Raw genomic sequence first — 144,179 nt, 5'->3', positions numbered from 1 at the left:
AACATATTCATTTGATTCAGTGCTTAAAAATCAGGACTCTGCAGTAACTCAGAAGGAAATCATTCATTAAGCAAAGTATTTGTCTTAAATTTGTGAAATTTGTGGTAATCATAAGTGAGACAAATCAGATTCTCTGATTGTGTCTTTTTAGTGTTATATCTCATACACTATGTATTGATAAAGCAAACAAATCAGATTAAATGGCAATGGAAGTAACTGTCAGGCATGATCTTATCATGTGTTGCAATAGATCACAATTATTGATATTAACATAACATATTATAATCTCCACGTTTTCATTAAAATGAATTATAATTGTGGGTGAATGGACATTCATTTATAGGACACTGGGGGAATTACTGTTACTGTCTTTTTCATAGCATCTTTTGTTTGAACTCAACCATTCTATGTGCTGAAACAGATTAACAACTGAGGCCTTGTAACAAAGTGAGAACAAAATATAGCTAAGTAAAAATGGCACTTGATAAAATGTCCTCAGACTTGACATTTGATTGCTTTCCCTTCATTGTGTGCAACCTATTCAAAAGACTAAACGCAACTCTTATAATTATTAAGAAAAACACTCAGAAAGCACAGACCTCGGCTAAGCAGCTCATTTCTACCCATAGGGTAATTTGCACCCACGTGTTCCAAAAATTATTTAATATTTGTAGTAACAAAAAAACAACTAGAATCCTGACAAATTGAATCTACAGTATCATGGCTATATTGTGGTGTATGTTGTAAGTTTACATCTGAATTTCTTTGAATGCAGTGGTGAAAATTCTGAAGATCACCTATTTTTTCCAGTTCTGAATTGTTATTTTCAGAATTTTGCCAGGATACAGGTCTACCTTTGATAACTTGTAAAACCTGTTAGGGAACATCTTCTGTATTTTTTGGCCAAGCCCTCTGACCATTTGCTGTGGAGTTATAAGCATATATACTGAAAATGGTCCTGTATTGCAGTGGTAAAAAAATCCTTCAAGAATCCATCCTAAAATGTAATGGCATCTTTGTTGGACTAAGACGCATTCTCAGCCAAAAATTAACGAAAATCTGTCCAGCTTTTTGCATAAAGTTGCTAGGAGGCAAAAACATATCCTTTACCTCCTTGGCTGAGGTAATGAATGTGTTACCCTAACTTTATTCTTATCAAAATTCACTCATAAGACCTAACCTTCGACAAAGGGTAATAAATACAAGAATCATAGCACTTCTGCTGAGTGTAATGAAACACTTCATTTGGCTTGAGTAATTGCTAGAAGTGAACTTGAAGTCGCTTGAAGTGAGGAGACATGAGGACCGTGATGTTCACTTAACCCTCAAACTAGTTAATAAATCAATTTGAGTGAAGCATTATCATATCTGCATTAATGTATACTCAAGCCACACTGTACTTAACACATATGTGGCCATAGGGTTAATGTCTCCCATGTGCTTTCCTGTCCTAGTTAATACATGTCTGATTGTATGTCTGACAGTGGGCTGGGTTTTCATCCGGGTGCATCAGACCACTCCCATGCTTCTGTTGATCCCCACTTCATCTGGTTGTGGTTTCAGTAGCAGGTGTGTGTAAGCATGCAAAGAGCCATATGACAACTGTACATGTCTGTGTTCTTTTAAATACATCCAAATAGACTAGGGTTAGGGAATTAGCTGAACACAAGAGAACAGGTTTTACAACTTATCTGCTGAGAAAGGTTTAAATACTACTACAAAAAAGTATACAACTGCAGTCAAGCTGGCTCTGACAAAAATCCTATTTGGCTATCTCTTCCAGGTCAGTTTGTTTCAACAGATTACTGGGAGTTCACACAGAAGTGTGTACTTAGCAGACCTCAAACACAGCTGGAACAAACCACACCAAGAGGAATCGGGATGAGGACCATGTGGTTTAGAGAAAAGTCACACGAAACCAACAAAATCCTAATCTGGGCTCAATATATTTCATGTGTCTATGCATTTTTTTGCATGTCTGTCTTGTCATTCATTGTAAGAGTCTGGGTATGCATTGCTCTCACAAGATAAAATCTTCTGCTTGATGTGGTTTGGAATATTCTAATAAGTGATAGCTGCTGACCACAATAATGCTGTCAGGACCACTGTGATGATGTACAGTGGCAGAAGTTCCTCTGCCAGCGGATGGCCTGAAACTTAAGCTGGCATCAACTGAGGAAAAACAGCCAAACACATAAAGAACTTACTAGACTGCTGACTTTTAAACTTAGGCTTATTTAGCTTTTTGCAGGAATTGTTTTCAAGTATTTGGTTCACAAATTGTTAAAATATACATTCACTCTTGTCAAGCTGATGATAGATGAACTGACAGGTGCTCCGGCAAAAAAACAGCAGTTTATCTGTGAAGTCTTAAAGCAGATAGAGAGGTTGATGAATGCACATCCCGTTTCATTTAAACTTTCTTCAACAGAAAAATTCCAGTCCAACATGTTTTGTTTAATCTGCCAGAGGTTTAAATTGAGTTAAGGCTTTCTAATGCACTGATAACCCACAGTGAGAGGGAAATCTGCTTCTTTTTTTTTTTTTTTGGGACATTCACGTTTAATAAGTTATGGTCAGTAGTTAAATATAACCATAGAGCAGTCCATAGAGGAGTCCCAAACACCTTCTTTGTGTGATTTGTCTGCAGACCTCTTTCCCTTATTTAACTCTATAATAGCTTTAGTTAATCTTTTCAACATTCAGGGTAAATGAATACTGATAAATTCTATCATTAAAGTCTAAAACTATTAAAGTCTACTCCGTCTCTCAAAAAGGTACCAAACCTAATCTAATGGTACTCAGTTTCGTTGCCTCATTTGTTTTTTTTTTATCTGTGATTTCCAAGGTTTTCAGCACTGGCAATCAGAGCTGGTTTACTCACATTCTTTTATGCACTGCAAAAACTCAGCCTAAAAAACAAGAAAAAAATATACAAAAATTAAGTAAATGTTGCTTAAAATAAGATAAATTATCTGCCAACAGAACAAGAAAATTTGGCTTGTCAAGACTTCCCAAAACAAGTAAAAATACTCAGGAGGAATTATCTGGCATGAAAACTAAGAATTATCTGACCTTTAAAAAAAATAAGCATATGTGTACTGAATTTAAGATTTTCAATCTTTTTCAATGCCAGTACCCTGTGGTACTACATAGGTTGATACAATTGTGCTTGCATGGGATACGATAGGGAGCTTTTAAACAGCTCTATTGTTTGTTGCGTTATTTGTTCTTGTAGCCCAATCGAAAACATGTGTACCATCATTACAAATATGTCATGAACACACAGAGCTGTGACAAGAATGGGGGTTGTTGATGTATCTTGTGCATAGAGACATCACCAACCAGGAATTTCACGGGCATAACAAAAGATATTCGGTAAATTTTATTGTTAGAGGACAACAACTGGAGTCAGTTGTGATGATAAGTTTAACCAAGTTCATTGCTGAAGTCATCATATTAAGGTTCATAAGGGGACAAGCAATAATGCAGGGGGTTTAACTTTTTCGATTAAAATCTGGTGTGTCTAAGCTTATTTAAGGGAAATATGGACACAGGATCAAAGTTGGGATAACAAGGGCAAGACCAAGAGAAACTGAGTGGGGTTGAGCTGGGTGATGAAGGTCAGGTCAAACTCCAAGTTCAAAACTCTCTCTTCCTGTCACTGTACTGAGACATAATCTATGTTCTGAGAACAGGAAACAACTTAACACTTCTTGCCAATTCACCCCATTCAAAGTGCAGATGAGATTTAACCTTAGAAGTCTTAATGATTTGTCAAGCAGACATGGTTTTTAAAAAAGACAAGAAAAACAGACTTTCAGTTGCAAATAATCCTTCATGAAAGAATTTTCCACATGTTTTCAGAAAGTACAGTGAAAAGTTTTTTTTACTTTTGCATATTACTGATGTTAGGGTAACTTAATTATAAAACACTTCAGTATAAAATGTGTCCTTACTTGGCAAGCGTGATGAAGGTCAAAAGCCGATCGTGTCATGTCAACCTAAAGAAAAAAATTAAATATAACTATAGAAATATATAAGTTATATGATAAGTTGACCCTGCAATGGATTGGTGAGCTGTCCAGGGTGTATCCTGCCTTTCCCCCAAAGAATGCTGGGATAAGCTCCAGCTTTCCCGCGACCCTTCTTCGGACTAAGCAGATAGGATAATGGATGTATGGATGGATGGATATGATAAGTAAGAACTTTAAATTATAGCAACAAATTTACAAAATATTTTGGATGCTCTGTAAAATGTGAATCGATATCAATATACCACTAAGCTGCAATTCTCTAAAGGTCCAACATATGTTAGGGATAATTACAGGCCCCTTGGCCAAGAGTGGTCCCGGGGCCCCATTCCCCAGCACAAAATTGTAAAAATTGTGAATCATACACTGTGAAACGACATTTCTAACATTTCTCAGCCAGTGGTATCAATAGCAATGAACTAGACACTGTTGTGTAACTATATGGCTTTTATGTACATTTTGTTTCATGTCCAAATGTAATGGTTTACCGTGAGGATCCGAAATTACAGCCACACACGAGGAGTAATGGACAAATGACCAGTTTATTGGCGAAGGAGTATGAGTAGAAGATCAATCCAGGTGACTGGTCTGCAGAAGAAACCAGGCTCCAGCTGGGAGGTAAACGGAATGGCAAAATACTCGTCCAGGCAAAGACAAGGCTTGGAGATCCAAAGACAAGCAGGGTCGGTAACCAGAAGATCCGAAAAGTAGCGGTGTCCGTCAAGGGCAAGGCAAGGAGGGTAATCCGGGGGCATGAAGCAGAAGGTCGGCAACTGAGGAACAATCCGTAGAACGCTGGAACGCAACTAGACATAGGTCTGATTATTATCTGGCAGAGAAGGAGAGATTGGAGGGAGCTTAAGTAGGCAGTGAGAAAAGGAAACCAGGTGAACTGAATGAGACAGCAGAGGCAATTAGGAAGCCAACAGGTGGATCGAGTTACCAATGATGAACGCCAGGAGATCAGGATGGCAAAAACATGACTCCAAATTGCAGTTGTATGCCCTATGTGGGCCCCATATGGGTCCCAAGTGGGCGTAGGCCCCTGGGCCCGCGCCCATAATGCCCATCAGATAATCCGGCCTTGCTCTTATACCATGTTCACTCACAAAGGAAATAATATAAGAATAATTACTAATTTTGTTTTTACTACTAAAATAATGTTTTTAACAAGAAGCGGCTGAGCGGACTATTTAATGTCTTTTGTTGTGGTGTTGCCAGGGTAACCGCCATTGGCAGTACCTACAGCTCATTCGGGAGCAAATACTATTGCAACAAATCACAGATGATGGTAAAATATGGTGTTGCGGGATGTGCGTGCGACTGTGTAGTTCAGGTAACTCAGTGTGTATGAATGTGAGTGTGTGTGCATGGTCAGGTGATCGAGCCTGAAAGATAAGAGTGTTGAACGGAAGTGCCACCCCTTTATTTTAACGGATTCCAATGAAAATATGATTTTCTGAAAATGCATATTTCTTGACAAAAGGAAGAAAATCGGGGAGGATGCAATGATTGGTTTCTATAACAGCATAAGAAAAATTTGGTTGTGGAAAAATCTAAATGCGAACAGCACTTATCTTTTTAATCCTTGAAGATCGCTGTGAAATTGGCGTAACTGCTGGAGCATTAATGCAGAGAAACACACGCACTGTTCGCTTCACTGCTGCGGTGTGACGTCAAAGCGGCTCTGTCCCTCTTTAAGTGATCTAGAGCTTCATCACAAACTAACTGATTAAATATTATATAATACGGTTGAAACAATATGATAGATATTTTATCTGCAGTGACTGATTTCAACTAACGATCTTGGTAGAACATCACAACTTTTTTAAAGTGGTGTCCTATATCACTTTTTAACTGACACCCTGCAACCAATCAGAATCAAGTATTCACCCAGGCCACAGTATAATTCATGTCCGCTTCACGTTGGACGGTTCACATCTCCACGTCATCCATTAATTTCTGACAATGGACACCTGGTCAGGCATAATCCTTAACTTAAATGTGTGTTAATTGCTAAACAGTTAGTTCTTGCATGTCCCATTTTGTGTTTGTCTACTTGATGGATGGCCTGGGTGCTGCACGTCACTCAGCTGTCCCATGTGTCAGTTTATTGTGCAACAGATTAGTTCTGTGGTTACTAATGGTACAAGAACGACCCCTATCTTTAGTTGCAACACTACATGGTAGAGATGGAGCCCTTTTGCAAGACATGACACAAAAGAGACAGAAGAGTCAACTGTTTTTGGACCAACAACAGTTATCTGTACTCTCTTCTGTTAAATAACTAAACTAATCTTTTTTTAAAAAAAAGATTTAGTCAGTTTTGGATTTCATTCTGGTACATCAGCAGACGCAAGAATATTATTTCTCATGGTGGACTCTCTGGCCTTCAGTACATTCATTATTTCTAATAATGAATAATATCACACTTATATTATTGTAATATCAAAATAGATATTTAGGTCTTACACCCTGCAATTCAGACAAAGTTAAAACTGACTGTCGTGGAAATCAAAACATGAACTCAGGAAAGCGACTAAAAGCTAATCAGCCAGCACATTTTGATGTGGTGTTCACAACTGCAAATTCAAACTTTGCTAATCTGAGAAAAAATCATAGATACATACAATCCAGAAACACTGCTGGACCCAAGCTGTTTAAAGTGGATTGAGGTGAAATAAGAAACAATCCTGTGGTTTTAAGAATCCAAATTTAAATTAGTTTCTGTAAAATTATGGGCTTTATGTCCACTATGCTGAAGAAGGGGTGGACAACTAAATGCAAGATTAGCAATTGTGGAGTCTTGCACATGTTGCAAGAAGCTTCGAAGCTGAGATGATGGCTGCCTGAAAAACGTTGACTGAGCTAAAGACCAGCCAGAACCGAGGAGGAGGAGTGTTGTTGCGGCCCTATGTTCCACATGGAATCAAGTGGCATAAGCTTACACATGTTATAAATTATTTCTAAATTATATACACAAGCTTAAGAGCACAAAACCTACCTACCAGAGGGAGAGCTTTTCTTCTTCCCTGTAGTAATTTTTGACCTGCAAGAGTGTGGTAAGTCTTAGTGCCCAATGATTCAACAGAAAATAAGCATCACTAAGAGACAGAGATATCTGCATCGCTAAGGAATAAAGCCTCATGGGACCACTTTGTCCACACTCATATTTGCCTATCCTCGTATGCTCAGCAGCTAATTTACAACAAGTGGCTGTTGTGTAGTAAGGATGAGATTGCTCATGGCAGTTCTCAGTATGTTGTGGATAAGAGTGACTGATTTATTCCAAGATAGGCCAACAGGGTGTGAAGCAAAGGTACCTCCCTTGGCTGAAGTGTTGGGACAAGGCCTCCCATCTGCCCCAGGAGTCATAAATTAGTCAAAAGCTTTGTTAGCCACTCACTTTTCTGCCCCTTCCCTTCTGCCATACGGACCCTTTATACCTATTAACTTGGCCCCTGTCCTCACTCAGCATGATTGGAAACACACCCTCACACCAAGCAGCCCAGAGCCCACTGAGTCACAGAATATATAACAGCGGTTTAACCCAAACTGATTACTGACAAGCCTAACTGGCTTTCTTGCTGTTCTCAGACGACTGAAATACAAAGTGAACACAATTTGCAGCTTGCTGTCTGATGTTGTATGCTGTAGGTTTAAACATTTGCAATCTCATTTTTTATCATATTTAATAGGTCCCATTTATAATCTGCTTTTAGAACGATTTGATGAGGAAAAACTGACCAAAAAAACTTTGAACATTTTCAAGATTATCTAATCTTTGTGGTGGATCAACTCAAACAGTCATGTATCTTCTGATACCCCCTTTTTAACTGCACATTACACAAGTATTTCCAGCTGTTTGGAAGCCATTGACCAACCCTATAAAACTGCCTAAAGCAACAAGTGAAGAAATACACAAATTCCTGTTTTGTTTATTTATTTATTTTCTCTAACAGGACATTAAATCTGAAGTCAGTAATGACTTATGTAGTGATAATGAATATTATTTATCATTGCCTTATGAAGTATTTCCCTGCCAGCAGATTCTGCTTTGTAGACTTTTAACAGAGGCTTGGCAAATTTACCAAACATCAGGCTTTGATTACAAATATATTGTGTGTTAAATCATAAAAGTACATTGAATTTGTTGGATATGCACTAGTCTACTGTGTAAAGGCTGGAAGGATTTGAGGCTGTGGCCATAATGTGACCCCTTGATGTAAAGTTTGAGTCAACTTCACTCCTTTTTCCAGAAGTGTACAGGACTGAGATACAGCAGATTTATGTATGTACAAGAGAGACTCATCCAACTTAATGGGAGGCACTTGTGGGAAAATGAAAGTCAGCCTCTGGAATAGATAGTGTTATGTTTGAGAGCCAAAGTCTGTTAGCTGATGTGCAACCCAATCAGATATCAGCTGTGGCTCAGATAGCAAAGGAGTTGTGTCAGAAAGGAAAAACAAAGCTTTGCGTATTGCTCAAGCCAGCAGGGAATACTCAGACTATCAAGGAAAAAAAAGAGAGTGAGCAAATACAGAAATGCTAAATGAGATATTTTCCTTTCTTTTTTTACAGCTTCTTTGTGTCCTTTGTCCTTCACCACATCCTTTGTAGCACCAGTTGACACTTTAATACAAACAAGGGAACTGCCATGGAAAATATGGTTTGTTGTACTGCTGATGAAGTCCCTTTCCTCTCCTTACCCAGAAATGTCCTTCCTTCCTAAAATGTCCATCAGCTCTTTTTTATTCAGTAATAATTCAGGAAATTGTGAGCAGATTAATGTAAAAATAAATGCTTGTACTGTAGGTGAAAATTATTGCTAATCTACATTCAGTTTTGTTATAAATGTGTTGTTTGCTTTTTTTACCTTTTACTTTAGCTTGTTGATTGCTCTTTGAGATCCAGGGTAAGATGACTGGCTCACTGTATCTTAGCAAGCTTTGATTGTCATGTGCACATTTATTCTGACGCCATCATTTCTGACCGACTGTAAAATCAAGAACCACCTGAAAGAAGTGATAAGATCTAATTTTCTTTAATAACTGTTGGCTTAACTCAATTAACTAAACTTAATTTTATTTTATTTTATTGGTTAATTGTGCTTGACTTTAATTCAGTAGGTGGTTAATGACTTTTACAAACTTTCCACTAACCTTACATACAATATTTTACCTTCACAGACATGTGCAATCATACTTTTTTATTTGTTGGTGATATTTAGAATTTATCATGATTTATGATTTGTTTTCATGTATTCTATTAAATATATATAAAACAATATATAATTATAATTATGTTATGTAAATCTTCTATAAACATAGCTGCATCCTTTTCTTTTTTTATTAATCAAAAAAGGCAAACTTGCACAATTACATTTTGTTGAATTATATCATATATTTATTTATTCTCCAGTGAGTGGAATCGAATTGGATGACTCACTAATATCCACTGAAATGGTTTATTTGCAAAAACACTATCCTCTTTTATAAATATGACAAAACAGGCTTGTAAATAAGTGTCAACTATATGGGCACTATGCATGGGAGGGCTGATTAAACCCTTTATGTAATCTACATATATGTATATGTGAAGGAAACTGATGTTATCGCTGGATCTTTTCATCCATCCATTCATTTTCTCAATTGCTTAATCCAAGTCAGGCTGGTGGTGAAGCGGGACCCTATCCAGGAATAAGTACATGAAAGGCAGGGTACACCATGGACAGGTCACCCGTCCATCGTAGGAAGTTTTTCATGCTTGCTTTAATTTAACTTTCATTGTGTCACCATTCGTGTTATGTTAAGTTTAACACAAAAAGAGCTTTTTGTACGTTTAAATGCTTGGTAATTACCAGTTTGAAGCAGAGTCACTGTGAATGATCATATTTTATTGTATTTTGCAGGATTTTACAGTCATTTGATGCACTTTTAGCATGAAAAAAAAAACATTGAAATGTGCTGACAAAATGGGGAAACGTCTATGAAACTGATTATACTTTATGTTGACATAAGGCTGATGAAGCCGTTTCCTGTTTCACTGTAAAAGAAAAACTCTCAGGCTGGCTTTTAGTTAGTATAACAAATCATTTTTATTTGACCATTTCACCTCTGTAGAGATTAATTTTGTTCTTTAGTTTGTTTTTTATCTTTTTAAATATCTCCAATGGTTTTGCAATAATTGTACTGTCACATGCACAACCTCATGATTCCACAACTCACTCACTATTTGTCGGCAGTCTATGTTTGGAAGCAAGTTCTTCAGGTCATGCCACCTTATTGTAACTTTTCAGCACAAGCTATTGTGTTTCCTGCATCAGGACATTTCTTTATTGTGCAGAATGAAGTTTTCCTCTTTCTGCAGTATCCCGAGGGGGAGACATGATCCTGGTTAATGGGGGTCTTGTTATCTCACCACATGTTTGTGATGACCTGGCATAAGTTCAGATTGGACAGGGGAACTCCTGCAGTGATACATGGTGGGCAGCAAAGTGGGGAAATCGGAACCATCAGAAGAATTCAACACATCTTTCCACAGTGTAAACAAAGTAATTCTTGGAATAAGCTGACCACATGTCTACTGTGTGTAAACACAGATTGTCAGTTGACCACTTTTCCATTATCCTCTTAAGATAGAGAATAAAGAACTACCAAGATTTGCGTCATACCTTCAGAGTCACAAAGCTTCTTATGGGATTCAGTTTGAAAATATAAGATATTTTGTCAGCATCAAGTGTTCATGTGGATATACTGTGAAATGTGCATTATGCAAATGTAGACTGAATAATTGGAACTTTGAGGAAAATGACAAGAGGAAATATTTCAGGCTTTTACATTCAGCAAGGTCAGCATAATAAATCACAAGTAAATGGCCTATCATCACTTGAATGCTCACTTGTCATTACAACTGGCTGAAAATAAGAGCGCATACTTACATGGAAAGAAATAAGCTCCCATAAGAGAGAATCGAAACATAGTTGAAATAAAACCTTTAATTTTCACTGATCATAATTTTGCAGGATTTATTATGACTTTGATTATTTGCACATGAGAATATTGCTATTTGTTCTAAAAGATGTGGTACATGAGCAATTATCAACATATCATTTGGGTCATTTTTTTTTATCAGAGCTCTAAAAATAATCTGTGCTATGACAACAAGTGGAAAAGGTGTTCCCACCATATGTCAACCATAATGTATGGATTAATTTAAACCCAAATGCAGCACTGAGAGGCATGAGGCTGAACAATGAAAGAATTAGCTTTAAAAACACCAGGAACTAAAAAAAAAAAAAAAAAACCAATACAGATGAAACAAAGGACAGTACAAAAACATAACAGTAACATGAAAATGAACTGAGTGAAAATCAAGCCAATGTGAACTAAAGACAGAGAGCAGAAAGTAAAAAACACAAGGGGAAACCAATAAAGGAGGGAAGATAAACAAAACTTAACAAGACAAGACTGCAAAAACCTAAACTTAAACTTAGAAACCATGACATAGGGAGAAAAAGTTTTGTTGATAAGGGCTGTTGTTATGCAGAAAAGACAAAGCAAAAAACATTTTCATTTATTTTTCTTTATTTTCTGGGCTTAATGTTAATGTCATTAAGATCTACAACTGTAAGCATGGGATCACAATGGCACAATGTCATGTCCCATGTCTTTGAGGACATAGGCCAGTTCATGCCAAAACTGTTTGAAATGAGAAACTAATAAAACACTTCTTGAGCAACCTTGCAAGAGAACGGAATTGAGGAGCAATTGAAAAGAAGCTGTGTTTATAGAGAAAATACAACTATATTTATTATTTCTACTTAATCTGTTTTACTAACAGTTGTGCTGCATCAGCATAACTGTGTGAGGTCTCACCTGTCCATCAGCCCTTATACTTTGCACTACATTTAAGTATATGACAGATAAGTAATAGTAAAGCACAGCTGATTTAAAATAACTTGTATGTTCATTGGATGAAAAACATTTGAAATAAAACCAATCATTTTCTGCTTTTCTGAGAAATGAAATGCAGTCAACTTTTTACTTAGTGTGCTGGTTCAGAATGATGTAATGCAGCTTTCTTCTCATATTTCCCCTTTCTTAGGATAAGACTGAAGTAGTTTTCTGTATTTTGGCAGTCAAGTTCTCCTTGCTTCAGAGAGTTGGCACAGAGTGATCACAATGTTGTCCAGCCTTCAGTAAGCTTTTGCTGATCACTTCTTCTTTTCAAGTAGAGCATTACTGTTTTAGTTGGCTAATGTTCATTGAAGAAGCATTTCCAAACATGTTTTCTGTTAATAAAAGCCATGAAAAGTTGAATGAAATTGCTCACTTGGGCCAGGGTGCATTTTGATCTGGAATAAACTGGTTCAAATAGAGATATAATCAGATGCCATCTGTCTATGTTTATTGGTAATTTAAAGAAAAACTTAAAAAACTAAACTATTCCAACTTATACAACCTGCAAATATATAAGACTTTATCCTGGAAACAAAACCAACATTATATTTGCTTGGTTTATATATCTCAGTCAATAAAAAAAACTAAGATGATTATAAGTAAAACAGAAATGGATATTTCTTTAACTAAAAACTTCATTTTCATTTTCTTGATAAGATGACTTTTCTGTTATGATGAGATAGGAGTAAAACTCAAGATTTATGTTTTTCACATATCTCTCTGTCCAGATAATCCAGATAAAGAGATGAACCAGTTTTCAGAATGGTTGTTTCTTATCTATGATAGTTAAGGTCTTTCATTTTTGCATCACAGTTTTTCTGCTCTTAGTAACTTAATAGATGTTTTCCAAATAAGATTTTAAAAGAAAAAGTCTAAATTACTTCTGTCAGCTTAGAAGCTGACATAGCTCTTTGCCAAAGGTAAACTCTAGGTTTATTTTGTTAGAACTGAACAGAGCCAGTGTAGCTGTTTCCCATTGTTTCCAGTTTTTATGCAAAGAGAAGCTAAATTGTCTTAACCATTAGTCTATACTTAACTGACAGATGGTTATTCTTTGTTAGAAAGTGGACTAAAGGTAGCAAATTATTATAATTTTAACACTGTGACCATATATGTATATATATATATATATTTATGTATATATATATTTATGTATATATATATATATATATGACAGATCACTTTTCAAGGGTAAAAAGGGGTTTAATCTCAAGAATATTTTCTGTTGTTAGCGATGAGAAAGATTCCTTACACTTGTTTTCACATGGCTTGTTGTTGACTCAGCTGGTGTCAGTAAAGTGCTCCTGATAGACAGAACCTCTCATTTGTCCTGCTGTTACCCACCAACAGTCTTTAAAACTTCTTAAGCTTGTCTTTATTATCTTTAACACTTATTGAAGGCCACACTCTGCCTTCCTGTGCTCCTCTCTGTCCCTTTCCTTTTCCCTCTCCCTCCCCCTTCTCAGCTTCCCATCATCTCGTCCTCTCTTTATAAATGAATGTGTATCTCTTTTGTTACATTGAATGAGTGCCCTCCATGTTTTAAGAGCCCCTCTGAGAGGTTAAAGGTCAGGGGGGTTTCACTGTCCCCTGATGCCAATCCCCCCAGAAGGGTTTGGGGCTCCTGAGACTAAACATTCAAACATCCTCTCCAATGAAAGCAGCTTGTATCAGCCCCAAGGCTCTTGTGGTATGTTTTTACACTTTTTAGGTAGTCCTTTTCATCTAAATATGCTAAAAGTTGTAATGCAGGGCTGTGATTCATCACTTCAACACTAAATATATTACAACATACATTGATGCTGCAATTTAAGAGCATAAAAATAAATTAATTTAGAAAATACAGACCAGTCTCTGCCTAATTTGTTAAAAAGTGGTTGATTTCTCTTGGCATGATTACCTTGTGCCTACTCTTTGATGCTGATCCATCCTTTCTTTTCTATTCAGCTTTCAGTTGCCTCACCTAACCCCCAGATTGCTTTTATTTCAGAATTCCAGTTTTTCTTCCTTGGAATTGGTTCTGTGGTCTTACACTGTGCAGACGAGCTGTCTGTGCTTCAGACAGAGTTACTCAAGTTTAAGTTGAATGATTTGTGTCCAATGATCTAAATTGTTCTGAATTTCTTGTAGAATGTAAACACATTAAAATTTCACAAATTTGCATTAAAATGTAAAGTTACTAAGCTGGTTGTTTATATTCATCTTGAGCAATAAACTCCACAGGCTTCTCAGTGGGACCTACAGTGCTAGTTGCTACTTACATGGATGTTTGCTTGGTTGTCTTAATGTCACAACTGTTTGTACTTGTTGTACCAGCATCTGCCAGTGGCACAAAAACAACATCTGCTGGTAATGTTTTAGTGGATTATGATGGTCAGTGGCAAAAGGGCGCTGGTTATTCCTTCAGATTTAAACTTTGGTGACAGATAATAACCTCTGTCAATGAAAGACAAATAAACATCCATCCAAGCACCCCCATGGTTACATCTGAAAACAGATCCTCTCCCCCTCCTGGAGCTAGAACAACAAACTTAATATCTGTTTTAACAGACACCGTAATTCCCCAGAGAGCTCATTCCCCTGAAGTAACATTGAATCCGGTTTCTGTTCCCCACAGTCAAAACTGCAAATACCATAAACTACACAAGGAGCTAGCACAACACGATACATATGGACATTTGGCTTTGTAATGGGACTATAATGGGACACAGCATGCAACACTTTGAAGTAATGCAGGTCACTTCCAGAGCAGCAATACGGATGCCTTAGTGATCTGTCATTGTTGATATTTGCAATGGATATTGATTTAGTCTGAAGCCGTGTCCAAATTTAGGCACATTGTTTAATAGATAACATGTTGTGTGCTCCAGTTTAAGGTTTTACAGTTTAAGGAACCTGAAAATAACTTGAAAACTCCTTCTAGTATAAAGATTATACACCTTCATGTCCTTACTATATATCTGCATAGCACTTGTGGTATGCTCCATTTTCCAGAGGGAAAGTTTATCCTAATCAAGCAATCAAGTCAAAGTCAAAGTTATATGAATCTCACCAATCACGAGCTACAGAGAGAGACAAAATATAAAGGCAAAATGGAAAAGAACAAGAGGAACAAAATTGTATGTTTTATGAGTGCAACAAAGAAAACAAATACAAATGGTTGAGTAGAGAACACATTTTATAGACGGAGAATGATAGGTTTATGAAATATCCCGCTGATTTGTCCAAGCAGAGAAAACGGACAATCTGAAACAAAAACAGAACTTTCTTTGTGAGGGTAAAACATTTTCCCAGAACATGAGAAACCATAAAAAAGGTTTTTATCCCTTGGAGGTCAGACTCAGCAGTGCATATCTTCATTAATTCATGTAAGTCTGACTTTTATTAATTTTTTATGCTGACCAGGAGTTTTATGTTTTCATGATCATAAAATACTTTCCTTTTCTTCAGTGGGTCTTAATCCTCACACCCTTTGGTGGCAGGATTGAGTAGTAACCAGTGAAGTACAAAGTGCAAGAACAAACGGTGAACTGTCCCCACATCTCAGAGACTGTGGTTGAAAAGAAAAGCTTGTAACATGCTGCTGCTGTGTGTGGGTGGATGGGTGCAGGGTATTTCCACCAAGAAAACCTAAAAAGAACAGCAGTTCTGCTGAAGATTCTTCGTAAAACACAGCTCTCAATTTAAAAAAAACCCTTTCTTTTTTTCTCCACAACGTTATATGCATTTATTTCCTCTCATGAAGTTATAATGCACTGTCATTTATAAACTGGATTGCATGAAGAAGGAGAAACTGGATCGCAGTAGTTGTTGTAGAAAATGAGTTGTGATTTGTCTTAAGGAGCTTGACTAAAAGGCAACTGGGCTTTTTGTAAAAAGGAGGTCTTTGGATTACCATGATCTGGAACTGAGAATCTACACCAACTGATTGTTACTTCTTTTTTTTTTATATACTATTTTCATTTTAAGCAAACAAGGAGGGAATTTAATAAAGAAAAAGTAAAAAAGAAGAAAGAAAGAGAGCCAGAGTCACTTAAAACTGATGTTTTTGTAAACATTTAGTCAATCTAATCCAGTAGTGTTCTGTGATGAAATTGTGTTGCATCACACACAAACCTCTCATTTCCTTTGCTTATGCACACATGTTCATTTAGTTGAATGAAATGCTTTGACCCTCTTGCCTGATAGCAGCTGGGAAAGGCCCCAGCACCACTAAACATTCTGTTTAAGATTAATTGAAATTTAACTAAGGCAACTGCATAAGCAATGATTACAGTATTTAAACTTTTCCTGATATTGTACACCTAATTTTTCTGTCAGTGGACCAGCAATCCTTAAAGCCCATTCAAATTTTTCTGTATATGAACATGCTCTATTCTGGCTTAAACCTATCCCAGCTGCTGGTGGGTAAAGGATAACCACATTGAACAAGTTGCCAAATCATATAAGGAATGCACATCAATGAATGCTCACATTCATGCCTTAGGATTATTATTTGGACATGCATCCCTGTGGGAGCAAAGCAGAGAACCCAGAGAAATGACACATAGAAGCCATCTCACGAAATGGTTGACATTTCAAGTCATATAACGGTTTTGAAATTGACCTCACTGGCTCATGAAAGTCACCGGATTTCACATTTCATTCTGAAACTGTAACTGTGAATGTTAAACATTAAATACTGTTGGATTATTCAGATTAACTCAAGTTAAAACACCACCAACTGAACCACTGTGCATTATAATTGGTTTTTACTTATTTGTATATTTTAAGTTTTTTACAGAGCTCATTTATATTTATATTACTTTTTGACCAATTGTCTATACTCAGACCAGGTGTCACTAAAAGTAGAACATTGAGTTTTCTTTTTAATTAGGTAATACAAATTGACAATGTAATCCCAAAACAGGAAGTTAACCATTTGTGGTGTCACGTCTTGATGGTTAACTTGATTTACTGACTTGCCCTTTGCTTCCTGACATTGTCCAGAAATGACCATTGTGCATTCTGAAGCAAGAGAACAATAAATGGGGGGCAGTTCTAGAAATCACTGTCTGTGAACATTGTGCAGTGCAGGTGAAAGCTCTGTCATGTAAAAATAAATCCACATGCGAACATGATTCAGAAATCCTGAAGCCTTCTGGGAAGCAAAACTTATTTGTTCTAGGGCAATGTGGAAAGCTCTTCTGTGGGCAGACTAATCAAAATTTGAAGTTCTTTTTCAAAATGAAGGCTTAAATATCCCACAGACTATTGCGAAGTGGGATCAACATGCCTGTTTTCATTACTCAGTTTAAAATCTTGTATCTCTGATGGTATGAGGATACATCAAGGCCTACAGAACGGGCAATCTGCACATTCTGAGAGGTAAATAAATGCTGAAAAGCATATATAGGTTTCAGAGCAGCACAGGCACACATTCAGGCGTCATCTTCTATTTTAAGGGAAAGCTTTGAAAATTCCAGCGAGACAATACCAAACTGATTAGTGCGACAATTACAGCATTGTCTTTGTAGTAAAAGAGTTCTGGTGCTGAACTGGCCTTCCCGGTGTCAAAACTGTTGACTGACTGAAAACATTTGGTGCGTCAGGAAAAACAGAATATGACAAAGAAGGCCCAGTGTTGCTGAGCAGCAGATTTCTATATTAGCAGACAGGACAGCATTCCTCTCCTGCAAGTCCTGTAACTGGTTTCCACAGTTGTCGGACATCTATGAACACCTGAAAGAAGAGGGGGATGTTTGTCTCAACTTTTTGGAGTTGTAGTGTTGCTATCAAAATTAAATTAGCTAAAATATTTTATAACTTGGTAAAATGTGTGACTTTAAGCATCTTGTGAAGTTTTTTTCCTTCCTGTCATGGACAAAATATTGACTTTGATATGTTTCAAGTCTTTAAATTTTGTTTTAATAACCTTTTGACATTGAGCTTGTAAAAAGTTCACACCAAAGTCCCCTTTACTTTCATTTAGATTGCACAAAGCAATAAATAATGTAGTGCCTAAACCTGTTAGATGTTATGTAATGTTGAAAGTCAACGTCATTGTGTCCTTTTGATTGACAGGTAATTGTCAATTAAAAGGAAACACTCCTTTTTCAAAAGAACAAAATTGACAGGTAATTGACGAGGGTCATAGTGTTGGAACTGTTATACCGTCGTCATCATTATCATTATCATTATCGTCATCAGATCAGTCATTGGACATCCCTATATTTAACTGGACGTTTGACAGTTTATTTATTATTATTATTATTATTATTATTATTACATTTTTACTTTGCAATCTGTCTGTGCCCCATGTTTTCTCTCCTTCGTTCTGAGAGGACGCTGTATCAACTGGTACTGATGCAAAAGTGGTTCCAAGTATCTACATGGTTTAGCTCACAATGGACAGCAGGTTCATGTGTTTAAGGAGCTGGAGATCTAGGGAAAAAAAGTTCTGTATAGACTTTTTAGATGGTGGAATTACTCACCTACAGGCACCATGGAGAAACGGGTTGATCTTAAGAAGGCCGCCCCAGTGTCAATTGGTTGCATCTACTGAGTTTTATGGACTGGTCACACCAATAAAAAAACTGAGTTAGGACAAAAGACACATCAGCCCACCAGGAGAATGTCTGGTATGCCAGTTCATCTGGTTGCAGACAGTTAGACTGAAAGAGCCATAGTCTTGCCCAAATACTTTTATGCTGCAACCTAGAGATCAAACCATTGACCAGAAGATGGCCCATTTCAATGTAAACCACAGCTGCCCAGCACTACCTAATGTGTTAATTAACTAATAAAAATTGTAAACATGGATAATATATGCTTACATACTAACATTTAGCCTCAATCATCCTGAAGAATGGCTGCTTGGAGGGTTTTAGTCCTTTATGTAGTATAAACCTTGAATAATTATTGTGTATTTTTATCACCGGATCAGCAGTGGATATGTTAAATTGCAGCTTGGGAACCCAAAGGATTTGTGCTGTATTATGTGGGAATTGCCATACTTTCTCCAGGGAAACAACATTCTTTTATGGGCTGAGAATTACATTAACTTTCACATGAGTGTTTTGAGATTTAGAAAGAAATAGTATCAGCAAAAAGCTCAGTTTAAGCGAGGAATCAAACATTGTCTATGTCCCTTTGAAACATCATAATGTATGTAATCCTCTGTCAATTAGCACTGTTTATTTTTCTGCTGGCATAGTTTTATTCATAAATGTTGCTTATAAACATGATATACCATGAGAAATAAGATGTCCAATTACCATATAATGAGATTATAAAAGTACTACGAGCAATTTTCAAAGCCATCTCAGGGGTTAAAAAAGCTGAATCGGGTGCAACCTTTTCCATGATCTGGAATTCAGAGTAATTACCGAATGGCACAGCAATAACTGTTCAACTCTCCGGAGTGAAATTAACATTAGCAAGAAGGTGTGAGAATCTCTTTCACCCTAGAGGAAATTATATATGATGCAGCCACTTATGTTTTTAACCTCACACACACAAACTGTGATTTCCATTCATAGTTAAAGCAAATTACACAAATAGCACAAGATTATGGTTTTTATTTTTCTTTACTTTAATGTGATTCTGTCATTATTTATGTCTTTTGCTACTTTTGCCTCTTCTTAAGCACTTTTCATAGAGATATTTGATAGGAATGTACATGACTGCACTAATAACAAACTTTTATTTGAAGCTTTTCCCCCTTCTCTTTCAAATTAATTCCTTTCTTATTCTTTTAAAAGTATTTTAATGCTCTTTGGACCTCACTTTAAAGCTTTAATGTTTTTGTGTTAAGCACTTTTAATTATTTTGTACATGAAATGTGCTATACCAATAAATCTGCTTTGATGTTTTTGCCAGGTAAAAAAGCAAATACAATAGTTGACAACAGCAACAAAACAATGGGAGGCCATGCAATATTCCACGGAATTTCACAACAAAGTCAAAATGCATATTACGTGGGATGAAGCTATCTCCCCATGGTTCAACAGGTGCAATGACGATTCACCTATTAAATGGTCATTAAAATGTGCTTCAAGAGGAAAACAAGTCAGAAAGACAATGGGAAATGATTGGTTTTGTTGTAGCTTAGACCCTGTGATGGACTGGAAACCTGTCCAGGGTGTACCCTGCCTCTTGCCCAATGATTCCTCTTACAGGCTCCAGCTTCCCTGCAATCCTTAATTGGACCAAGCAGTTAAGGAAATGAATGAATGAATGAATGAATGAATGAATGTTGTATTTTAGGGGCGGTCCTGCTTAAATTGCATCCTGGGAAAATGAGACAAAAATGCAATTTTGAACAATTTTTTTCAAACTTTAAAAATTTACAACAAAACAGTTCTTTCTTCCTTTTATTGTTTCCCCTTAAGTATCCATCCTTTTTAGCACTGCAAGGCAAAATCAAGTTCCAAAACCTTAATTGTCAGTTTCTTACAGCATCTTACTCTATTGTACTGGTTCTGCCTTACACAATTTTCAAGTCCAAGTCATGGTTTCCATATCACTTGTTTGAATGAGCTATTTGACAATAATTTCATGGTCTGCACCAGGACAATCAACCCTCCTTTTAAAATTGTGAAAACAAGTAACAAATGAATAAGTTGACAACTAGATGATAAAAAGAATTGGGATTTGTTTTAAGAAGTGATTGCATTTCTTTATTGAAATACTATAAAGACTTTGCATTGGATAAAGTACAAACAAGGAAAGTTGGAATACTGCTCACCCAAATGATGGAATAAAAATAATTACATGTTCATCCAATTAGTTCCAATTACTTCATGCATGCAGATGCAACAACCACGGTTTGTCATTTATACATGGTGCATCAAGAAGGAGGTATTCACATAATCTCCAACATCAAAATGTTGTAATCAATCAATCAATCAATCAATCAATCAAAACTCAGTGAAAAGAACGCAGGGGTAATGTGCTCAGACCATCTTTTCCCTGTTAACAGAGAAGGAGTAGAGTTTGGTGAATCACAGTATAAAGTGAGTTGCAAAAATCAGTCTAGTAAAGAAAAGTGTGAATGACTCCTTTCCAGACATCATCAGGAAGATAAAGCTTAACTTTACTTTTAAGCCTCAGATGATGGAAAAAAAACAAAAAACAAAAAAAACTAGACCTGCCTGTCAAATTTGAAGTTAAAATCAAAGATAACCCCAAGAATAAAATAATGGTTAAAACAGCCCAGAGAGCCTACAGTACTGCTGCATACTGCCAGCCGGTCATTTTTTACCAAAAAAAAACTTCTGTTTTATCCTAACTTAATGTGAAGTTTGGCTCCATTCATGTTTTAATGTCCTTTAAACACTTCTGCCAATTTGCTGCACCCCAGGTTTCAACAGACTTTGAAGGAATTAGAGGCTCATCAGGGGCTCTCTGCTGATGATCAGATCTTTAAGTATTACTTGTGAGTGGGATAATTTGTCTATTGATCTGACTTATCAGCGCTCTCAACAAAATTCAGCTGCTATAATAATATATTAAACTTTTGAATACACTGTGTGAAAAGAGCTTTTCATATTTGATGGACAGAGACCCTCCTTGACCTTTATTTCATATCCTTTGGCCTTTTTCTAATCCTTAATCTTTAAAATGTCAGCCAGATCTTTCCTTTTTTAATCATCGCTAGCAGTGATTAAGAAAACGAGAAATTTTTAATATTCTAACATTCTACTGCTGAATATTATTAGGGTGATTAGAGAGAGTTTAATTTTCTTTTTACGTCCAATCCAGCGTGTTCAGGGGATAATTTGGTAAGCGTGTGACTGTTATGAGCTTCTCTATTCCACTCTGTCAGCAAACTCATCTGTTAGGAACAACTGTATCGATTTCTGTCATGAAACAAGGGTAAAAACAAAAATGCACCATCAAATCTGTCATTGATGAAACACATGAAAGACTTGTTTGATAGCTGCGATCCTGTTGTATTATGGTTTTTTTTTCTTTTAAAAAAAGTATAAACCACAGCTTTCACTTTAGTGCCAGTGTTATTTTATTCAACATTTCATTCCCGTCATGTTGACAAGTCCTTTTCTTATTACCTCTTGATGGTGGGATCCAAGAAATAAAAACTCAGCAGGGGGGCTGGAGGTCAAAATGAGCTGTGTGTTGAGCTAACCATCAAAAGCCAGCAAATAATGGAAGTCACAGCAGTGTGTTTCACAGGAGTGAATTAAATTCCTATAGCTGAGCAAGAACAGAAAAATTTGTCCACAACTGTGAAAATTACAGACCTCTTTTGAAGGAGGGAGGGGCACAATTACCATGAATGTGGGGGTGTGTGTTTATGTCAGGGAAAGGGGTTGTTGATGTCAACATGATTGGTTCTGTTAGGACAGCCTTGAAGAGCTGGCAGCGAGTTTGTGAAAGATAAATCTGGCTAGCTGCTTGGTGGTAGCCTGACACATACCTAAACAATTCAGTGAGAATGTTGCTCTCAAAAGAAATGAGGACAGCAGTTTGCGCTCAATAAGAAATATGTTTTTTTTTTGGCATGAGCTAAATTAGCCTTAAACTGTATTCTGACAGAACAATGACAAAACAAAATTTATTAGAAATACTTAAAGCTCTTCTGCTTTCTTTTTGAACATTTACCCTGACAATAAAAATGCTTTTATTTGGGCCTTTTAGTTAGACTAAACTTTATATTTTCAGTCTTTATTATAAGATAAGGTATCAGAGTTATGGATAACAGATTTATAGACATGTTTGCACTGTTCTATTTACATAGTAAACTCTCAGGAAGAAGCTAAGGAGCTCTTTAGCTATTTAGGGCAGGGTATTTTTCAATGACTGCAGCAAATCCTTGAAAATCATGAAAAAACATTCATTTAAATGAATGTTTGGAAAAATATTGATTATTTTTGCATAACATTTCTATATTTAATAAACCATGGAATATTTTCATTTGGCATGTATAGTATGTATACATGTCAAGCACATAACATATGTTGAAAAGCATCTTCGTTTATCCAGCAGATATGAGCTCCTCTTTTGCTAATTTTCTTATTTTTGCTTCTGGATCTTTGGCCGATACTGCATGCTCTCACCGCTTGGAAAAATAAACTCAATGTAGCTTCTTCAGCTGTGATTCATAAAAGGAAATATACTATAAAGGGAACATGTTTTATTTTAAATGCCTGTGACAAAGTTAGGAAAATAGCAGCTTGCAGTCCAGCTTCTTGTTGCTGGATTTGACTTGTAGATTTGAGGATGATCACTGCTTTCCTAGCTTTCTTTAAATTCCATACTATGGGACACCAAGGAACACTGGGGGTTTTTATTGTGTCTCCCTGGGCAGGATAGCAGCTAAAGTATGACAACAGTAATTTGGTAAAAATCTACCAGGCTTATTTGATACTAGCATGAGAATAACCTTCATATAAGCTGCTGAAATATGCAGGTTTTTTATGTTTTTATCAACATTCATGTGAGAAAAAAATATTCAACTTTATTTCATTATTTGAGCTTCTGGACAATGTTATGTTTTAGTAGGTTTGTTCAATTCAGGTGTTCAAACACATTTAGACTTGCGATAAATACTTTTATTTTCTTTAGTTTTTTAAAAATGCTTTGTGCTTATATGCATATGTAAATAGGGACGCAGCTAAAGAACCAGTAATTATAAATGTTGCAAATGGATGCAGTTTGAACATAGTACGATAGCTACATGATTATGGTCCTTTAAAGGATTATTAATCTTGCAAGGCAGAGTTTTGCAGCTGTGTCTAACATTTGTACCTTGTAAACATGGCTCAGCTTGCAGCTGTTTGATGTTACAGATTGCATTTTGTCTTTCTATTTGTGTCTTTCCTTTTTACCATTGCATTTGTGGTTTTGTGTGGTGGTTATTGCCAGAAAACACAGACTTTAAACATGGGAAAATTAAATGGAAATATTTACTTCTGAGGAAGTAAATTCATTCTGTATATTTGAGGTCTGACCGAGTGTATCCTGATTTGCAAGAATTTATAAAGAGGCCAAAGTGGGGAAAAGTACTCCAGTCCTCAGTTTCTTTCAGCCAGATCCATCTTTGTCATGTCCTACTTTTTATTTGGCTTGCTCAACAGTGTTGTAATACCAAAGTTCATTGGTCGTTCTCTTAACTCATCTTGGACACAACTGCCAAAAACCTCTAACCTGCGTTAGAAAAAACAAAGTAAAGATGCCCTAATGAGACTTTTAAGGTTTACTACTGTATTAAATCCAATTTAAGAAATAATTTTACCCCTTAAAATTGTTTCTTTCATGAAACAAGCAGTAGTCAGAGATCATACTTCTATAGTAGGAAAAGCAGTAAACTTTGTCTTACAGGATCTACTTAATTTACTGTACAATTCATAACAGATTGACAAAGAATTCTCTTTAGTCTGCATATTTCAAAGCCTTTGTTCGATGTTCTTTGGTGTGTTTTATGTAAACTCCAACAGACAACTTGTTTCTCTATGAGGTTACATTTTCTTTTTTTTTATAACAGGCTTTCCTGTTATATTAGTCAGATCAAGTGAAACAAATTACCGGTATACAAGAAGACTACCAGGTGGATTTTAATATTTCTTCATAATCACTGCTGTGACTTCAGAGTTTCACTTCAATTGCTTGGTTACAGCCTGAACTTAGGGCAGTCAACAGCAGGTTGTGAAAGATGGAGGGGAAGTTTGAGTTAAGATTTGTGAAATGTGGGGCCATGTTTGGCTTGGATCTTGCACTTCAACAAAAAAGGTCAAGGATTTCTTAAGTTGGCTCTGCTATAGCAAAGGATCAGCAAGGGTAACTGGAAATGGTATTTCCAGTTAGCCTTGCTGACTTTTAATTTGCATTTTGAAAACTGATTCAAGATGGACAAGATAGTATGTCAATTAACTAACATTAATAATAAAAAAAAGAAATCAAGTATTCACACTCTCCATTGTCCTATATGAATTGTCTGAACTTTCGAATACCAATAAATATTGTGTTCAGCATTTTAATAATTTTTGGCACTTAACACTAAAAACTGAGAACGCGACATACTGGGAGTTAACTCAGCACCCGAGCAGTGGACTAAAAATAAACCAAAGCACTGGACAAATTGTAATTTTACCCGGTGGTGGTGCTGAATAAAAAGTCAACAATCTAAAATCTCCCAAATAAAATAAGCCTTACTTTAAAGCAGTGAGCAGTTGTGCTCAAATCAAACACATACATCTCGAAGTCATTTTTCTTGGAAAACATCGTTTTTACTTATTTGAGTTTGTTTAAAAAGCTCCTGTCAAATAAAAAATCAGCCTAAAGCAACACTACTAACTACCTAATGAAATAAAGGCAATCCCAAATATTTGTGGGGTATCAGTTACAAAAAAAAGTCAGTCAGATGTATTGTGAGTAAAACTGATGTTTGTTCCCTTTGTTTCAACTAAATTAAATTGTCTGATGGGGAACAAAGTTAGCTGATGGAATTAGCCATCAGACCTCCCTGTCTTTCACATATGTACAGCATGTTTGTCACTGCAGGCCAACAAAAGGGTCTCTATAATGATAATGATTAAAGAAAATAAAGAGAAAAAATCCGTGGCATTGGAGATAAGACAACTAGTATATGGGGTTTACCTCAAGATAATGATATAATTGTTTCTTTTATTATAGTTAGTTGCTTCCTAATGAGATTCAAGATACCTCTCTTTGAGTATCACATGGCTATCAAAGGCTCATAGTGGCACACATTAAACATGTCATGCATGGACAGATCCGCCAATGATGATGTGGGCGATAATCCTGAAAGGAATGGAGATGAAGGGAACCACAGCGTGTGATATGTGGGTGAACTTTAAAGTTGTTACTGTTTCAGCTTCTCTGGGCCTCACAAACAGAGGCCTCCTACTGTCCCCTGAGAGTGTGACTCTTTTGTGTTTCACCTATACATAACACTCAATGTTTGCCATGTTTTTTCAGGGTTTGAAAGCAGACTCACATTGGGGGAGTTTGGACCATAGCTGGTGTTATTATATGGAGGGAAGGCCGCATGATCAAGCAAACATCTGTGTGGAGATGGATGGTGTTGGCACTTATAACCTTGGTAATATTAGCACATGAAAGGTAAAGAGACTGCAGGAGGGCCATTTTAACTGCTCATAGGGGCCCCTATATTAGCCCCCCATTCATTGCACATGCATGACGCTGCTGTTACACGCCGCATGTTGGTCTCTTTTAACATCCGTTGTTGCTCACTCCTTGAGGAGTCTAAGCTGAGTAATTTTGTCATAATTATGATTAATGTTCTGCAGGGTCACTGGCAGTGTTAGTGCATTTCAAAACAGTCAGCAGCCCCTTCACACAATCAACAGGTCATTTACAAATCATTACTTGAGCCATGGTAAAGTGCAACATGTCATCTGATACTAGAACAGCTACAATTCTCTCTAATGTTTCCTTTTTAGTGCATTAGCTTGGTGCACAAAGTGCCCTAGGACAGTGGCCTGGTTTGGGACAGGGGGCGTAAATAATAACAGAAGGAAAGAGCAGAATGCTGAGACAGAGCAGGAGCTGAGGTAACACACTTCCCAAACATACTGGATAACTTGTCAAAGATCAAAAGTACTGGTAAAAAAAAACAAAAAACAAAACAAAACAAATCTGTGCACATATCGCTGGATAAACATGTTTGCTGTCCTGCTTCTACTTTCTACTCTAATGAGAAATAAGACAGATTATGTGTAAATGGACTTTTGACTTTGCAGGTTGTGTAAATACATAATGCAGTTTGCTGACACACAGTTAATGGAACAAAAATCAATCATTTTAAATGAATATAGGAGGCCCAAAATGTTTATTTAAGTGAACTTCATACTATAAACACTGTACACAGCAATCCTTGTTCCAATACTTATTCACAATCATGAACAGGACCAAAAGGAATTTAGAAGTCAACCTTTGAGCCGGAAGAAAACCCAATGATCAATCCCAAATGACTGCCAAGTGTCTGCCCTTCAGTACATGACCTTGTAGTCTGAGCTTATTGGAGTAAGAGTGAAATTTTTCATTTGGAAGGACAAACATAAATGCAAAAATACTTATTACTTCCATAAGAAAATATTTTGCACAATGGAGACAGGCAGATGTTGCGTACAAGTCTGGCAGTACAAGAGATCATTGTATAGAAATACTTTTTCTCAAGTCGAAACATGTGTAAGTGTGTTTTCATGATGTAAAAGCAGGCCTGTTAGTGAGAATGAACTTACATATGAACAACAGATCTGAATGCACCCACATCCTTAATTTTATAAACAATTTGCAAGTTTAAGACCACACCTGCTCAATAATGTCCTGACAGTTATCTTTCAAAGATTAAAGCTGTGCAGCAACAGTTTCCTTTTCCTTTGACAAAAACACAGACAAGATGCCCATTCAGCTATTTAAATACAACAAAACTGTATTCCACTGCAAAGTAATGCCATCATCAGTTAATAGCTTGGTAAATAGCTATTGGTAAATAGCTTAGAGCTTTTAGGTGGCTGCATGCAGATCAGAAGTAAAGAGTTAGGTAAAGCTATGGTCTGGAGGTAAAGTCGCATAGAGAAATAATGATCAGATATGATCAGATACACGGTACAAATACACACATAGCTCGTATTACATGTGTATTTTATTAAAAACAGATACAAAGAGTGAAAACTGTGTTCCATTACACCTCATGGTGACTCTTTGTTAACCCCTCACATGCTTGCCCACAAACACACATACAAACACTGATATTTTATATTTTCATGTGCTATATTCATGATGAATAACCGCTAAGTGGAGTTTCATTGGCTGCACATCTGGGAGCCTTTAAAGCTGAAAATGGAGGGAAAATGTTCCGTAAGTTAAATGAGCGCAGACACTCTGCACTTCCTCTATTTCAGTGTCACTCCTTTAATATCACATGACAAATCTTTATTCATCTGTCAAGGTGTCAGTTTTTATTCTGTCATTGTGGTGGAGCTCCAAACCCCAACAGAGTCTTGAAGACTATGCCAAATATGAATCTCATATGTCTTCTCTTGTCTTGCACATTCCTTGGCCATTAAGCAAACCAGGAAAGTGCTGGCTCATACCAAAGTGATGAGTGCCTGTCTGGACTTTAGTTTCTCTGAACGTTCTCTGAAAATTTCTCTATTTTTGTCAACTGGGAACCTGCTTGCCTATTTTCTGATGTCTTGGCCTCTGGTACTTGCACAGTTTCCAGTGCTCAGATACATTATCTAGGTTACCTGTGAAGCCTGGATAATGGATAGTGAAGCCAAGAATACAAACATATTTGAAGAAAATAAAGTACTAAAATTGTACTTTTAGGGGTATAAAGGATTGTCACTGGGGTGATACACTCAGATACTGCTGTTTTACCCTCAACAGTGGGTTATTATTTGTACCTTACAAAGACCATTATTGTTAAATGAGGATACAGGACAGTCCCAGAAGTACAATGTTGGTCTTTATAAGTTATACAGTGCATGAGTAACAATGATGATCCACTTTTGAAGGTAACACTCTTTGTACTCTCAACCTATTCTTATTTTCTGAGATTGTCTAAGTTAAAATATTTTAAAAATCTAAAACTGCCCTTGGTTGTTGTGAGATGATAGCCAGCAGTTTTAAGACTGATTTTGCTAGTGAATTTCTTTTCTTGTCCTTTTCCATGATGTTTATTTGCAGGCAACCAGATTGCACACATTAGGCTTGAACTGCAACTAAACTTCAAGAGTTTTAATCTTATCCTCTCCCTGCAGATTCTGCACCCAAATATGTGTTCAAAGAGGTATTTTACAAGCTGATAAAACACAGTCCTTTGTTCACTCTCAAACTGATTTCTACATTTGAATGGTTGCTTTTTTAGGGACAAGTCACATCTGTTTATTTCTGCAATACGAGCTTGTCTCATGTTTGGTGATAAATATGTGAGCCACAATGGGTGTGCAGATCTGTAGCATGTTTATTCAGGCTCGCTGCCCAGCTGAGCTCAAGTACCAACATGGCACTAAAGGGGATCAGCAATGTTTATCTGTCAGTTATTCACATAATCACGTTGTTCTGATCCACTTCAGTAAACTTGATGTGCTGATGCATAAGTACTTTCACACATCTCATTTACTTTCTATTGCCACTTGTTTAATGAGAACCTTGCTTGATAAAACTGCTTAAATGTTTGTTTTAACAGTTGTGTTTCACAGACACAACACATTTTATATGAATGAGATAACTTTACAAGCTTTATGTGAATTTCTTTTTTGTTTCCACCCCTTTTGCATTTTCCATTTGCAAGCATATGTAATGTGCACATAAAATATGTTAAACCATTTTCGTCTGTCTTTTCTTTTTTTTAAACAATACCCCAGGCTTCATGGCACCAGTTACAGCACCTGCATAGTTTAACTGGTGGGTGTTGGAGTCAGTCCTAAGAAAACAATGAATTATTATGAACTTTTTCAAAGAACTGCTTTTCATAAGACAATATTTTGCTTTTGTGTATGTTCTTGTGCAGCTATGATAAACCAAGAGAGTTAAACCAAGATACTAGTGATAAAAAGAAACGGACATTTCACATTTTTTTCTTAAAATATTTAATGGAAGTAGTCAGTGAACAAATGTATATAAATTGTCTACTTGTAGCATACAAATGTAAAACAGAATGCCTCGTATATGTAAAAGCTGCCTAATCTTCACATTATTGTTTCTACCTGCAGAATCCTGTAGTAAAACCAGTTACCACAGTCACTTAAAGCAGTGATTACATCTGATTATTTTCCATACTTGACTGTTACACCACAGCTACTGTCCTACTGGGCGTGGCTTAAACTTGATTTCAAAGATAATAAGTTGCTAAATTGATTGCCCTTTATCTCTCCATGATGTTTTAATCAGCACAGCACATGTTACCACGGGGCTTCGCTTCACATAGTGCCCTCAGAGGGGAGTTAAAAGTTCATCCCTTTTAGCTCTAATGCTTGCCTAATGGCTGCTTGTTGAGTTAATAGTTAAATAAGGCAGGATTATTGTCCTTGGCTTTAATTTGCCCTTGTGAGTAAAGCCAAACACATGTTTTCACATGAAAGGCTTACATTTACCCTCTGACCCACTGGTACAGTAAGATTACAGCAGCTGGCAAGGCATGCTTTACACTCAATATACAGGGTTACTTAAACAACAAGCATGTACGTGTGTATTGGTGAATACAAGTGTTATTATGTATGATAAAATAGGTTCATAATATGTACAGGAAAACACACTTAAAAGCAGTAGATTTGAAAGATTTCCATTTTTTTCTTTTACTCAACAGCTGTATACAAGTTTCACAATAAAATGTTGGATTTTTAGGCTCAGTTGTAAAAGCATAGCTCCTTCATATAAATGTTTGGATTTAATATATGCAAAAGAGTACAAAAATAAAAACATTTGTATCACATTAATATTTCATACATCGGGAAGATATATATGAATATATGTATGGATCTCCCAGATTTGAACAGTTACGTGAAGCTACACATTCAGCTATCAAAATGAAAGAATTACATGAACAACAAAAGATAAACACAAAAAAAGAAAAGAAAAGGCACAAATTACACTAGCGTTAATGACTTACTTGTAGTTAACACATGAACACATCAGATTTAAAGTGCTTTACTATCTGTATGAAAAGTTGTTGGTAGTCATCTCTCTACATCTATTAGTCAGTTTTGGAACTATGGTACTTTCTTTGGAGGTAAGAGATCTATAATGTTAACTACTGATATGGAGACTGCTATAAAAACTCATGAACACAATTTTTAACAAAAAAAACAAAAAGAAGAAAAAAAGAAAAAGAAATGGGCATAACTAAAAGTGTAACCAATTCAAAGACCACCAGCTGTTTCTGGTGAGCGTTGCTATTTATTCTCCCCTTTTTGTGCACTGAAGAATGATTCCAGTAAATTTGGACTTATTGGCTGCACAATTAAAACTTTTTGGGAACCAGATGTTGTGCTTTTTGCAATGAATCAAAAAGCACATATGATCAAGATGGGGTCGTGTAATCACAGCCACAGCTCAGCTCAGGAAATGCTCAGGCTTTTTTGGCATCCTAATTTCCATCCCCAAAACATTGTAATTGCTATTTTTATTAGGATGTTGTGTTCGGCTTATGTTCAGTCTGGGGTAGCTGGCACCCGCTGAAATTCTTCAGTCCCAATTAACTTGAATCTACTTGTTATTTGGAAAATAAAACTGCTCATTGTTCATTATTTTGTATGATTTGAAGATTGAGGATAAGCAGATCACTTGTTTAGGCTTAGATATCATTTCCAGGCTCAGCAGACCAGATTCTGCTATTTAGAAAAGATTGTTGTCTCCTGCTTGTTGTGGGCACACAGTTCACCTCTGTTTGGACTATTTGACTTTAGATTTTCTGCTTTTTTAAATGACAGAAGAGGCAGAGGAATGATTCTACCTCCAAAATAAAATCTATTTTTTGTAAAAGTCCATTAACAAAAAAGCATATACAAAGCAGATAGAGAAATGCACACTCACAGATAACATGGCACTTTGCTGTAATAAAATTTGTATTAACTGATAGGAGTGATCAAGGTTAGGGTGCTGGCAGAGCAGGTGGGCTGGTGGTCATGGTGAAGCATTATAGGTTCATTTCCCATCTAAAATGTTGCAGCAGAACAGCTGGGATAAGTGCTGTATAACATACCAGATGATTCTGGGTCACATATCTGTAATGATGGCCCATGTTCCTTATGATGGCTTAGTTGGACCTCTGCAGGCTTTTTAATTGCGCTTTTTGTATTTTCCTCCTAAGAAAAAAAAAAAGGAAATTGGTTTTATAAAAGTCTTATTAGATAAAGAGACAACACAGTCAGAATAACTAATTATAACATTGGCAAAATTCAAGTTGAACAAACCTGAATATCTTAACTTTGAACTACTTAACACCATTTTTAGAAAATTAATGAGCATTTGTTCAAGTAAAAATTCAAAAACACCTTGTTCCAGACTTTCAAATAAAACCATCTGCTTCACATTTACGGGGCCAAACAAATGTTAGCTTATAATCAAGAATTGAAATACCTCATTAAAATTTTTATTTCTCAGTTTTAATCAAAATGCTACATTCAGATTTGATGAATTGCATGCTAAACAATGCATTTGATCATATCAATTTTCAGTGTGATGTGCGCATACCTCCGTATAAACTGTATGTAACGACATAAACACATGAACATGGGTGGGCTGTTTATTTATTGATGTTGGAATAATAATCTGTCACATTTAAACTGCTATAAAATGAAATCAGTTTTGTTTGCTTGAATAAATGGGAGCATAGAGCATAAGCTACAACTGTGTGGATTTCTACACATTGTAAATAAGTTTTGTCTCCTCGTTGACCGTGAGTGTAATTGGAAACACATTAGGTCTAGACTCGTTGTAAATGAGCATCAACTTCTCTCTGCATGGGCTGTTTTGTTATGCAGAAGTCTGTTCACACCTCAGCAGGTCAAGGGCTCCACAATCATCCTTGAGACAGACAGTCTGACTGCAGCAACACCGCAGGACCAACATTCACTGACTGGGTGGATCAGAGTGCGAATACTGCATGTATTGTACTGATTTAGGATTGGGTTTTGGTTGTTTTGGGGGTTTTGTTTTTCCATTTCCTAAATTTAAACCTTGATTTTTATGTCTTAATTTTTATCTGCTGCTACAACAGTGTCATGTTTGTTACAGCCCTTAAAAATCCCTTTTAGAGTTATTGGTCTTAGACTGATTAAACACATAAAAGGTCAAGTTGTTGCATTAATGTGCAATCAAATTACAAAACACAAGATGAAACTACCAAGTTGCTACTAAGCTCCATCTTTTTTTTTTAATTCAGCATAAAAATCTCTACTTTTTATTATATCAAAGTGTACATGCAGACAGCTTTTGCATGAACAGCTATGGATAAACTAAGATTTTTACCCACAGCAATAGTTTAGTAAGATCACATTATATCCAGATTTAAATTTGGTGCATCATCTGACATCAAATCCAGAGTTTTAGTGTTCAAGTGGAATTAATCTCTACTCCCACTTGGTCATGTAGCCGCATGTTTAGAGTTTTGGCTCCAGCATGAATTGGGCAATTGAGAATTGTCTCTCCCACAGACAGTTGTTGCTGAATGTCCAAAGGTGCATTTGTTCTTTTGCATTGATGCGTCCCATTCTTTAAACTTCCACAGAGTAGATTTTCCTGCACTTCAGAAAATCTGTAGATTTAGGGCTAACAACAGTCAAGAGAAGCAAATATGTATTGTCAGAACTTACTTGTTGATAACGTTCCTCACGAAAAGCCTCACCCACCGGCTCTCTGGGTTCACACACACTTCTTTGTTTGACTTCAGCTTGGCACTGATTGAAAATAAGAAAAAAATCAATATAAACATAAGCTAAAGATAAAGGAAGCAATTATGCAAAATTATTGTCACTAGTTGTCCTGACACATCAAATAGACTAAATCAACCCAGTGTTGTTAGTTTGGCACATTCAAAGGAACTTATCAAAGTAGTTTTTAAGTGACCAATCAATCTTTTACAACAGTTCTTGAAGATATTGACCCTTAGGTTAAATATTTTAATGTGGAACTATAATCCACTTTTCAAACATTACAAACTGGAGTTATTTAAAGAATAGGTCAAAACTTGTCTGAATGGGAGAGAATAAAAGCTTTTTTTGTGCTTTTGAGATCTGAAAATCTGCCACTTTTATATGCTACTCCTAACAGACACATGTTGATGCTGTTCTCCCCTAATCAACCCTTATCATGCGTGCTCTGCTGCACATCATTATCACTACATTTGCTCATACAAATTATTATTATGAAATGAATCAGAACTAAATGTTGCACACATAATATGAAAAAGAAAAATAAGACAAAACCCAAGATTACTGCTCCCAGTTTAAACAAAAAAGCATCATGCAAATGCCCCAAGAGCCCCCCTTCCCTTCCTTTTTTTCAGTAATACTCAAATGGACCACTTCCTGTGGATGCGTTAGTTTGGCAAGTTGTAAAAAAGTCTTGGTTTCTGTGTATGTGCAAGCAAGTGACAGAGGGGCGTGTGTGTACATATGCATGTGCAGTTCTTTTCTCTTGCCTGTCACCTCCCAGAGATTGATGGTGAGAAATGTGTAACGGGTAGTAAACCTGTTTGAGTTTTTAGGACAGAGAAAACATGTCTCCAACTGTTACCACACACACACACACACACACACACACACACACACACACACACACACACACACACACACACAATACATATAATATATATATATATATATCTAAACAACACTCACATCACTTGGAATGGACAGTTAGGCGTTTGGATGATCCTGAGCTCTTGGATTATGTTTCGTGGGATGTTATTCATGGTTGAACGACAGTAGCATCGCTCGACGAGACTGATGGGCTTGGCTGCTGAAGCAAGGAAGAGAAGTCTGCATTACATTCAAAGCTAGGCATGCTTACAACAGTAAATCTTGTTCAGTTAAATCAATTATCCCATCTCAAAATGGAGATCACATGTTTTCAGAGGAATAAGAGAAACACCTATTTAACCGTTATGAATTTAATAAATGTTTCATCTTTGTTTGCTTAATCCATCAAATAAGTAAAATAATTTACAATATCCTCTTTGACAGATCAACAAGATGAAGCATGCATGCAGATCTCTACAAACAGAAAAAACACCAGGCCTCATTCTTTTTTTCCCTCATGAATCAAGGTGATATCAGTAATTGTACAGTTATAAACACTGAACTTTTTCAGGCATACATAACTCTGTACTATGTGGTCCTTGTAAACCTGATAATGGTCGTTTTACAAAGCTTTCCGTTGTGACTTTGGTTTGCACACCGACAATTGATGAAAATGGAAAATTAAACAGTGCCAATTTTTCACCTTTTCCTTTTTCTGAAACTTTTTTTTTTTTTTTTTTTTTTTTTTTTTTTTACAAATAGGCTATATATGCAGCCTATAAGCAGGCAACTGCTTGAAAAATGACAGACCTTTTTTTAATCAATTTGGTGATTAACTTTCGACAAAATGCATTTCATTTTTTTTTTGTTTGTTTGTTTGTTTGTTTGATGTGTGTTTGTTTTTAGTTTCTTTTGTTTTAATTGTTTATTGTTAGTTTGTTTGTTTTTTGGGGCACTTTTGCAGCCAACCTGGCACACTATGGGTCACAAAACAGATGGTGTGGCGTGCCTCTAGAGATTAATCCCCAATGCAAATCATTTTTTACACCTGATCTTAAGGTTTGCTATTAACATGATAAAGGGTCAAACAGCCACCAGTTGGATGACGCCAAACCTCAAGTCTTATAATACCTCGCTTATGCGCATTTAAAGAAAACAAAAGGCAGGATAAAAGTTTACCACTGACCTAACAGAGAATTTATTCTACAGCAAAGGCCACATGCAGCCTGATGATGGTTACCGCATGAGAGAAAACTCTTTTTCTCATCTCCCGCACAAGCTCACACATGCATAGCCTGCATGAAATACACGTTTGTGTCTTCAACTACAATAATATTTTTTAAAGTATTTAGTTTAGGCCTACCGATATTTTGGTAAGCCCAGGAAAATGGGGAGGAAAGAGCCATTTAAGTCTATTCAGTAAAATCATGATTCAATTTTCATTAAAATCAATAGGCTAAAGGTGTCAGTAATAAAAATGGGGATAAATATTATATATATATATATATATATATATATATATATATATATATATATATATATATATATATATATATATATATATATATGTATGTATGTATGTATGTATGTATGTATGTATAAAACAAATTATATAAATACGCTCTAAATTAAAAAAGAAAAAAAAAAAAAATTTCACACAGTGACAAATAACAGATAAGAGGGTTATAGCGGGTCCTTATCGCGTCACTTTTACATCTCCAGCTGGAAAAAAAAAAAGTAGAAAGTCTAAACAGAACGTAACACCAGCAAACCAGAAAATAATCCCTTACCTTGTAAAGAAGGTGCATATATCACCATCACAAGTGCAGCCACAAATGCGAGTTTCACATCCATTTTGCGTTCAAATCTTTGCAAATCTGCTAAGTCTGAAGTCCAGGCGCGCTGTGACAGACTGGACTCTGGCAGCGAGTTAAATTACTCACCAGCGTCAAGCCTCCGGGTTGAGGAGAACACTTCCGCTTATCAGTGTAAAAGCCACAAAGGCACATTTGTCAAAATAACGGACAACAATCACATGAAACAAACATTGTACGTTTTTTTTTTGTATACATATATCTTTTTTTTTGTATTAGTGAATCTGTTAATCTGTTGACAATTATTTTCTCGTTTTTATTTTGTAAGAATCTATCAGTGTTTCCGGATAACCTGATAACATGACCACGACTTCAAACACCCCATGGAAAAGCATTCTCTTTTTTTATTTTTTTTTAAATGAACACGATTTAGTCTAAAAGTCACAGATGATCTCGGGGTTTTTGCTCATGCTGAGAAACATTTAACCAACAGGAAAGCAGCTCACAGATTTTCCTTTATGTTTTTTCTGTTAAGAAGAGAAACATGAGGCAATTCTGGGTAGTTTTTTTTAAATTTTTATTTTTATTTTAGTTGAGTTAATGTTTTTCTGCTCCAAATGAACAAAACACTTGATTTGTAACTAGGGAGGATTCATTAGTTTAAATTGTTCAGTTAGTTTGAAACTAACACACGAGCCTGATTTAGTTGATTTCTTAAACTATGCTTTTCCACAAGCCTGCTAAGAATTTCCAATGTGTTTTGAGTGTGCACATGCACATTTTTACTGTTTAAAGGGATTAATTACTCAAGTATTTAACTGAGTACAGATGTGTGTCTGACTGCAGATGTTTGGCTTTCATGTTTCTGAACACTCAGTGTGTGTGTATGACTATGATCCAAGTAATTGTGAAATTTTGCTGTTGATGTTTGAAAAATCATGTAAGATGTGCAGTTTTTAGGTGCTGGCATATACATTAAAAAAAAAAAATATATATATATATATATATATTTTTTTTTTTTTGATCAAATGTTTACTAAGCTGAAACAAAAGCAGCTCCAAAATGTAAATATAATCTAAAACCCCCTCATTCTAGAGATTTTATTTAAAAAGTATTTACACAGCTGATGGCTGATACGTGTGCTACATTTCTGTCTGAATCTCAGAGCAACATGAAAAATGTGGATGAGTTATTAGTTTTGTATTTTCTATTCTGCCTTCTTTTTGTTAATAGAGCCATTGCCTCTCACACAACTATGTGAAAGCAGACTACACACTGAAATGACACTTGTGTGTGAGGAATAGAAGAGTAGTTCAAAGAGAATAGGTGTATTTAATGCTTTTGATTTGCCTTATCTTTAAAGAATAAATTCTACTTTGTTTTACTTTAGTGGACAATAACTGTAACATGTACTTAGGGGTGAAAATACAACAGTGACAGAGGGCTTTGTACAACAACTTTATTAATCTTTGTGGGTTAATTGAGCATTTGAGCAAACTGTCTCTGTTTCAGAACTTAAACAGTATTAAATGAAGCCATGGAAACAGACGGGAGCAGACACAGACATGGTTTCAGTTGACAACTGAAAGGACATATTGACTTCTCTCACAGCCCACAAAGGCTGTTACCAAACCTGTGCATGTCTTGAAAAGAGAATGATAAAACAAGCACACAGTGAAATGGTAAGAAAGTAAAGTATTTGAGTAAGGTTCTCTCAGCTTGGAATGAAATTTAACATCAGAGGTTTTTAGGTTATCACAAAAGCTCATCAACCTGCTCACGCACCCACAATCTGCTTTCTCTTCACTTATCTAGTATTCCTAATCAGAGACTTGCGAGTTTGGACAAAAAGTAAATGTATGTAGTGGAACTTGTGTCAGAACATTAACAAATAGGATTTTTAATTTTCTTGAACACAAACACAGTTACGCATGGGGACGTTAAAGCTGTAAATAGGGCCAACCTGTTTCTTGTCATGAGAAAGAACTTGCACATTCAAGTACTGTCACAATCAAAGAGATTTACTTTCCTTAAATGGAGTGAATGAACTGTTGCAGTGTTACATAAGCAGATTTGGCAGCACATCTTGTTGCTCAATTGTTCTGCTCTCACTTGCATTAAAAAGTTTGCGGTTTGTGTCTTGATAAAAAACAGTTCTTTTCTCAACACAAGGGCTTATTTTAAGAAAACAATCATTTAGGGTGAGTTCTATAAAAATGAAACTGAAAGAAAGATTACATATTGGGGTGTTTAAGTGACATTGCAACATGAGTCCTTTGAGTCTTGGTTGATTTGAGCAAACTGCACAAATTCATAACATACAGACTACCTGTTGTACATTATTCACATCTGGCCAGTGTCCATCATTTTGTCTTTCAGCTGTGGTTTAATGCTCTGTACTCCACCTGTAAGTCTTTCTGTTTTGGGACGTTGCACTTAAGGGTCCATCTGCCTCTCTCTGCGTGAGGCAGAGTATTCTCAAAGAGCTCTTTTAACTCCAAAAGTAAATCACACAACAGGTTTTTCTCTGAAGTTCAGGAAGGCTGGCAGGTGTACAGGGCATATTGGGGATATTTATAATGTTTGAACAGCTAATTGGTTTTGATGTTTTAATTTTTTCACTATTTCCATTCAATAATATATTTAATGCAAAAGTAAATAGAGGAAGACAATGGAGATGACAGAGAAAAAGTTAGTGCGGCTGTAGCTCAGGAGGAAGAGCAGTTGTCTCCCAACTGGAAAGTTGGGAGATTGATTCCAAGCTTCCCCATACTATGTGCCGAAGTGTCCTTGGGCAAGACACTGAACCCTATGTTGTCCCCCAATGTGTGCCTATCGGGCTATGAGTGTATATGTAAGTCACTTTGGATAAAAGCAAATAGAATAGAATAGAATAATGTAAAAGAGGAGTAATGACCTCAAAAGACCAGCTTAACTATGTTTTTATTCTTGCTGCCAACTCTGATTTGGTATTAATTTGTCAAAGCCTAACTTTGTTAAGCTTGTCAAGGTGCAGTGCCAAGTTAGGGGTTAAAAAAATATACAGACACTGATTATTGGCCCTCACCATTTTACATATGTGTTCCTCCTTCAGAGGAAAGAAGAGTATTTAAATTAATCATGCAGATAAAAACTAAGCCTTGCAGATTTGGTGCAAGATGTACCATTATCTACCTACCAGAAAAAAAAGTCTTATAGTTTGCACTTGACATGGCTGTGATTGTTGTTGTTCAGAAGTGATGGAAACATGGAAAAGAGGAGTCTTTCAAATTAGTCTCTATTCAAGCAAGAAAATGCAAAAATGAAAATAAATTATTAAAGTAAAGTTACTTGACCCAGCTGGACACAACATGACTCAATCCCCCCTTGACAGTGAGTAGATTAGAAACCATCATTCATCTTGTTCTCACTGCTTAATTATGAAATGACAGATGATGTTGACAAATGACAACTTGCTGCACTGAGTTTTACTTATTCACATTAGGAAGAAAAATCACTGATAAGAATGTCTGTGGACATGAAAAGATACACACAAATAAAGACATTAATGTTGCCATTAAACTGAGCAGACTGTAGTGATCTTTAGCTGTAAGATAAGTCCAGATGTTTTTTCTTATTGTGTTGTATAGCTTAATGCTAAGCTTTAATGACTTATCATCACTTGTGTGCTTTTTGATCCTGAACCAAAGAAATAAATAAATTAGGTTAAGTTGAGCCGTTAATTCCTGTGGCACTCATGAAGGAATTTAATAACAAAAATAAACCTGATAAAAAGCTGATTTTGTTGTTGTGTTTTTATCATCTGAGCCAAAGAGCCCATCTTGCATGTTTTAAGCAACAGGCAGTGATGTTTATACTAATTTGACATGTTGTAGCAAGATGTGCTGGCATATAGAAATGACAAATAAAACCTTTGAAATGAATTGTAACTGTGGTGCTGTTGAACTTTATGTCTGGAACACTTTGTGGTGCTATATTGTGTCCAGTCCATTCACAATTCATTCTTGACAGACTGCTTTGATTATTGTGGAAATTAGCTTGTAATGCATTTGGACAGCATGTCATTTTAGGATGGTGCATACAAAACTCAGCACTCATAGATTGTATTTATGACTTGTGAAAAGACACAACCTCCACACTTTCAATGAAATGTATGAAGAAATATGTTGCGACATAGTATCTGTTATCTGTAGTTTATTGGCTGCTTCTTCAGTTAAAACTATATCAGTGGTGGAGGGAAGTATTTATTCCTCTATATAAGACTTTATAGAGTGGGAAATTCTGCAAACTACATTATATGCGGAAAATAAATAGTTGACTTGAAGGATATTGCTTTGGTAAAATGATTCTGCTGTTTATGACAGCTGAGTAGTATATTTAGGAAGTAAACAACAAGCTTTTCTTTGTGTTCAGGATGAGAAGTCCCCAAGTGGCATTACTGTAACTTGTTTGGGTTCATATTGTCAGATGCTAACATTTTAACACACACGGCACATTGTGTTCTTTCTTCATTACCCATCATCATACTGGCAGGGTAAGATACGACTTGTCATAATTTCTTGTCTTTTTCATTATGGTTGTTGAAATTTCTGTTTTCGATTCATTATTGTTTGTCCTTCGGCACTTCGACAAGTTTGTCTATCCTTTGCAAGCAGCGCAACACCACATTTTATTTGGCCTATACCAGGCAGCTATGCACTAATATTAGGAAGACATCATCTGGAAACTCAACATCTGGAAGACAGCATATTTAAAATGGCATTATTGTTATCTTGAACTTGAACAGTAATGAGGAAACAGCAAAGAGTGGTTAAAATAAGATATAGTACCTACAAACTAATCATCGCCTCAAGCGTAAACCCATTGGAGAAGGAGAACACTTTCATGAGGACAGTTTAAAAAAAACTTTTCGCTGGTGACATGACAGGAGAGATGCCACACTTAAAAGTAAATACTCAGAATGTTAAATGAGTTTAGGATAACATAACTACCACATGTTGAGATTTACAAAGAAGTATTCACTTCTAGCAGAGATATTGCACTGCCTGGCCAAAATGAAATAAGTTTCTACCTGGATTTAACTAAGTAAACAGGTACAAGCTTCCTGATGGATAATTGCTATGTGGGCAGTAATCTATCATCTGGCAACAAGTTATTTAACCCTAACTAATGTACTGAATGGCCTCTTATTTCTTAAACAACTACACTGAAAGACACATATCATTGTGGTGCAGATAAAGCAGATTTTAATGTAACTGCAGAAACTAGTAATACTGGTTTAAGAACTGTCCAGCACATAATTAAAAACTGGAAGGATAGTGGATAACCATCATCTTCCAGTAGGAAATGTGGTCAGAGAAATTATCAATGACTGTGATCAGCAATCATTTAAATGTTTGGTGAAACCAAATCTGTGTAAAACAATAGTAAAACTCAGGGGTATACTAATTGAGAAAATGTGCAAGTCAAGGTATTGGGGCTGAACAGCTGTATAGTAATAATAAAACCACTGATTAGTGAGGCTAAGTGGCAAAAAAAAAACTATTTTGCAAAGGAGCATAGAGGTCATACACTGAAACAGTGAAATAAAGCCACATAGTTTGACAAGTCCAGATTTGCCCTGTTGCAGAGTGATGGGAGCATGAATTTACTAAGAGAGGCACATAAAATGATGCACCCATCATGCCTATTGCAACAATAAGTACCAAAAGAATGACCGCAGCTGACAGTCCATCCATCAATTTGTTCTTCCCTGCTGGGATGGGCATATTCTAAGATGACAATGGCAGGAATCATCAGGCCCAAATTGTAAAAGAGTGTTTTGGAGAGGATGAGACATCGTTTTCACACAGACTGGCCACCACAGACTCCAGACACAAACCCCATGGAGAATCTTTGGGATGTTCTGATGAAGGCATTGCAGAGTGGTTGGACTCCCCCATCATTAATACAAGATCTTGAGAAAAATAATTCAACACTGAATGGAAATTAATATTGTAATCATTCTTACATTCCTGTATACAATTTATTCCTCGCATCATTCATCCAGGTTGGTTATACTACTCAAATTCCAAACCTGTACAGAAAAGATGCTCGATTCATAACGATAATTATACAGAACTTGTTTCTTTTTAAAAGGCTTTTCCATGTAAATTATTTAAGCTCTTGGCAGTGTCGATAAACAAAACTGCATACTGTTGGTGATGAAGCAGAAAAAAACTAATCTTTCCCATGCCAATAGCTTGTTAAACATTCTATAAGTGCTTTTCCCCTTTAAAAGAGACCGTATCCCGGGGGGTGCTGGAGTATGGATGGCTGAACGTATTATGGAGGAGTTGCCAGTTTCCATAGCTCAAACTTTGGTTTGAGAACATACAGGCTACTGGCCCCAGTAGGGGATCAGCCACTGCTTCATTGTAGCTCTGTGTGGCTAAGGGCCTGCTGGCTCAGCCTATTGTCTGGTTTCCTCTACATCCTCCACAGAGTCGTGAGCCCTGTGCCTCCATACCACCATAAGGACCACCTCAATGACCTGTCAACAAAGTCTTTATCCATCTTTGTTGAATCAAAGGAGAAACAGTACCCTGGTCAATAGCTTTGTAATCAGTGGTCAATTTTAAGAACTTTAAAATACAAAACAAAAAAAACATCATAGCTGAAAACAATGAATTGGAAGAATTTTCCAAAGTTTTTCTTTTTCCACTGCTTTTCTTAGTTGCCTTTAGGATTTTAGATTTTCTGTTATCATGCTTTCAATCACTTATAACATTGTTAGCTTTTATTTTATACATCATCCATCAAAAGGGTTTCTGAACCAAGCAAAATCCCTCCTTTGTCAAAATGCTGTCATCACTTAGAAACCCGCATTTTAGGTTTTTTCCAACACACTTAGGATACAACGACTTCATGCAATACTATAGAAATAACAATAGCAGACGGTTTGCATTCTGATAATCCTTCAGATACAGTAAACACAATGAAATACAAAAGGCTTACTATAAACCGTAAAGTCAGATTAAAAGCAAAAGTTACTTATTATAGTTTTTATGGTTTCAGCTGTGAGTTTATGCCCGACAGAACCACATGCAACACAGCTGGTGTGGGACTGGTTGATGGTGAATCCATTGAGTTTGACACCTGGTGTTGTCTGGCCACGGGAACAAAACGGCTTCAGCTGCCTCAGTGATGCTGCCGGGGAGAGCCGAGAAACTGCTCAAACATAACCTTCACAGAAGCTTCAGTTTTTGGTGAGTTTTTTTCTAAGTACTTCAGTGGTTCAAAATTATATGAAACTCACTCGCACATCACGTAGAAGAGAAGATTGCAATTTATAGGTTTTGGCAAAAATGTCCTGTGTTTAATCATGTCTGTTAATCAACACATTCATGTGGTTTTGTTTCTTTTTATTGCAGTTTCTCAATTCTGCAAAGGTTGCAATCAGCAAACCAAGAAAGTAGCATATACAGAAACATTGTCTGCACAGTTTTAATTCTGTTATAACTGTACAACAACACACAATAAATACAGAGACAGCTACACATACTCAAACACACTTTTTCTCACAGTCAAAAGCTCCTTCAGTTTATTTTGCCACTGAAACTGAAAACCACAACACAAACAATGCCTTAGCCACAGCCGCATTTTTAATCTTCGAAAAACTGATTGACACATAATCCCTTTCCACATTTAGCTTCCTTTTCATTTAGTCTCCTTTGCTCATGTGTTAGTCATTGCATCCACAAACATTCGATGCTGTTGGTGAGTTATTAAACCCGATACATTTGTGTAATAAAATGATAAAGCCACGTGAGGTCTTTCTCTTAGCATATTATTCATTCAGTGTCTCATACGGGAAGTAGCATTTTTCAGTGCTCTGTTACTGTCATTAAACTGGTGTGTGGCCATGTCCTTAAGGTCAGTCTTGTGAGAGATGCTGAAACAGGTGAATCTCATATAACATCAACATGAAAGTCACTTGGACATGTGCTCCCTCATTTACTAAATGAAGTAGATAGCAGAGGTGGTTGTTTCCAAGAAAGAAAGAAAAAAAAAGATTAGAAATTTATGCTTTCAGTATCCAAAATATATTTGCTTTCAATTATTCTGCTTAATAAAAATCAGTGTCTTTTTTTTTTTTTTTTTTTTTTTTGGTATTTGTAAGTTATTGCAATTGGAACAATGTTTCATTATCACAGTTCTGCATGGAAAAGTAAACCAAAAAAGCATGAATTGCGGGAACAAAGTATTAATGACAACACAAGAACAGAATGGATTATAAAAATTACCCAGGTGGTTAAATTAAGAAGCATTTTTATTTCAGTTTGACAGTATAATCTAAAGTTTCTCTGGTATCCAGAGAGATGTGCTGTACTTCGAATTTGGAACTTATACTTGAAATTTATAAGGATTATGAGAAAATCAAGATAAAATGATGTATGCTAAAAATGGAAAACATAGCTCAGGCTGTTCACCAGTATGACCTGCAGATAGTCCAGATTTGAAATAATTACACATGGAGCAATCAATATAGCCTCCAGCCACTACTGGATGAATTTACTGAATGCACTGGATATCTCATGTTTCCTTCCTAGACAAATTAGTTATCGTGAAATCACTTTTTTAAAAGAAGTACTTTCCCTCAATTTAGCCAAAGCCTGCCCCCTTGCCACCTCTGTTTTGGGACAACCCCCCACGGTCCTTCTATTCTCAGTCGTCATCAGCCGTGACATCACAGCTGCTGCCTCTTTACTGCTATCCATTGCCAGGTCACTACATAAAACACTTAAAGAGAGTTTAAATAGAGTGGCTACAGCTGTCAATCAGAATGATGGAGCATTTAAACATAACTGTCTCTTTTATATGTTCTTTCTCTAACTTAGCAGGCTATAATGGTAAGCAGCCATGCAGCCATGTGAGGTTGGTCATAGAGGTTTAGCTGCAATCAAAGATCTATTAATCAGAAAGAGGAAACAGCTCTGTCAGAGGAGTTAAGACAGAGTATCTTGTCCTCTTTCACAAGGACAAATATGAGATATAGTTACATGCTATTCATCCTGCATGGCACCTTTGAAGTAATTCCCAAGCTGGGAAATGGATGGCGATGTGTCACAAGGGCATAAATGAACATAAGGATCATGCATATAAGCTCACTTGCATGTGTTTGGAAATACAATAACATGTATAGGAAAAAGTCACAAGTATGGGTTTATATCAAGAGATTAAAAATGAGTTTCATGTGTTTGTAGGATGAAGACATAGTTGTGAAATTATATACAGTACTTAACTGCCTGTGTAATGTGTGTTGACATGGTGGTTCATGGGCCTGAAGACATTTGCCTCAGTTTCTTTGTTTTTTGTAATTACCTATGCAATCATAGACCCTTTCTGTAGGCCCACTAACAGCAACATACCCATGTGCACTAGCATGCGGAGCAGAGAGAGTGACAAATGAAAAGACAGAAAAGAGGAAAAACAGGAAGCAAAGTCAACAGCGGGTAAAAACAGAGGAAAGGAGGACTCCAGATGATTTGGAGCAAAGACAAAGTAACAAGAGGTGAGGGTGAAAAATGAGCAGCCAGCCTGTTTCCAGGGCTGGCTTTGATTAGTGACTGTAACCATGCTCTGTTCCTCATTAACTCACCACGGCATGGCGGTGCAGAACAGAGAGAGCTGACATTCAGGGAGGTTAGACAATGAATCTAAACTCATCTTCTGCGCGTTACCATAAGTCAAATACAACTTCTGATCTGATTGTAGTTTCCACTCTAAAATTCATGCCTTTTACTGGTTTAAAATATATGTACTGGAATAAAGTGATCTTCACAGGTGCACCATTGACCTGTCATGCGATAAAGCTGGCTGGCATCTTAATCTATGAGGAAAAACAGAAGGATTTACAGTTCCTGAAATCTTTATCTTTGTGTGTCTTTACTCACCTCTCAGTCGTGGAATAATAATCTTGGTTGCAATGTCTAATGCCTGTAGCTCAACTTTTTTAACAGATTAAAATTTATATACAGTAAGTGGATGACTGCAATTAAATTGAATTAATTTACAAGACCAAACTGAAATAAATTTGTCAAACCAATTATGATTAATGTATTACTCTTTTAGACTAAATATGGTTCCAGCATGGAAACAAAACAATAGGGTGGTTTTTTATTATTTTTGTAGAAATTTGTTTAATTTTCAAACAGATCATTTCATTTGACTGGGAAACCAAAATATGGTCTGCATACAAGCAGCACAAATGTGGGATTTATGTTATTGTTGCTTAATTTTCAGAAAGACGTTTTTAAAATAGTATTCTAAATAGCCTGCCTCCAAAGTGGTACATATTTAGTCCAATTATGGGTGGTCTTTGAAGTGGACTCATTGAGCACTGAAAGAGCTCTTTTCAGCTTTCTCCACATGTGGCCTGAACACTGGAGCAAGTCTGATCTGTGTTTTATGCTTTAAAGGTCATGACTGCAAGTATGTCACACACCTGCACCAAGGAGTCAGTGGTCAGCTCATGTGCACAGGTGTTGTCAAATACAGTGATGAAGTGAAACAGAAGATGATAAACTTTCATTGGGAGTTCATTTGTTTCTGTTACAGCACAGGATTAGATGCACAACTTCTAAAGATTCCACCATGAGGCCACTCCTGGATGAAAAAGGAAATAAACTGCTGCAGACTGACAGTAAAACAAGGAAAATAAAAAGGTGCAAAATTACATTAAAAAATGGTTTATTTGCTTGTGACTTCAATCTGTTCTCCTGAGAATTATGTAGCCATGTTGCATTCCCGCAAACAAGTATCATAAGTATCATATGTACATTTCTCAGTCAAAAGAAGCCTGTCATGTCTTCCATCACATGATAGTGATTCCAAGGAACATTCAGGTCATATGAGTTCTGTATTTAATAACCAACCAAATTTTTTTCTTAGCCTTATTCAGGAATTTTCATTTTCTAAACCTAATAAAGTTGCTTTGATTTATCCAGAAAAGAAAACTTTTTAGTTTAAAAGGGGGAGAATATAGCAAAGCGCATTTGTTTCTGCGTGAGTCTGTTTGCATCTTGTATTTTCTGTCAAGACTAGAACATTAGTATTAAAAATACAAAAACCAAAGTCTTTTAAAATTATTTGGGTTTGAGGTTAAGTTTGAAATTTTAAGCAATTTTCCACTATTTCCTGCTGTTTTAGTCTATTGATACAATAAACTTCATTGTGAAGTTATTTCTCTAAGCATGTTTTCAATGGAAAAAGACAAAAAAACATGGAACACATTATCATTTCTATTGTCTGTATATTCATTGCAAATGTATTTGTATAAGTGCATGCTAGAAGGTGTGGAGGTTCCCAGCAGCCTTGTCTCTGCACTCTAACAGAGCTCAGTTAACCCCACTCGCTCCACACAAAAGCTGCTTTGTGGTTGAGGGCTGTATGTGCAGTGAAAAGATTTTCTGGAGGAGAATTTGAAATAAGGTTCTCTTTTTTTCTTCTTTTCATCCACGTCTTTCACTTCTTTGCTTTATAAATGTTTGCTTGTGGGAATCAAGACCATTCAGAAGGTGTATAGTAGCTAAGAAGCTTCGATAATCCACTGTTCTGATGTCTGGCTGCTGAAATGTGAGCTGGCTGGAACTGTAAGTCTTTCTGTCAACTGGTGTGGCAGCTATTCAGTTTCAGTGGCTTAGACTTGAATCGCATTAAAGAGGACATGGAAATTAAAAGTATAGAGATCAATCAGCAAGGAAAACGTTTGCATTCCCTTCTCCCCAGGTTCTTATAGAAAACCATAATTGCCACACAAGCTAAACGTAGCTCTGTGCTCATTAAGTGCTAATTATCACGTTAAAGCTGCAGAGATGGCCAGATTACATTCACACTTGGGCAGAAAGAATGAGATGTGGACCTACAGAGACTTAACTCTAGGGATTTCTTTTAAATTTTTACCATGATTTAATAGTGTGGTCTAGTTAAATGTCAAGATTTTACCTAGAAACCCTGTTAAGTAAATACACACAAATAAATTCTCTGCCTTCCAGACCCTTGTTAAATCATTTCAGCAAGCCGCTAGGGGTAAAAAACATGAGGACATCATTTGGTTTACTTCACTGGTTACACGGGTTTCAGTTGCAAGTCTGTACTCACATCATAAATGCCTTCACAAATTGGGGGCTAGAATCTAGCACCCAGATAAAAGCCCTCTGTGGTTGTCTTGTTTTTTGATGCATCACTTCCTTTGCATATTTTATTGATCTTTGCAATCTCTTTGATTCCCTCTGCTTGGTTTAAATTTCCTGTTATCAGGTGAGATTATTTGGCAGCTATGTGTGACACTGCAGTTTTGATAAAATTCATCTCCATTCCCAGCTATACACAGACAAACGCTAAGCAACCTTACACTGGCAGCCTGCTGCCTATCAGCATTGAGCTTGGAACCCGCAGGGGCCTTCTGGGGAGCATCAGTTCTCTAACACATTGTCTTGAATCTAATAAAATCTGATAACCAGAAGGGAAAGGCCAGACTAAGAGGGAGTAGAGACTGCCTTCATTCTGTTACATATTAACAAGTATAGTGACTGTAAAGGTTTTTCTTTTCTGCTCTTTTTAAAAGGGAGTTAAAACAAGCTGAATTTACATTGTTGAAAAGATTGATCTGTTCCTTGCAATAGTGATTTCCCACAGACTTTGTACTATAATAGCACAAAGAAAACACTTCATTTTGTTTGCTTTTAGTTGTTTATAGCAACCAAACAGAGGCAGCATGGCACAGTTTCTGTGTGTTCCTTCAAAAAGCTGCTTTTCACCCATGCATCAGTCTTGCTGTCTCTCTCAGACTCTTTTCACACAGCAGTTGTGCTTCATCAGCTCAGTGAAGGAAACTTGGTTTGCCACCGCTGTTGCTCCCCGGTCATTTTTTACGGGCTCATTAGAAGGGGTGTAGCATTGTAAAAATGTTTTAAGTAATAAGCCTACACCAGAGAGCCAGTACCAAAGGCATTTTTGGTTGGCTTGAAAAAAATCAGCCCTTTGACTACTTTAACTGTTGACTCACAAGTTCATCAAGTTTGACACTCCGTTTTGTCTGCAGACCTTACAGACATGACAGTGAGGAGCAGGAAAGCCACATCAAGCACGCTATGAGCACAATCTGTGTATCAGTCTTTTGCCGCTTGGCCTTAATCTGGGAAACATGGGTTGAGCTGAGTTTGAGTTTAATTACTTTTTTACCAGATTTGGGTACAATGAAAGTTTTAAGAAACATAAAATGACAACTTTTAACTCAGTATCATCCACCATTACAACTAAATATTATCCAACAGCCAGCAATTAAATGCTTAGCCTAATTCTTGGCATTGTGTAATATCTTTAGTTTACTCCTGTTAACCTTTACGTGGTTAAGCTATACTGTTCAGAAAGATGCTTATCTAACAACAGGCATTAAATGGGTTTTTCAAAATGTTAAGTTACGGGTGCATTGGTTTTCAAATTATCATAGAAAAAAAATAGACTGAAAAGAATCTTCTGTCTTTCAGTCCTCGAGGCATGCAGGGAAAAAAGATGAATTTCCACTCAAAATCTCAAAGAAATAAAACATCATTGCCATAACTTGATCTTTAGATTATGCTCAAATCTTATACCACTACTTCTGGAAGAGATTGGGAAGCGTGTCTTTGACTGGTCTATGTCCATGGTTAAGGCTCTGCTTGGCAGTTCCTACTATCCTGAAATATTATACGTTCCCTCTACATATTTCACTTTTAGGTTTTGAACTCTAACTGCATTGGCTTGTCTGTCGTGTCTGCCATGGGGCTCAAGAATAAAATGAAAGCGATACTCCCCATGGGTAAATTGTTCATATTTGCGCAGCTGGCTCAGGCTGTGTGGAAAGACTTGTAAGTATTTGGACAACTAAACAATGTTAATTTGAAACCTATTAACATTCTACTTCAGTTCGGGTTGAGGAAGATATTTTCAACGCTTAACAAGCTCCGAGAGCAGCATTTGTTTCCTGTTGAGGTGGCTTGCTTTACATTTTTATCCATGAAATCGCAATCACCACGCTGAGCCCTTCTGCACGAATTTCAGGATGAAATCCAGAACAAGAAAGGATGAGTAAGCTAGTTTGTTTTCTCATCCTTAAGTATTTGCCCACATGTCAAGATATAAGTGGCTGACTGTCAAGGCAGTGCTTTTTTTTTGGCTGTGTTTATTATAATAGAGCTCATTATTTTTTCTTTTAATTGAATCTGTCAGGGGTTTAATGAATCAATCCTGATGGATTAAGTGGGTTTCATGTCACCCTTATACCCCCAAGAACACATACCAGTCAGCACCCCTTTTAAGTAGTAAGGGCTTATATATAACTGCAACCCATGGCTTTAATATAGGCTGACCATGAAGGCAAATGGCTCAAAAAACAGCTTTTACTTTCACTGCAATAAGAAACAAGAATTATGATCACGGCTCAGGGAAGAACAATTTTTAAAACTGGGTTCCAGGAGGCCCAGTGCTTGGCTCTTTATGGTATTGTTTATGGTTAAATCCAAAAAGGGTTTTCTCATGTTACTGTACTGAACTTATACCCTACACTTGTGTAACTTTGAGTCTTCATGGCAGTATTACCAGAATTAATCCAGAACTGTTATTTGGTTGAAGTATTAGTAAATCTATTGCACTTTGGTAATCTACATTTTACAGACTACTGGTTGAGTATCAGCTACCAAGTTCAAATCACTCTTATAAATGTTTTTTTTTTATATGGATCTATTTCTTAGGTTTGGCTGAAGTTCCTTACTTGCTAAAGCTACACCCATCCACAAAGTGCCTTTTATTTTGGCAGTTTTTGACTGCCAAACAGACTAATCTTGGCTTTTGTCACAGTGAACAAGTGCAATGTCTACCAAGTTAAGAAATTGAACAAAAATAAATATTATAAATAAAATATGATTTTAAACAAAACAAACAAACAAATAAATACAAAAAGAAAAAAATATTAAACTCCTTAAAAAGCGTGACCGCCTTTTAAGCCCCATTATATTTACTTTTTATGAAACTTCTAAGGTGTCAATTGATTGATTGATTGATTCATTCATTCATTCATTCATTCATTTAAATGAATGGTCATGGGGAAGCTGGATCCCATCCCAGCCATCTCTGGCCAAGAAGCAGAGTACACCCTGGACAGGTCGCCAGTTCGTTGCAGGTATTTACACATTGTGAGAAATCTGCCCTTTGTCACCTAAAGGACTCTGTTTTCCATTACATGTACTTAATCTTTGTCAAGACAATTCAAACATCTACATCAAGCAGGCAGGCATCAAAAGACAAAACAAGTAAGGCGCCCACTGAAATAAAATAGGTGTTTGCAACAAGTCATTATACATCTGATTATTTCTGATTAACTTGTCAGTCAAAAGCTCCTTCCTAAAAACAACTGCAGTGACTCATGGAGTGACATGCATACAAGGAAAGGAAAACATGTTCGCCACAAAGCAGTCATAACTACTTTGTACTATCTTTTTATTTGTTCAGCCATGAGTAAACACTCATTCATCAACTAAAAAAATGTCAACTTTTTCTTATCATGGCATCAAATAACATTTTTTAAAATCATGTTTGCATTGCTTGTTTGTGTTAAGATGCCGATAACGCTAAACCAGTTCTTCTCTCATACAAAAAGAAAGTCAGATACATTAACTCTGTTAAAATGCTGGTTTATTTTGATGAGTGCTTTTTGTGTTTTTTCTGCATGTATGACAAATGGTCTAATTAGGCACATGTTTTTATAAGAAAAAGCATGACCTCTGCATCAGTTAGCACACGTCTGGCACATATTTGTGTGTATATGGAAAGCAGAGGTACACCATGTGTGCTAGAAAAAACTTTTGTTATCATAATACAATAAATGAAAGCTGTCATTTGTTATACTACATTTGCTTTCCTTTCCTCTCCAAGTCAAACTGTAATTAAATATAATGTTCCTTTTATTGTCTTAATGTGATTGTAAAAAGGTGTGTTTTCTTTTTTCTTGTTTAACACACTTGTCCAAATTACCGTAAAGCAAAGCCTCCTGTGTGACAGTGTTGAGTCAAGATGGTTTGTGTGTGTCAACAGCAAATCTCTTGCTGTGATCCCACATCATGTTTGGATCACTCATTCACCATTTCTGTGTGGTGCCAGAGAGCCTTGAGTCAAAGGTCAGGACTGTAAGGTATATCATAGCACAACCCCCATCAAGTAAAGTGACCATGAAATTTGGACAAGGTGCAGCATCAAGCATTGCAAGCTAGCTGATCGACAAAGTCCTCTCAAAGTGTAGCATGCGGAGATAGAAGCTTAGTGGATTTCTTTTAGGTCAAGGGAAGCCATGATAAAGAACTTTTTCTTTGTTTAGCTGAGTATAGACAGTAATAGTCTGTTACAGGTTAAAGCCAAGCATTCAAACATTGTTTTTTTGTTTGTTTGTTTTGTTTTATTCTTCCTTAATATTAAAAACAACAACAACAAAAAAAAAACAAACCAATCATAGTAAGGTATTATAAGCTAGCAAAAAAATATATATTCGTATGCTCATATTGGTTTAGGTGAGTTTTTGTTGTGATTGCAGCATTATCATTACAAATGTTACCAATTTCTATTTGGTTGCCTAAATCATTGGTTATTTCCTACAATGGTTATGGTTATTCATTTTTAATGCTGTAACTTTCACACTAACAAAAGGCCAGCAAAAAATGTTTCCGTGTTTTTCCATTTGTTTTGTAGAAGAATCAAGAGAATATATTTTTTTATCAAATGGTTAAGATGTTGAAAAGAAGTTAATAATATTGTAAAAATGGTTAAAATTTGAAACAGTTATAACAAATACTTGGTTTGGGTTTTACATACCCAAACCAATTGGTAGAGATGGCTCAAGCAGGTTTATGTCTACAATTTTTTAAAGAAATTCATCAGTCACTCTAAATTTACCTCCACCAAATGGTAGACCAGGACCTCAAAGGATTAAGTATAATGTCATCCAGACTGACTCTTTCACTCATCTTAGTTTTTTAGCTTTGCCAATGAGGTAATTTTTTATCAATGTTTGTCTGTTTGTTTGTTTGCAACTGCGCAACTTTGCAAACTACTTTTATTTAGCTATTTTTATGTCACTTAGCATCTCAGAACTGGTGTTCTTTTCTGAGAATGGGTCTTATATCCAATTTAATTTTGTGAGCGATCAAGATCATCAAGTGGAACCAGGATTTTTTATTATTATTGTGAGATATGGCCATTTTCATACATGTAAGGACTCCACAAAAAATGGTCTGGGTGTTTGGCCAAAAGATACTGGGTGTTTTGTATCTGTCCCTGACAGATACAAAATATAAGCTAGATCTGGATCCCACCTTAAATCTGGATACTATGATCCAGAACAGAAAAAATAGAGTATCTTTTTAAATTTCACCATTAACAAATTACAAACACAACAATATAGCAGGACACCGTGGATTAATCATTGATATATTAATAAATGTAACAGGGTAAGCATGTGAAATTTCTATAGGATAGCAGGAAATCACAGTTTGGATGAAAATGAGCTGCTCAGTGGTGATCCGCTTTCTCCGAGTGCTTTTAGCGTTAAATCTGGAAGTGTTTTTGCATCCTGCTGCATGCTGAAACTATACTAATGTTTACTGAATATTCTCTAACAATACCTACAAAATTTTATTTCTAAGATTGAATCAGCCTTGAAGAAACTTTAACATGGGCTATTGTGTAATTTTGGGCTTTGTACACAGCTCTAGTTGCATGCCATCATAACCGAGCAGGTTGAGAAGAAGAAGATTTATTTCATCATGTACTCCTCTTTTAGTTGGAAAACTCCAGCTATTATTCATTTTTTTCTGATAAATTTCGGAGGTGTTGAAATTATAATTATTATTATTATTGTTATAAATAATTTTTTTCAAAGAAAAATTGTACCTTTGGATAGATGAAAACCAGAGCTGCTCTAATCACCAGCACTGAAGATATGTAGGGCTTAAATTGCACCACTGGATCACATTATAGTAGAACAAATAATCATGATTTTATTTTTCTTTCCAACAAAAATCATTCTTGCTTTCAGGTTGTGTTATCCAGAGGGATCATCAGTGCAAGCCACAGTGGGAAACAATTATAGTCATTTCAATTGATGCTATAAATGTAGGCGAATCCAGTCCACTAATGTTTATTTAAACATGTACAACACATGTCTTGTTTTGGTTTTTTTGGGTTTTTTTTTTTTTTGCTTTTTCTTATGTGTGGATACACATTTCATGTATAACTTTATTGTAGCCTGTGGAGTTTCTCCATTTACACAAATATCACTTGAGGAAAAAGGCCTTTGGGGATTTTATACATCATAACCACATCCAATAAACCCTGAAGCTTTTTGCATAATGATATCTGACTGACCTCTATATTAACCTTTCGTCAGTGATTCAAATTGATCTTCTCTGCCTTTTTCTTTGATTTTTGCTTTAAACCACCCTGCATCTGTGCTTTTACATTTAAATATCCAATATTCATCAGGCTTTTAAAGTTGCTATAGATCGCATGGTTTTGTTGCTATCTGTCAACCTCTCAAGGATAAATTGCTAAGTTTTAAGGGCATCTTGCACTTACACATAGGTTTTTATAATATCAGGTAGAGTATAAGGGTTAAAGTGCAGCTATAACCCTGCTGATAGTGTTTTTGTGTGGTCAAACAGGGCCATGGGTTCAGTGAAGAGCAACAAAAGGTTATATGGGAGTGATAGAAGACCAGCACATCCATCCAATACCCTCCATCATCTCATTCATTTTGCAACAATAGCCAATGTATTCTAAATGTCTTTAACTGTGTATTCAATTCCTTTGACCAGTGCTTTAAGTTGGTTGAAACATGTTTAACATTTAAGTATTTCTTGCCTTTTTATTGCAGTTTTTTTGCTTGCAATTATGGCAATGGAATAACAAAAGACCATTCTTCCTTTGTGTCCTTTCATGTGTCTGATGTGATATACAGTATGTAGATGACAGGTGCTACACAGTGTATTTGTCATATAAAATCAAAGCTTTCCTTGCATTAGATCTGGGTGGGTTTTTTTCCCCTTTCCTCTCCCTTTATCTCTTTCACTTTTCTTATGAGGTGTTTTTTCTTCTTTCTCTTTCTGTCTTTCGTCTGTCCCCTCCGGTCCAGCAGTACAAACTCTACAATTCAAATAATAATACAAAATAAATATAGAAATAAAATAAAAATTCAGAAAGTCAAGGGGATCATTATATCTATAAAGCTTCCCGTGGCAAAGAAAATTTGCTCAGCAGGATACAGCATACAGACCATCATTCTGCTTGCCTGAATGCTAGACAAGACAAAAAAAAAAAAAAAAAAAGATCTGGGAGTTTGATCATAACAGTTGTAAAGGTTTTCAACTGATCATCAGATCTGTCTCTTCTCATAACACAGAGCATTGCTATTTTTTTTTTTTTGGTATTTTAGATTCATGCTTTGGGAATTAAAACTGTTGGCCAATATTCAGATTGCCATGGGAGAACTGTATCCCACTGACCACACTGTTTTTACAAAATTTTTTTCCAAACTTATCTAATTATAAAGCATAATAATTCAGCTTCATTATAATGCTTGACTTAACTGATGGAGTCCCAAAGAATAAAAAATCCAGATAGCTGTAATTTCTGCAAAATCTTACCTTTAACTTAATCATGTGCAATTGTAAATAAATGGCATTAATTCCATACACCTGAAGCCAGTGTATGCAGAAATGTGAGTAATCGTTCTTGCAAAGCCATTCAAGATTAAGGTAAAATCTTATTGCTAAAAGTGAATAAGCAGCTGCAGATAGAAAAACCCAATAGAATGGAAACATTTTGCCAGGATCAAGGATGTCCCTCACTCTGACCACCATGCAGAAACTCATAAAACACAGCCATATGTGGAGGATTTGTAAGGATCATGACTTCTCTTTTGAAAATCAGTATTAGGGAAACAGGCATGTCTAATGACATGGTATTTATTCTGTGGCATTAATAAGGCATGGTTATCCTTTCTTAATCTCGATCTAGACCTTTGTTATACTATTTATTAGCTGTCTTTAAACAGGCCTGGCAACTGTACACATCAGATGTCAGCCAGGGATTGTGGTTGCTCAGGGTCTTCTCACATTACTATAAGGTGTCTTTGTTTCTCACTGCCATAAGCACAAAGAACACATCTATGGTCAAGTTTTTCTAGTAAAAAGTTATTTTATCTGCTGGAGTCTTAATGTTTGTCATACATGCTTATATCATCATCAAGATGTCAAGCAGAACAGAAGCAGACATTGTCTTGTGATACTTCAGCGGTCCCAAAACACAGAACCAAAACAGCTTATAACTTCTGTCCAAAACACTTTAATAGTTTAATTCAGTTATGTATCATGGCTTTCAGGCATGTACAAGGAACAGACTAGCCTAAATGAATAATGTAATTCATTATAGGGCAGTCCTTGGTCTTGTTGTTGGGTTTTTTGGATTTGTATAGAAATTCTCAGTGCAGGAATTGATCTATGGGGGGAAAGAGGGGAAAACTGCCCCCCTACCTTAGAACAGGAGCGGTAGTGTCTGACTGCTCAGTGTGATCAGTATCAGATCAGTGAGGCTTTTCAATTAAGCCAGGTTACATCCTCACTGAGACACCAGCAAAATAAAAAAAACAGACTTTGACAATGATGTTTTGTTTACTGTATAAATTCCAATCCAGAGACCTTGGATGCTACATAATGATAGAACATGTTTTCAGTAAAACCCAGCACGTCTTATAAAGTCAGATGTGTGAAGTTTTACTAATGTAGCCGATTCACTTAATTAGTGATTAAAAAGTATGATGTAAGTCTTATAACAGAAAAACACTATACATCTCTATTACATTGTAAATCAGCCTAATTTTCACTATATATTCAAGTATATCAAAATACACAGAGAGAGAATTAAAAATAAAAAGTAAAAAGACTAAATTTACTATAATCTCAACTAAGCAATTGTTCACAAAGTGATGAACCTCATTCCGCATATGCTTGTGAACAATTAAGCCTTTAGGGGATACTTTTTTTATACTCAATCATGACACTCAACTCTTTCCAATAACCTGTTTACCTATGAAATGTTCCAAACAGGTGTCCTATTTAGCATTTCTTCACTTTACCAGTCTTTTGTTGCCCCTTGTCCCAGTCTTTTGGAATGTTATGGAGGCACCAAATTCATTCATTCAAAATGAATAAAAAAATGATAAATGAATAATTCATTCATTCATTCATTTTCTAAACAGCTTAATCCAATTCAGGGTCGCATGGAAGCTGGAACCTATCCCAGCTGGCTTTGGGCAAAAGGCAGGGTACACCCTGGACTAAATGAATAATTGAGAATAAAAAATACAATAAAGTATATCAGTTTGAACATCAACTATCTTGTCTTTGTTGTGTATTCAACTGAACATAGGCTAAAAAGCATCTGAAAAACTCACAGAAACATAAAACACACACTCGACAAAACATTAGTATGAGTGTATGCTGCGGTGTATGATTGGCCTCCTGAGCCTAAAGTAACTTCATAGTTTTCTACGATGTTCTGGTATTAATAGAGTAACAACATGAACATAAAACCAGTTACAATGTGTGCTGAGGATAATTTAGTGTCTCTGTGTGACCTCTTTGAGGATTATATTGCTAAATTTATTCTTTTTGGTAATGGTATACTGGATGTGAACCATGACTGTATTTTACAGCTCCCAACTGAACAATGAAGTAGTTGAATTTCCACTTCAACTCTAAACAAACCTTTTATGTTTTTTAGTGGTGGGAACACAAATATGCAGGTTAGCCCTATGACCCTATAGACACACTACACAATAATGTACAGCAGGATTTCCTTCGGAAAGAAAAATCTCTCATATTAATTGTCATATCTTTAAAGCTCGTTGCACTCAGAAATACCTTAAAGACTTCTGACCTCAACTTTGCTTCTCCCACTCATCTCTTCTTTCTTCTTTGAAAAGTCTTTGTTTTGTGAGACCCACATCTTTACAGTAATGGCAGAGGTTTTTGAAAGTTTTTATTCCAATCCAGAGCTTAAAAAAGGTACAATTAACATCAGGATTTTATGACCAAAATGTGTGTGTGTCATTAAAGAAAGTCTCTATTGTATAATTTTCTTTTGTTTACATTGAGATACAGAACCATCTCATATGTTATCACAATGGAATTTATGATGTATGAATATATGTTTGGAAGAGAGACATTTTGGCTTCTGTTAAATCTTTAAATCTTTCATATTTCAAAATCATTTCTCAGACTGATTAAGATAACCGAAGAAAGTCTGTGTACCAAAGCAAACATAAATCATATGAGGCTACTATCAGTCTGAAGGGAACAGTGGGAGGTGGGATGGCTATAGTCTTTTGGTTACAGGACAAATACTTGATGGTTAAAGACTCTACAGAGTACCCACAGAGTAACTACTCATGGGATAAAAATGTTATTTCTCACAGAGAACATTTTTAATTTACAGAGAAATATTAGAACCCCTTGGTAATAATACCAAACTCTGTATTCTCTCATCTGTCATCAGTGTATGAACCTAGTTAAGTTCAGGTCTTGAGAAGGGTTGACCTCTTATACCATATTCCTTACCCTTGTGTCTGCACAAGGAGACTGCAGCCCTCTGAGAGCTCAAGATGATGGCTTAGGCACAAACACAGCTCAAATGCAGTTGGGACATTGTGTAAAACGTAAACAAACACAGATTACAATAATTTGCAAATTCTTTCTAATTCAACTGAATACACTGCAATCCAAGATAGTTGATGTTCAAACTGATAAACTTTAGTGATATTTTGCACATATTTGCTTATTTTGAATTTGATGTCTGCAATATGTTCCCAAAAAGCTACTTTGATTTGTTGAATCCCCATTTTGAATTGTTTTTGGAAATCATAAGCATTGTGTCCTTCAGACCAAAGAGGAAACAGACCATTCAGATTGTTATCAGCACAAAGTTCAAAAGCCAGCATATGTCATGGTATGGCTGTATTAGTGCCCATAGCATGGGTAACTTCCACATCTGTGAAGGCACCATTAATGCTGAATGGTACATATATGTTTTGGAGAAACATGTGTTTCCATTTAAGCAATGTCTTTTTCAGGGACATCCCTGGTTATTTCAGCAAGACAATGCCAAGCCATATTCTACCAGTGTTACAACAGCATGACTGTAGTTACACTGGTGGAAAAGAGTCTGGATTTGTTAGCCTGGCTGCTAACAAATCTGAAGTTGTATATCGAGCAAAAATGGGGAAGAATTCTACCTGCATAGCCTCAGTGAGTAGTCTTCACTCCCAAATGCTTACCCTGTCCCAGCTGTTTTGAAAAAAGTTGCATCAAAACTCCAAATTAGTGAATATTTGAAAAAAAAAAAAAAAAAAACCTGTAAAAATCAGTTTGAATATTTAATATGTTGTTTTTGCAGAGTATTCATTGAAGTATAGGTTTTAATTTCTGTTTTCCACAACATCCTTTGAAATTTGGGTTGTAATAAAAACATCAAGCTAGTCTAACAGTGTGTCTGTCATCCTTTCAGTTACTGAAAAGAAATTCTTCACTTATCTTGACAGCTCATCTCAGAATCAGACAAGCTATATTGTTTACCTTAATTAGTTCTGTCTGAAAGATGAAAGACAGACAGATTGAAAACCTTAATAGTAAGAATGGGACAAATTATGAGCAGAACGATGACAAAAAGGACTAAATACCATCCTGACTCATAGTAATGAGCTGAAACAGTTACAGAAGTCCCCCTGAATACACTGCTGAAGTCATTTACTGCTTTTATTTGCTGAATAGAACAAAGAGCACAACATACCTCAATTTATTTATCCATATGCATTTTCTATGTATTTTGTTTTGTTTTGTCATATTTATCGGAATTCCATTAGCTGCTGTCCATTAACAGCCACTATTCTTTCAGCCACAATTATGGTATTCCATTGCTCTCAACACAAATGTTACACAAAATAATCACAACAATGTCATTTTTGCTGAAACCACACAAATAATTTTGACCTCTTTTTAAAACTCACCTTATTGTGTCCTGAAATTAAAAAATCCGGTATTTTATTATATGCCACTGTAGCCTTGTAATTAACTGTCTTCTGTTTTAGATTAGTTCTAAATAAAGTTTACAAAAATTGACCTACTGGCATCTGCCTTGTAAAGGGATTATGTAAGTCTGAGAAAAAAAACTATCTTCTATGCAGTATTTCTGGTGTTTTGGTCACAATTTTTTTTTTTTATTAAATTAATCAGTGAATATTGCATCCTACTTTCTACACTTAACCATGACAGATGACAATTCATTAAACTAACACTAGTCAAATAAGGACATTCTGAGCACTGTCTCCCACTAATTCGTTACTCGATATTAGTACTTCAAACAAATCAAGATATTCATTGAGGATGATAAGTTTGACTCTTTAAATGCTTGCTCTGCTATTGTGTAGCATTTTTCCCTGTTACTTTAATGAACCCATATACATTTTGTAGAGGCAAATCCATCTGAGCCATCTACAGATGGATTTGTATAGATACAACTTGGTTTGTGTTAAATGGTAAATGGACTGCGTATAGCACTTTAACAGTCCATATGACCACTCAAAGTACTGTGCACTGCATGTCACTTTTACCCATTCACACACACACACTCGTACTCCAATAGACACGTTGGGGTTCAGTTTCTTGCCCAAGGACATTTTGGCATGTTATTCGGGGAAGCCTGGAATCAATCCACAGATCTTCAGAATGGTAGACGACTCCTTTCCCTCCTCAGCTACAGCTGTATATGTAACCTGTGGGGTGTAATCACAAATGTGTCTCATCCCAGCACTCTTTCAAGATTTGACATTTTCACTGTTGTTACAGTTTTAGTCACTGTTATCTCAATTATTTGCTAAAATGGTGTCTCAGAGAACAAAAGAAAACCAAAAAAAAAAAAAAAATCTTTAGCAAGGTCAGTGAATCAAAATGGTCAATGACCATCAAGTCAAGCTGCAGTGTAACAGTACCGCCACTAGATGACTCTCTGCATTAGTAAATTATATACTATATTAGAACTAATCACAGCACTATGCCTGGTACACAAGCCTGCGTGCTTAGTGCAATATTCACTTTGTCTCCAGCAAAGTTTGAATCTTCATATTCAAAAAAGATCCAGGTAATGTTTGTATCCTCACTGCTCTCTCTTACAATTTAAGAGAAAAAAGCCAGGGATAGTAAAGAGATTGTTAAGCAAAACAGTGGAACATGGTAATAAAGCTGCTGCTGTAATTAAGGTTATAGCTGTTTTCACTGCTTCTGACAGGCACCAGACACCCACACAGAGTTGAAAGCAACTGCAGGGTTGAGAGAGCGAGGCATGGTTAATCTCTACTCTGATGCCCACAGGCACAGTAGAGTGTGGGTGAAAATAGTGTGAAGCCCAGACGATGAAGAGGATGATGAGGTATAATAAGGAGGTGATTACAGGGTGAGACGACCTGTGAACAGCACATGAACATTTATAAGAAGGTGAAAGGTCAGGTGGCCAGTAATGCGATGGTATTGCTGCCCATAGCAAATGAAAACAAGTGAATGTATTTACACTGTAACATGAGATTAACAGTCTCACCTGATGAAAATCTCTCACAGTTACTTAAACTGTTCAACCCTCTGGCATAACCTGATGATTGCTGTATAAACTCACAATCAACGATGCTGGATTTATTTCAGAAATAAAGAGGACAAATTTTAAATGCATCTCACTTAACGCAAACAACACAGACTTTCTGAGGGCTAAAACGAAGAATCAAAGCTGTTATGTTTAGATTTAAAGACAAGTCCTCTATTTACAATGGACCTGCCTTATTTATGGCCTTCATCCTCACAATGTAGAGTAAATTTTAGTAATGATCCCCATGCAACACTCAGTGACTTATTACAACAAGCTGTGCTTCTGTAAAGCCATTTTTTATATTATCCACAGGCCTTAACATGTCAAATAATTATACACAAACGGACCACTGTGACCATGATGGCATTTCCCGGTTTGCAGTTTGCAGTCCTGGTATGTGTTTATCTAGTCCACCACATAAACTGTGGTCAAATATGTTTGTTCCTGTTTATATACACAAACACACACACACACACACACAAACATATATATACAAACATACATATATATATATATATATATATATATATATATATATATATATATATATATATATATATATTTATATATAATATGCAAGTAGTACATGAAGCAAAAAGCTTGTGGTTGAATCTCCTCCTGCCCGAAACAAGACAATGCATAAGTATAAGTTGGCGAGTAAGAGACACATTGTAAAGCTCTGCACTATTAGATATAATAAAGAACATGCTGAATAAGTAAAGTTGATTATTACTTGAAAAATTCATGAGGTGGGGTGCTTTTGCACAAAGGAAAACTAACTACTCATATTTTTAAAAGAAACTACAGTAAATCATGGACAAAACCACATCTCAACAAAATAAACAAGAGCAAAATAGTTTGAAAATGAAACACAAAATAAAAATTTCAATGTATGGAGAAGATCACATGAAACACAAGAAACAAAGAAGAACAACAAGGAAACCTGAAGGCCATGACAAACTGTAAAAGTAGAGAATGACCATGTTTGTCCTCATGTTTATTCTTTTTTTATGTTTAATCTTTTTTTGTTTGTCAAAGAGAAGACTAGTTTAGAGTTTTGCCATGTAACTTGGGATAGCGGGGTGTGTTCAGGATGTGCGTGTGAATGATTTTGTGTTTGTTTTTTTGTTGTTTTAATATATCTAAAACATTTTGCATTGCTTCATGTATAAAAGGTGCTATACAATAGATTTTGACTGGATTTCATAATGATGGCACAAGAATATACAATAACCCAGATTATCTTACTTCTTTCACAGAGAGATTTGAATGTGTTCCTGATTAGTTCATGCAACAAAATGTTAAAAGAACTGGCACAGAACGTAAACTAAGTTTGTGCAATTCCGTCGAAGAAAATCATTCCCATTAATGTATGAAAAGTATTTCATTTCAATGTGACCATAGAGGATAACCTGACAAACATCAGTGTCAATTATAGTATTACGTTTGGCATTGCACATTCAATGTCAGAAGTTCTGGCTGCACAGATTTACACAGGCCTTACCGTAAATACCACAAATACCCTTGCTCCTAAGCCGGAAAGAAGCATAACTGGTACAAAAACACAAAAGCATCTTTGTTTGAAATTTAAAGAGATTTATTTAGCTTACTTTAGCCCGTTCCAGGAGTCAGTGTGTGTTTGTGCGTATGCATATGTGAACTTTGTGACTCCAAATGCTCATTCCAGTCAGTCTCTGGTATGTCTGAACAAGCTTACATCTCAGCAAGTGTGCGTCAGTCAATTATGTGGGCTTTCATTTACGCATTTGTAAATATGTGTCGTGTCGGTTTGATTATGTGCTCTTTTATCCCGCATCCACTGCACCACCTCTTCTAAAAGCAAACAAATAGTCATTGGTGCATAAAAGTAAACTGGATACTAAGTGCGGTTTGTTTATATTATTTGTCAATCTGTGGTAAATTTTTTAATATTCTGACGTAAGGTGTAGCGTGGTTCGTTATGGCCCATTCTTCCTGAAACTGAGTTCTTATCAACGGATGCTACAACTGAACTTTGCAATTTAAATAAACAGTGTTTGTATGAGATGTTTTTTGGTGGTTTATTTATTATTATAAGATTAAAATAATGCATATTCCAGTTCAAGGTTGCACACAAATGTCTGGTAATTCAGTTTTCTGTGTTTGAGGTAGTTTTATATTAATTCTTCAAAGATAATTTTTAACCAATCTTAATGACAAGTGTGGCTGGTTGAACAAATTATCCTAGCTGATATCTTTCACCTTGGAGTACAAGGCTGAAAGCTTAACCTACTGAAAGTGGCATTATGTGTGTGTAAGAGAGAGAGAGAGAGATTAGCAGTTACTGTAGCAACAGGAGCACTGAATCACAAATCTTTCTGAGGTAAAATCGTCTAGTATAGAGGCCTCATTTTGTGAAGATAGAACTGATAAATTATGTAACTTTATTTATTTTACCATCCAGCTAACTACTAACTAAAATGCTACAAAAGAAACTGTTGAACCACCTATAGCGTTCCAGTTTTGAAAGCGTAGAGGTAAAATATTTAAAGTCATGGGGAACTCAGAGACGATATGGTGGACTCTAGTGGAATGCGCTTGTAGGATCCTGGGTGTTTCTACAGCAACTGGTAAGATGAATATCAAATACAAATGATTAAAATTGAAGTTAATGTCATTTGGGTACAACACTGGATGTTTAACAGAATCCATACCACCTCTGTAAAGCTCTAAGGTCGCTGCTGAAACCTTGGAACTGAAATACTTGGAACTGAAACCCAGCATTTGCTGAAAAAACTAAACAACATTTGTCTCAGTTACAATATTCTGATATCTCTTTGCTTTTAAAAGTTTTATCAACCAATAATGTTGAGAGCAAATTATGATGCAGACCACATGGATTTGTGATTTGTAATCCCCAAGGGTGTAAAACTATCACTGAGTGGATATAAAGTAGATAAAAATATACTTGATCATAAAGCTCTAACCCCCCACAACACACACACACACACACACACACACACACCTCTTCTGTTCTCCTCAGGCGCAAAGGGACAGATTTCACACAGCACATTAAATCATCATGGAAGAAATAGCTCTCTAGTTGCCACCTCCTTGAAAAAATATGGGACTCCCTATTCTTAAATCCAAACAGCTGCAGACACTGAACAAAGACATGTGCCTCACATCATACCAGCTTTAAGTCTCTGCATCCAGCTGGGTTAATGGGCTCAAGTGATCCTGCTTCTATGTATTTTACACTCACAAGAGATTTATGTGCATTGTTTTCTTGTGTGTGTTTATATATGTTGATGGTATGTGTGTATGTGCCTCTGTGTGCCTGGCTTTGTGTTCAAATCTACATGTCTGGGTTGGCCTGTTAGTCTCCGTGTGTGATCTGTGCAGACTTTCATGCAGAGAGGCACATGTATGCTAATATCCAGCTGGGATATATGCAGTGTTAATTTCTCTCCCAGTCTAACTACCAGAAACCATTGAGCCACATTCCCGCGGTTTCCTTCTGGTGCAGATTGTATCTCTGGATTTCTGGTAAACTGGGCAGAGAAATTGCTTCCATGTGTTTAACAGTGATCACTGTTTAACCAATGCTTATCTCACAGGGAAAAGAGTTGTTCGTAAAATTAGGATTCTTGTCATGTTAAAGACTTGTTGTCATATCAATTTTCATTCTCAGCCCAGTCCTTTACAGTTCAAGTACCATTAAAGCCGTTTTTATACAACTGAGATTCAAGGATATTCTATAGCTTAAAGTGCCATGCAAAGGTCTAGGCAAGTAAAGCTCAGGATATGATCAATATATTCCTGTTTCTTATGTGTTTTAATGTGACATATTAAAACTGCTTATAATGGTGAAAAAATAAATAAATAAATAAAAAGCATCTTAACTTCATGTAGTAGTTTTACTTGTACTTATAACATCTGTGATGGCCTGAGTGAAATTGTCTCAGATTGTCACGAATAAGCTGCTATTATTTGTGTGTGTGTGTGTGTGTGTGTGTGTGCACTGTTTTTCTTTTTTTTTTTTTTTTTTTTTATCATGAAAAAAACAATTGCCACATAATTGCCAAATTGAGGTATCCTTTAAATAGCCATAAGATTCGCACCACCTCTCACTAGGTTGGCAGGCAGGCTTTGATTAGCGATTTTGTTACCATAAAGTAAGGTGAATTTTGTTTCTTTCCATAAGGAAAAAGTCATTTACATGTTGGAATAGTTTGTTGTAATACAGCAAGTTATTCTTAAAAGTAATAGGAAATTTCTTTACTATATAACAAAAAGCAGAGCAATAAAAGCAGAGGAATGCAAGTTGCAACACAGCATAAACACTAGTATTTAGCAATCTTTGAGATCAGAAATTGGATGTCTACGCTAAGTTTTAACTAATCCTCCTGGCTAATGAGAAAAATGATGAACTAAGTCTGACATCTGCTGGACAAAATCTGCTCATCAGCTACTCCAAGACTCAGAAAAGAAATGACCATATTATCTCTTTTTCAGTGTTGTGTGCTGTAGGAGTGGAGACAGTACAACAGGGAACATTCAACAGCCTTGGTATCTACCTAATGTAAGTGCTTAGGTTTCGTGCTACTTTATGACATAGAGTACTGGGAGAATTTGGCCCTTACAAAGCCTGACTCTCCTCTACATTAAATCAACAGCAGGCATTTCTTTATGGAGAGAAATTTTTGTCTTTATTATCCAATCAAAAAAGTTAGATTTGAAACCATAAAGGATTTTTGAGGGAAAAAAAGAAACAAACAGGAGGAATCAAAATTTTTTTGTACATTTTTTGTAGTCTTATTTTTATGCACAATGGTTGTAATTTTTGACTTACAAACATTAGTTTTGATTGAAGAAAACAGTAGTTTTGATTGAAAACATTAGTTTTGATTGAAGTTGGAGAAGTATGCTTTCTCAAATATATATTTTTTTTCATTGGAACCTAATTTGTTTCTATCGCTACAAAAAGTTTTGATTTCTCCCTTTTTTAAATTTTTTTCTAAAAAATCATTTTTGGTTTCAAATCTAACTTTTTTGATTGGACAATAAAGACACAAATTTCTCTCCATATTTCTTTGCTACAAAAAGCAAACCAAAGAATATATGTGCCCTGTGGGCTTTAAGTGAACAGTTACTGTATAGCTTCATATTATACCATATGGTAAATACCATAGACCGTAAATACACGTGTAAGGAGATTTTTGCATGTCTGCTCTCCCAGAGGAGAGCAGACATGCAAAAATGTTTATTCTGTCAGGACAAGCCAAATAAATGCAGATTGATGTCTCACACACATACACACATATATCCTCACTCCAGCAGAAAATAGGATATACAATTTTCATCCATAGCTCCATATCCACAGAAACTTATCAATTTAGATTATTTATATTAAATTTGCGTAGTTTAATGACTGATTTTATCCCTGGGACTTTATAAGTTTCACATGATTCTCAATCTCTTCTCCTTACAGAGTTTCATCTGTTGCCATCCTGATGTTTGAGCTGGCCTACTTCCTGGATGCTCTCCTGTCTATGTGTCTACCGTAAGTATGCAACTTCCTCTGCAACATGCATATTAGGATGCTGCATAAAACGTAAAACAGAATGGTATGATTCATGAATCTTAGCTTTAAAGGAAACTACAAAGACAAGACAGGCAATGGTTGAATTTGAAAATTGTCTTTTTTTTAGGAAAATTGTCTTTTTTTTTTTTTTTAAATATTATTTCCCAAAATGTTTCCCAATTTTTTCAGTATGAGCTAAGAGAGAAAAAAAAACAACCTAGAAGTTGTGTCAAACTAAAACAGACACAAAAAAGATATCTCATGGAATACCTCATAACCATTAAGGTAAGTTGTGTTTTTCAACTGCAGAGATAAGGAGTTCTTTATCATTCTGTGATAGACTGCTTTGTCAAATTATTACACAATCTAAAAAAGTAATAATAAAAATGAAAGACAAACTTCTTTGTAGAAAATGTAGTTCATCATCTACAGTATAATATAGTGAATAGATTCAGAGAATCTGGAGAAATAGCTGTTTGCAGGAAACAAGATCAAAAGCTGTAATATTCTGGTCTTCCACTGCATTGAAAGCAAATCCACAATGAAAATCATTACAATTATTTCAAAACTCCTTTAAAAACTATTATAATTTCATACATGTGTTCATTGCCAATATAGGATAAAACTCTGATGCTTCTCTAGATCTTTTATCTCAGTCTTTTTGTGAAGTTAGTGAAAAAGTAGTTATCTATTGAATTTTCTTGGCCATTATTCTTCTTATTTTATCTCTACAGCTGTCCTCCAGACTGGCAGCTGTTTGTCTTGTGGGGGAAGATGGCTCATGTTGGAGGTTTCCATAAATTCCTCTATTACTCCATCATGTCAGTAGTCTGCTTCTTGCACCCTGTGTTGGTTTGGCATGCAATTATCCCAGGTAAAGTGACAGCATTAACTGCAGAATGTTAAATATAACAATATTTACTGGTTTGTTAGTTACACTTTTCACCAACAGATCCCTAAAATTGCAACTGCTAAATTGAATAGTTATCATTTAATTGTCAGTATTTAAATACTAAGACATAAAAGGTTTCTGGTCTTTAACAAGATTTAAAATAAAGCAAATAGACCTATGGATCAACAACACTTTAAGAAATCATATCAGTCTGCGTTGCATTAAAAATTAGTCAAAATAAAGAAGTAATAGATTGAAGCAAACTCTACCAATAGGAATTAAAAGGGTAAGGGTCAACCAGGTCCTGCTGAGAAAATTCACTGATCAGCGTTGTGAAAACCTCTATGATAGTAAAGGTTTTGGAACTTTGCAAGTCTGGGCATTCTGGTGCATATGAACACAATGCCAAGGAGAAAAAAAATCCAAAATAATTTTGGAAAAACAGCAATTATTGGTCATGAATCGTTTCAAGGTCCTTTGCAAACTATTGAGAATCTGTCATTCTACAGTAAGACAGATTTTTCACAAGCAAAACTCATTTGAAACAGCAATCAATCTTTTCAGGAGTTGAAACCCCAAGCAGATGTCTGCAAGCTTTTAGTGTGCCATGCTCAGAAAAAGTGTCAGAAAAAAACTGAAAGCTACATCTCAGATTCTACTTGCCTCAGTAAACAAGTTAAATGTGAAAGGCTATGACAGCATAGTTGTCAGGAGAACGCTACTTTTTCTGAAACAACTCTGCTTTGGTTTTAAAAGTTTAATACAAAAAAACCAAAGAGCCCCTGGAACAATGTCTTTTGAATAGATTAGAACAAAGGGGAGTTGTGTATTTACATCAGCACAAGAACAGCATACGAACTCTCAGGGGGGTCAAGAAGTGATGTCTTAGGCCTGTTTTCCAACCAACATGGCTGACAAATAAACCTGAATCACTCAGAGGGCAGGTCTTGTCAAATCCATTTTTTTTTCTTTCTTCTTTTTATTTATTTATTTATTTATTTATTAGGGAAGTATTTATTCATTATTCATTAATTTTTTTTGCAAATTATTGTGGGGATTATTTTTAGTTAAAAGCTCTAATGACACTTTTATCCATCTACCCAAAATAGATAATCCTTTTTTTAAATTCCTGGATCCAGATGGTTATCTGGACCACCCCCAAAATCAAAACACTTGTTCCTTATTCTGTTTTAAATATCTGTTGAAAATGTCATCATAATCTGTCTGTAATTGTTTAGTTATATTTATAACATATAGACAAACAAACCAATGCTGCAGAATACAAAACCTTAGACATGGCAGAGGGAAAACGTCAATGTGCTTCAATGACCCAAATTTACCAGATCTCAGCTTAATCAAAATGCTGTGTCAGAATTGTAAGGGTTGGACAGGACCTTATTTTTCTTAATATTTCCTTAAAACATACAACGTACACTTTTTCACATGACTCTATTCTGTTGGGAAAACAAGTCATACAGAATGATTTTCTGACTGCAGGGTCAATGCTTCTGGTGACAGCCTTTTTCAACTTCATACTAAGCAAGAAAACAAAGACAACGTCTCCCAAATGTCAGCAAGAAAGCAACAACAACCAAGACCTGACCTCTGTGACAGTGACAGGAAGAAGGGGAGAAGGACTAACCCTTTCCAACAAAGACCACTGCCTCAGCTTGGGGGAGAGAGGAGACAGCATTCAGGCCATACTGGAACCAGAGCAGACAGCTGCGCCTGAAGACACAAACAGGCAGAGGAAAAGGTGGAAAGAAAAGAGACTGATATGGTTCAGAGGGAGGGAGGAGCCTGTGGAGAGGGAGATGGAGGAGATGAATTGGTACTCTGAGACTGAGCCAGACACCACCTCAGACACTGCACCCATGATTACTGACTAAATGACTCCCTTGCACACAGATTAACCTCCTTACTGATAACGTACAATGGCAAGCATAATGCATTCATAGTGAAAGTGAGCAATGACCTGATGTTGCATTGAATACCAGCTGAACCTGCAAATATCAAGATGAGCATTTCAGAATGCTGGGCATTACTGTATATTTTATGTGATTATACCACTTTAAAATTAAGGTCTAATCCTGGTTTAATATTTCAATGATTTGTATATTTTTCACCTAAAATATGTGCCATAAATAAATCCAGTGTAAGCATTATGGATTTAAACTTGTGCCATTAAAAAAATAAACTTGTATCTATATGTGCATGTAGGTGACTTTCAGTGTCCATTTTTGCAAAGCCAGCTCTGACTGAAGAGCAGACATTAATGCAGGGCAATCCAATCCAGTTACCACTGCATGCATAATTCATGAGGTAATAAATTGGATCAGCTGTTTCATTCATTCAAAGAAAACATATGTGGATTTGTATAAGAGTGCAGTCCTTAGAACATGAGCAGATGCAAGTGTTAGTCACATTCAAGCCTGTTCATTGTGTGTTTGACATGCGTGAGTGGTGACCATGGAGACAGAGCTCTGGGAGGAGCGATCATGTTATTATGGTGATGAGGGAAATAGAAGATAGCCTGCGAAACCTCGACTGTAGGCCTGCGCTTCTGTTCTTTACAAAATCATGGATTAATAACCTGTCAAAACACTGATAAAATAACAGTGTGTGTAAATTAAACTCAGCCTCTATAAATCCTCTATAAAATGTACATATTTGTGATGCTCAGACCCATGTGATAAGCTGGTTTTCTCTTTGTTTGATTGCACAACAAAAGATATGATCCTCTCTACACACATTCATCTTTTGCTCAAGTCATAAATCAATAACACACACACAAGAACTCAACTGTATTCACTGTACCCCTCAGTCCTTTGTTCACTAACCTGTACGTACACAACATGGAGCCCTAAGTAACAATCTCTCAGTAGCATCAAAGATCAAGAAAGAATCAATAAAACCTGAATCTTATTCATCAGAAAGCTCCTCGCTAAAAGCTGGTGTCAGATACATGAAAATACACTTTACCAGCCTGAAGGTTAAACAGCTGGGTTAGTCTCTATATTTGATACAAATTTCTTCTGCAGGTGCTGCATTGTGTCATATATTCTCTTCAATTTTTTTTTTTTTTTTTTTTTGCTCTTTTTATTTTGCACCGTATCATGTGAGTTTAGTCAGGAGGGATGGTCCGATGTGTTATAGCAAGAACAGAGAGTCTTTGTTCAGTTTGCTGAAATTGCACACTGAGCTGTGTTATTATCTTCACAATGATCCTTCCTCAATTAGCAACTGAGAGACCCAATGATAAACAGAGGGGAGAAAAGTAATGTCACTATTTCCAATCTGCTTTCATAAATGTCTCTGCCAGCTCCACATACTGTAGAATGAGCTGTTCTCCGTATAGGAAGTTGGTCAGCTGCTGGAACGTCTTACTTCCCCTGTGTGTGTTAAATCATAACTCTATTCATACATTGGGAGAGACTTCCTACGGTTTGTGTTTCCACCCTACCATAGTTTCCTAGATGGCAGATCCAGGCTCAAAAACAGGATGAGTGAAATAAATCTCCATAGGCCACAGGAACTTCTCCCTTTTTTGTTCAACAGCCCCAAAACTGAAAAAGTCTGTAGAAAAAGTTGTAATATATTTTCTTTTTAGTTAGTGCATGTAGGCCTACAGACAAAAAGCAAAATGTTTACTTAATAATAACACCCTACAAATAATCACAAAACCAAAAAATGCAACAAAATGCAACTGATTGAAAGATAAATGTACCACAAGCTTATATTGGTAAAGTCCAAGCATAATAGAAGATAAAAACATTGGTTTAACATAAATTAGCTGTTTTTTTTATAAGTACTCTTTCTCCAAATAACATTTTCAGATGTACACACACAATTTATAGTTTTCTAAAGTTAACATTTTTCTGGGAGGGTGTTTTATAAAGGTCTATCTGAGCAAATTTGCATTAAATATCGGCTTTCCTATGCACATTTCTCATTACCTGTCAGAATATCTTTAAAAGAGAGAGAGAGAGAGAGAGAGAGAGAAAGAGCTGCTTCACAAATTATGGTTTCTAGTTGACTCGACAGTGTTAAAGAGGCACCATAATTCCGAGGGGAGATGCACTGAAGGTTGTCCCGCCCCTACTAAACGCTAATTGGTTGAAATGTGTAAATCTGTCCAACTATAGGATAGTCCTCTTGTCAGTTCCATCATCAAGCGCTGAATACCGCACTGCCAAGCAGGCATGAACACTGATAAAGATAAACGGGACTCTACGCTGGTGGATACGGAAGAAAACGGGGGACACGCTCTGTAATGGTAAGAGAAACTGATCAAATCTATTGCAGGACATGATTTACTTCATGTTAAATAAGGAGGCAGTTTAAAACAAGCTTTTAATAAAAGATCGGACAACAGATGAAGTTGGATTCAGCTGGGAAAAAACTGTTTATGCGTGAGAAATATTAATATTCAAGTCATTCTGTTTTAAATTGAAAGAAAAAAAACTTATAGTTAAGTCCACTCAGCATCACTGCTGTAACATGCGGTTTATAAATCAGCAGCTGTGTACAGCTGGATGTCACCACGCTAAGTGGTTTGCAGATGCATACATCCGGTAACATTTGTCTGGGTAATATAGATTTATGAGGAAAGAGTTGCAGAAATTGGGATTTGGTGAGTCCTTTGAATCGTCCTGTATTCTTCACGCGTGGGAATTGCGGGGCGTAGCTGGCAGTGTAGGTGTGATAATTGGAAACGTATCTCGGGATGATCATCCAATTAGAACCTGCAATGAAGGTTCTTTGTCCACCAGGGGAGTTTGTACACAGAGGGGTTTATACACAGAGGGATAGGAGCTGAGAGAAGAGAAGAGAAGAGAAGAGAAGAGAAGAGAAGAGAAAACAAAACTTTCTTATCATCTCTTTACAGTAATTCCATTTATTTTCCAGTTAATAATCTTTGGGCCCATCTGTGGAGACATGTTCACTGGCTGAATAATTCATTGTAATGGTGACAGACTGAAACCCTTTAAGTTATGGAAAATTTATATACCCATTATTATCTATTAATATGTAGGGAAAGTAGACTGACCATCCCATCATGCACATAACCTGTCAGTAAAATAAATGTATAGCCTTGAAGACAGTGGTAATGGGAAGAGTTTAAAGAGAGGGCTGAGGGCAGACAAGTACTGCCAACCTTAATTAATATAACTGTGGGATTAAATGAAGATTTAAAAATGAGTTTAAAATCTATTCTGATAAATCCAGTGTATTGCGATAATAAGAGGTGCAGCAATGACACAGACATTTACAATGATGTTGTCTACATATGTCAGCCTTATTGCTGAATTTGCACCTCGCCTCTCAGAGATCACTTCCCAGTCAGACAGTACTGGGCAGTCTGCTTCCTGGTTTTTGTGGTGGTTACCACTACTCATGCAAGCACTTTTTCTTCATTTTGTGTGTGTGGAAGGGGTGGGGGTGAAAGACTTATAAAAGAATGACTTCCTGTGAGTTTCTTTTTTGAGCTTGGTCTAATTTGCTTTAGCAAGGGTCGATTGCTCAGACTGAAATAATTGAGATTAAATGAAAACTGAATATATCAAAGGAAAACTTTAGTCGCATAACTCTTAAATAATTTCTTCAATGTATTAATTTCCCTTTTTTGTCCTGTGGTCATCTGTTAACGCTGCAACTAAATCTCATCCCAGAATCAGGTGTTGTTTGTGACTAGACTGCGGTCATTTTAAATATGACAGCCACAACACTCCATGAGCATTCAGGAGTTGTAGATCATGACACTAGACACTAGGGGGCACCAGTGTATCATTAACATCTTGTAAGCGGCTCCATAAATAATTATATTTAGTCACTCTTGATGATGATCATTAACTACATTTTATAGGAATTTACATTAGAATAGCACAGTATCATAGTTTTACATGAGTAAAAGGAAATTATTTACATTCACCTTTGTAATCATTTAGAACACAACCATTCATTCACTGAAAGAGATATTTTTAAAAATAAATGCAAAAAACAAAGGAAACAGAGGAAAACAAACAAAGGAAAACCATTACTTCAAAGACAGGAGGCAGCAGGAGATGTAATCTTTTTGCGGAAGACTTTGCAAGTCCTGCTTTTTTAACTCTGGCACTGCAGCCCGGTCTTCATTGCATCCCACCAGAAACCAGGGGCTTCCTCTTAATGGGCGCAGTTTTACCATAGTGGCATAGACTCTAGAAAGTTCTGGCTGGCATAGTCCGTGGTAAAAATGAACATATTTGGTGTTGAACAACACTGGGACACTATTGATTCATTCTTGGTGGGCTACATACTTGACAAGCGATCTTCAGTTTTGCTGCAAAAGCTGTTTCACGAATAATATTTAATACCCCTCTATTCACTATAATTCAGCTTTATTTGTATAGCGCCACTTCACAAGAATGCTGTCACAGGGCACTTTACATACACATCATTTCAAGCCAATTCATACATAGCCTATAATAGAAACCAACTTATTGCGTCAAATCATGACTTCGATCCAGTCCCCCATCCTGAGCATGCACGAGGCAGCAGTGGAAAGGAAAAAAACTCCCTTTTAACAGGAAGAAACCCTCCAGCAGAACCCGGCTCAGGGAGGGCAGCCATCTGCCTCCACAGGTTGAGGTAGAGAGGACAGAAAACACAGATCAACATGTACAGCTGCACTTATTCAGGAAGACTTGCGAAAGAAAGGAGAAATATATTAGAGATACCAATACTGTCATATATTTATACATTAGAAAAATGTAGCAAGATACTTCTCAGTGCATCGGGTGATGTCCCCATTGCTACATACCTACCTGGTACTCTAAGTACCATACAAATAACAAGTGGTATTTTGCATCTTTGGCCACGCAGTAGGACTTAAAGAAATGACCTGAGTTAACCCTACACTGTCAACATACCCAATGTACAACAGGTTGCCAAAAAAGTGCCACTCACCTTCTATCATCAGTCATTTTCCAATTACATAACAACAAGTCAGTTCAGAGAAATTTAGATTTCTAAAAGTTGTTTATTAAACTATTCTTTTATCCACATGCTTACTTTTTCCATAAGACTGCAGTTTTTTCCCTGAAGGCCCCAAAAAATGAACATGTCTGTCTATGACTGTGAACAACAGTCACGCAAACCTTAAATGGGATTTTCACAGCAGTTGAAGAAGTAGTGTAGAAACCAGCATAACTTCTTATATTTTCAATGTATTAGTATAGGCTCAGTTATTGCATACCAAAGCATAAAAATGAGTTGAATTTGAGCTAGTTGGAGTTTAATTCTGTCCTGATGACAGTGTAATACACTTTGGAATAAACAGCACACTGGATCAAATAATCATTAATCTCACCATACAGAGATATTACAGATCTCTGGAAAACCTCTGGAAGTATTTATCAGCATGTTCTGTTGGCTCATCACACATGACTAGTATTTGACTTTCACTAACTTGCTCTTGATGCATTCACTGATAAAATATTTGAGAAGACTCTTCAATTACCCATGCTGAACACAAAGCAGTCTTTGTGCGGTTTGCTTTCACTTTCCATTTTACTAACATGTGCTGTCTAGCAGGTAACGGGAGTCACATGGTATTTTAGCTATATCAGTTTTCAATTTATTTTCCAGAACCAAGTTGGTACAAGCACAGGCAAGTCTGAAGTACAGAGGCATTATGTGTGTGGGTGTGTCTCAGTACGCGCTCTTTTGTGCCTCCATTTAGGTCTATTCTATCTGGTTTTACAAGAAATCTGACCTCATTGCTATGAATGTTAGCCACGTACATTTACCTCTTTTCAGATACCTTGACCAAACGGGACTATACTGTATATATTTTGCATTACATGCATCAGTTCATAAAAGTATTAAATCTAATGGGAAAGTGTGTCAAACTTTTGACTGACACTTCTGATGTTTTGGAAAATAAAAGACTGGTATATGTATACACCAGTATATCATATACCAGTCCTCTATTTTCCAAAACATCTAGAAGACGCAGCCTTTGTTGAGTGCTGTTGTAACAACACAGTTTGTTACTAATATCATCTTGAGATACAGTATTTATACGAATATTTTAAAAGGAATGTGTTTTTCATCTGGCCTAATGCTGACTCACATCCTGTAGCTTATTAACTAAAGTTCAGGCTGAGGTCTGAGTGACCTTTCATATCCTAGGAATGAGGGATTCATCCTCTGTTTTCCTCTAATTATGAAGGATTATCAAAGGCTTGACCATAAAATTACACAACAGCTGAATTGTTCTGATATATTTATTTTTTTTAAAAAACAATGTCTGAAATGTTTCCATATTTGTATAAAAATAAATAACCAACACAAGTCTTTAGTTAGTCAAATTTTCCAGTTGCTTATACAAGACTACATATAAACAATGCATTGACCATTTAACTATGTTTTAAAGCGAAGCCTGTCACCATTTATAGTCAGCCTCCAGGGCTTTCATTTTAATATTACATCAGTCATTACAGGGGAGTAAACAAAGCCCCCTGCTGCTGTCTTACAAAAATACATATAGCTTAGACAGAAACTCAGAAGATGATGTCAGATCTTTTTGACATCTATAGAAAGTCAAGTGGTAGTGCACTGCTTTTAAAAGCAACCAGTAGGCTGGTGTCCACAGTGCAACCTTCTTGACACACGTCTTCCCATGTTGTAGCTTAATGCCATTTGTCAGTCTGCCAAAATTATGGGGAGAGTGAAGATGATGCTTTCTTGTTGTGACCATGGCTCTGTCGCAGCCGCTGGCGTTGACCACCGCTCATTCTCCTTCTCTTCAGACACAGCTTCACATCACGACCCAACTTCTGAGATCTAGAAAAAGCACATAAAGTAGCATAGCACTCAGCTCAGATAGCTGTTCAAGCTTCTTGGCTGCTAAGAAGTGGTAATGTCACCTCATAAAATATGACATTTACCTATTTTCTGTTGGATAGATGTGTGGCTATAAAGTGGTGCAGTGCAATAGTAATCCTCTATGGAGGAATCACACTTTAATTTAGAGTTGCAGGACAAGATGAGTTGATTTATGTGTAACACTACTGACACTCCTAACTGTGCTCTGTTATTACGACCAGTTTGGCAACTACGCTGTTGTTTGTATTTTAAGGGTCATTAGTCTATAGAACTGTTGGGTAGGTGAATCCTCCACTGTTACTTTTGACTTTTAAACTATTATTTAAGCTTATTGTTGCATATTACACTTGTCATACAATTTCATTTCATGTGAAGCTATTCTCTGAATGAGTTTTTAATAGTATCATTCTGTTCACCTTATAGAGCTCTTACAGTTTTACAGTTTTCAGGACATAAATGCTGTGGATGTCTGTGACAATGGGACTGCTATACTCACCTATTCCAGCAGCGAATCAGCTGTTTGGCCATTGGTGCCTCTGAATCCAAACACACTGCTGCATCATTACGCTTCATTGTCACTCTGAAAATCACATGGAAAAATATTAATCAAGTTCAAGAAAAGTGTGTGTGTGTGCTTGTGTGTATGTGAATATGTGTGAGTGTGTGTTACTGTGTGTCTGCAGCATCTGCAACTCACATGACTGTGACATTACTGCAGCTGGCACTTTTTGGTAAAACTAGAAGCTCTTTCAGTTGTCCCCTGACACCTTTTTGCGTTCTTGGACACAAGCATCTTCCTGGGACAAACACACTGTCTGACCTCCTCACTGCACAAGCAGAGTAACAGGATTGTTGGTTAGTTCAATACAGCACAACACAAACAGGGATTCATTACGGCAGGTTCACATGCTCAGTCCGTTTTTCTTAAAATTTTAACACTGATGTTTGTTTTAGCTGCAGTAAAAGATAAATGTTTAGATCCTTACCTGTGTTCAGTACACAGAGGAGGCTCAGGAAGGCAAGCTGACAGACTAGCTGGGAGTTAAGCTTCATGCTGGATGCAAACTGAGTGTTTGAGCTTTCGAACCACATGTTGCTTTTTTATACTGATGCTCCTCCCCCGACCATTCAGAGCTGGGCTTTCCAGCCAGGAAAATCCCTGAATGCACCTTCCTTCTTTCTCTCTGAACGTTACAAGATACTAAAGCCAGGATGCTTGGATCAAGGACAGAATTCCTCTGGATTTTTCAGACAACACTTGATGTCTTGAAGGACATACTGATTAATGTGTTTCCATTGTTTTCTGCTCTGCCCTAAAGTCTGCAGAGATAAACTCTTAAGGGCTTTTTCTTGTATAATTCTGCTAAAAATGATTACTAAGTTTCTTTTCATAAGGATTTATTGGCCGGGCACAGTAGCAGGAGTTAGTCTTAAAGGGGAAGAATATACCATCCTCAAGGCTTTGTTGAGATTTCCCACAACATGGCACTTCAATCTCTTTGCTGGCTCTGTGTCAACAAACCCATGTGATTTCCCCTAAGTCCCTGTCCCTGCCCTGAAACACTGATCAGTTACTTCCATACCTTTTACATAGCAAGGAAGACCTTTTGCTTCTCTCTGCTTGAATAAATAATAATGCATAAGATAATTTTACATTTTTGTGCATGTTTTTGCAGTAAACTGTTATACAAGATATCTTTTAACATTTGTGCTCATTACTTTTTTAAGTGTGCATTGTCTTGCTAACATAATTAAGGTTAATATTCCTTTGAAACCATTGTCTGTGTAGTCTGAGCATAAGTTAAGATTATAGTCAAGGATCATAAAAAACTATTTGTTTCATTTTCTGTAACAGCTGGGTTTTAATCAGAATGGGTGAACATCAGATCTTCGTGAAGCTCAATGAAGAGAAGCACATCCCAAAGTAAGTTTAGTCTCTTCACTAAGTGTGAAAAACAATGTGAAATCAAGGTACTGATTACATTTTTATGTGCTATTTGTCTGTGAACTTTTAGCTGTAATCCATCTTTTGTGTCTATAATCAGGTCAGACATCCTGTCACTGCTGAGGACCTACAACTGTTACCATGAAGGGAAAAACTTCCAGCTAAGGACTCGTGAGGTAAGAGAGGCTGAGTCCCATAGCTGAAATGAAAACCTTAACAGAAAAGACAATTGTTTTCAAATCACAACATGCTGAATTTAAAGCTTACACATTTACATACCAAATGCATCACCAGATGATGAGAAGAGAAAAGTTAGCACCAGATTTGCTTTCTTTGTGGAGACATTTCTGATTCCAGACCTGCAGATACTGATTTGTTTTCCAACATGGTGAGAAGCTGGTTAACCACAAAAAGCCCCCATTTTCCTCAAGATGAAGACAGACGAAGGGGGGCAGTCTTGCATTTCTCTGCTTAGCCAAACATTTTTCCATAGTAAACCTTTTGCTGTTGTGTATGTATAGTTGTTTGCAAGAGGGTGGTCATTTGTTTGATAATCATTCTATGGGTTTTATGGTCAGGACTTGGGAGTTCCCCTTTGTGTTCAGCAGCAGGTTTTTGAGAACGAGAGCAGTTGAATGTATGTTTGTCTGTGAATGACTGTTTGAGGGCAGGGCGCAATGGTCAAGATGTGGTCCTCATTTCTGACCCCAAAAATTACAACTACATTACCACTCAGTACTCTGTGACGTTGTAGAAAATTCCCCCACAAGCACATATTGTGGATGGAGGAAGCGCAATTATGACACTGTAATGATTTAATATAAATAACAAAAGATGCTGCAACTTTTACTAAGAAGGAGCTTATGTATTAATTACAGACAGTTTAGACAACGTACGATTGTATAAAAAATGACTCAGCACAGGTCAACTTAATAAGGGATCCAGTGAATGCATGCCAGCCTGTCCTAATTTGAGTCAGCCTGTGGTGTAAGAATCTGCCTGAAGCTTTGTGGGAGTTTACCAGTGTGTCAATATTTAACTATGTTGAAGGGGAGAAGAAAAGGAAAAGGAAAACTCTGTTTATCTCATTTAATGAAAAGTATCTTAGATGTGTGTGTGTGTGATATCTGTAAAAAGAGATAGTTGCACACTTTTTTTTATTCAAACTCTTAAACGTATCCATAAGGAACATTATTTGTGTGTTTGTCAGTCAGGTGTGCTTGCTTGTATGTCGTATTGTAGTGTAGTGTGTGTGAGGTAGCTTATTATGATGTTTTTATTAATGTTAAAGTGGGTGTTAGTTTGTTATATTGTGTTCAGCAAATAGAACTATTTGCTGAACACAAATAGTGTTGGTCATCCTGAAAATTATGGATTTCCTTCTGAAAAAAAAAAAACCCCAGGAATTTTGACAACAACAGAAATAGGATTTGAGACAACTGTCCGAACAGGAAAGCGACTCATTACTCATAAATGATAGTCTTAACAATACACAATGTTTAGTATAAATACTTTCTGCATACAGCATTTTGGTATTTTGCTACATTGATGATTTTGCAGAGTTAAATACTTTAGTGGTGTGAAGTGTGAATTAAAACATATTTGCCAGGTAATGAAACCTGTTAAAAATTGAAAAAGATTTTCATTGATCGTTTAAAAAATTCTCCGCAGTTTTAAAATAATTGTTAAACAATTTTCTAACACATATACCCTGTTTCTGTTGTTCTCTGCTATGATACATTTTCACATGATTCCACATTTGTCACGTGATTACATTTACTGTTGACACTCTGTCACAATATTATATCCCTTAGTTGGAGGCAGGTCAGGGTGGTGAATGCTTTAAGTACCAACCTTTAAGCAAGAGACTGAAGAAACTGGGTTAAGCCACTTCATTAGCTTTTCTTCAGTCTGTTCAGTTTTATACTTTCAACATCAGCTTACTTACTTTACTATTCCTCTCTCATCTGCTAATAGTTAAGGTGTGTAATTGGAAATGGATGATTTGGGTTAGAACTAATGTGCATGGTTAGGTTTAGGTGTTAAAAAATAAATGGGTCGGGTTTATAAAAATATGCAGTCACGGACTACAAAGTTTCTATTAATTAGTGTGGTTCCTGTCACATGACATGGTGCTATCCAGCACAAAACAACTGATTCTTGTCATCTTTTAATATCGAAGCCATGACTTTGAGACAACTAAATATTGTACATCTATAAAAGCATTTAAATTAAACACTGTTTAGGCTGGCCCAAGTAAAGTTGGGTCAGTTATTAGTCAGTTATTGGATCAATTAGGTTTTCTGCAGTAAAAACCATATAACTGCCCAGTTCTACATGTTGTGCACATATATATGGTAGATTTGTTTTTTAAGATGTACTGAACATGACAAGAGTACAGTTTAAAAGTGAATGCGAAATCAGTAAGGTGTCTGTACTGCCAGCAGCTGTCTGTATGCATTTCATCACCAAATATATTCAGCATACTGGCTTTTAGAATACACAGTATAGCTCAGTAATACATTACTCTATATCATCTTTGCTTTCATGTTTCTGGATGGCTTTTAGTTTGTATGCCATGGGAGTATTTCTTGCTCAGCATAGTGTTACTGAAATTCATTTGCAAGCATCGTCAACACCATCGATATTTTGCAGCTGCAGAAGTTATGTCAACACACTCTGATCACTTAGGTGATATGAAGTTAGATAAACATTCCATTATAGTAAGAAGAAAATGCACAGGTTTATTCTTGTTCAGTATTTTAGATTAAGTTTTGATGCTTCAACAATGTCCTTTTCATAGAAAAGAATAGTAGAAATGATCTATTTTTCTTTTTCCACCTTTTTTTTAAATCGTCAAAAATATATTTTTAAATGACATTCTACCACAACACTGATATGACCTAAATCTGTTGTTAGTTATACAGTCAGACAGTAAAAAAAACTGTTCGTATCAATTCTCATCCTTTATCCATTAGCCTTGTTCGCAGGCTTTGTTTAATCCCTCTGACTCAGTCCTCCTACAGTATCTGAGCTGATGAAATGGCAGACTGTGTAATTAAGAAATGTTTTTTGTTCTTTGCTTAAGAACTGAACAAAAAGAGAATACACTGACAAACTGAGCAAAAATCAATAATTAGGCTTCAGCAAACATTTTGTTTCAGAAAGCTGATTCTTGACAAACAGCAAGTGACAAAGCAATCTCAACTCAAGCACCAGCTGAATGTCATTTATGCAGAACGGAGTCTAGATATTTTGTGGATATAATGGTCAAAACATTACACAGCAGTGACATCCGCAGATTGGAGGAACGTCTAAATCCCAAAGTGTGGAATCTAATGGGAAATTTTAAAAATGTTAACCACGTGAATGAGACTTGCACTATTACTCATGTGACCCAGACAGTTTGACCAAACAAGTTTGATGTAAACAGGTTCGGTGTGAAAACGAAGAGGTGACTTAACGGTGTGTTGTTTGGAAGATTAGGTCATAATTACACTGTGGAGGTGTAGTCAGGTGATGTGCATTGCTCATGCTGATCAGGTGGTTCACTTTTTGAGTTCACTGTCAGTCAAAGTTACCTAAACCTGATCTTTTCAGGTGTAAACAAGCCCAAGCATGTGTGACTGTTCAGAGAATAACCGTTTTACCTGAAAGCTTGGCTGATTGCTGGATGCTTTATATTTTCCACTCGCCTTTCAGATGAAAGAGTCAGATTAGCCTTATTCTTCAGGAGCTCATTAACTTAGTTGATTTGTTTAGAGGTGATGTAAAGTTACTTCTTTTTCTGATAATTCTTAATTATTTTATGAGAAAAACTTTGAATTTCATGAATGTTTAAATCAATTCTTATCACCTTTTCCTGGGACTTTTTCAGATCTTACCAATTTCAGCAAATTTCAGACTACATATGTTCCCAGCACTATAAGATCTCTGGAAAAGACACAGTATCAGGACAGGGTAGATAGCTTCCAGTTATTGTGCTTCATACAAGTGGAACGATGGGAAGAAGCTTTTAAAATGGCCTTTTAGCTGACAAAGAACAATTCTCTGTGTTTTCTGTTGTTGTATCATGATCATAATTTATTCAGTAACTTTATATGTTCTTGTAACCTTTTTAGTCCTTTAAAAATATACTTTGTTTTAATTCATTATCATGTTTAAATCAAAATTCAATTACACCTAACTCTGGGCTACTATTTTGCCTTAATAAAACATTGTGCAAGTGTCAAAAGAGGTCAGCTGAATTTGATTCAAATACATGATGTTTTTACTGTAACATCTCTTGTGTAGTAATCCAAATATCTATCAGTGTAAGTACATAACGCCCTCTAGTGGCTGTGTTTTAGTAATTTTACCTTCAGAAACTCACCGCTAGCAAGCAGTGGTGAGCTGTGAATCTGCTAAACAAAAATTACACATTTGAGTGTATCATATATTCTTTTGAATTGTGACCACTGATGCTTTTCCCTTTTTGTATATTGTAGCAATATAATAATATATTACTTTAAAACAGTAATATTAATATCATTATATTTCTTAATAATAAATAAAATATTTATAGTTACCCTTAAAATAAAAGGAGAGAATTAGTAACATCTATGCACAGTTTAAGTGCAGTCTAACATAGCCTACTGATTGTGCAGAATGCTTAATTTATACGATTTTAATCTCATTTAAATGTTACTCTACTATATATTCACACACTTTAATTATTTCATACATTCATTTTTAAATTTATTGTAATATAGAATTTAAATTGAAAAACATCAAAATGATGTTTTTGCATTTGGAGTTAAGGTACAGACTAGACTTAAACAAAGATGATGGGATATTAGAGAAGAATTTGAATTCTTCTCTAAAATGTTAAGGTATCTCACAATTGCACCTCTGATTATCTTCAGCCATTGTCTATAAATAAGAATGAGATTATGTAGATGTAGCCTACAGGGATAATTACATGTACCTTACCTGGAGGCATAGTTTCCCACAACATTTTGAATCTTTAAATACCCTTTTGGCCATGGTACTTAAGCATGACTGCAACTAACAATCATTAACTTCTAGACTCAGTTATTTTTCACTTCACCGGTCACTCAATACAATATTAGATATTTGTAGTGTACAAGAACACACCCTAAAATTTCAGTATTGTTTTGTCTAAGCAGTAGTTCATAACTAAACATGGTTAATCTAACCTTATTATATAAGTTAATGTAACTTATATATATATATATATATATATATATATATATATATATATATATATGGCTTTTAATTGTAGAAAGAAAACTTCTTTTTTTTCCATTTCAACTTTTTATTACAAATGGTTTTAATCTAAACAAAAACTATGTAAACATGTAGATTTGAGTCTTTAGTGCAGACAAATAAATACTGTAGATCTTCACTAATTTCATTGTCCACATCAGCAATGCACACAATGCGTTTCTTCCTGAGGTTCCTCCAGTCTTGTTTGCTTACACCACCAAAGTATCCACAGGACTTTCCACAACAACAGCATATCTTTTCAAGTCCTTATTTGACCGAACAGCCAGTCAACAGGGTCTTTGCCCCTGCAGTCTTGTTCTCTGCTCATTTTGAGGGAAAAATCCTCTGTGCAGTTTGTGTTCATACTGGAGGGTCTGGAAGTCCTTGTGCGAGGAGAAACACGGGCAACTGAAGCTGAGAGCTTCATTTGAGCCTTTGAGAATTGACGAATCCTGGGAGACCTCAGTAGTCTGACAGGACCATAGCTCAGGGCTTCAACAGGACGTGCAAGAGCCTGTATGCTGGTCATGTAGTCCTCTTGAGACTGGGATCCATTGGATGGCTGAATTGCCAAGGGATGGACTGGCAAGTCCTCAAGTGTCTCAGTTATGGTGGGCAAGACAGGTCGTGACAACAGCAACCTCCTGCGTTTCATGCTACAGGGAGAAAATAAAAATAGGTGATTCTTCTTGATTTATTAAAAACAATGTCAAGTTATTCTAACTTCCTACTTCTGTAAGGACAACTTATGTTAAAACATTTGCAACAGGAGTTGTATGTTTATACATATTTATTGTATCAAATACTGTCCTTCATCATCTGATGGATCAACTGCTTTAATACACCAATTAATTATACATTATATTATCTTTTATGTTTTGATCAGTAGGAATCACAAATTAAAAACTGTCTAAATCAGTATAAAACATTTTGCAGTTTAATGTAAATAACTGCTTCACAAAAATCAAAAAGTAGCTTTGCTTTTTAAGATGACTTAACTATATCCTCTGCAATAAGAATCAGATTTCACTGGAAAGGAGGAAGAAAGAATCATCCTTACCTTTGATTGCTCAGTTGTTACTTAGAAATGCTGGGATAAACAGAGTGATGTCTAATTAGTGCAGCAGCGTATAAGGGGACTGGAGTGTGTACCCAGGCTTTATAGAGGCAGGCTGCGGTAGAGTGATTAACCATTCCTTCTAAAAATAGCTCGGCTGAGCTTACTTCCATCTGTGTGAATCAGTATGAGTGTGTGCATGTGAGGGTGTGTTCATGCCTGCTCAGGAAACTCAGGAGTGGCGGGTTAGGAGGGTCGAGTGGTGCAGCTGCGCTGAATGTTTACACTCCAGAAACAATGAAGCCCTGTAAGAACAACCAGAAATCTGCTTTTTCTTGATTGTGTTCAGTTAACAAAGATTAAAACACATACTTTTTATAAAGTTGCACATACTCGTGTAAAATCACTTGATTGATTCTCTGGTTTTAAAACTATGACCGGCCAGTTGGAATTGTTTATTGGAAAATTGTGTCAATCACATGTTTTCCATGTGAATTGAATCAGGAGGAAATTGAAAAACACACATTTACAAGGCTGATAAGAATGAAAAATTGGTGAACACAAGTAAATATTCGGTCTAAATAGAAAAACTGAAATCCTCACGTCTTCTCAGTGGTCTCGTTTCCAGACATAAGAAGTTACTCAGTTATTCCTGATATATTTAGGCATATCTCTCTGTTTGTGGTGTCAAAATTTTGTCTTTTATCTGTTTAACTTTGGTGTTATAATCTCTGTAAAGAACTGATTAAGACCTTTTCATCAGAGAAATCTGTGTTTAAAAGCCTGGAATTTATTATGGGTTATTGAATTAGTTATGATGATGATATAACAACCTGTTTGAAGTGAGGAAAACAGACTTTTTACTCAGTGTGGCAACAAGCAACTACATTATCACTTGTTGCATATCTTTTTTTAATCGCTGGGTTAGATGCAGTGTCGGCAAAAATAAATGGACTGACTCAGGCATAATCATTCAGGACAAAATAATGGACAATATTATTCATATTTGTCACATCATACCCCCCCTTGTAGGTCTACGTGACCTACAGCAGTCATGACTCTCTTCTCTTCACTTCTGTCTTCTCAGACATGACTTCACCCTTGCACTGTGGAAAAATTAGGGTGGATCAGACCTAACAGAATTTCTCCAAGGGTTCTCTGTACAGCTGTGTGCGACTGTTCCTGCACGTACACCTGATACTGAGCCACTGTGGAGGCCAGCCAGCAGGATATCCTTTGTGAACACGATTGCTGATAATTATTTTTTTTGTGTGCTGTTCTGTGTGTAGGAGAATGGAGAGCTTATCCTAGAGGGGCTGTTGAACATCTACTGGGGTCTCCGCCGACCAATAAGACTTCAGATGTACGATGACAATGAAAGATTTCGTCTGAACAGGTACAACAGTCTGATTCTGACTATAGCAGACCTTTATGTTCTCAACAAACAGCAGGGGGTCTTGTTATAAAGAAGAAGTTAGGTTGCTTTAGTGATATGGATTAGTTAATGCTCTGACCGCCACAAAACATTCAGACACAACCAATGCGGACCCTGGAGTTTTATCTAAGGACACAACAGACTGATAGGAAGTGGGATTCAAACCAACTACCTGTCAGTTATTGGATGACTTACACATTTACCTGAGACACTGTCACTGTCACATCCAAAACTTGCTCTATATTCTCAGGTGCATGAATCTAAGCCATTTGATGGTCATGTTAGGCAAAAAAGATGATGCTTTGATCTTTTAACAGTTTTAATGCAATATTTATAGCTTCCTTAGAGGCTGAAAAATAAAAAAAAAAGTAGTAGACAGAAAACCGTCACATGATAGAAAGCTGTTTAAAGTGAAACTTCAGTACTTAATGAATGAAGTTTAGCTGAGCTAGAAATTTTCTGACTGTGGCATCACATTTCTACTAATCTAATACCTGGAAAGTTAGTTTTCATTTATCCTTGGCTACATCCATGATGTTGACCTTGTGTGGGCAACAGAAAAACTTTTTAAATAAAGACTGAGTTAACATTCAGTGGAACTTGAATTTTCAAGCCACAATTAAGGCATTTTTCCATTTTCTTTTTCCTTCAATAACACTAGACCTGTTGTGGCAAATCAGTCATCTGCAGAATCCAACAATAACTCCCTGAACAGAGAACCTGGGCCAGCTGGTGAGCAAAAACACGTGCAAGTCTTCTCACACACACAGAACTGCCGGTTTAATCTAGATTACTCACACACTCACACTTTGAAAAGGATTATGGCTCTGCAAGTGCTTCATTCAGCACATCTAATGGAAAGCTTGGCTCACGTGTTGTAATATATTTAGATCAAATCTTGATCAGGCCATAAAAACTAAAAATGAACACGAGGAGACTCCCTATTCATAGGCCTGACATTGGCTTTTGTAGGGATTTTGTCAATTTATCGCTCACAGACAAGAAAAAGTTTTCTTTCTTAACAATGAATAATAATATATAGCTCTGCATTTGGCCTAGATGTACTACAGAGTAGTCGGCTGCCATGTTGGTGCGAATACTCACCCTCAAATCCAGATTTATGAGATTATGATCCTTTATTTGTTTTAAAACAGCAAATAACTGAGCCATGTAATATTTTTCATTCATTTCAGGTAGTTTTAAATGTCAAGATGGATATTTGCAAAGCTCCGTGTGACACGAATACACTACAGCAAAGCTGACAATGCAGCTAGTTTTCAGTCTATTACAACTAAATTTGGTTTCTGTGTATATTTATAGTTATTATCAAGTGCAAATGTTTTTGGTCCCTCATGAAATAAACAGTAGGCCACAGATCTTTTTTTTAAAAAAAACAAAAAACACTGTCTAAGACTATATCAAGACTTTATCACTGATACTGTTACTTTTAATTCGCACCTAATGAAACAATAATATACCATTATTTACTGATTTAACAGATTTAGTACACTATTCACTGATACTGATACACTGATACTGCATTTAGTAGTTGTATTTCAGAGGCATGTATTTGTACTTTTGAATTTATCTTTTTTTATCTACTTCATACTTTCATTACAGCATTTTTTAGGCGCATCTGTGAAATTCCGTTTAGTACAACAACTCTTCAAACATGTCTATTTTTGTAAACCTATGATTTTAGTTTTTTTGGCATTGTAAATTATGCAAACTTGCATGTAAAATCCTTCCATATATTGGCCCACATATTGTATCTAAACGATGTATGAAGTATGGCCTATCTACATTTTCATACCCATTTTCATACATTTTCAAAATTGTTGGTAAAAAGTCATTTTTGTACTTTCTAATATGATGTAATTATCATCTAGATTAAAGGCGGTACAAGGTGTAAAAAAAAATACTAAAAAACAAAAAAAAAAACCTTTCTTCTGCTTATCTAGTATACTAAAATATGTGATTGTGGTTGGATTTTTTTTTTTGTGTGAACGATAGATTTTGGCTTTCATTATGTTTTCCCCTCTGTCTGTAAAGCGTCTTGAGATGGCATTGCCGTGATTTGACGCTATATAAATAAAGTTGAATTGAATTGAATTGAATTGAATTGAATTGAATTGAATTGAATTGAATTGAATTGAATTGAATTGAATTGAATTGAATTGAATTGAATTGAATTGAATTGAATTGAATTGAAAGTCCATATAAAATGTGCTACTGGTTAAAAAAATGGTCTCAGTTATAATTTAATTCTGCAAATGAATCCAAATAAAACAACATTTGTACAATTGAAGAGATGACACACCCTCTAATGCATGTGTAAAAAGAGATGATCTTCTATGCATCACTAAGGTGGTGACATGGGAGGTCAGGAAGAAGAAGACTCCCCACAGCTGCTGAGGACTCGGAGTGATGCTTCCTTCATGCGGGTTCAGAGGCGGTCAAACACACACTCTGCCAGAGACTTGCAGCGCTTGAGAACACACAGGTTCTCAATCAACGGTCACTTTTACAACCACAAGGTACAATAAACAGAACACACTTGCTAGCATACATCTATGTATCCCCTTGTTGACATATCTCCAGGTGCAAAGGGGCAGAGTTTCCTTTCACTGTACTGTTCTGGGTTTCACAATAGCCTGCTGTGGGCTGATTTCATCAATGTGCCACAGAAAACAAGGATACACAGAGGGCCTGCATCAGTTTCTCCTGGGTACAGCATGTGTAAATGTTCATGTTGGACAGATTCCAACTGCAGATGGAGGGATTTCCTTTCTGTTTTAGATTTCCTGGCCAAAATGTCCAGTCTTTAAGTCAAGGAATCAATAAAGTCTTGGAGTGTACTCACTGTTGTGTTTTTATATATTGTCTACTTCAGCAAGATGTTCTCATTCATCCTAGTCTGCATGTTTTTTTGTTTTTTTTTTACCTCCAGACATCTGTTTTTACACCAGCTTATGGTTCAGTTACTAATGTTCGAGTAAACAGCTGCATGACAACAGGACAAGTCCTCAACCTGCTGCTTCACAAGTTCAGGGTGAGCAGTAACATCTGGTCTCATCTCTTGTGGGATTTCAGAAAAAATTTGAATAATTTGTTTCTTTCAAGGTGGAGAATAAATCTGAAGAGTTTGTTCTCTATATGGTGCATGAGACTGGCGGTAAGTTGTTTTGAAACTGGATTTTTTTTTTTTTTTTTCTTTTTGTACCTGTGGTCATGAACAGTTTTTCAATTCTCTGCGACCTTGTAGAGAGAACCCGGCTGAGGGATGGTGAACACCCGCTGGTGACTCGTGTGCTTTACGGACCCTGTGAGAAAATTTCCAAAATCCTTATCACTGAGGCCGATTTGGGAGAGGAAGTCACATATGATGTGAGTCTGGGCCTGTTGCCACAAGTCTGCTGTTTAATGTTTTTCATGATAAGTGACTTATTCATTTTTGTCCAGTTACACAATGGGCCAGTGATAAATAATTTGGCAAGCCAAGGAAAGATATCCTGTTGTGAGTTGTAATAAAAATAAGACAGGTGTGAACTATAAATAAAACAGCTTGCTTGACAACTTTATGCTATACTTTATCACTCTTATTCACATCAGCTCAAGTTTTATGTTTTTTTATTTATTCAACTTTATTCTAACAGGTAAGACCCATTGAGATTAGAAATTTTCTTTTTCAAGGGAGCCCTTGACAGCAGTAGTCCAATTTCCATTACAAGCAGTACTCATTAAGACAACCGGTATTAACACAAATGACAGTATAAAACGTATACATTTTAACACTATGAGGGAAATAGAATAGGGAAAGCACAGTTAGCTGGACAAGCAATTACAGAAACCTGTTGAGTCACCCTCATAATACTTTAGGACATTTTTAAAAGCTCTACCTGAGATCAGCTCTGAAAGTTTTAACTTTGTAAACTGTTCCAGTCTGCAGGCGCAGAGTTTAAAAGCCTTTTTGCCAAGTTCAGAGCGAGCTTTGGGGGCTATCAGTAAAAGAAAATCATGTGCAAACAATACTTCCATTCACCAATTTTTTAAACCATTTATGGGAGTCAGCTTCCTATTAAACAACATAGCTTTAGTTTAGTTGCATCAGCACTAACTTCAAATCAAGCAGTCAGTACTGTGGGTTAGGGTTACTTTTGAACAAGGGTGGCAACACAAGTAAACCACAATATCATCTACATAGCAAATAGATTGTGTAATTAAAATCTTGACCCAGATTGTTGACATAGAAAATAAACGTGTACCCAATACCGAACCTTGTAGAATCACCGCCTTAACATCTAAAACTCTAGAGAGACTACCATCATGTTTGATGCACTGAGTTCTTTGAGAACGGTAATTATTAAACCAGCCTGCCGCCTGCTCAGACAATTAATATTTATAAGTCTTTGCTTTATGATGCAATTATTAACAAAAGGTCCACCTCATCTAAAGCAACAAAAAAAATATTGCTAACTGATTCAAGTATTAAACCATAATTTGTTTCATTTGACATTATTTAGGTGTGGTACTTACCTTTTTTGTCTCTGTTTACATATATCTGCATGGTATGGTATAGTGTAATAAAATAGGGACATAAGTATCTCTTGTTGCCTTTGTTAATGTTTTAATTCTTCTCCCCAGGTTGCCCAGTACATCAAGTTTGAGATCCCTGTTTTAGACAGTTTTGTAGAAAAACTAAAAGAGGAAGAGGAACGGGAGATAATCAAACTGACAAGAAAGTGAGTCAAAAGTCTCTCTACTCTACTAAACGAGTTGCTAAACTAACTTATCTCATTATGTGAAGCTAATTTATCCTTTCATGCGTAGTGGCTCTATAGTGGGCACCTATTTACAATCTTTTTCCTTGCATATTCATGAATGAGGATGGTATTTTTGTAAATAAACCACTTCAGTCGATGTTAGTGAGTCATCCAATACGTTTCCGCTCACTGGAGAATAAATAAAGATATGATATAATTGAAAATAATGTAATTACACAAGTTTGCCTCAATAAATAGGAAAAGAAAATTATACATCAATTTACATAGTATAATGATGATTATATATTATTTTATAGAATACATTAAAATAAATTGTAAATCATGATAAATTCTAAATATGAATAATAAAAAAAAGTAGCATTGTATATGTTTGTATAGAAGTAAAATACTGTATTTAAAAAAAGTTGCAGTTTTTTATTATTTCATGCATGAAAGGGTTCATATGTGTGTCTCCTATGAGAACTTCAGAATCATAACACACAGTGTTATGATTCATAACAGGACAGTGTTTGAAATGCTTATCACTGTTTGAAGGCTTTTGTCAACATACAACACATAATACTCACATTGTGTTTTTTATTACTTATGTGGTGGTTGCTTAACATAACTCTCATTAAAACTTATATTATTGCATTTGAATATGATGGCCAACTTTAAAATGAGGTAAGGTCAGATTTAATATGTTTTACTTTGAGCATGTAACTTGAAAGATTAGCTGTTAAGTGTCAAAAACAGGCTCTCATTGGTGACCTTCTGATTTGGTCTTTTAATGACATATGTGATAAGAAAATTATTTACCATCTTCTATATTAAAGAGCACATATGTAGATCAACTACAAGTTTGGAATGATATGAAGAAAAAGTTTCAAACAAAAAAAAACGTTTTAACCGTTTTCATTTTAACATTCATTTGTCACCCATTAAAATTGGTTTTTTTGTAGTTCATTTTTTATATCCATCACAGTTTATACCTGCATAACAATAAAATTTACTTTAGTAAAGGAAAAGGACAAAAGCAACATCTTTTTTTTTTTAAATGCCATCCTATAAAGATTCATTGTGTCGGAGGGGCAAAAATTCAATGTGATATATAAAAATATATTATGATTGGGGAGGAATTGCTGTTTTATAACATCAGAATGAACAGTTTTAATCCAAGGACACCATAAGTATTTGTCTCTGCTTGCCACTGTAGTTAATACAATGTCAGTACCAGAGGAGTCAAAGCAGACAAACCTCCAGGAGCAACTATTTAGAGATTTTGGCTGTAGTTTTAAATGTGACCAGAGGGTGAAGTAGAGTTATTCTGTTGTTTAAAAGCTGCCATTTATGGTGCTATGTACAGTATCAATACTTTCTACACACAGCAAGGTGTGTCTTTAATAATCATGTGTGTTTTTCTTCTCACATCTGCAGGTACAGCGGTCTGAGGTCCATGATTCTATATCAGCTTGAATGCAAAACTCACAACAGTGACATAGTATGAGTTTTGTGTGCATGAGTCTTGTGTGTAAATGTGTGTGTGTGTGTGTGTGTGTGTGTTGTTGTTGTTGTTGGGGAGGGAGTGTGGGTGTGTGTGTAAAGAGAGGAGTATGGAAGCAAAGGTTTGAATGCAACACTAAAGATTGTTGATTTACTGTGGGAATATTTTCAAAAACTGTAGTGAATTTAACAGTGAGCAAGTACTTCAACTTTTAGAAGTCAACAGTTTGTAGGATCTCTTTGTATTATCTGTTCTTATCACTGTTTTGATATTGGCCATTAATATATTCACACTTTTTATTAAAACTCCCTCAGTGCATACTGATATTTATACACAATGTTTTTTGCAATGTTTTTTTTCTACTTTGGACCTTTTAACAAAACTGCTTCACAGTTGTATCTATGGACCTTTCAATGAGTGATATGGGGATTCTAATAAAAGAATATAATGTTGTCCTGATGCTGGATCTGTCCTGATACGAAACACAACACCCAATTTGAAGTTCTCAGAAAATGAAAGAAAGAAAAATAGCCATTTTGAATATTTCCTGCACTTTCACAACACAAGCACAGATTAGCATTGTTCTTTTGAGCAGTCCTCTTTGTCAGCTCGTTCCCATGAGGTTTGTGTGTATTTGTGTGTGCGTGTTTCCAAGTATCAACATTACACAATGAGGGTATCCTGAGAAAGCAGACCAGTTCCTTTTTCCCACAGTTTTACAGAGACTGTTGTTATAGTGATGGACCCACCTTGACCATACAATCGGATGACCAGAGCTGTTATTTTTTTTAATGGGTTGGTAATAGTGACATAATCATAAACACACATAAATGATTCACAAACTATGAAAATGTCTTTTTTTTTATATCACAAAATACAAACACTGTTCAAACGCAGCTCCTTCAAGTCGTTTGCAGAAATATGGAAAAGGAATATGCTAGATAGAAAACAAACATACTAAAACAAAATGTTACAAAGTTAATTGTAGATGTAATATTCACTCTCCAGCATACAAAAGAAATGTAGGCTTGTACACATACGAATTTAGCTGATTCCAGTATAGACAACTACAACAAAGTTAGACACAGAAATTGTAGCTGAGCCCAATTGTTTATACTGTACACAATAACTATCAAATTGTCAGTGGAATACTAAAATATGAATTAGTACTTTTTTTTAGTAAGTAGTACTAATTGGTACTGATTGTATATATTAATTTTTCCAATTAAAGAAACTGCTTTGGTAAAACAAAATCTACACAGATTATTTGAGAAAGCAGCTGAACACATTTCACTGTGACAATACCTTATGATCACATAAATACTTTTTTTTTTTTTTTTTTAAAGCAATTGATGCAAAAATTGATTCAACCACTGCTCATAATACTGTTCAGAAAAGAAAAGCAGAGGGGTGACAAAAACAGTTTGCTTTGTAAAACATAGCTAAAAAGAGAATTAAAGTTTTGTAAGTCATGGTCTTTTCTTTATTTTTTTTCTTCTTTGATTGATTTGATTGTTATCAAGTAAACGTAAATGGAATCATGAAAAATATAAAGGACAATGAGAATACATCAGTATAACGTCTTTTTATTTTGTTTATATGCTGAAGCTGATTTTAAATACGACAAAACTTTCTTTACCCAGTACCTCATGATACATTATTAAGGACTGGCTCCTTGTTCAATCATTTGGTTTTTTTTTTTATTACCTTACTGAATGCGCTTCTCATTTCTCTCCTCCCACTGTCTTCACTTCAGCAGTCCAGTAGGTGGCGGTGATGTTACCAACACCCCGCACTGCACCCGGCCGGCCACCGTAGACAAACAATAAATGTTCGTGCTATGGAATCGACGGTTTATGATCATAGATATTATGCCTGTCACCTTTGGGACGACTAAGTGTAAGAAGTGACTGAAAAAGCGAGAGCGACGTCTTTAGATGTCATTACGTTGACAGGGTACAGATATGGCTCAGAGTTTAGACGCGAAAGTAGTTATAGTCGGTTGCGGGATATCAGGTGTAGCCGCGGCGCAAAAACTCGTTAAAGCTGGATTTAATAATGTACGTGTAATTGAAGCTACTTCAAGAAGTGGAGGACGAATAAAGACAAGCAAACTTGGTGAGCATGCACGCATAAAACATGCATGCTGTTATTTGAAACAGACTCTGGAAAATCGGAAGATGAAAAATTGTGGATCTGCAGATCTGTAAAATAGATGAATGATTGTTTTAGATTCCGAAGTCAAACTTTCTGGAGAAAAATCGCTTGTTACATGATAATCAAGCTTAATTTCTCAACCAGTTTTTTTTGTTTTTGTTTGTTTTGTTTTGTTTTTCCTTTTGTAATAGTTAAACGAATGAAGTTACACACAAGTCCGTTTTGTTTTTCTCAACAGGCAATATCATTACCGAAATAGGTGCAACTTATATCCATGGTCCATCTGAGAAAAACCCAGTGTTTCGTCTGGCTCGTGACTATGGCCTGCTGGATCCAGAGGTCCTCACCCCAGAAAACCAGTCTGTGGATGTTGATGAATATCCTCCTTGTGTCCCCAACTGGTTCAGCAGTTCAGGTGACCATATGAACAACCCAGGATTGAGATTCAACACATTTTGTTTCCTATTCAAAGACTGCTAAAAGGCATTAAGTTCATCCTAATGAAAAACATTATGTGCCATGCAGTTTTTATTGAATTTTGGAGGCAATTTTAACTGTGATGATTGTGTACTTCAGGTCAGAGGCTGAGTGCAGACTCCATGAGTCCATCTTTAAAGTTGTTTCACGAGCTTCTGGATAATACTTGGCAGTTTAGGAAGCAGAAAGAAACATCAGGAAACAGCGTTGGACAGTTCATCCGTTCAAAGGTATTTTCTTTTTCAGCATCCGAGATTATGTTTTTATTTATGATGATAAACTTACTTTGATATTTTGTAGGCACAAAAACGAGCATTAAAGATATGGAAAGATAAAGATGAGCCCACCAAAAAGCTGCTGCTGTCTGGTATCAGTACCATGTTGAAGGTGGAGTGCTGCGCCAGTGCAACTCACACCATGGATGATATAGATTTGGCTGGATATTCCATGTATAAGAGTATCAAGGGTGTGGACTGTACATTCCCAAGGTTTGTTCTGCACTACCTCACAAGCACTCATATGAAGCAAATAAAGGTTATGAAACTTGATGAATAGGTTGATGGATTGAATTTACTCTTTTTTCTATTGAGTTGGTCAAGTCAATACGATAAGCTTTACCTGAAATGAAAAAAAAATTAGTGGCAATTTCTGTTACTTAATTGTATACATATAAAATATTACATTATATTTGTAATGTTATTTAGTTCACCTTTCCATTTGTGGGTAGTGTTGTCATTAGTAGAATTATTAGAAATAATTGCAGACAGATTCCATGGTAGAAAGTACCCATTAAATCCAATCGGTAAGTGTGTCCAAACTTATGACTGTTACCATAAGTTTGAATGCAGGTAAAATTGCTAATCTCTTCAGTTATTTACTGCACCACCTAGAATGCATCTCAGTAGTAGATAGTAACTTTAAATTTCCAACACAATCTAATCACCATCAGGAGCGTTTCATCACTGTCAAACGTTGGTCAGACAACATTTATAAATATCAGTGTTTACTATAATACTGCGTAAATTTGTTTGGACAGAAATCTGTTAGAGGGCTATTAAGGTGAAGTCAGGTAACTAGTCTGTACTATTTCTGTGCAGCGGGTATGAAGGCCTGATCAGCCACATGATGGCAGAGCTCCCCGCTGACCTGGTGACCTACAATCAACCCGTTCGCTGTGTCCACTGGAATGGCACAGAGAGCAGAGTAAATCCTGTGACTCTGGAGTGTGACGATGGGGAGAGGATTGCTGCTGATCATGTTATTCTCACTGTGCCTTTGGGTATGTGTTTACTCATACAATGCACTGTTTTTCATTTAAGCATGTGAAGCCATATAATTTCAAATGAGGTGGTGTGACTTCCATCAAAGCTGAAGGGGTTTTCTTGCTTTAGAGATTTGCTGTTTTGCAACATGAATTCCGTTATGAAATTTACCCCTTTACTCAAATGAATCAAATCTTTATTAATTGCATGAAATGCATAAGCAATTTTTGTATTATAATAATTTACCATACAAAATAAAAGGAGGTCAGGTGGTTTTAGCTCATCTAGATAATCAAATATGTTAGCAACAGCTACTTTCACACACACACAGAATAACTGCCTTATGAATAGTGTCATGGATTTACGCAATCTGTCATTAGAGTTGCGCTTTGACCAGCAGACTTTTTTAAGCAACTAAAAAAGTTTCTTTAGACAGATGCTGTGTTTATTGTGTTTCCACCAGATGGAAACATCAGAGGTTTTGATGTTTTCATTTATGATGTTGATGTTTTTATTAGAAGATTTTGTATTTCTCAAATAACCTAAACACCTTCATAACTTGCTGTACAGTCTCTTGTCCTTTTACAAGATCCCCTTCCCCCTCTCTTATGAATACGTTATAAGCCCAAGTAGAAACATAGTTTTTAAGAAGAGAAAAAAAACAAACCCTGTGGTACATCCTATGCTTTAAACATACTTGGAACTCCTCTGCATCTGCATCAGTGCCCCACAAACACACCTACATGTTGTAGTGTTTTGCTGTCACTTGAAGGCACTCTCAGAAATATACAGAACAGTTTGAGCTGCAGCCTCTTTTGCATGTGCTAGTACTGCTGTTGGTCATTGAGCTTTGCTCTGCACATGCTGATACAAATCTCTGCAAGCATACTTAATGGATCTTACTAGTCATATTGAAGATTTACTGGGAGATGAATGAAGAAACTGATCAAAGGAAAACAATTAAAAATCTTCAGTGATCCCACCCATCAACTGTTGGCGGCTGCCTGATGTTCAGCAGCGATGTCACACAACTGCTATGTGTGTGAGGTACAAGGGACAGCGGGACCAAACTGACTTTTGTCTCCTTTTCCAGATGGTTCAATGATCCATAAGTCAAATATAAGTAACTCTTTCTTTGTCTGCAAAGCATGCGTACCCATCCTGCTGAGGATGCATCCTTGACTTAAAGAAGCACATGCTGTTTAGTCTCTGGTCTGTAGTCTCAAGACCTCAAGGGTTTTTAGTTTGTGGAAATATTTCTTGTTGATAAAATTCCACTTGGAAAGTTATTACAATTTTTCATTTCCTTTTTTTTGTCAGGATACCTCAAGAAGCACCACTCAACCCTGTTCTCTCCTCCTCTTCCAACCCACAAGCTGGACTCCATTCAACAACTAGGATTTGGTACATGTGACAAAATATATGTTGAGTTTGAATCACCATGGTGGGATGCTGACTGTGAGGCTATCTACCTGGTGTGGGAAGATGAGGTTTGTAGCAATACCTTTGAGACAAGTATAAATTGACTCATTAATTATATTCTTTGTATTTAAATTTATTCAGCTGCACAAAAGGTTTTATAACCACATTGTACTTTTAGAAATTCTAACATGCATTTGTAATTTCTTAATAGTCATAATGTATGTTGTTTTGCTAATCCTATATCTTCAAATGACATAAAAATCTTTTAAAATTTATTTTAATGTCTTTTAAATCTGAGCTACACCATTAATATTTTTTATGTTCTTTGTCATCAGGAGAATATTTCAGACCAAGTGTCGGATAAAAGGAAATCCTGGATTAGGAAGATACCAGAGTTTACAGTGATCAAACCCTCTGAAAAGTCAGCAATGTTTTTGTCACTTAAGAAGTAATGTTTTTTATTTCTTTAGAAAAATCAAGGGTTTATGTTTAAAATCTTTTTTCTTTTTAACTGTGAAATTTTCAGGGGTAGTCATGTACTCTGCGGCTGGATCTCAGGCCACGAGGCAGAATACATGGAGACGCTTTCTGAGGAGGACATCAGGCGTTCCATCACAGAGCTCATTCACACATTTACAGGTGAAGCTGACATCTGATTTAAAGAAAAGAAAACCATAAACATTGTGGTACTCAGATTTTTCAGAGCAGTACAATATGTCCATCTATACTTACTTTTTATCAACACAAATAGTAATAGCAGTTTATAAACAGGTAGCCATCACACTGGAACATAGGTGTCACGCTCTGGCCCATGGGCCAATTTTGGCCCACAGTGTAATTATATCTGGCCCACAAAGGAATCCCAAATGACAAGAGTTGGCCCGCTGTTATTATACAGCCCTTGGACTTTCAAAATATCCAAACCCTAGAATGCTCTGATTGTTCGTTTGGTGTGTTAGTCAGGACAGGACTCTCTTCTCTGTTGACAGTAGTCATGGCAACTTCAAGCTACTGCAGCAGAGATGGTAAATAAGCCCACCCATTCAATGAGGGAGTGTTTAAGAAAAAAGTGCATGAAGGAAGTCTGTGAGTTTGTGTGCCCAGAGTGAAAAAAACAACCTTTTTCAAATGAGAACCTGAGCAGAAACACAGTGACAGATGTGATTTTGCCACTGATCTGAGGTTCAAAGTCATATCTGGAAGATTTTTTCAGTAAATGTCAACGTTGGCCCACAAGGTTGTCCAACTTTAAATTTTGGCCCACTGTATATTTGACTTTGACACCCCTGTGCTAGACCTTAACTATTATAGCTACAGTCAGTCTACACATGACAATCCCAAAATATTTATTGTATTGCTTTACTGTTTTATATCAAATTTTAAGATTTTAAGGAAAAGGTGAAAACTTTTGTGCCTGCAAGAGCCTAAGTAGTCATGGTGTATAATTTATATGGTGTCTTATAGTTTACATATAAACCTACACTACCAGTCAAAAGTTTCCCTTTAAATGCAATAGGAAAGTGTGTCCAAACTTTTGACTGGTAGTGCATAACAGTGATGGTAACTGTAAATTAAGATATAACATGTCTGTTAGGGAGGTAAATGCAGTATTTCTTGTTGTGTTGTAATATTGATGGAGGATTCTTCTGTCTTTAACATTCATTCATTCTTCATTCATTGTCCAGAAAATAACAGATAAGTGTTGTGCTGGAATTAAAGTCACAAATTCTATTGCCCTCCATAGACAGTAGGTTTTACTGGATTAAGCAGCTGCACTTTTTTTATATTGTAATTTTGATGTTTGCCAAAAGGTTTGAGCCTTTGTTATTTCCATATCATCATGACTGCATGTGTTTAGGAGACCACACCATCACACCAAAAAACATCCTGTGTACACGGTGGTTTCTTGATCCCTGGACGTGTGGATCCTACTGTCACCCAGCAATACATTGTTCAGCAAAGGATCTAGAGAACATGATGAAGCCATTGCCAACAAATGGAAAGCCATCACAGGTGCAAAGATTAACCTGTTCTTATTTACACATAAATACAGTACATTTTTGCAAATACAATGTTACCCCATGAATATTTTTAACTGATGTTAATGGTCTGGATGTGATTCAGCCTCTGCAGGTGTTGTTTGCTGGAGAGGCAACTCATCCTTGCTATTACTCCACCGTCCACGGAGCTCTTCTCACTGGGTGGAGAGAAGCCGATAGACTCATCTCTCATTACTCTTCTGTCAGGCCATTAAGCCAGTCAAACAAGAAAGTTAAATAAAGTATAGACAGCTGCTCATCAAAATATTGTCAATCAGTGTCATTAATGAAATAAGGCAACACTAAATGGTATGCCTCTTCATTTTTGTTTGATAGTGGAGCCTTAAATTGCATGTTTCCACCTGCCCTGCACTCTCTTTTGAGGTATTGCGTTATGGGTAAAATCAGTGGCTGACTTATCTCTTGGGAAATATGTAGAATAAAATCTTTCCATTGTAAGTGTGACAGTTCTATTAATTATTTAGGATTTAAAGGGCTATGCAGAACCATTTTACAGCAAACAGGAACATGAGTCAGCTATATACATTGATTCATAAAAACATGTAATGACCCTTAAAAAGAGTATGTCCAATAAAACGTATTCTAGGAAAAGCCTGTTATCATAAGGCCTGCTGTGCCCCCCTTGTGCAGGGGCACAACTAAACACATCAGAGAACCTACACTAAGGCAAAGTTCAGGAATGGACAGTAAACAGTCTGATGTAAGTTCTGCAAGTTAATAATGGAAAAGAATTGGCGAAAGGGCGTCAGGTGATGGCAAACAGCTTGAAAGAAAAGTTGCATGGGTGATGACAGCGATAACATCTGTGATGAATGAGTAAGAACATTTAAAGGGTAGGCATAGAACAATTCCATCAAAAAAAAAATACTAAGCAGTGACAGCTGCTTGTTATGTACCAAATAAGGCATTGCAATAGCTATGGCTTGTCCATTGGCCAGGCTGTAAACTCCACTGTCCTAACAAAAATGTCATAATTTGTTTGCAAGAATCAGAAATTAAAACTATTTATAAAGATTTAATCAAATAAACTGTTAAGTCAAATTCACCAGTGGCACATAAATCCATGCTGCTAGATGGACTGGATGAGTCAGATGAAGACCAACTTGTCCACAATTTTCAAAGTAGCATTAATAGTTTTTTGTTTGGCCACTAAATGCCATGCTGAGAATCTAAATGTAACCAATAATGTGGATTTTTATTTTCTAAAATAATCACTGAAAAAAATAATTAAATACTTTATTTAGATCGTCCTTATGTTTGTGTTAGTTGTGTTAAAAACATGAAAAATACCATGTAATTACTGTGTAATACTTTGATTTGATTGAATAAAGAAATAAAAAAATCATATTATAACCTTAAGCTGTTATGTGTCTTATTTTAATTGTTGGTATTGTCAACCAAGGGCAGGGCTACAAACTTTTAATGGTGCCAGGGAAATGGTTGCACATGTAAATAAGACCCTTTTTTAAATAGAACAAGTAAAATACCCAATGATATTTTTTCAACAACAGATGTTTAGGCAACGAAAAGCAAGTTTATTTGTATAGCACCTTTCATGTACAAGACAATTCAAAGTGCTTTACATGAAACATTAAAAGCATTACAGATGGTGTAAAAAAAAAAAGCATAAAAGATAACACAAATAGCAAAATCCCAATAAAATCATAATTTATATTAAAATAATTAAAAGCAGAATTAATTAAAAGTTGTTGTGCAGATTTCATGCATGGGCGCATGAGAAAAGGAATGTTTTTGACCTGGATTTAAAAGTGTCTGCATTTGGTGAAAGATTAATCTCCAATTGCAGTTTGTTCCACTTGTTTGCAGCATACCAGCTAAATGCTGCTTCTCCATGTTGACATGTTTCCTTTCCTGTTTGGTTTTAATCACTGCTACACAAGCACTTGCTTCACTGAAATAGAGGAAAACATTTTTTGAAGAATTTTTTAAACTTCATCAGTTTTTCCAGCATTACTGACCTGAATTTGCGCTATCACCACTTTTGTTGGTTTTATGACTCATTGCATCACCTACATTGGCAGTTGACGAGATGATACTGTGTGAATGCTGCATTATGATAAAGGACTGGGTGTACAAATGTGCTGCATTAACTTGAACTTGAGCATTTGAGCTTTACCAAGTAAAGTTTAGGTTATAGTAAACATTTGTTAGAATTTGGTTATCTATTGTTGGGGTATCATCTGATGGGTCAGTGAGACTTCAGAGTTGTCCTCCTGAGGCACCACCCTTGACCAGGTGGTCCAATAATTATATTTTATTTGGCCACAATTCTATAAAATATTATCATATATCATATAAGGTCACAATAAATACAAAAATAACTGGGGAAAAATAGGCCATGAATGAATATAGCATTAGATCTATTTTTCTATTAGGTCCGTTTTGGGTTTTTTATGCTGTTACTGTGTATCTCGTTTAATTATCCCTTTTTATATGTTAATTTTATTTTATTGCAGGCTCATATCTTTATAAACCAATTTTATTAACATTAGCCTCTAAAATGGACTTTTATCCTGAAAAGCTGGACCGGAAACGTTGCCATCACTCACAAGGAAGTAGACGAGGTTCGTTCTTAACGGTAACTGTGTCAAGTCTCATCAAACTAAGCTGGCCATGGCAGGGACCGCTAACGCAAAGATAGTCATAGTAGGATGCGGTATTTCGGGAATAACAGCGGCACAGAAGCTTGTCAAAGCTGGATTCCGTCATGTGAGAATACTTGAGGCGACTTCCAGGAGCGGAGGACGGATCAAAACAGGCAGACTGGGTGAGTGATGTGCAGCAACTTCTTTACACCTGACATTAGTAAGAGTCACCAAGTAGCCTAGTGTTCAGGCGATTCCTAGACAAATAGGAAGACACGCTTAACCCCCCCCCCCCCCCCCCCCCCCCCCCCTTTTTTTTTTTTTTTTAAACAGTCTTTTAAACTTGATAAGATTTTACAATGCCTTTTATCTTTACAGATAAACACTAAATTAGGTAATATAAAGTTACAGCTTCAGAGTGGGAGTAGCCAGTTCAAGGACAGGCATCTAGCACCTGATGCCACCTGCACAGTTAAGTGTGAAACAAGGCAGAAGGTTACCAAAGCAAGGAGCTTTTATATTAAACAGTCTCTTAACAGTTTATGTGAAGGCAAACTATACAAAAAAGGAGTGCAATCATCTAAAAACACATCTAAACACATTTCATAGTGGAATTACAGCATATTTAAGCATTAGACTAGTTCTTATCTGTTTATCCATATCTGGATGCCCATAATACCAATGTGACCTGGGTCCCCCTTTTCTAACCTTGTGTTAGAACTCCTGATGCTAAATACACTTAAAGGTCCAAGGATGACCTTCCCGCTTCTGTCCAGTTCTGAACTTTACAGAAATCCTAGCTGAAGTTGTTCAAAGTAGGAAAAGTCTGTATTACAGGTTCATTTGATTATTGACATAAGCATTGCAAAAATACGAGGATAAGTACTGCCATTCTGTGAAGGCACATCTTCCTTTTCCTTGGCTTCGCTCTTTCTCATTTGAGTAGCTGACAAATTACCCACCCTATAGCCTCTACAGTGTTATTTTATATTCCGTACTAAGGGGAGAAATTATTGCAAAATGAATTAAATAATGTTTTTTCAAAGATGGAATTTACAAGACCAGACTTACATTTTTACATTAGGACTTCTTTGGATGGCGAGTGAGAGATACGTGTGTGTACGTTGATCTGTGTGTGTATGTGTGAACTTGCTGTCAAAGAGAGAAGACAGCAAGCTCAAATCAGTGCAGGCATACTCAAACATACTGAAGAAAATTAGTTGAGTAATTGTTTCAAATATTGAGTTTGTTTATTTTGCAAAATATCCACCAGCTTAGTTTCTCTTCCAGAGGTTCATTTCTCTCTTAAAAAAAATACAAGAACTAACAAGAAGTTAAGATTAAAACAACTAAAACGCTACTCAGTGAAATTACATAGGGTTACTGCACCTATGCAATCCTATCTTTAAAAAGAAAGAAGAAAGAAGACATTTAAATAAATAACACATTAATTTTTTTGTTTTTTGTTGTTGCACAATATTTTTATTCATAGGTAATAATCTTGTTGAGATTGGGGCAAACTGGATCCATGGGCCTTCCGAAGAGAACCCAGTGTTCTGCCTGGCTCGTCAGTACGGGCTTCTGGAGCCAGAGGCCCTCACCCCAGAAAGCCAGGCCATGGACATTGGAGGACATCCTCCCTGGATTCCTAATGTCTTTAGCAGTTCAGGTTGTGAGATCTGATCTGAATCATATATATATTAAAACACTCTAACAGTTACTATAGAAAATGAATATTTTTTTTCCATGGAAACTACTAAAATATTCAAGGCACTGACAGGAAAGCATAATAAAAGATGTTGTGTTGTTATAGACCAGTTTAATAATAGTTTCTTGTGCGAAGTTGGTTGCATTAAGACGATCATTACTGTGCATTTAAATTAAATTTCTATACTAAATTCCACCATATTTCATTTGCTGATTGGCCAGTGGTGGGTATAATGAAAACGTTTGCAGTTTCTTTCAATACAGCATGCAAGTCAAGTAATATAGATTGGTGAATACATGGTGCTTTTCTTCTAATTGGTATTCTTTTAATTCATCCAGGTCGTAAGCTGAACACCGAGGACATCAGTCCAGCTCTGGAAATGTTTGTTGAGCTGCTGAATGAATGTTCAGAATTTCAGAATCAAAATGGAGAACCTTACGCTACTGTGGGTGATTTCTTGCGTACAGAGGTATCCTTCTTTCAGAGACCAGAATATAACACTCACAGTTTGATTGTTAAAGCTAATTATTTGTGAGTAGTTGCCAGCCACTATAATTAGTTAGGATGTTATTGCACCTCACATAATCTCGAGGCTTGTTTGTTTGTTTGTTTATTTGTTTTCTTGTTGTCTGAAGGTGAAAAAACGAGCAGCAGACAGATGGAAAGATATTGATGCAGCTACCAGATCTCTTCAACTGTGTGTGATTAGTAACATGTTGAAGGTGGAGTGCTGCGTTAACGGGACCCACAGCATGGATGAGATAGGTCTGGGGGCCTTTGGCCAGTACAAGACTCTCCCTGGACTGGACTGTACATTCCCAGGGTTTGTTCTACCACAATATAAATTTGAATTTTTGGTATTTATTTTAGCATGTAAATATACAATAATACATTAATTACTTGGTTTTTTAATGAACTCTTTTAAATCTATCAATGAACTGACTTGTTTTCAGAACAGTGTAAATGTTTCGAAAACTTATTCAATGACTGATTTGTTTCTTGTGCAGTGGCTATGAAGGTCTGATTAAAAAGTTGATGTCGGAGCTCCCTGATGGTTTAGTGACCTACAGTCAACCAGTTCGATGTGTCCACTGGCACAACGCGGAGAAGGGAGAAACTCCCGTGTTGGTTGAGTGTGTTGATGGTGAAAGGATAATTGCAGATCATGTTATCGTCACAGTTCCTTTAGGTAATTTTCAGCCAGTGATTTAGTCTTCTTTCTGTCAAGGACCTATACATCTACTGCTAAAATTCTTTATCATTTGTTTATAAAATAGTTTTTTATATAAACTTGTTGCTTCAGTCTTAAGCATGAAATTTCTCTCATCCTGATTGTTGATGAGTGTTAATCTACATTCAGTGGTTAATTTACACAATCTTGGTCTGTACTTTTAAGTTTTAAAGTTAAATTGTCTTATTTTGTCAGGATACCTAAAGAAGCACCATTCGACTCTCTTCCATCCTCCTCTCCCGCTACACAAGCTGCACTCCATCCAGAGGCTGGGTTATGGAACAAACAATAAGATATTTGTAGAGTTTGATGTGCCATGGTGGGATGCTGACTGTGAGGTCATTCATCTGGTGTGGGAAGATGAGGTGAGATGAGCAGTTGCATGAACTTGCATATAAACTGCACTATTTAGCACCCTGAACAAGATTAATTTGTGAAGCTAAACTGTTAGGATACATCAGTATTACACATAAATTGCTCCTTTATCTGTTCTCATCAAACAGGACACAATGGTGGATCAGGTGTCAGACATCCAAAGATCCTGGATAAAGAAATTGTTTGGCTTTACTGTTCTCAAACCCACTGAAAGGTTAGCAGCCAAAAATGGTAAAAAAAAATGCTAATGATTCTCCAGCAATCACATTGTAAGTCCATAGTAAAAAAAAAAATAAAAAAAATGTTTTTGGCTTAACTTTCAGGTACGGTCATGTTCTCTGTGGCTGGATAGCAGGGCATGAGTCAGAGTATATGGAAACACTGTCTGAACAGGAGGTCACACAAGCCATCACACAACTTATTCGCAGGTTTACAGGTGAGTCTAAACCACAAACACTGAGAAACCAAAATCTCGCATTGACACCTTGTAGGGTCACTATATTTATCGGACAATTGGGGAAACTACATGTGTCTTGTACCCTTACCTTGGGATAATATTTGTCAGCGCTCATTGAGTAACCATTAATGTGCAGGGAACCCTACTGTCTCCCCTCGGAGAGTCCTACGCTCCCAGTGGTTTCATGACCCCTGGACATGCGGATCGTACAGCCACCTTGGAAGATTGTGCTCAGAGCAGGACCTGGACAATATGATGGAACCACTTCCAACTAAAGGATCACATTCACAGGTATCTACATCACTCTGTTTTACTTGTGTTTTTACTCCAACACAAACATGTGCACTGTATGCTGTACATCTGACACATGATTAAAGAGTTCAACCTATTTCAGCCGCTGCAGGTGTTATTTGCTGGAGAGGCAACTCATCCGTGCTACTTCTCGACCGTCCATGGAGCGCTTCTCACCGGTTGGAGAGAAGCCGATAGACTCATCTCTTATTACTCCTCTAATCATCCATCCAAGCTTCCCCAGTCAAAACTTTAAGATACCAATGTGTTTTAAAGATTTTAAAACATTCACACAGTTTTTAAAGATTTATATATTTTTTTTTTACTCTATGTAAACAAACAAATGACAAAGAACTTGTTTATAAACTATTGTTTAGTCAAATGATTTTACTGAAGAATTCTGGGGAAAAAATCTGCTTGCAGCGAATGAAAGTGAAACTTCTGACTTTATGCCATTTATTGTAGTAAATTACAAATTGGACATCATTGCTTCTGTTAGCCTGGGAAAGTTAATGAGATACATAAAAGATACAGCATTTCTCCTCTACAAATATATTAATATACTATTGTGAAGGGCTGTATTTTTTTTGTAAAGACTACAGTCATTACTCTGATTTATAGATCACAACTAACATCTAGTCTTTACCTAGTAATGCTGTGGTTTGTACAGCTGATTGAGTTGCAATTTGTTTTTGTTTTCCTTTGCCAATCTTTTTTTTAATTATTTTTCTCATTTATCAAGTGCATTAATTAACCTTTGGAAGTTACAGACCAAAGTGATTGTGTAGACTTGCTGTCACAAGTGATCACAAATTTTGATCATGAAAAATGATGAGAGCATTAGATAAAATCAGAGATTTAGGTATATTTGTAAGGGAATAGTTTAAGATCTTGAGTTATACATAATTTTACAGCATGTATATTGTATACCACTGCAGTGGTGTAATTTATCTTTAAACCACTGTGTGTCTTGCAAATAAACTATTCAACCGGCATTTTCCTTTTGCAGGTCAGTGCTTTCATCATGTACAAACTACCTTGTTGCACTTCAGAGGGAAGTGTTGAGTTTTTTACTGTGGAACTGAGGTGATGAGTAGTTTATTTGGAAAAGACTGGGGTGCAGATAGACAAGCTTTGAATCCTGTGTTAACTCGTGATAATAAGGTTTACAATAGATAATAGTTGTGTAGTGTGAAACTAGATTATGTTTAGTTTCAAGCACTACAGTTAGTGAAGGCTGCTACTGGAGTTGACTTAACTGAACAAGTGGCATGTCTCCTCATGTCAAGTTCAAATTTTATTTGAACTTGGCATGAGGAGATATGCCAAGTTTTTTTATCTTTAAAATATTGGTTAATCTAGAAAGGCACAATCAAGAACACCCCACAGAAGCAACCTTATAACCCTGCAAAGAAGTGGAGAAAAAGAAAAATACGAGCTTTGGATGGACAGTGTTTCAAAAAGTTAAGAAGTACAGGAGTAACAGTCTGAGCCAGAATTCAGGAGTGTAAGTAGGGAAGAGACTAAAGGATGGATTATAAGTTTACACATCAGAGATGTACTGCGATGGACAGGCGAGCTGTCCAGGGTGTACCCTGCCTGTCGCCCAAAGCCAGCTGGGATAGGCTCCAGCTTCCCCGCAACCCTGAATTGGAATAAGCGGTTCAGAAAATGAATGAATGAATGAACATCAGAGATGTTAGCATTAGCAGTTGAGTGGGTAGAAGATACAAAACCTTTACGATCACGGGTTTGTTCAGACTCAAGTGTTTCTATCAGTATAAAAACAGTTATTCGAAAAGAAGACCAGATAAAAGAAATCAAACACTGATCAAAATTCAAATAATGGCATCAGTAGTACCGTTTCTTTGGGTATCTGCTTATATTAGGATAAGTTGGAATGAATTGGCAGATAAGAGGGATAAGGAGTGTGCAAACAAAGAAAATGTTGGTTTGACAGTTACCTATGGTAAAATGGAATTGAGATGTAAGCATTAAATATGGAAGCAATGGCAGAAACGGAGAGAAAGAAAGTAAAGAATGATGGCTGTATGGACTTAAGAGGACAGTGTAAAAAAGGAGAAGCAAAGGAACCAGATAAAACAATAGTATCATGGAGACTAAAATTGGATCACACTTTGCTGGACGATACACTTTATAGGACGGTAAACATGATACAGGTTTTTGTGCACTCTACAACAAAATGGAAACAACAGGACATGTAATGAGCCACTGCAATAGATATGAGTCAGAAAGAAAGGAAATACTTGATAGACTCAGGGCACGGAAGAGTCCATTTGAAATCCAAAGTATTTTATTGGGAGGGTTTTTTTTTTGTTTGTTTTGCTGTGTGTCCTGGCTGACACTCCTTGCCAGTTGGTGGCGGTACACCTTTTCTTTTCGTTGTTTATCAACCACCAAAGAAGAAGAAGAACCGAATGGTTTGTCAACAGTTTCGACACCGCATGTAAACAGTGTGACCCATCAGTAACATGTTCTTGTAGCTCGTGAAGGCAACGGAAGAACTTTTAGCATTAAATGACAGGCTTCTTTATTTAATTAAATTAAAAAACGCTATGAGGTTGTACCAGACTCTACGTAATGTCGACAAATTCCGGACCGTGTTTGACTTTGGGGGACGGGAAGTGGCTCACTGGTTCCCCGGACATATGGCGAAAGGTGAAAGATTAGTTAGGAATTGTCTCCGTTTTTCCAGATGAATATGATAAGTGCAGAGCTATTACTCGTGTGAAATAAACCGTTTGGATAATGTCGCTGTCACTTCATTGTGTTAATAGTTTCATGCTTGCAGGACTCAAGCAGATGAAAGCCAACCTAAAGAATGTGGACTGTATCATCGAAATCCATGATGCCAGAATATCCTTTTTTAAAGAAAAAAGAAGGGGGACTTGGAGATTGAACCACTGATCAAGCATCAGACCAGTGCAGTCATACCAGTGCTATCCCAGTTATTTCTTTATCATATAAGTTTTGTTTGCATCTTCCAAATTTTTCTTTTTAAAGAAAATGCTAAATGAATCTGATTAGGTAGTATTGTGAAATGACAAAACTCCTTAGAATCTAAGTTATATCTGGTAATTATTGTTTGTCTTTTGTTTGTTTTTGTTTTGTTGTTGGTGGTGGTGGTTTTTTTTCTTTAACAATAAGCAAATCCCCTTCTCTGGAAGAAACCCTGTGTTTCAAGACACACTGAATGTGAAACCACATCTGCTTATTCTCAACAAGATTGACCTTGCTGATCTGTCAAGCAAGCAGGTCACAAGCTTTGTTGTTAGCTTATTTGTAGCCACATATTACCAGCATTTAAAATGACCATTAATACAAAGTTTAATTTGTTTTATTTATTTATTTATTTTGCTTTGGTTTCTGTAGAGAATCTTGAAGAGGCTTGAAAAAGATGGTATAAAGGATGTTCTCTTCACAGACTGTTTAAAGCAGCAAGATAACAATATCAAAAAGGTAACGGTCTTTCTTCCATAATACTAAATATTTTTTCTGGTTTACAAAAAATTTAAATAATAGACATGAATGTGGCAATTGTCATTTTTATTCCCCTCTAGTTGGTGCCAATGGTGCTGGAAATTATAGAGAGCAGACCACGTTTTAACAGAGAGGACGTATGTATGGTTCAGTAAACACTTTTTTGAAGTTGAAATTTAAGGGTAATTAGTTTAGCCTAGTACATGTTTTTACATCTTTCAGTGCCTTGTGGCTCAAAAGCTGCTTCCTTATTTTAAAAGTTTTATTGTAGTTTGACTCTTAAATATAAGCAATAAGCTACTTAAGAAAAAGATCAGCAAAATACAACAACAGCTCAAAAGTAACATTATTCGTGCAGATATGAACAATGATCATGCAAAAACACATTTCTATTGTTAACTTAGATTTTATTTAATAGAGATCTGTCTTATCTATTTTCCATTGTCTTGTTATACAACCCCAATTTCATTAGAGTTGGGACATTGTGTACAACACAAATAAAAACAGAATACAACTATTTTAAATTCTTTTGAAACTATATTCAATTGAATATACAATGAAGACAAGATATTTAATGTTCAAACTAATAAACTTTACTTATTCATTTTAATTTGAAAAAGCTGAGACGGGAGTATGTTTCCCATTGTATTACATCACCTGTCCCTTTATTAACACTAAGCATTTAAGAACTGAGGACACTATCTGTTGAATCTTAGTCAGTAGGATTCTTTCCCATTCTTACTTGATGTGCCGCTTCAGTTGCTTTACACTCCAGAGTCTCTGTTATTACATGTTTTTGCTTCATAATGTGCCACACATTTTCACTGGGAGGCAGGTCTGAGCTGCGGGCATGCCAGTTTAGTACCCACACTCTCACTACAAAGCAATGGTGTTGTAACAATTGCAGAATTTGGCTTTGCATTGTCTTTTGAACAGGATGCTGCTTAAATGGTGTTGCTCCAAAGCTTGTATGTAGCTTGCAGCATTAATGGTGCCTGAACAGATGTGCAAGTTACCAATGTCATTGGCGCTAACAAGGGACATATATGATTTCCCCCCAAAAAATGTTCTCACTATACCAGTGTTTGAGTCATTGCAAGAAAAAGATTAACATGCTCTGATGTTCTTATTTTATCATGTAAAATCTTCAGCATAGAGATTTCTGTCTGATGGTGATTGGAGTGCCCAATGTGGGGAAGTCCTCACTCATCAACTCACTGCGGAGAACAAACTTGAAAAAAGGTATCAAAGAAGTTTAATGGTTTTGTAATTTTATCACAACTCTCATGTCCTTAGCAATGACTGTACTCTAATTTCAGGTCGTGCCTCGAGAGTAGGTGGGGAACCAGGAATAACTAGAGCTGTCCTGACTAAGATTCAAGTGTGTAGAGGACAAGTTTGCGTCACTGGATCTTTTTTCATGGATTTATTGCATTTGCACACAAGGATCTGTATAGTATTTGTAACTGTTGTGTTTTTGTAGGTGTGTGAAAGACCCATGATGTACCTGCTGGACACACCAGGAGTTTTGCCTCCTAAGATTGAGAGTGTAGAAACAGGCATGAAGCTGGCTTTATGTGGTGAGCATAACATTGTTCTTTCAGTTTTCCTCCAACATAATGGTTGCTCTCTTTTATTAGAATCACTGTGGACAAATTTTGATATTATTTTTTTCTCCAGGAACTATACTTGACCATTTAGTGGGAGAAGATGTTATTGCTGACTACTTACTTTATTCTTTAAACAGGCTAGAGAAGTACAGGTAGTGTTATTAAGGTTTTCTAAACCATTGTGTGGTCAATTAATAATTTGATATGAGATTAGTCTGATTTTTAACCGAAGCTGTGTCTGTGTATGTGTAGTTATGTGGTGAAATATGATCTACAAGAACCCAGTGATGACATCCATCATGTTCTGAAACGCATTGCTGTAAAACTTGGAAAAACACAACGGGTCAAAGCCATCACTGGAGTGGGTAAGAAAGGGCAAATCCTTACACCAACCACATCTAGTAGTTTTTGTCTAGTTTTTATTCATACCATTATTGCACTAACTAGCTTCTTTGTTTTAATAATAGTAATATTGTTATTGTTGATCATGTCTGTACAGTATTTATGAAGCCTCGTCCAACAGCTCTTTATAGTTTTTACTTAATCTCACTCATTATTTCCAATATTAAAATAATTGTTTCTCATCTCCTCAGGAAACATCACTGTCACCATCCCAAACTACACAGCAGCAGCTTATGATTTCATAAGAGCATTTAGGAAAGGAGAGCTGGGACAAGTAATGTTGGACTGATATGAGCCAGGTTAAAATCCTTCACAAATAAAAAGTGTCATTGAGAGAATTTGTGACTGTCTAGATATGATGCAGTGACCAAATACCTGTATCCTTTGTAAATATAATAAATTATTTATATATGTGGGTCTTTCTTACTTTGTAGGACACATGAGGCAGATGTGTAAACAAGATATTTATTAACATACAGACAGTGATAAACATTATTATTTACATACGTGTTACAGAGTATAACTGAGTGCACTTATAGCTATGGAACAGTCTTTTGCTCCTGAGTGTCTTGTGTGGGTGAAGGGGGTCTTTGGAATGATGGACATGCCAAGTTAACTAGAGATAAGAATAAGAACAGCTGCTAAACTATGTTTATACACAGGTGTTACAAAAGTATTCTACTAAATTACAGGTGTTAAAAACTGGTATTAATATGATCATTTAGCTTTTCTTTAATTCGCTCTATGTTATTGCAGCTGTCATTATAGGTTAACTAAACATGATCTTAAAACCTATTTTAGAAATTATGTTTGACTAGAATTGGGGGAAAAAATGTCAACTTGGCTGAATGTGGATTTATAATTTCCCAAATACAAGTTCAGCTGACCATAACCTCTCTGGTGGCAGTTTCAGTGTCAAACAGAACAATGCTGGTGTCAACTTTTTTTCTACTCTGTTAATAAAATATGGTTTACTTGCATACCTGTACTGTGATCAAACCAAAATGAACAAAACTGTGGTCAAAACTTGGCCCACATTTGACTTTGCACAGCATCATTGGCTAGGGGGGATGTGGCTGCCTAAAATCAGCCACATATGCACCGGATATCACAGGGTAAACAGTTATGGGAGAGGTGACCATGAATACTGTGCTGGCAGTGTATATTTGTCCACTGGTAGCCAAAAATGTAAAAACATACAGTACATTGATGTATTTGTGATTACATCCTTCGACCTCTGTGTGACACCTCCAAACTGGTCTTCTCAACGCAGCCTCGATGGTTTCAGTCTTAGACCTGTTCTGAAAATTATCCTAAAAATTGGTATTGAACATCTACAGTACATAGTCCAGTAAGAGTCCACATTTTGGTGAAAATGTTGCAATAATGATTGAAATGACTTGAGAAAGAAAAGATCCATTTTGGGTCGAGCTTGACATGAGTGCATCAAAGTAATTGGTCCTGTTGTAGTAATCTAGCTCTTCCTCTGAACTGTCGGTGTCGCTGCGGCGGTACGCAGACGCGTACCATTTATCCGCCGTTAGCGCCACCGCTGCCCCGGCTGCTGCCGCTCCTGCCACTCTCACTGGGGACGTCCGACCTGCTGCCCGGAAGCGAGAACGAGTCCCACCATATGCGCCCCCTCCCCGGTAGGTCCCAGCTGTGGAGCTGCGCGAGGGAGATCCACGAGATGAGCCCCGTGATCCTCCACGACCTCCTTTGGACATGGCAGGCTCACACAGGAGAGCGCAGAGCAGGATGCAAGTCCAGCACGTTGCAACCAGCTGATTCATTCCTGGGATCTGTGCAGGAAGAGGGTGCAAATTAGAAACACATGAGAAAATAATGAAACAGATCGTGGGGTAAAGACAATGTTTTTGGGTGGAGCAAAATTTTGACCAAACGGGTGAAAAAAAAGATTCGCGTTCACCAATTAGATCACTGTTCACCCAGAATCACCGTAAACTGACATTTATAGCCTGCAGTATATTGAAAAAGTCGGTTGTATCTCGGATGCTGCGATGAAATGCTCAGTGCTCCGACATAGTGAAAGCAACATATTTCTGTCCACATTTCTGCAAATTTCCCCGCTCCGTTAAATTAGGTCACTGTAAAACAGAAAGATAGCCACTTACATTTCTGCCAGTTTCAAGCTTGATAATCACGAAGCAAGATTCCCTTTACTGATATCAGTGACAGAATAGCTTATTGCTTTGTGGGTTGGTTACAGGCCATTATTTGAAATGCAGATATTGGGATCATTAAGTAACATTGTACTGTAGCCTACATTTTGGTTTCTTTTTGCACGTAGGCCTATTGTTTATATTAGCTTTTTACACATGCATGGTCAATGTAAATGAATGCATGCCTGAATGGTGCTTATCTCGCTGCATTCTCATAAATTAGCCTGTGAGCTATCATTGGGCAGCAGACTGCAAAGTGTACAGCGATTTTTTTTTTTTTTTTTTTTTTTTTTTTTTTTAAATGCATCGCTCACTTGCACAGCCAATGACACATTAACCACTATATCCTAATAAATGGTTCTTCCATTTCAGTGGGGTTTTTTTTTTTTTAAAATTATTATTATCTATAGCCTACTACCTACCTGATGTTTAACTCTCGGAGAGAAAAATGAAGGGAATTGACGATGCAGGCTTGCTGGCCGACGATTGCGAGAACGCGTTGCGCGCGCTCACAGATGTGCCTCCAAGGAGTTAAAGCCAAGACACGCAGGCATAGTTTAATATAAAAAGTTCTTTTTATATTATTTGTTTGTTTGTATATATATATATATATATATATATATATATATATATATATATATATATATATATATATATATATATATATATATATATATATATATATATATATACATATATGATCAATTTTTCAAAAGTAATCAACTCATTACAACGATCTATAGATCGCTATAGATCTATATAGATCTATAAATATTAACCAAACATTTAATCGTGCGTGTGTTTCAATTAAAGTAATTTCACTCCTTTAAGAGACAATTGATCACCACCAGGTGGCGGTAAGGCATGTTTCTCAAACATGCCACCTCATTGAAGCACCAACAAAGAAGGACAAGCAAGCATTTCAGTCTGGATCAGAGTTCAGCGTCTTTCAGCTGTCATGTCTTTCCTCTGCAGAACTGCTACCTTGCTCCTGAAGCCCACCAGAGCAGCTCCGGCCTTTCTCTCGGCTGGTCGTCTCTATAGTTCAGGTGTGTGCTTAGAAACCAATTGGGGGCCATTTTCTTTCTTATCAAATCTGCACGAATAGCTAGCTCCACCACAATGTCATCCAGATGCGTCACCGAATGTGCGACGCGTGTGGAGAAGTGCATAAAAAACCAAACAATGCTGTTCCTTAGTTTGCTGCAGGTGTTCAGTCGTGTTGTTTGGGTTTCAAAACGGTTTGATGCTAAACAGTAATTAAAGGCCTTTTTATTTGCTTTCTATCATTTTCATTGTGTCTACATGAGAACATCTGTAAAAGGAAAAAATCCACCATAAAAATGTATTTGCAACATAGATTTTCAGCTATGGCATGAAATAACCTTTTTCCTCATGAAGTCGTGACAAAAGCAGAATATGTATTCGGGAAATCCAAGGTTTGCATAACGTTGTGCCACTATATTGCGTTGTTAAAGTTTGAAATAAGTTAGTAGTTTTTCTTTCAGCACTTTTTCATGGGTTGGCTTAATCTAGAACACTTCAGTAACCTATCCTCAGATGTCAAGACTAGACAAGTGCATTATGAGCTTAAAGCACATACAGTGTTTCCTCAGCAGAGTAAGCAAGGGTTTTTGTTTATTCATAATTATTTGCACTTGTGGAAAATAAAAGTTAAATAATGGTGCATTAAATTATCATGTTCATTATATATTATCCCACTGCACACAGTCTCAGCGCCTGTATATATCTGCAAAAGACAACAGTTCTTTACACAACTTGTGTGTGTGTGTGTGTGTGTGTGTGTGTGTGTGTGTGTGTGTGTGTGTTATCTATGTAGGTTATTGTCAGTTGTGTTATCATTTTTATTTGTACACCAAGTGGAGCTGCAACTCCAATCTTATTGTTCTGCTATAATGACGACAAAGCCACTCTTTAAATAATGCATTGTTTGAGGTATTCAGGAGGTTTTATTTGATTTTTAGTTTAGAAACAATGTGGAGAATCAACTTAATTTTTACCTGATCATTGCTGCTGGTTTTGTCTTCATGCAGGAGCTCAGTATGAGTATATTTTGGTGGAAAAGAGAGGCGAGAACAACAATGTGGGTTTCATTCAGCTGAACCGGCCCAAAGCTCTCAATGCTCTGTGCGATGGGCTGATGAAGGAGGTGGGACAAGCACTGGATGCCTTTGAAATTGATGCAGATGTTGGAGCAATTGTTATCACAGGCAGTGACAGGGCCTTCGCTGGTAATTAGTAGAATAAATTCTCTGTACTTCGGTTGATAATGTATATTAAGCTGATTACAGTGGTGCATCGTCATGGTGAATTCAGCTGTTATGTTTTCCAGCTGGAGCAGACATTAAAGAGATGCAGAATCGAACCTTTCAAGAGTGTTATGGTGGAAACTTCCTGGCTCACTGGAACAGAGTCTCAACAGTGAGGAAGCCTGTGATTGCAGCTGTCAACGGCTTTGCTGTAGGTACACATTCCTGTAAGGTTTTTGCTGTTGGTGAGGTTGAGTAGAAGAGCTTGAACACAAACTAATCAAGCAACAGGCAAGGCAAATTTATTTGGATGGCACATTTAATTTAAAAGACAATTCAAAGTGTATACCAAAAACATACTAATACCAAAAACACCATATTACCAGAAAATAAATATGGGAGCCTTTAGAACAACACACCTATCCTTATCTCTCAGAAACAAATCCCAAATCACCTTTTTTTTCTTTTGTCTACCAATATTTTTTCCTTGAACAGGCTAAATTCTTAAAACTGCGTTGTGAAGCACAGATCAAGGAAATGTTGACCACATTAAGAAATCTAATAAGGTAAGAAATGGCAGAAAGAGAAGTCTGCGAGAAAAACTTGGACCAAAAATAAACTCGGCTTATAGTGAGACTACACCATTACAAAAATATTTATTTGGGTATTTTCTGTATTTGTCATTATCACTGTTCATGGGTGCTAAATTATATTCATTTCTCTTGGGTCAACTTGGGTCAAGTGTTGTTTCATTATCAATGTTGACAAAAAAAAAAAAAACTGATTTAAAAAGTAAAGAGGAAATTGTTGTCTCAGGCTGGTCTGCTCATGCTCTTTTTCCTAGCGTTATTTACCTAAATAAATATTACTTAATAGAATTAACTGTGATTATAGGAAAGTATTGTATTAAATTTAGTAGCAACAAGAAATAATGCAGTGGATGGAGCTCTGTTCTTAAAAAAAGAAAAAGGGGGTAAATGTCACTTTTATCCTAACTTTACTATTACTGAAATCCAACACAGTTGAATCAACACTTTGTTCATTACTTCTATAAAAGTAAAAAATGCGGCACATTCTTCAGAAATACATGCATTTCACCCAACGATGACTGATGTTTGCATGATCCTGAAACATGACTGCCATGCTAAAACAGACTTTACTCTCCAGAGAATGCTTTCTAAATGAGTTATGTCCAGGACGGTGGTGTTTGCGACTGGTTTTTAATCCCTCAAAAGATTTCTGATGTGGTCGACATCATGCTGCTTTGAAAGCTTGTCAAGTTCTTTTAAGCTGTGTTGGAAAAAAGAAAATCCTCAAATCTGAAGTGCACCGGTGCATGTGTTCACTTACTTTTGAGCTTGTAACTCTTTATTAAGTATTACTTGTACCAGTACATTTAAGAAAGTATAGTATGAAAAAATTAATTTACTTCTGGTCCTGTAATGTTTCCGCTCCAGCTGGGTGGAGGCTGTGAGCTGGCCATGATGTGTGACATCATCTACGCTGGAGAGAAGGCACAGTTTGGCCAACCAGAAATCCTGCTAGGGACCATTCCTGGTAAGAAAGCTTTCTTTTCTGTACTGATTGATCTACATTTACATCTACATTTGTAGCAGCTCTTTATCACTCCTTTGCCCGCAGGAGCGGGCGGCACCCAGCGGCTGACTCGCGCGGTGGGCAAGTCGCTTGCAATGGAAATGGTACTAACAGGAGACAGGATTAGTGCTCAAGAGGCCAAGCAATCAGGTAATAGCAATGCCAGAAAAAATAATTCAAACTACTTAGAGGCTGCGACAGAATACTCTGTAGTAGTATACCTGATTTTTTTTTTTTTCTCTGTAACTCAGCAGCTGTGTGTGTTTTCCAGGTTTGGTGAGTAAGATTTATCCTGTTGACCAACTTGTGTCTGAAGCTGTTAAATGTGGAGAGAAAATTGCTGGCAACTCGAAGCTGGTCAGTGCCATGGCTAAAGAGGCAGTCAATGCAGGTATGTGTGGTTTTTTTTATTTTTGTTTTGTTTTGTTGTTTTGTTTTTTTTGTTTTTTAAAGGGAATGTTACTGTGTTTCAGTTTTGTGTGATTTTTATTCTTCTGTTCTACTTCAGCTTTTGAACTAACTTTGGCAGAGGGGAATCGCTTGGAAAAACGTTTATTCCACGCTACTTTTGCTACAGTAAGTATAAAAAACTTTTTCTTTTAATAAGGAAAGAAGATTGATTGTGATTTTGGGAGCTGATTTGTAATGTTTCTATTTTGTTTTTATCTTTACAGGATGACCGTAAAGAAGGCATGACAGCCTTTGTGGAGAAGAGAAAGGCCAGTTTCCAGGACAAGTAAAATCAAAAGTTGATGAAGAACCAAAAGCTTCTGATTGAAATATGATTGGCTATGTCCTCATCGGCAATATCTTTAATTATGTAACAAATCATAATGGTATTGGAGCAAACAGGCTGCGAAGATAAAGATTAGGCACTAGATGAGTGCACGAGTGTCTTTTTACAGTGAAGGGCGTTCCACTGGGACCTCACAGTTAAAATCACACGCAGTCAGGGTGCTGGAGGTTTGTTGATATATATGATTTGATAACTTTGATTACCCTGTATGTAACAGGAGGAATCAGTCTGGTTGACCTGTACTAACTTTGCCTTTCCATTTGTCAAATGTTTGTAGCAACTTATTCTATGTATATTTTACAAATAAAACTAAACTAATTTTCAGCATTGAGACTTTGAATGTTACAAGATAACAGCTACAGATATGAAGGTGCAGTATTTTCTACCAATAAATGGTAGATAAAGTTCAGTCTATTATCAGGACAAGATCTTTGAAAGGGCATTAAAATGTCAATAAAATTAGACCACTAGGTGGGGCTAGTGAGGTTTTACAAAAGTACAGACGCTGAATGTGGCCAGTAAATTGAGTCAGCTTGATGCACAGTGAAGTTCTCAATGTAGATAAGTGATATAAAAAAAAAAAACCACAGACAAATAAGCAAAGATGCATGCTTACTTGATTACATTACATTTATTTTAACAAGATAAGCTTATTAGATCAGTAAATCACAAGATCCCATCAGTCCAGTAGCACCAAGCGGCATATGATCGCTTGTGTTTTGAAGTTGGCAGTTTTACAGCCTGCTGGGCTTCTGTACATCAGTCTAACAAAGAAAATTGGGTTTGATTTCTAAACTCGATCATCTTCGTGCCGCTTATCCAGGTTCGGGTTGCGGGGGCAGCAGCCTAAGCAGGGAAGCCCAGACTTCCCTCTCCCCAGCCACATTTGCCAACTCTGCGGGGGGGATCCCGAGGCGTTCCCAGGCCAGCCGAGAGATATAATCCCTCCAGCGTGTCCTGGGTCTTCCTCGGGGTCTCCTCCCAGAGGGACGTGCCTGGAGCACCTCACCAGGGAGGCGTCCAGGAGGCATCCTGACCAGATGCCCGAGCCACCTCAACTGGTTCCTCTCGATGTGGAGGAGCAGCGGCTCTACTCTGAGCCCCTCCCGGATGACCGAGCTCCTCACCCTATCTCTAAGGGAGAGCCCAGCGGAGGAAACTCATTTCAGCCGCCTGTATACGAGATCTCGTTCTTTCGGTCACGACCCACAGCTCATGACCATAGGTGAGGGTAGGAACGTAGATCGACTGGTAAATCGAGAGCTTCGCCTTCTGGCTCAGCTCCTTCTTCACCACGACAGACCGGTGCAGAGTCTGCATTACTGCAGACGCCGCACCGATCCGTCTGTCGATCTTGTGCTCCATCCTTCCCTCACTCGTGAACAAGACCCCGAGATATTTAAACTCCTCCACTTGAGGCAGGAACTCACTCCCGACCCGGAGAGGGCAATCCACCCTATTCCAGCTGAGGACCATGGTCTCAGGTTTGGAGGTGCTGATTCTCATCCCAGCCGCTTCACACTCGGCCGCGAATTGCTCAAGCGAGAGCTGGAGATCACGACCAAATGAAGCCAACAGGACCACGTCATCTGCAAAAAGCAGGGACCCAATCCTGAGGCCACCAAGTCGGATCCCCTCAACACCTCAGCTGCACCTAGAAATTCTGTCCATATAAGTTATGAACAGAATCGGTGATAAAGGGCAGCCTTGGCGGAGTCCAACCCTCACCAGAAACTAATCCGATTTACTACCGGCAATGCAGACCAAGCTCTGACACCTGTCGTACAGGGACCGGACAGCTCGCACAAGGGGGTCCGGTACCCCATACTCCCGGAGTACCCCCCACAGGAGCCCCTGGGAGACACGGTCGAATGCCTTCTCCAGGTCCACAAAGCACATGTAGACTGGTTGGGCAAACTCCCATGCCCCCTCCAGGACCCCAAAGAGGGTAAAGAGCTGGTCCACTGTTCCGCGACCAGGACGAAAACCACACTGCTCCTCCTTAATCCGGGATTCGACTATCCGGCGGACACTCCTCTCCAGGACCCCTGAATAGACCTTCCCAGGGAGGCTGAGGAGTGTGATTCCCCTGTAATTAAAAAGGGGTCCCCCTTCTTAAAAAGGGGGACCACCACCCCAGTCTGCCAATCCATCGGTACTGCCCCCGATGTCCACGCAATGCTGCAGAGGCGTGTCAGCCAGGACAGCCCCACAGCATCCAGAGCCTTAAGGAACTCCGGGCGGATCTCATCCACCCCCGGGGCCTTGCCACCAAGGAGCTTTTTGACCACCTCAGCGACCTCAGCCCCAGAGATAGGAGAGTCCACCCCTGAGTCCCCCAGCTCTGCTTCCTCATCGGAAGATGTGTTGGTAGGATTGAGGAGGTCTTCGAAGTATTCCTTCCACCGACCCACAATGTCCCAAGTTGAGGTCAGCAGCTCCCCACCTCCACTGTACATAGTGTTGATGGAGCACTGCTTCCCCCTCCTGAGCCGTCGGATGGTGGACCAGAGTCTCCTCGAAGCCGTCCAAAAGTCTTTCTCCATGGCCTCGCCGAACTCCTCCCATGCCCGAGTTTTTGCCTCAGCAACAGCCGAAGCCGCCCGCTGCTTAGCCCGTCGGTACCCATCAGCTGCCTCCAGAGTCCCACAGGCCAAGAAGGCCCGATAGGACTCTTTCTTCAGCTTGACGGCATCCCTCACTGCTGGTGTCCACCAACGAGTCCTGGGATTACCGCCACGACAGGCACCAACGACCTTACAGCCACAGCTCCGGCTAGCCGCCTCAGCAATAGAGGCATGGAACACAGCCCATTCGGACTCAATGTCCCCTGCCTCACTTGGGACATGTTCGAAGCTCTGCTGAAGGTGGGAGTTGAAGCTCGCTCTGACAGGGGACTCAGCCAGGCGTTCCCAGCAGACCCTCACAACACATTTGGGCCTGCCAGATCTGACCGACTTCCTCCCCCACCATCTGAGCCAACTCACCACCAGGTGGTGATCAGTTGACAGCTCCCCCCCCCTTCACCCGAGTGTCCAAGGCATGTGGCCGCAGGTCTGACGATACAACTACAAAATCGATCATCATACTGCGGCCCAGGGAATCCTGATGCCAGGTGTACATATGGACACTCTTATGTTGGAACATGGTGTTCTTTATGGACAATCCATGATGAGCACAGAAGTCCAATAACAAAACACCATTTGGGTTCAGAGGGGACCATGCCTCCCAATCACTCCTCTCCAGGTCTCACTGTCGTCGCCCACGTGAGCATTGAAGTCCCCCAGCAGGACAATGGAGTCCCCAGAAATTCAGTCCCCACCCTCCAGCACTCCCTCCGAGGACTCCAGAAAGGGTGGGTACTCTGAACTGCTATTCGGTGCATAAGCACAGACAACAGTCAGGACCCGCCCCCCACCCTGAGGCGGAGGGAAACTACCCTTTCATCCACTGGGGTAAACCCCAACGTGCAGGCACCAAGCTGGGGGCTGATGAGAATGCCCACACCTGCTCGGCGCCTCTCACCATGAGCAACTCCAGAATGGAAGAAAGTCCAGCCCCTTTCGAGGGTACTGGTTCCAGAACCCAAGCCATGAGTCGAGGTGAGTCCAACTATATCTAGCCGGAACTGCTCAACCTCTCGCACAAGCTCAGGCTCCTTCCCCACCAGAGAGGTGACGTTCCACGTCCCTAGAGCCAGCTTCTGCAGCCGGGGATCGGACCGCCAGGGGCCCCGCCCCTTGCTGCCGCCCAGCTCACATTGCACCCGACCACTACGGCTCCTCCCGCAGATGGTGAGCCCACGGGAGGTGGAGCCCATGTAACCCTTTCGGGCTGAGCCCGACCGGGCCCCATGGGTAAAGGCCCGGCCACCAGACGCTCGCTCTTGTACCCCACCTCCAGGCCTGGCTCCAGAGGGGGGTCCCAGTAACCCGCGTCTGGGTAAGGGAACATTTCTGCCCGAGTTTGTGTTCATCATAGGGTCTTGTGAGCCGTACTTGGTCTGGTCCCTCCCCTAGACACCTGTTTGCCATGGGTGACCCTACCAGCGGCATAAAGCCCCAGACAACATAACTGCTAGGATCTTTGGGACACACAAACCCCTCCACCACGATAAGGTGACGGCTCAGGGATCATTAATTCACCATTAGCCTAAAAAAACACAATTGTCTTGTCGCACAAATGCATGCAAAATAATAAGAAAAATATCAATGCAGCAGATTTGCATGAAACTTGAATTGTTTAGAGGAGTTGATCATAATTGCAGTATTTTTTTAAATAAGGATTTACTTAAAAAAAAAAAAGGCTTTGGAATATTTAACAAATAGGCTGATCACTTTTTGATTAGCCTATGAAGTTTTGCATCTGTCAAAAGTAGTTAAAAATATCCAGTGCAACTTTTTAAAATAAAAATCATAATTTTGACTTCAAAGACAACACCAGAACAAATTTGGTTAGTGTGTGCTTTCTTTTGCTGCTCCAGTCATCAGGAGACTTCTTTTCTGCCTCTGATCTTCACACGGAGGCACCCCATATTTTCACAAGGCCGTGGCCTAATTGATTTTTTTTTTTTTTTCCAAATTCAATAACTCCCTAGAGCTTGCTCTCTCTCTTGTCAGCCCCCTTGAACAAAACTTTAAAAAGGAGGAGGGAAAAAAAGCCTTCACATTCTCACTGCGGGGATGCACAAAAGTCTGCAGAGAGGACCTGAAAAGATACTCGTCTTTGAGGCTGCCGAAAGGTCAAAATAATAAATGTAGACTCAATTGAGGCTCTCCACGCACACAAAGAGGGTAAAACGTTACAATTTGGCACCGCAGAACCTCATAGCGTGATAAACTCATTTAAAGAAGCCGAAATAAAGCAAAACCAGCATGAGTCCGGAGAGGGAGAAGGAGGCTTTCAAATTTGGCAGGCAGGCCCAGCTCTTGAGAGGCTCCTTTCTCCTGTCAAGCAGAATCCAATCTCTGTCCCTGCAAAATCTACCGTCAACAGCAGTGACTCTTCATCAAGTGGCTGACTTTACAGTTTAATGGTCTCATAAAACCAGTAAATAAGCTATAATAGAGCAAAATAAGGCCTAAAACCTGGATCAGCCAATATGAAAGAAAGTAGTCATATAATAGTTTTCCATAAGAAGTACAGTGCAATGATGAACTATCAGTTTTTCAGACAAGGAACTTTAGTTAGTTTAGTTTAGTTTTCATTCTTCTGCTGTAGAAAAAACTAAAACCATATTACACAATTATCCAGATTTATTCCCTTTTTTAAAACAATTTATTGCAGAATAGTCATTATGGGCAGCAGCTGCACAGACATTTTGATGCACCATGTCGCTGCAAAAAGTATGAATAAGCTTTTATATATGCTATAAATGCTTCTGACAAAAAATTAAGCATATTCCTCAAATGAAAGAATGTACCTCATTAACTAGCCTATAGTTAACCTTTCAGGTCAGCTTCATTTGACCTCTAAACTTTTGAATGCAAATGTAGCCAACATTTCAATGTTTTGGATACTAATTGCACAACAAACAGACCCAAGCATATTTTCAACACTGGTGTTGCCCAAGGCTGTGTCCTGAGCCCAAACCTCTTCTGATTTCAATATTATTTACTCATCTTTGTCTATTTGTAGTAAACATTTGATATGTGGCTGCCAATATGAAAGAGAAGATTACCACTAAACAAAGTTTTGCTGCGCCCTGCTGTTGACAATAAAGATTTTATTCTATTCTATTCTATACTGATCCCTAAGGTGATTATTTGACAAGACGTGTTACCCATTAATTGATCACTAAAGGTTTGCAGAATGAAAAACAGAGGTTTTAATTCTAGGTCTAATGTTCATACTTTGACATAATTGGAACAAGATTAAAAATAAATTGATTTGACTTGACTTGTTCTAAACATTCAATCCCAAAATTATTATTCCTAACTTTTTGTGCATAGACAATGCTTGCATGATGTCACTGTGGCTTTTACCATCATGCTGGCGGAACCCGGACATGATTTTGCCAATGATTACGGCCATTTACCTCTCCAAGGTCCAAGGAGATTATCTTTTTTTTTTGGATCTGACTTGGCAAGGGTCATGAGAGGTGTAGCAGTAACTCCTGTTCAGAGAACAGAAGACCAGAGCTTGCAGCAGCAGGGTTTGTTCTGCTCTTAATAAATACCATGAAAATTTCTGTCAAACATAAGGAAATACCCTCACTGATTATCTCTTTGAAACTTTATACAACAGAAAAGTGCATAACCAGAATCCTGCATTTTAAGGACTACACACTTTAGACATTTACCCTGTAATTCAATTTCATTAACAATCAAGCACACATAACAACAAGATTAAATGTTTTTTTCAGTGATACATTCAGTGCACATATCAACCTAACTTATCATTTATGCCCTTGTTGGGTTACCATCGTTGTTAGATTAACTCAGCTAACTTAACATTACATCGCATGGCATGTAAACACGTGTTCTCAATGGCTCTGACTGCATTCTTGCTACATTACACATTTCCACTCCATCAGAGCTCACATATCTGCTTTCTCAGAACTTCTTTTAGGTTTTGTGCCATCAACTAACTCGTAATTGACAAATAGAATCCACCTGTTTACATAAGAGAGACAGAAGAAAGGAGCTTGCGGTCAACCAGCGACAGGATTTATTCTGCTGGGTCTCTCTTGAGTACCTCACAATACTATGCGCCCTCTGGTGGTGACTACATGCCACAATATTATAGGGGAACAACCATAGACTGTATGGTAACAACAGTAAAGCAACTGAGTTTTCTCTCAATTTTTCAACACTATAAGGGAATAATAAAATACGAAAAATATTTTGAGGGTCTAGTTCAACTTTTTTAAAAAACAAAACAAAACATTCTAGACCCTTTACAGGCGCTTATCTGTCTCTGTGTTAGCAAATTTACTAAAAACTACTGGGAGGTTTTTTGTCATTTACTTTCTTGACAAACGGTCTTTTAACTTAGATTCATAAAATTGTTGGAGTGATCGGAAAGTAATTTGGAAATTGGATTTTTTAACAAGATTCTTTACAATATTGATGGAAATGAGCTGCTTGGCAAGGGTCTGCACTCTGAGTCTGTATGTTACTAGCATAGACTAGTAAAGTCCATAACTTTTGAGTAGTGTTGCTGACAGACAGACAAACCAATGTGGCCAAATACATGACCTTTACCTTGACGGAGTTTAAAAAAAACAAAACAAAAAACAAACAAAAAACAAACAAAACAAAAAAACAAAAAAAACTTTATCCTACTGGATCTGATGGCAGATCTACTCTGAAACGTCTGAAGTGAAAACAGTCCTCACTGAATGTCTGACAGAAAAACATTGTGTGGAAAGTGAGATCAGTTTTTTGTTTCCCTTTTCCCCCAGTCTCTCCCTCTCTTTAGCACATGTTCTGTGGTCATAGAAAGGATTCCTCAGCATTTTTTTTCTGCTATCCAGCTGAGGGTTTTTCTGGCTCAGATGAAACAGACCGGGTGGAGTGGTTTTCATCTGACAAATATTTTCATTATCTCACATTCTTGGCCTCAGAAAGCGTGTCGGCATAACACATTTGACAGAGTATGTTTTGAATTAAATTCCCACCCAATGTCAGAGACAACAGAGACCATTACCACGTTGCACTATAGGCTAGTGACATCTTTTTAAATGGGTTCTGATACTTTAGGATAATTTAAAGATTTGCTCTTTCTCAGAATATTTATCATAATCATAGCAAAACATGAACTACATATTTTGTCTTGTGTAACATCTCTCATGGGATGTCACATCTTGGTTTATTTTACCTATTGTTCAACTAAAAATGTTTGTTTCCAAATATAACCAATCAGATCTGACTACGTAGGCATGCGTCTGGATACATTGGGCGTTTTTGCTGAAGTCTTATCATATTAAGCACATTTCTTACTTTATAAACCGGCTGAAATTTTTCATGTCACGATCAAAAACTAATATATAGCTATAATAAATGCATTAAACTCAACTAACAAAATTTCCCTTATTTTTTTCTTGCTTCCGGGTTTACGATCTTTGTTGAAACGAAGGCGGAAATAGTTGGAGTAACTTCTCTTGATTCGATTCTCCGTTTTCTGACCTCTTTGGCTGTCAGTATGGTCGTCTTGAAAGGAATCCCCTCTGTTTTATCACCTGAGCTGCTGTATGTTCTCGCTAAAATGGGCCATGGGGATGAACTAGGTATGATTTGTAACTTTATGCACATGCCATAATTGCTAGTTGCGACAGGTTTCAATATGCACAATGTCGGGCAGTATTGTAAATAGTCCTGTCAAGATCGGGAAGAGGGTGAGGGCAAGCTTTCCGGGATCATTAACCTGTTGCTACAACACCAGACGCTGACATGGACTTTTTTCAGTACTTGCAGATGCTAATTTCCCAGCATCTTCCATTTGTGCTTGTGGTCCGAAAGAGATAAGAGCTGATGGTATGTAATATACGTATACATTTAATTTTAAATATTGGTGTGTCCACACACCAATGTGTAAACTGCATTTCATCCTGATAGGTTTGGCAATCCCAGGGCTTTTGGAGGCCATTTTGAAGCTGTTACCCCTGGATACCTATGTCCCTCATCCGGTACGGGGCCACAAATAAGTAGATGAGACAAATTACACTCTCTTAATTAAAAAAAAAATTTCATATAAACCAAACCATACTGTATATAATAGTGAATGGTCAACATAAAGTCTGAAATTTATCTAAACAGATTTTCAGAAACTGATTTTCAAATTAATCAAAGGTTCCAAGATTGTTCCATAAGTTTTCTGTTTGTTTAGTGCACCTCATCACATTTAAGCTGTGATGTGTTGCCTTTTAAGGGCTGTCTCCTGGCAATCCTTCCAAACAAATCATATTTATTCAGTATCATTCCCTGTTATAGTTATATAGAGCAGCAGATTTTAAGATTCTTTTACTTGTTTATTAATGTCTTAATGGTCTTTGGGGCTTCTTATTTATCTGACCTTCTTTTTTAATAATGAGCCCTCGCAGACCCTGAGGTACTGGCCTAAACTAACTAAAACATACGGTGAGGCCTCTTTCCATTATGATGGTCCCCGACTGTGAAACAGCCTGCCAGAAAACCTCAGCGTCACAAATACTGTTGATGTTTTTAAGAAGAGGCTCAAGACCCATCTTTTTAGCTTAGCATTTAACTGAAGTTTACTTTTATTTTATTTACTTATTTTATTTAATAAATTTATTTATTCATTTATCTATTTATTTATATTTACTTTTTTTCATTTTATATTATCTAACCTCTTCTTTTTAGCACATTAGGATAAAGTCCTTTTATGTATATTTTTGTTATTGTTGCTCTTATTTCTTCTTACTGTTTCTTAAGGTTCCTTAACTTCTGTTTTCAACTAAAGTGTTTTCCTGCTGGGGATCCAGCACGCTGGGGGCCCTGCCTGTTTGCTTTGGTGGCTATTGCCATGGCGACTGCTCCTGTTTGGGTGGCGCGGGGTCCAGCCCTGCAGCTTCACTGCTGCGGGCCCCTGGCTTTGGCCCTTGGCTGCCTGGGAGTTGTGCGGTTGCTTTGGCGGCGGCCCCTATGAGCATGCAGGGACTGGCTCCTGGTGTGGATGGATCCCGAGATATTGTTTCCTCACATCAGCTTCAAGTCAGACGTTTATCTCTTAATTTAATGTTTTATCTGTTTTATTAATTATACCTGTGTTCAGTTAAAGAGACAGTCTGCTGTCTTTCCTTGTGTGTGTATGAGTGTGTGGAAAGAGCTTGCGTCTTTATTGTTTTTAAATGTCTTGTTATCAACTCTTTATTTTAATCCTTAGGACTTGGTTTTATCTTGTAAAGCACTTTGTGTTGCCCATGGCATGAAAAGTGCTCAAGAAATAAATTTAGATTTAATTTGATTTGATATATTAACATGTAGCTCTATTTTTTTTAAAAAATATTTTCTATATAAAACATTTTAAAGCCGTTTCCTTAAGCATTATAGTTATAATGGATATTTTCATTCCTGGAAAGACTGGCAACTGTCATACATGTATTTCATTTGTGGATAATTCTTCTAATGGAAAACTGATGAATTCCAAATTGTTGGGAAATAATGTTAAATGATGTGCAGAAAAAAAAAAGATCTTTTAAGATCATTTCTGTCTTTGGTATTGTGTCAAGATGCACAAAGGTTTCAGAGCAGCAAACTGACAACATTGTTGCTTTTACAGAGTGGCTCAGACTTACTGATAATTTATTAATCAAAATACAGAGGATTTGCAGCACTTTACCTTCTTAGTTGTTATGGAAGCAACAGGCGTGCACTTTTCACACATTGCTTCAGCTTATTGGCTTATTTTTTGATAAATTATGGTGTAACATCATGCTGTTGTCAGTCTCAAGTTTTATTTTATTAATTGTAAGATATAAAAGAGACCAAATGATTCTTATTATTTCTTTTTGTGTAAAACCTCGGACTTGACAGTTTGTCGTTTATTTTTAACATAATTATTTGGCAAAACCACTGAGTGATGTTTTCTGTTTTTCTGTCAGCTGATTTTGTGCAGAACCTTTCTATTATTGCTGTATTTATTGAACATTTTTTGCACAGGCAGCAGTCATGGATTTGGTAGACAGTGACAAGCAAAGATGTTTAGAAGTTCCTGTGTGGGGAACCTACACACAGCTCCTAAACCAGGCAGGTTCTCAGGTAGGACAGCCTGTCTCCTAAACATTAAAGCAGCCTGTAAGTAAAAGAAAATTCTGTGTTTAGACTCTTTTTTTTGTCATTCCTGTTTGCATACAGACTCCTTTGGAGAAGTTGGAAAGATATGCTTTCTATGAACGAGCCAAGAAGGCATACGCTGTTGTAGCAACAGGGTTGGTTTTAACAGATTTTTAAAAAATGATTTATTTCTGCACGTGTGTAAGCAAAATGAAGATAAAAATGTTTTGGTGTGTGAAAGCTGATTAAAAATGAAGTCAGTTTCTACCCCACAAAACCAAATTAATCGTCATCGTGTGTTATTCCACTACATTTTGGCTAAGTGTTAATCCATAATTTGTGACATTTTGTTTCATTGTATACAAATAACTTTTCTTACAAATCTGGAATTTAGATATCTTCAATTGGGGAGATTCTTTATAAATATTTAAAGTCCACATGTTCTACAAAATCTGCACCTCAAAGCGCATTATATGAAACTTTTAAAACCATGTTAATATTTTCCTTTTCATTATTTCCTCAGTGAAACTGCTCTGTATGGTAACCTGATACTGAAGAAAGGAGTCATTCCTGCTGAGATGCTGCAGTGAAGCACAGATGTTTTGCTCCAAGTGTAATTTGGATTACTTTTGTAAATTACCAAATAGTTCAGTTTAAGTTCTTCAGTGCAGCCAGGCACCAGGCCAGTGAATATTTATGAATGAAGCAGATTTGTCATTTTACCCAGCTTCCATCTGAAATTGCAATATTAAAAAAACGTTGCCAATCTATAATTAATACAGTAAATATTATTTTATTAGTCTCTAGTTTACGTGAACCAAACACATTTGTATATTCTATGACCTTTGCAGTCTGAACTTCCTTCAATTAATAAAACATGAAAAGTGTGATGAAAGTGTCTTTATTAAGATGCATGAGTGACACAGATTCAAACATTTCTGTTGCTTTAAGGCAATTTAATTTAATAAAATGACACTTAAGATTTATATACTAGGAGCTGCACTCCCTCAGCCCATTGTGCGTAGATCACCGGTGGTAGACGTCATCCATATCTTCCTCTGGCTCACTGTACTTCCCTTGAAACGGCAAATCCACAGCAGCAGCAGCAGCAGCTTTAGTGTTCTCTTGATTAAAGACTGGCATGAGTGAATCTTTGTGGTAAATGTCATCCATGTCCTCCTCGGGCTGAAGCTGAACTCTGAACCCACTCCTCAACTCCTCCCTTGCTTTGTTGTAGGCAACATTCAAGTCTTCATTAGGTTCTTCTGCTGCCCCTTTCTCAAAAGCAGGGTGGTCGATATAATCTCTGTCTTCTTCTGCTTCCTGCCTGTACTGGATTTTGGCATCTTCCTGTCGCAGCTCTTCTTGGATGTCAGCAGCAGGTCCCAGGTTCTGTATTTGAACTTGAAGCAGCTCAGGCACTGAAGGGTGATACAGCTCATCCAAGTCTTCCTCAGCTTTCAGGGGCTGTTTGTTCTGTCCACTGACTGTCATGCTCTTCCAAATCCTCATATGGGGGTCAATGTCATGCTGAATCCCATCCATGTCCTGTGGAAGCTCCACTTCCACTTTAAAAGATAGCATCCCTTTGTCATCTATGGCCCTAAAATGAGAAATTTGCAATGGAAAATTTCAGCTTCATGGGTAGGCCCACAACCCTGTAACCCTGTTGGATTAAGCAGCATGGACTATGGATGGATAATTTTCATTTCACCATTCATTATCAGCACCTCAAAGATGATTCACTTTTAATTTAAGGAAGTGGTAGCTTACTCAGCAGTTTCCTGGATTGCATCATCTGCATGTTTATTCTGTGAAGGAGCAAAAACGTTGAACAAATTTCTATCAAAAATGCAAATCAATGACCTTTAAAACATATCCAAGCCATCGGAGTGGTGATGTGATGTCCATGTGAAAAAAGAATCTAGAGAAATAAATACATACCCAGGGCTTTCCTGTGATGCAGTATATCAGCGAAACACAAATTATCAAAGAAATCCTATGAAGTAAGAGATTCTGAATTAATATATAGCAACAATCTCCATTTGTCTTTAACATTAATCACAGTCACACAAATAAACTATGCAGCCAACAAAAGTATTAAAACTACACTAACTACCAGAAAACAAGTTTAAACAGATTGTAGCTTTCCTACCTGAACATGGTGTCTCTTTAAGCTTTCAGCTAAACGTTTAGAAGAGACTCTCAGTATACTTGGTGAGGACCTGAACGGGCAAAGTTCTACCAATAAACCTTTCATGTTTTCTTGACCTTTGTATCTTTTGAATTCAGCTTTGTCAGCTGTAAGTTATCCATCCATCTCTATCTAATCAACATCATAACATTGTTTCTGTACTTTCACCGCAACACATATTATATGTTATTTTAATGTATTGTTATTGAAAACTGTCATGAATGTTAATATAGTTTAAAAAATAGCTTCACTTTCTATACTTCTATGAATAAATATGTACAAATTTGCTTATTAGTCATTTATTAATGCCTGGACGGTTATCATAAGGTCATTTTTATCATGCAGAAACAGTTCCTCTTGTCTTATATTAAATGTAAAGTCAATTTGGTCAATGTTACCGACAGCACATTTGTGGTTAAAAAGTACAACACAGATAATTAACAGTTTAGTCAGTTTTGCATCAATTCAACTATGTCATAACCAGTTGTCATAGAGATTTCTTTGTAACCTAGTGGGAGGAAGGGTCCCAATGCCCGCGGGAAAAAACATTTTTTAAACATGTTTCTTTTGTTTTTTAAGATCCATAAAGTATTTACTTACGATTTTTGCTTGTTGTTGCGGTCAACTATTGCCTCATGATGATGTTTTTGTGGTAATTTTGAATTTATCTGCAAAAATGACAATAAAACATCAATTTTCTCCTAAACCAGACTTCATATTGAGAAAAATGATACACTTTTTCTAATCTCTTCTATACCAGGAATCAACCTGAGGGGCTACAAGATGGTGGAACCACTATTTATCAGAGAAATATTAATTTTGACTAACTTAGTATTGCTAAAAAAACGTTTTAAAATGTTCTGTGAGTTCATAATTTCTCTATTTTAATAGCTGCAGTTGACGCTGTTTTGCAGTGCAATGAAAAGCCTAATTAGTCCCTTTGCCAGCGAGATGCAACTTATCAGGACTCATTCATGGAATGAGCTTCAACGCTAAAGGGAGTGACTCATTTAGAATTCAGCATTGTACACAACATGACAACTTCATTGGAATTCCTTTTCTTTTTTTCTTATTGTATCAGTGTTTGGGTATAACTCTTACTTATTTTTTTCTTTTAAGTTAGTTCTTATTCTGTTGTTATTTTTCTACTTTACATTATTTTTTCTCAAATTTCCATTCTTCAGAAGATCATAATTTTCTCTTGCAGGACAAACATTTTAACTATTTGATGAATTGTAATAGTATTTAGCACAGGTGTAGAGTGCATTTCTTCTTTTTTTTTATTTTTTATTTTTATTTATTTTTTTTTTAAGAAGATTTTTTCAAATAAGGCTTTTAGTTGTAAAAGTTAGTCAAGGTGTGCATCGAGCCACAACTCATCTTTCAGCTCTGACTTTGTGTTTGTTCCTGACAGATTCAGCAGGCAGAGAATGTCATCATCGTTAGCACATTCACTTGTGTTACACTGAAACCACACATTCACAGTTTTTAATTTGTTTACAATGGAACTCATTGATTCAGTGCTGTTCAGTGTCTATAGACAAACATGCATCTGCACCTCTTCTCTAATTGTCCCACTCACATATGCACTATATGTCATACAGTAGGTGCATGCAGCACAGGCTAGCTAAAGATGGAGCCTCTTAGTAACATGGCTGTCATTCTACTGAATGAGCAGTAGCTGCATTAGTACCACCCATTAAAACAATTTATTCCTTAGTTTTGTACTTTAATTTATTCTGGTACTTGGCCAATAAATTATTCAAAATAGGAAACAGTTTGCAAAATGTAAAAGAAAACCCTTGAATACACATAATATCACAGTAACATAAAGCAGAGATACTCTACATACTGGGATTGCTTTCAAAATGGGGTTTCCTCATTTGCAAATGAAATTTATAACAGCAGACAAAATATTCAAAGTCTGACAGCTTGAAAAGGCTATCTGCCCTTTACATACACATTTATTATTGGAGGAAAGATTGAATGTACATGATTAGTTTGAAATGATATTGCCAGGCATCAAAGATACTAAATCAATCCAGTCACACTGTTAGTGCTTCAAAGTAGAAAAGTTTTATGTCCGTTGTACAGTTCTTTAATTACAACCCAAATATGAATGTTTGTTTTGGTTGAAAAGCCATCTCAAAAGTAAATTGTATCTTATAACATAAAGACCTTTAAATGGCATGATTACATTTTAGCATGTGTTGTCATTGGTGACATGAAAAGTCCTCATTGGAATTCATACAAAAGCAAGACAGCTAGGAAGTCAACATGAGACTTAATGACGTCTCATGACAACTGGATTCAGCCCACTGTCCTACAGAATATGAGCATCAAGACACAGCAGACACTTCTTGCTCCGTTCAAGGGATGGCTCCAGCATGTCTGCTGCTTATCTGTCTTCTCTATCAGATCCATATGTACAAGCCCAATATTTCTTCTCTACAAGCCCCTCACCCAGGTCACTGAGTGGTCTGCTGCCCAAAACAAGAAGGAAAATGTCAGACATCTGTAGGTTAATCTGTGAAAAATTAGATATGACCATTGTGTGATTATGTAATACCATAGTACTACTGTATTTATACAGGGATTTACCATTGTAATTAGGCAAATATGTTAATTTGACTTGATTGCAAAAAGTTATTTTTCTTGTTCTTGTAGCCTCTATTCTTAAGAAGTCCTTAGAAGTTGTTACATATTCCATAAGAAGTTCTCTCTTCTTATGGAATATGTGACAAGTTTTAGATGTAACTAAATGTCAAGCTACAAGCAGCTGCTAGATTGGATATTGAGAGTGGGTTTACTTCCTAGGAGCAATCATAATACGTTGCAATTCATCCAAAATTGGAGATGCACTACATATTAAGCTTGCATTTCAGTCTGGAGATGAAGTCTCCCAGAAAGAAGAAGTCTTGAAAGAGATTTCATTTACAAAGCAGACCAAAGTCTATACCAGTCTGTCTCGAGTGCACACACATCTTCAAACACCTTTCATGTGAAGCCCAGCAGCTGCCAGCAGGGTTTAACTGCAAATACTTCCCTGTTGGGCTCATTTGTGTACTGATTGATCCTCTCAGTAGCTGAAATGCATATAGAAAATCTAAACACAAGGATACCATAAATAAAAGGTAGTGAAGAAGTTCAATTTTTTAGAACCTCAATGACATTTGACATTAAAAAAACATAAATGAATATATGTGCCCCATTTACCTAACTACTTACATTGTCAGCTGTGAAGATATTCAGTTATTATCAGACTCGAAAAAAAGATATGCACATGGTAATGGTGAAATATTTCCTTATGAACCTTTAACCCCCGCTACCCTCTCCACCCACTCCACACCCCAACAACTAAGCTTTACACAGGGTGTAGCGATAGTGTCTTAATACCTCTAAAAGCTAGCTGATATTTTATGTCATCGGCCAAATGCATCAGCAGTTAATATGTTCTTCTCTTCCTGTTCCATACACATACACAACACATACCTCTACTTATATCTCAGTATTGCCAAACTGTGGAGCAGTTTACGACTGTCCATGCACTGCATCATGCAAGACAAGCCTTTTAGAGAATGTAAGCAGTAAGTAACAACAGCAAGTAATGACAGCAACCAATAAACTGGGAAATACACTCACAGTCAAACAATGTTATTGCACCAAATGCAAGAAGAGAGCCAAAAGTAAATTGCTTGTCTGTAACTGTTTAAATGCGGCCTGGACTCATGATTTATGCCTGTAAGTGTGGGTTAGAAAACATGCAGCTCAACAGTTGATGGGATAGACCACCAAAATGAATTTTTGACTAAATTCCCATTTTAAAGTAATTTATCCAGGCTTCTCTAGGTTGTAATGTTTCTCTCTTATATTTGTTGCTGTCGTACTGCAAATGGTTGTAACACAACTTTATATTTATTTCTAGTGTAGGACACAGGATATTAATATGTCACTACAACTATAAGTTATCAACTGTTTTTAAAATGTCAACAAAGTGTAAAATCTGATGTGCTAGCTGTCAGTGCATTGATGCTTCCAGGAATGCAGCCGTCATGTGTCCACATGACTGAAAGGAGCATTGTTATCAAGATGTCTTTAACTGAGTAGAAACAAATAGAGACCATAATATTTAACATTAGGCTCCACTCCATCTTTACTGAGTATGAATTACTGTTTGAAATAAAGAAAAAAAACAGAAAAGCTCCTGCACACTAAAACAATCATCAGCATCAACAACTCATCATCACTGTCATTACTATCAGTAAATCCCATAACAGTCGTTCCAGAGTACAGAGCTGTGTTTGAGGCTAACCACCCCTTTGCCTTTGCATGCAGTCTTCCGTTACATCCCCCCACACTCAAAACATTTTGGAAAGCTGAGGTTTTCTAAAGCACTAAAATTAACTCAATGATCTACAATTAACTTAAGTGATGCTTCACCAACATCCATTAAACACACATCAGACATCTAACAGTGGAGTTTACAGTTTGGATTACAGAGCTTGAGGAAAGACCTCCATGGAAGAGGTTAACATGAAATCTAGTGACTTCTCAGTTTTTTCAGGGGGTTTTGGTGACATAGTCTTTCATACTGTGCTTTCTTCGTTTGTTTTTTTTAATTTTTTTATAATGTTGTGATTTCTTAAGTGGAAAAAAAAACTCACTTAACAGGTTGAATTATAAAGAGGTCAAATGAGGGGAGTGATGATCCAGTTAGTCTGGGGTCCAGAGTCACCTGACAATTTGGCTCTGCATGTAATGCCCAAGACAGTTTTCTAGGAACAATGAGGCTGATGACAGCTGAGGCAGAGAAAAGGAGATGAACCCGGAGTTGCACAGGTCCACAGGAGACAGATAGAGGGGTGTGTTATCTGATGGCAGGATAGTGAGGAGGTCTTTCTTTGGAAGGAGACATTTTTTCATGGTGGGTAATCTGAAAAGGTGATGTGAATATCTGCCTGAAAGATAACCATTATCTATACTAGCTATGTGAACTGACACATTTCAATGCTTTGACAGTGTGTCACCCATGGAAATAATATATTAAGGATACAATATTGAAAAGGAAAGCTCAGGTGGTCCCTCTTTCTCTCTCCCACACACAAGTATACTGTACAGTTGTCTCCTCCCCCAATCACATCCCTCATAAACACAGTAAACATGTGGGAGCTGTTAAAGTAAGTTTAATAGCTATTTACTGTGTTTTGTGCACTTCTCATTAAACAGATTTTCCACTTGAGGAGACCTAATGTTTTGGAAAACTCTGTTTAATGAAACACACTTCATGCCAGCACTTGGCACATGTGGCTCTTGACAGTAATTAAAAGATCTGCCAACAATGGAGAAACGAGAAATGCAGAAACATGAACACTGACTTGTCCATGTCTGTGTGACTTTACAAAACTTCTACATGTTTTTTACCATCTCTTGAGTACAGAAAATAAACTGTAAAGATGAAACATTTAATCATCTTTTTTCTTTCCTTTCTTTTTCTAAAAATAAAGTTTCTCTAACTCCATTGAAAGTGAAGGGTAAAGTGACAGTTTTCATTTTGTTACAATGTGCATTTTTTCCAGTAATGTTACTGAGATGAGCACATTATGTCACAGGACTCTGTCAACAAGTTGATGTTTAAATTTGGTCTGAGACAGCACTTAGTTTCATATTGGACACTCCAATAGAGTTGAAAACCTGGTAAATGTTTACTCTGGCCAATGAGCTGCCAGCCAATCACCTGAAAACCAATCTTTAAGTCAAATAATCATTATAATGCACTGCAGAGCAAAGAGATACTGCTCCTGTGCAGACTTGTACATGGGCATTAATTACCTCAAATGATGCTGGCACGATATAAAACTTACAGAAAAGCCTTATGCTTTTTTAAAATGTATTTATTTATTTATTTATTTATTCTATAAATAAAAAAAGAAATAAAATAAAAGCATTAAGCTTTTCATTTTTATCGCTGCATTTCAGCAACGAAACAACTCTGAAGAAAACTTTTAAAAATGTCACTTCATAGGCAGTAAGTATGCAACATACAGCTTCTTTCTGTAAAGGGCTATGAAGTTCCATCAGGAAGTGGCAATAAGAGACAAATAAGTAGCTGCTAGCAATCAATGTATATATTTGGAGGAATAAAAAAACAAAAACAACCACTTTCGTCTTAAACAGGAAAAATGACTAAATATCCTCAGTGATTATTTTTAATTGGGTATGCCACATATATGCTCTTATACCCAAAACTATTTTGTGTGTGTTTTTTAAGGAGCAAAAACAGCCAATCATTTGATTATTAATGTGAGGAACACTTTCCACACATTAGAGATTTCCATATTTGGTCATGTATTCTGCAAATTATTTAAAAAGGGCAAAAAATCTTTCTAAAATTGAGATTTTATTTTTAATTTCTACATGTCAGCTTGAGAAACAGACACAGGTCAGACAGTTGTCTTGATGAAAAGTGATGGTGATGAAGCAACCTCTTTAGTCATAAGGTGAAAAAGAATCATTCAGAAAAAAAAACTGTTAAAAAGGCAATAATATTTGTTTTTCAACTATTAACTTAAATTTTCAGGTAGTTATGTACCCACATTATTACCATTTCTTTTAAAAGTATACAAACATTTTGTTGCCTTAGCTGTTTATACACTATTTACAGAGTAAACACTGATTGTTTAATCAAAATCAACCAGAAAGGGAAGCCAAAGTTATAATAGCCTAAAAAGGGACAGAAGAATAATAAGGTAACTATAGCGGTGCTAATCTAATGATGGGCACATACCCCAGTTTCCTCAGTCCTGTTTTCAGGCCATGTCTGATTACACAGCATTTTTCTTAATGTGACTTCCCCTGGGAAATTGTGATAAAGCTGTTAATTGACCTTCCACTGGCATCATTTCTGTAGTGCAGCCACTAATTTAATTAGGTGTATTACATGTTATAAGGTTATGGCTATTTTATAAATTCCTGTGAGACCAAATTGGCAGTTAGGTGATAATTATTTGTTTATTACAACCAGCAACCCTTTTTCAAGAGAAGAATTAATGTTCTTCATTGTGAACCTTGATTATAGCAGCTTTAACTTTTAGCTTTCAGCTTCAACTTTATTGTTATCTTATCTTTACAGTATCTACTTTTTTCAGGATTTATTAATATTGTGTTGCTATAATTCATGCCAGTAAAGAAAATAGCTCTGAGGGTGGTACATAGCAAACATTACGAACTTAAAGACACGGAGGGAAACAATCTAAACCAGCCCCCTTCTATCCCAGACACTGAACGCCTCTTTACTGGAGTCCAGCATAGCCCTAGTTGCCAGCTGGAGTACTCCTGACCTTTAACCTCTGACCTCCAGCCCCACAGAGATCACCACAGAGCCATCAACTGAATGAACCCAGAGGGGAGTGCATTCAAAAAGCAGAGTGAGCACAGGTGCTAACAACAAATACAGGTGTCTCACGCGCACACACACACTGGCTTCACTGCCACCCTTTACTCCCATACCTACAACTCACTGTGTCCAAACATCCACTGAGTTTTTCAAGCTCTGAATTGGTGTGTCAGAGTTTGCGTGTCACAGTCCCATCTGAGCTGATGCTCCTGCTTTAAAGAGAGGATCCTGCTGTTCTTTGATGGAAAGCTGCCTGCTACAGAAAGATCCGGTTACAAGTGCACCACACTTTCATCCTTATTGAAGAAACATGTGCTTGCTCTTCGGAGCTCTGTCGACAGATGAAACTCTGTTTTTAATACAGATGGATTTACATAGATCTAAATCAAAGATGCCTAAATAATTTTGCCACCCAATTAAAGGCCTTTTTATTGATAGCACCATAAAATATTTATCTCCATTATGTGACTTGAAGAGTGTTTTCCTGTTTTGCAAATATAATCTATCACAGTAAGAAACCATTACCAGCTTTTACAGATCTTCTACAAATCCACTGTAGCTTTTACAACAACTTCAATTCATGCCAAGTATTACAAAACTGCTTATTCTGGATTATTCAGTATCACGCAAACTATCCTTAGTGCAGTCAGAGGATGTGAGTCAGATTTCTGAATCTACTCCATCAGCAGACTGATCATTGTCCCTTGATGACTATTTTGGTAATGTCTAATAAGACTTGCAGTCATTGCGATCCCTGACCTTGGCTACCAGACCTTGCTTTGTTCACATACCATGCCCTGTGGAAAGTCTGGCTCCAACCCTTTCAAACCATAATTACATACCTGCAGAACTCAGACAACAGCGGAGTAAAGAGAGGAACAGCATGAAAGGAGAAGGGGTTGTCATCAGTGATATGTGATAGCTTGCTGCCACTTACTTTCTCCTGTATTTAATTGTTTTTCAAAGGACTGAAGTATATATATATATATATATATATATATATATATATATATATATATATATATATATATATATATATATATATATATATATATATAATAGATAAATTGGAGTGTATATATGCACACATTGGAGCAGATGCCATTGACAAGTCTACAGTCCTCAGGAGAAAGGAGATATGATGGGATAGAGCGACTAAATGATGCACTTTCAACGACGGAGTTACTGTGTGTTACTGGCAAATCATAGACATTGGATGAGTATGTTTTTTTCAGTAACAGGATACTTGACTACAACAGTTTTATTTATTTTCCGGTTTGGCTTACACAAAAAGAGTTTGGGCTACGTCTTTAGTCCAAGGAGTGTGTTTGTCCTTAGAATTTACGCTGAGATGTCTGCACTAAATTTCATAGCATCTTCCACGACTGCGGTCACAGTCTGGCTGTCTCTTGTCAGTCTGCTTGAGCTGCAATGAAAGTTCACATTCTCCACTTGACCTTTAAAAAATGGTCAACTAACTTCAGAAGAAAAAAATGACTCCTGGTTTAAGAAAGTGTGAGGCACATCAGTGTCAGTAAGCATTTATTTTATAATGATGGCAAGGTCAGCCACACAGTTTAAAGAGGTCTAATAGACATTTGAGTAAGCTTTGGTCTCATGCTTGTGAAAGCAGTTAAGGAAAGAGACAAACAGCCCCAGGGCCAGCAATAACAGAGTGGAACTGAACGGGGGAGTTGGGGAGACAGGAGAGGGAAAAATGAGACAGGGACTGATAGCATCTTCTTAGCCAACATAATTATATTAGACAGCTTAAGAGTCCATAATCTCTCAGATGGTTTCTTGTGTGAAATGTAAACAATAACAAAACAGTGCTCTGTAGAAATATTTCCGCAATGTTGGAGAAGGAGTGGGTGGCATAACTGAAATAACAACCATCGTTAATTGTGATGTGAATTTCACAAACGTATTAATACTTTTACAAATAAATGAAAAAAATCCACTTAAGCAAAATATCCTGTTAAGTTTCACCAAGTAAAATACCTTACAAAGAAACATAAGATTAAGTATGAACAAATAACTGACATACGACTGTCTTTTTTTAAAAAATTATTATTATTATTATTATTATTATTATTATTATTATTATTATTATTATTATTATTATTATTAATAATAATAATAAACGAGTTCTGAGGCAATTTAAACTTATTTAGTTTAATTAGAATATAACCTATGTTGTTTTTCCTAAAGCATTTGTCTCAAGTCACGTCTGATTTGATTTAGTCTAGCTTTAGTAACTTAGACATGAGGACTTATATAACATAAATGCAATTTTAATTACATGTGTTTTGTTTATAACCTATAGCACCAGTTCAAAACAGCTTATATTTCAAGAAACTTCAAACTGAAAATAAACAAGTTCAGTATAACTCCAATTTTATTATATTTTAGTGCCATTCTTGTAGTAAAATCAATTTTATCCGATTTCACCTCAATTCATGACTGATGTTATTATATTTGGTATAACAATGTATTTTAGGAGATCATTATGTTCCACTGTTGAAAATGATAGCGATTTTACATTAATAACATATCAGTATTGTCTTCATAATACACATATTACAGTCTACTTTAACACACGCTGTGATGTTTTACAAAAATAAATCTTTTACTTTATATTTCTAAACTTGAGTTGTTTAGTTGACAAAACTTAACCAAACAAAGAAAAAAAAAAGTGTTAAATAGCAGTCCAAATTGGCAGACATATTGAAGTTCTCAGTGTCTTCCAGGTTGTGCATATTATTTTAACAACTTTAAAAAAAATATATAGATTTTAACATCTCGAAAACATGCAAATGAAAAGATTGCAACTCATGAATATTATGAACGGTGGTGACACTATTAAGTGGTATACATATAATGTTGGAAATAGTTTCAAGAACAATCAGATGGGTGATGTTACTCATTATAACATTAGTAAAACAGTAGACAGCATTGAATTGTTGCTCAATTTGTAGGCAGACATTTAAGAAGCAATGCTGGCAAGCTGTATTTCTTTTTGTTCCAGTCTGACAGCATGTTGGACAAAAGACAAAAGATAACCGACTTTCTTTGTTGCTCCTCCTTGTCCCCACATCTATCAGCACCCCAGCCTCTTTATGTACTCCATCACTCTGTTGCCATCTCTTCACACATCTGAGAAAGCTGTTGCTAATAAAAGTTAAAAATCAAACTATGAAAAGGAGCTATAAGTAGGAGCAGAAGGAGGTGCATTCTTTCCTGTCTGCATGAGAAGAGCTTTGCCAGGCAAAAAGGGAGTCCCAGCAGTCTGGGATGGGATGGAACTGGAGGGGAAGGTGGTAACATGAAGGATGTGTTGATAGGAGTGTTGCCTCCATCACCCCAGGACATGGAAGAAAACATTGTGTTTCATCAGGTTTCAAAGACACAGCAATTACAGTGGAGATGCTGGGTGACAGGACATCCCTGCCTGGCCGCACCAAGGCCAGAAAACTGGGAGTAAAAAAAGGCACGCCTTCACAAACTTTAAAAGGGAGGTACTCATCCTCTCCTCTCTTCTCATCATCACCTCTCCTCGACATGGCTATAAGGAACACTAAAGCAGCACCCCAATAGCTCATCTCCATCTTCTCTATGTCCAGAGAAGGCAGCCATTGTGCGCCAGCTCCTCTCTCCCCAAGTCGGTTTCCCATTGAGACTCTGAAAAGGCCTTTGAGGGGCCCTGGTTTTGGCTGTGCAGCTCACCTGCAGAGTGGAAACTATGGGTCTATTCTAAAGCCCAGCAGCTGCCAGGGCAGAGAGGCTGGCACCCGGTGGGAGGGAGAATAGTGGCCACAGAGTCTTTTAATATGAAGCCACTTAGTAACAGAAGGCATGTGCCAAGCCTGCAAAGACCAAATGAGGAGTCACCATTTGGAGTTCACCAAATATCAGAGTAGAATTAGGTCCATCTCTTCCACTCTTATTCATCCACTTTGTCCCATCTCTATCTGCCTGTTCTTTGTCTGGCTTCACTATTTATAGAGTACCAAGCTACAGGTAGCAGCAGATAAGATATAACTATGCGTATTTGGAAAATGCAAATAGACAGGTGGAATGGTGGGAAAAAAAGGTTCACACTTGTGTTTGGACAAACCAAAATGCTACTCTTGTTTTTGTTTTTTTTGTCAAAGAGTAAGTATTGAACTCTTTGTTATGTGACATAAAGCGCTACGAAGATAAGAGTTGCTACAGGCCTGTAAAGATGCTTTTACTACACAAAGCCCCCTTTCTGTCAGCAAACTAGCTCCCACACTGGTGCTAATTTATGATGCCCTCACAGCAATTTCCACAGTCAGAGAAGTTCAATTGTGTTTTCCAGCTCATTAAGCATT

General features: G+C 36.9%; 8 protein-coding genes across 9 annotated transcripts; 6 read left to right on the top strand and 2 right to left on the bottom strand.

The window, feature by feature from the left end:
• Nucleotides 1-29,631: 29,631 nt before the first annotated feature.
• cxcl12a (chemokine (C-X-C motif) ligand 12a (stromal cell-derived factor 1)) lies at nt 29,632-36,131 on the bottom strand. Of its 2 annotated transcripts, none has more exons than XM_079249107.1 (4): nt 36,021-36,131; nt 34,330-34,447; nt 33,304-33,387; nt 29,632-31,794 (listed from the first exon to the last, which is right to left on the bottom strand). In XM_079249107.1, exons 1-4 carry the CDS (start codon nt 36,082-36,084, stop codon nt 31,746-31,748), a joined length of 315 nt encoding a protein of 104 aa, XP_079105233.1. In that variant the 5' UTR covers nt 36,085-36,131; the 3' UTR covers nt 29,632-31,745. The 2 variants fall into 2 exon arrangements, with proteins under 2 accessions (XP_079105233.1, XP_079105232.1); XM_079249106.1 differs by having other exon boundaries at nt 34,330-34,450; nt 36,021-36,116.
• Nucleotides 36,132-64,329: 28,198 nt separating this feature from the next.
• tmem72 (transmembrane protein 72) lies at nt 64,330-70,143 on the top strand (the record flags this gene model as incomplete). Its single annotated transcript, XM_079249444.1, has 5 exons — nt 64,330-64,405; nt 66,294-66,360; nt 67,270-67,341; nt 68,097-68,236; nt 69,752-70,143. 5 exons carry the CDS (start codon nt 64,330-64,332, stop codon nt 70,141-70,143), a joined length of 747 nt encoding a protein of 248 aa, XP_079105570.1.
• A 2,305-nt stretch (nt 70,144-72,448) lies between these two features.
• On the top strand, nt 72,449-93,150 carry rassf4a (Ras association domain family member 4a). The gene is made up of 11 exons (XM_079248510.1): nt 72,449-72,530; nt 78,981-79,049; nt 79,171-79,246; nt 86,685-86,791; nt 87,492-87,562; nt 89,198-89,367; nt 89,781-89,882; nt 89,954-90,005; nt 90,096-90,217; nt 91,475-91,572; nt 93,031-93,150. The coding sequence occupies exons 2-11, from the start codon at nt 78,997-78,999 to the stop codon at nt 93,098-93,100; spliced, it is 921 nt and encodes a 306-aa protein (XP_079104636.1). The 5' UTR covers nt 72,449-72,530; nt 78,981-78,996; the 3' UTR covers nt 93,101-93,150.
• Nucleotides 93,151-94,930: 1,780 nt separating this feature from the next.
• Nucleotides 94,931-107,399, top strand: paox (polyamine oxidase; the record flags this gene model as incomplete). Its single annotated transcript, XM_079248779.1, has 20 exons — nt 94,931-95,215; nt 95,493-95,669; nt 95,831-95,961; nt 96,032-96,219; nt 96,829-97,010; nt 98,314-98,483; nt 98,751-98,836; nt 98,942-99,054; nt 100,274-100,428; nt 100,540-100,686; nt 103,104-103,263; nt 104,574-104,750; nt 105,128-105,258; nt 105,425-105,612; nt 105,797-105,978; nt 106,216-106,385; nt 106,524-106,609; nt 106,719-106,831; nt 106,989-107,143; nt 107,247-107,399. Exons 1-20 carry the CDS (start codon nt 95,062-95,064, stop codon nt 107,397-107,399), a joined length of 3,018 nt encoding a protein of 1,005 aa, XP_079104905.1. The 5' UTR covers nt 94,931-95,061.
• A 2,183-nt stretch (nt 107,400-109,582) lies between these two features.
• mtg1 (mitochondrial ribosome-associated GTPase 1) lies at nt 109,583-113,071 on the top strand. The gene is made up of 11 exons (XM_079249361.1): nt 109,583-109,822; nt 109,956-110,022; nt 110,317-110,419; nt 110,537-110,623; nt 110,725-110,781; nt 111,796-111,886; nt 111,964-112,025; nt 112,128-112,224; nt 112,325-112,406; nt 112,507-112,619; nt 112,848-113,071. The coding sequence occupies exons 1-11, from the start codon at nt 109,720-109,722 to the stop codon at nt 112,943-112,945; spliced, it is 960 nt and encodes a 319-aa protein (XP_079105487.1). The 5' UTR covers nt 109,583-109,719; the 3' UTR covers nt 112,946-113,071.
• Nucleotides 113,072-113,990: 919 nt separating this feature from the next.
• sprn (shadow of prion protein) lies at nt 113,991-114,449 on the bottom strand (the record flags this gene model as incomplete). Its single annotated transcript, XM_079249114.1, has 1 exon — nt 113,991-114,449. The coding sequence occupies one exon, from the start codon at nt 114,447-114,449 to the stop codon at nt 113,991-113,993; it is 459 nt and encodes a 152-aa protein (XP_079105240.1).
• A 1,295-nt stretch (nt 114,450-115,744) lies between these two features.
• Nucleotides 115,745-119,820, top strand: echs1 (enoyl CoA hydratase, short chain, 1, mitochondrial). The gene is made up of 8 exons (XM_079249357.1): nt 115,745-115,888; nt 116,894-117,091; nt 117,193-117,320; nt 118,567-118,666; nt 118,751-118,855; nt 118,977-119,096; nt 119,214-119,281; nt 119,380-119,820. The coding sequence occupies exons 1-8, from the start codon at nt 115,798-115,800 to the stop codon at nt 119,443-119,445; spliced, it is 876 nt and encodes a 291-aa protein (XP_079105483.1). The 5' UTR covers nt 115,745-115,797; the 3' UTR covers nt 119,446-119,820.
• Nucleotides 119,821-127,646: 7,826 nt separating this feature from the next.
• Nucleotides 127,647-130,981, top strand: fuom (fucose mutarotase; the record flags this gene model as incomplete). The annotated part of the gene is made up of 6 exons (XM_079249029.1): nt 127,647-127,731; nt 127,910-127,978; nt 128,060-128,130; nt 130,124-130,222; nt 130,319-130,392; nt 130,761-130,981. 6 exons carry the CDS (start codon nt 127,647-127,649, stop codon nt 130,825-130,827), a joined length of 465 nt encoding a protein of 154 aa, XP_079105155.1. The 3' UTR covers nt 130,828-130,981.
• Between the last annotated feature and the right edge of the window lie 13,198 nt (nt 130,982-144,179).

The sequence above is a fragment of the Telmatherina bonti genome, assembly GCF_933228915.1.
Source record: "Telmatherina bonti genome assembly, chromosome: 11".
Taxonomy (NCBI): domain Eukaryota; kingdom Metazoa; phylum Chordata; class Actinopteri; order Atheriniformes; family Telmatherinidae; genus Telmatherina; species Telmatherina bonti.
This window is presented reverse-complemented; position numbering and strand designations above follow the sequence as displayed.

Bases quoted from the DNA above. Each gene is read 5' to 3' on its own strand.
- mtg1 (XM_079249361.1), top strand. From the start codon at position 109,720: ATGAGGTTGTACCAGACTCTACGTAATGTCGACAAATTCCGGACCGTG. The intron at 110,023-110,316 runs ATCCTTTTTTAA...CAATAAGCAAAT, and splicing joins GAAATCCATGATGCCAGAAT to CCCCTTCTCTGGAAGAAACC. The intron at 110,420-110,536 runs GTCACAAGCTTT...TGGTTTCTGTAG, and splicing joins CTGATCTGTCAAGCAAGCAG to AGAATCTTGAAGAGGCTTGA.
- rassf4a (XM_079248510.1), top strand. From the start codon at position 78,997: ATGGGTGAACATCAGATCTTCGTGAAGCTCAATGAAGAGAAGCACATC. The intron at 79,247-86,684 runs GTAAGAGAGGCT...TTCTGTGTGTAG, and splicing joins TCCAGCTAAGGACTCGTGAG to GAGAATGGAGAGCTTATCCT. The intron at 90,006-90,095 runs GTAAGTTGTTTT...GCGACCTTGTAG, and splicing joins TATGGTGCATGAGACTGGCG to AGAGAACCCGGCTGAGGGAT.
- echs1 (XM_079249357.1), top strand. From the start codon at position 115,798: ATGTCTTTCCTCTGCAGAACTGCTACCTTGCTCCTGAAGCCCACCAGA. The intron at 118,667-118,750 runs GTAAGAAAGCTT...CTTTGCCCGCAG, and splicing joins CCTGCTAGGGACCATTCCTG to GAGCGGGCGGCACCCAGCGG. The intron at 119,282-119,379 runs GTAAGTATAAAA...TTATCTTTACAG, and splicing joins TCCACGCTACTTTTGCTACA to GATGACCGTAAAGAAGGCAT.
- cxcl12a (XM_079249106.1), bottom strand. From the start codon at position 36,084: ATGGATGTGAAACTCGCATTTGTGGCTGCACTTGTGATGGTGATATAT. The intron at 34,451-36,020 runs GTAAGGGATTAT...TCCTTGCTTCAG, and splicing joins ATATGCACCTTCTTTACAAG to CAGCCAAGCCCATCAGTCTC. The intron at 33,388-34,329 runs GTGAGTGTTGTT...ATTTTCAATCAG, and splicing joins AACTGTCCATTCCAAGTGAT to TGCCAAGCTGAAGTCAAACA.